This window comes from Sparus aurata, chromosome 21 (genome assembly GCF_900880675.1).
Source record: "Sparus aurata chromosome 21, fSpaAur1.1, whole genome shotgun sequence".
NCBI classification, from domain to species: domain Eukaryota; kingdom Metazoa; phylum Chordata; class Actinopteri; order Spariformes; family Sparidae; genus Sparus; species Sparus aurata.
This window is the reverse complement of record NC_044207.1, coordinates 15,483,899-15,605,794: the sequence shown is the minus strand read 5'-3', so window position 1 is coordinate 15,605,794 and position 121,896 is coordinate 15,483,899. Positions and strand designations below refer to the sequence as shown.

The window sequence follows — 121,896 nt, the reverse complement described above, 5'->3', positions numbered from 1 at the left end:
GTGGCTCATATATGACCGTGATGCAAGAGGATTTGACTTCTGGGAGAACAAAATCTTCTTATTCACGTTCTCTCTGTGTGTCTGTCCCCCCTGACCCCTTTGTAATCCTGTGGTCTGCAACTGTAATCCACACACACACACACACACACACACGGTTCATGATCAGTCTCTGTCAAGAGCACAAGCTCAGGTCTAATGAAAGAAGAGCGTGTAATCATGGTCTGTATCTAACCTTATAGAGAGAAATATAAAACACACACACAGAAAAATAGGAGGAGGTCTTGTAAATACACATTCATGTTTATTACCATTTACTATTTACATAAGACTATAGATCGTTAGACTTTTTGACATAGACTTTTCATTTAAAACATTCATATTTCCCCCCCCACAATCCCTTTTTCCTGTCAAAAGAAAAAAGTAATTCATATCCAATAGTAACAACTGTACAAAGACAGCCTGTAGGTACAATAATTTACTTAAAAATTCTTATTTTTGTCGATGCAAATCATGTGACAACAGAAAAACAACAGCTCAAGAGTTCCCATCACAACATTTTTTTTCTCCCCCACAGCGGAGCCGAGTGACCACAAAAGACTAGAGCTCATATGTACATGCACTAAAGTGCTAGGGTTCAAAAGGCATGCAGATATTGGACTGTTATTTGTACAACTGCCTTCCAAATATGCATAAGGTTATTCAGTTTGTTGTCACCCATCGTCTACATGTGTACAGAGCCGGACATTCATCCCCACGTACAAATAAACTACATCAGAAATGACATCATGTGTCTCCGCTTCGGACCCGATGAAGCAGAAGTCGTTTTTTTCTTTGTTTGTTTGTTTGTTTGCTTGTGTCGTCTCCTCTCCTTGAAGACTTAAAAGAAAAGCTTTAAAGGCCGGCAGCACAATCATGGAGGTATTGAAAAAAAGCTCGAATTGATGCAGGACGTAAAACATACAAGACGGTTTATGTAGAAAAAGAAAAGTGTAAACAGATGAGAAAAAAAAAATGGTGTAAACTTCAAATGCAACAGCTGACCGACAGGTTCAGAATTGTGTCTGAAACATACATATATGTATGAAATACATATATACACACGTGTGGGGTGATGAGAAACTCAAGTGTGTGCAGGCACCTCTTATGGAAATGTAGTTTTATGTCTTTTTTGATGATATTACAGTACATTCCAGGTTCTTCTGGTTTCTCGATGGTCAGCTGGTGCTACTGGGTGGATTGCGACTCCCCCCCCCCCCCCACCCGTCAGGCTCGGTCTCTTTGGAGTCTCTAGATTTGAGGAAGGGGGGGTGTTTCTGAGGTACTGGGTCTTTTAGGCTGAGGTGGAGGAGGGTGAGAGGAGGTAGAGGACGGCCTCACGCTGGCTCCTCGCCCTCCAGGATGGTCCTCCGGTGTCCCGGCGGAGGGAAGGTAAACCTCCTCTTTGTACCCTCACTCCACTTTGGGGAGGAGGAGGGGGAGCGCGCGGCCCAGCGCGAGGGGGGGCGCCGGTTGGCCGGACGGGCCGGTCTCAGGAAGCAGGAGTCCAGGGGTGGAGCCACTGGAGAGCGAGGCAAGTCCTGCCAATGACAAGGAGCTGTCAGAGAGGAGGGGAGAGCAACGGGTTCGGCGCCGAATGAAACAGGAAGTGATTTAAACTGAGAAACATACATGAAGAAGAAAGTGAGAGAAGAATGAGCAGGGGAGGATGGATACATGATGAAAAATAAAGTGATTCAGCTTCCGCTTCAAAAGAAAAAGGGCTGATAAATGTGAAGAAGAAAGAAAATTCTTTCTACGAGCATCATTTTATAACAGTGGAGAACCAGTGACGCCTGGGTACACCTGTACAACCTGATCCTGCAGTATATCCTGATGAGGACTGTGTCACAGGGCCGAAAGTTCTTTGTCAAACCAGTAAGTGGACCTTGGGTTGAGACCATTTTGTCAAGAAGGAACTGATCAAGTAGGTCACTGTATTTTACTGTCAACAAGTCAGAGGCTTGTAGACACAAACTACACCTGCCACCTGTGTCACCATGCAGAAGCAAGCATGCATCGACTCATGGACGGGATGTAAAGATTTAGCGTAGAGAGAGAAAAAACCCTGCACCTGCATCTTGTCTCTATGACAACAATATCTTGACAACCACCGCTGTATGATCGACACTCTCCCTTTGCGGCTCGTTTTTTTTTTCGGGACATCAGAGCAAGGAGGATGTGGGTACATGACATGATCCATAGGAGACAAACATATTATCACCTAGGCAGGAATAAAAAGGGACGAGCGCCAGTGACATCACTAGCGCCGCTCTGGCTTCACAGCCTGCCGCTCTCTCTGGGGGGCGTGCAACTCCCTTCTGAGTCTTAATAAAGTTGGCAGCTGTGGTTCGTTAAAGAAAATAGTTCCTACATGAAACTGCTCACAACAAGGTCTGTGGATTATCTTGAATAACCCGGTCATGAGTTCTAGAAAAAGATATCGCTGTTTCAAATGTTGTTTAGGCACAACAAGCTGAGCGCCATCTCGTTTCATTCTACTTAAGAAAAGACAGGCATCTCTAAGGCTGATACTTCCAAAACTCTGCAACAGCTAACTGTAACATTTGAGGCTGCATCATGCTCAGATGTGTTTCTAATGTTCTGCTCACCTCATTTATAAAATGAGCGGTCAGAGGATTAGAGAGAGATTTAAATAGATGTAGTGCTGATAGCTCATATGAAGGGATGATGAGCGAAGCAACAACCGCGGATGAAACTGAAAACAAAAACAAACCTCAACACAACCAACTCAGTAAGTGAAATAAGCCAATCAAGTCCACAGCCTCGCAGCGACAGGCATTTGAGTTTCTCAGCCTCACCTAGCTGGAACTTACCATCTGCTCAGGTAAGCATGGGGTCAGCTAAACAGGTGCAGGCGTGCAAATAATACACAAACAAAAACAGTCATTTAGGATCCACTTCTTAACTGCTGAAACATTTACCTTTGGACTCACACACGCACGCACACACACGCACACACACAAACTTGAGGGGAGTTTCATAGTTTCGGCCCCTCAGTCCAGACCTTGACAGTGCTCAGTCACTTGGTTATTCAAAGACCTAGTGATGCAAACCTTTTCACTGTCATTATTTCACTTGGGATAATCTGCTCCAAAATCACAAGCAAAAAATGAAAATCAATAAAAGAAATTTTAAAAAATCCCACGTTTAGCGATCACATCTTTGTGAAACAAATAAAACCACACAACTCAAAGAAGCTTGTGATTAACTGTAAAAACAGTGGAGACATAACGTGAGAACAATCATGAAGAACAAGACTCGTGTCGCGTTCATTCACTCTTTTAAAGTCGTTAAAACTCAGACTTTTCAGAAAGCTCTGATTTAACCGACCTGCCGCTTAATAACGCAGAATATCCTGAAAACCAAATAAACTTGGCGGCCAAAAATAAGCGAAAGTCCCTCGTTTATAGTAATTAACCTCATTATAATGTATATGATATCATGAGTTGTGCAATGATGTAAACAAAACATAAACATGGGAATGTTTCCATCTCCATCTCTACGTCTATACAATCTGTAGCTCTACTGAAAAGTGAGGGAAGCAGTCTTTCACAATAAAGTTCACGAGAATAAAACTACAGCCTCAAAAATGACCATATAGAGCTGAAATAACATTTAACGGTCAATGTGCTGTTGGGCTCATAACCAATGACCATAATTAAGATGAAGTAGACATCAAATTGTTTTTTTCTAGAAGACGGTTTCTATCATTTCAGTTCATTATCCCGATTTTCATGAGAGTCTCCCTATTTTGAACCCTTTTCTCTCGCTGTGCTCCCGATTCTCCAGATTTTATAGTGATTCAAATCAAATGGGGGTGTCTCAGTTGCTGAAAAAAAACAAAAAACTTTTCTTGGGGGATGTGTTTGGCACTGGATAATAGATACAATGAATTAAGCGAGTCCCAAGAATAAGAAAAATGCCTCCACATTTCATTCAACTTGATGTGAGACTTTCCTCCTGTCTCCTCTGTCAATTGCTTGTCCTCTTGAGTGCTGTAACCACTGAAAAGTAATTTTGCATCGGTGCAGTTTCCTGTCACCCAGAAAATCCCCCTCTTTTTTACAGCCTGAGGTTTGCAGGTATGCGTTTTTTTGTTTATTTTTAAAGTATTTTTTTTTGGCCTTTTATGGCTTTATTGATAGTGCAGCTGAAGATATGACAGGAAACAGGGTGAGAGAGAGGGGGAGTGACACGCAGCAAAGGGAACCGGGTCGGGAGTCGAACCCTGGTCCGCTGCAGAGCCTCGGCACATGGGACGCGTGCTCTACCAACTGAGCTAAACGGCGCCCCAGGTATGCGTTTTTTAATACGATGACCAGCGTTCTATCCCCTAATAAATTTGGTTTGAGTTGGTTATTTGATGCCATAAAAAGGGAGTGTTATGTCAGGATTGACAGCTAACCATAACTCCCCATTGAGTTGGGTGGAGACACGTCGATCATCTTTTTTTACCGTCACTGCTTGGAACACATACAGGCGTGTAAAGAGACACTGCTTGAGTCAGGTGAAGGACAGACTGTCCTAGTTTATGTCCAAACATGGATTTACAGTGTTTTTATCTATTCATGGGTAATGTATGTAGGCATAATGTCTCGCTGACTAAGATGTATAACACAGAATAATGCAAACATAGAGGTTTATAAATCTAGTTGGAGACCGTGTTTGCATTATTCTGATGTGATACACAAACATGAGTTGCTGTTAAAATGACTTTTGTGCATCTGTCACCTGGATGACAGAGTAAAAACTAGGAAAAGAGGGCGACACCAAGAGAGAAAGAGTGTCTGTGGGTGAGTTTCTTCCCCCCTCAGAATGATGTCAGAGTGTGATTGGGTGAACAATCGCACCGGGACATCACACCACTGGCCTGATTTATAAATAGCTCATCTCCAGGCGTTAGATTTTGGCTGAAAGGATGGTGGGACATCGAGCCCGCAAAGCTAGTTCTGCTAAAAATACATTGAGGCTGCGGTGGCGTGACAGCGGATGAACTGAAGGAAAAATAAGTCACACGGATGGAGAGAGAGTGACGCGTCACACAACCTGCTGAACAGGCGGAAACAAGTCGCAGAGACGGATGGGCAGCGTCTCCGTCGATGAAGGATTTGTTTGTGAGCACAAGTGATGGACTGTGTACACACCGGAAACACACACAAGTGGTTGTTTAATGGACGGCTCGTGAGTTATTACAAGAGATCCCATGTGATGCTAATACATCAGATCACACAATGCCACAGATCATGCAGCAGTAATGTGTACAGGAAGTCAGTGTACAGGAGCAGCTACTGAAGACAGCAACGTAAACAACTTCACATCAACCCCTGACTTCTCAGTAGCTGCAACCTTAAAGGGGATATCCACCTTCAAACACTCTGACACTGTTAAAACAGATCATTCGATTGCATCTGTGGACACATTTTGCACTGTGTTTTTTGCTCATGATCAAGGAGCATTTTCTCTTGCAAATAAACAAGTACAATAAAACAAAATAACGAAAATCATCATGATGAGGTCTGATGAGTCTTTCCTTCTAGACTGACCTCTCTGCATCAACTGTTGTCAGTAGTCAGCCCAGTTGCTACAATAATATGTTGAAAATGTTACATTTCTGCAATCCACAGACGGTTCAAATGTATACGTCTCATATGTATCATTATAAATCTACAATATGTGGCATGTTGCGTTCACATAAATAAATATATAAATAAATATGAGCTGAATTTCATGTCAGGAGGTGGAGGGGATGGTGGTGACATGACAAATGGCTTGCCAAGCCAGAGACCGCTGTTCAAGTCCGTGTTTCAACATTTGTGGGCATGGACGAGATAAGACACCGTGACATTTTGGCGACGATGACAGAAAGTTCTAACAGAAACTAGTGGAGCGTTTCCTGCTCTGATCTCATCAATCAACAATGGTACTTGTTTAGCTACGCTTACACTGTGCAGACTTCAAAATTCTCAAGAATATTTTATTCTACGCCATCTATTCGCGGGGTAATGAACACTGACATTTTCTTTTGTCTCTCCGTGTACGGACAAATCACGCAGGGAGGAGGTGTGTTAACAATGCTGCCAGCATCGAGCGTATAGACTATAAATCTTAAGACCTAATTGGTAACAGCACCCAACGTCACCTCCCGCAGCATTTTGAAAATTCACATTATTCTTGTCTTCATAACCACGTTTTTATATTGTTTGTCTTCAAATTTGGACTTTAGCTTTAACAAATTATTGTAATATACCGACACTAACATTTCAAGTTTTCCTCAGTCCAAAGAAACTCTTTGCTCTTGCCTCCCACATATAAATGTCTGCATATTCTGTCTTTCAAAGGTATTTTGTCTAATGAAGCAAATTAACTACCTGAATTTCAAGTAGGTGGAGGAGGCTGAAGAAAACTAAATTACTGCACTCATCATAAAAAAAACAACTGACAGGCAGTAATATGTTGTATAACAGTGTAAAGAGCATCTGACGGTGGACTTTCTCCTTTTGATCATGCAAAATGGACCAGAGTAACCAGTTAATATCCACCAGGCATCAAACACAACCCCAACAGGTAATATAGTGAAGAAAGTGATGAGTGTTAGCAGCTGTCTTCTTCAGTTAGTCTTTGAAGGACTTGTTAGTGTGAGAGGAAATGGTTAAGGGGAAGAGGAAAGAAAAAGAGTGAAAAAGTGAAACATCACAAGAAAAACATCTCAATCCATCCAGTCGCACACATGGTGACACAGAGAGGAGGACCTGGTAGAAACACATGTTAGAATCATCCAGATCGAGTCGGACAGGTCCCCAAAGACAACAAACAACCTGCGTTGAGGAATGTGTGAATGTCCAAAAGAGTCGTCTTCTCGTGAGTCATGTTTACTGGGTCACATTTGTGTTTACCAAAATTCAATGTGATCAGTAATCAAGACACAATCTGATGACTCTTTGAGTCACATGAACTGAGTTTGTGAGTTTGTTTCAAAGGACCATACCGGCAGTTTTGCAGGATTTATCATGTTAATATCCATTTATTGTAATTTATATTGTCGCCAAACTGGTTTCATTTAGTTTTGTTTTTTTTGCGATATGACAATCAACTTGCTGAAACTTGAATACAGATTTAGATTATTGTACTCCATTACAGAAAATATTTCAGTTCTTGTCAAAGTGCTGCCATCACACACTAGAGAGCAAGAATTATGCTTGTTAACGTTTTTGCTATTTTAAGTGCTAAACATCAGCTCAGGTATCACTAGCTGGCGTTGTCATTTAGTGAGCCACGTCTTTTAAATGTGGAGCTATGAGTTAATTTAGTTGTCTTGTGGATTAGATTACCTAATCAAAGCAAGCAGCCTAAACTACCATTTGATAAAAACTTAAGCTAATGTTATCTTACATCTGTCCAAATATTCAGGACAATATTAGATCACTCAATCCCGCTTAATGCAAACTATTTTTACAAAAAGATGATGGCTGTGTCTGAAATAGTATTCACCTGTAGATTCAGATTATTCTAGGAATGTGCGCTTATAGTTTGTCTTTAAGAACTAGCGGCCTATGTTAGCTGATCATATATCAGCTGAGATAATGCTAGCTGGCTAATGGCACTGTTAGCTATGTTGTTTTGATCAATTATCTAATCACAGTGATTTAGTTGCCCTGAGTTTTATCTTATCATCTTAACTACACTAGCATTTGTCAATAACTGAAGCTAGCGCTAATGTTATGTAATATTATGAATATTGTGTGCGACTTTTAATTCTGTAGTGTTGTTTATCTATAATTATTCATTGAATGCAGGTGAAATGTTCCAACAATGCAGCTTTATCTTACCGCGTGCACTGTCAAGACAAAAAACCCAACACATTAGTGTAGAAAATTGATGTTCATTTATGTCTTTCAGGTTTGCCTCTAAGGACTAGCCTCGGCTATTGTCAGCTGCCTAGACTAGCTTGTATTCAGCTAAGCTAACACATGCAGGCTCAGTGTTGTCAACTTGGCAACTTCCTGCAACAGTTAGTGACTTCTTTAGCGCATTAGTGAAAAGGTGAGAAATATATAAACATTGTTTGATAAACAATGTTGTTAGTTGTTATTCATTAAAGTGCATGTATGAGGAAATCCCAATGAAAATGATTGAACAACATCATCTAGTGACTTATGGGGCTAGGATCAAGATTCTAACTAGCTAACTAACTTTACTCCGAAATTCTGTGTATAGTAATGAAAGATGGATGAATTCATGTTTTAAATGTATATGTTTGAATACCTGTCGACAGCTTATTAAGATGTCCTGCTCTCAGCTGTGATGGAAGTCACGGATACAAACGCAGTTTGATATATATTAGCAGTAACTGATTAAATCTTTCTTATTCTTATCTCCTGAAGTTGATTTTCATACCAAACTAGCAGCATATTTAATTTGAGTAATCTATAAAGGTATGGTTTGGAAATCAGTAGATGTGATTTATGGTTAATGGGCTACAACATGCAAAAACACCATTATGGTCCTTTAAAAAAAACAGATGCTCTCTACAAAAGAAACTGAGCATGCGTGCATTTACACGTAGAAACAGATGGATGGCCGTCGCACAACTTTTGACACCACTCCGATGGCTTCACACACTGTCACTCTGCTGTCCTGTGAAGCATGCATTAATGAAGAGGGTGAGGAGGAGGGGAGGGGAGGGGGTCTGCAGGGCGTGAGGTGAGAGGTCCGTGTGGCTGGTGAACCAACCGCCAAAGGTCGTAGAGGAAGAGGAGGAGGAAGAGGAACTTACATCACGGAGACAAGCAGAGTTAGAGTCCCCAAGGAGTTGTTAGTATGACAGTGTGGTTCTGGATCAGAGCACAGTGGACAGGGAGGAGGAGGGAGAGATAAAGCCCAGAGGGGAGGAGAGAGGGGAGGGGAGGAGGAGGGAAGATAGAGCGGGAAATGTTAATCTGTAAAATCAGGTGAAGAGGAAAATAAGTCTGGCATATCAAAGGTAGAGAGGTTGGCCGGGAGAAATAATTCAGCTTGCAGACCACGCAGGCAGCAGTAAACACACACCCATTCACTTAGACCTGGAAAAACACAAGGGGGACGTTGACCTTGATACAAAACAGGCCAGTCGGACAGTGTTGGAGATTACCAAGCATTAAATATGAACAGCTACAATTAAACCAAACCAGGGTTGGGTGATATGATGCGAAGCGATAAAGTTAAGTCAATAATCACGCAGCTAACCTGAGCTGCTGCAAATCAGTGTGCAGGACTTCGTGTAAGGAAATCTTACTATTATTCTAAGTGCTGTATCGTAGGTATTATTTCTAATATTTCAGCCATTATTTTAGGTATTTCCGTCTCTTTATTTCTGTAATGTTAATCAATTTATTAGCCAGTCAGCTGACAGATAATTAATATACAGTTTTATTTATCGTTTGTCGTTTATGAAGCAAATGTGCAAACAAAATCTGTTTCTGAAAATGTGACATTTGCTGTCTGTTTCTGTAAGTTCTGTTCTTCTGGTCAATGTCAAGATGTCACCTCGGGTTTCAGAACATTTTTTAAGGGCAAAATTTCCACTATTTTTCAGATTTTAAATAATCCACAACAATTTGCAGCTGTATTATTATTTTGGGTGTCTCCTAGTAAAATTTTGTTTGCTACTTTGTTTGCGTACTGTCCATTGCTGCAGCACCTCTGTTCACCCTCTGTCTTAACGCCCCATTTTAGTGCGTGTCCCGCTAAGGCCCTTAAGTGTTATGAGAGAGCAGAAACGGAAATTATTTAAGAGGCACTCAACATTTACACAATTCGAACGCAAATTACGTAATCTACGTAATCTATGTAATATATGTAATCTACGTGATAGATTTGACTGATTGTCCTCATCGATGGACTACAAATAACACTAAACAACCAGGACCCAGAGTGGGAAATTGCAAATGGTTTGAATGTTTTCAAATTTTTTCTCCGCTTCTCTGTGTGCATCCAGTTGAACCCACACACACAAAAAAACAGAAATATATGATCTATTTTCGGGTTTGTATTAAAATATTGAAATGCTGTTCGCTTAAGTACTGTCACAATCCATCATTTGACTGTCATGCGCAAAAGTCCCGGCATCATTTAGTGAATTACTGCAGGGCAACATAAACTTGGCCATCATCCGCAAAAATCCTATATCAGACTCTTAATCTGACTGTCTGTCCTGCAGCACAGTGAGCAGCTGCTGGTGAATCCATAATGTGAGTGGGCATATTAATCACCATATGTGGGATAGTGCTGCTGACAGTTCATGTTACGTTTTCGGAGATATAGCATGTTGCTGGTACATTGTTCTAATGTACAGCTTTAGGACTTCATGACCTACTTTTCTGACTTGTTAATCTGTCTATAGAGTAAATGAAATGTATTTTTCCTCTCATCTAAACAAGACCAGAAAGGTGGTTTTGGGTCCGTCATTTGTTCTCCCCACAGGTCAGCTGAATGGGTGGTGAAAAGAGCCTGACCGACGTGTCAGAGCGCTGATTTCTTTCTAGAAAAATTGGCGCTCTTCTTGGTTTATTTTGGCATAAGGGAACATTAAATCACTTCAAAAAACTGGAACCATTTAAAATTCTGGTTGAACATTTAATTAGAGAGCGCTAATAATGATGAATTATGTAACTCAGTAACTACAATCTCCCTTTTGGATAGTTACTGTGAGATCATTAATTTCACTTCTGCAGTTATCTGACACATTAATCAGGTTTCAGTCGAGCCTCAGTGAGAGTTTAAGCAAGGAAATAAAAACCACACTACAAGAAAAAGTCACTACAGTGAAAGAAGAAGAGAGTACAGAAGAAAAAGAGACCTTAAAAGAGTGTCTACATACAGCAGTGAAGGAAAGCTCAGTATTGTTGAAGAAGGTCAAATATTTTGTCATTACCATTGCATCAGTCAGTGCTTTCGATCTGAGAAAAAAGCATCCACATTTTAGTGATATTATAATGACGTTGATTAGCTTTTTCTCTGATTGCTTTAAAGTTTGTCTTCAACCATTACAAGGCAACATCCAAGGCAAAGTCATAAATCACTTTGTGTCATAAAACATGGCCCCCCGATCAAATTAATGATGAAGCGATGAATCCAGTGCGTCTGTATATTTACCTCCATACATCCAGACTGTCCTCTGTCTGAGTCGGCCTGCCTGCTGCTGTCTCTGCTGTGGCTGCTCGGCCCTCCAGCCTGCAGCCTCCTCTCCTCTCTAAAGTTCTGCTCCTGCAGCTTCTTATTAAGGATGCGAGCTGCGTTCTCAGCCAGCGTGTAGCCCGGTGGGGCCGACAGGTCCTGCCGTATGCTCACCACCTCTGGGTTTTTGTCCCCCTGCGTCTCCACTATCAGCTGCACTGGGCTGGGCGAGCGCCCGCGAGCAGTCCGCAAGCACTCCTGCTCGGCGGTGGAGGGAGGAGTGGGGCGAGAGCGACTGGGGGATTTATTGAACTTGGGCATAGAGTCGTAGGCCACTGGGGTGTGGTCGATGATGTTGAAGAGGCTGGAGAGGCCATCGTTGATGGTGGTGTGGACGGGGCTGTCGCGGGTGGTGGTGGAGCGGGCCCACGCCGACTCGCTGTTACCCTTCTGCGGGGTCGTTGGGGTGGGAGCCCGGCTGTTGTTTGGTAGATCAGCCTTGTTCGAAGAGGACAGTTTGCGCTGAAGTTTGGGTGAGCCGTACTTTGGCGAGCAGCAGGGCCGCTCAAACTTGCTCTGGACGACAGGAGAGTACTGCACCTTCCTCATGCTGCGGGACGGGGAGGATATAGGCGTGCCGCCACCTTTCGGGGTGAGGCAGCGGTGGGGGCTGCTGGTCAAGTTCCTCAGCAGGTCTGTTTGTAAACCCACACTAATGGTCTGTGTGGTCTGAGTGCCCCGCGTGGTGAACCCATTGGTCTGGCAGGCAGTGTCCCGTACGACGGGCCCCGGCGGAGAGCGGATGGCGTTCCTCACAGAGATGGCGACCTCCTTCATGTCGTCGCTCAAGTTTCTGGAGAGCTGCAGATCCAGAGAGGAGGTGAAGCCCACCGTGGGGCAGATAGGAGACTGATTAGGAGAAGTCCTCAATCCCCCACCCTCCAGAAGCCCACATGCCCACCTCCCACTGGTGAACACCTCATCTGGCCCACCGCCTCCCACCGCAGCTCCATTGCCCCTCAGCGGAGACTTGTGGCAGTGCTCAGGGCTGCTCAGGGTGCTGGTGGTCAAGGTGGCGCTGGTGGTGAGGAACCAGGAGGCTGGCTGGAATGGATCGAGAACGGGCTCCCCTCCCCGGGCCTCGGGGGGTTTGTCCGTCCACATTTCCCGGGCGGGACCCAGGCCAGAGGTGCATGACGGGAAGTCCCAGCCCTTATTGTTGAACTCCTCAATGTACTTGAGGTCATCCGGGGACAGAGGCGGGGTGATGTCGTCTTGGCCCTGGTCACCGTGGGGAGTCTTGTCGGGGAGGAACGGGGAGCTGTCCATCAACCGCTGGAAGTCGCTCATGGAGCACACTGACTTTGCCCTGGACACACACACACACACACACACACACACACACACACACACACACACACACACACACACACACATCACAACCCACTCATGATCTCATCCCCTTTATATTCCCACAGCAGAAAAACATCCTAAACACACGTGCTGAAGAGCAATTTAATGTCTCTCAATGTTTTAAAACGCTCTGAATTATTAAACATCGCAGTGAACTAGATCACATCCTCACTATAACAGAAACTTTCAAAGAAAAAGTCACCGGGGGAGAAACTGACTGTCACTTCAAGTAACATCTAAAAGAATCAACAGTCGATCTCCAGAGGGACCCATGTGTATGCATGAGCAACAAAAATGCAGCAAGGAGGCCGAATAATGTGCAGCCGGTCAGACCGCTTCTCACTGATGAATTCACTGTTGACGTCCATTGGGAGCTGATGCAAAACTCTCTTTAAACTCAGTTTGACTCCAAGCGCGGTCATGAGGTTACCTGAGCAGACTCCCTCCGCCCATCTCCTCCTCGTACTCAGGATCACCCTCGCTTTCCGAAATCTTGTTCAGAGCCTGAAACACAACCAGTCCGACAATTAAATCATGTGGAAAAGTGTCCAGTTGAAGATGATTTACAGACAGGAGCTTTGTGGTAGCAGCAGTGTGTTACCTCCTTCATGCAGGGGAACCTCTTCTCACTCTCCAGTCTGCAGGGCGGTGGGACCTCCAGGCCGCTGAGGGGGTCCAAGGACAGTGCGTCCAGGAACAGGTTCTCCGCTGGGCCTTTCAGCCTAATCGCGGCCCCCTGCTCTTCCAGCATGGCTTCGGAGTCCGAGTGAGAGCGCATGGGAGGGGCCTGGATAGGGGTGGACGTGCAGGGGGAGCGCGGCGAGCGAGGCGACCGGGGGGTGTTGCGGGGACTGTCCTGAGGAGAAAATATACCCCTGGAGGCTGAGCTGCCATCGTTGACGTCCATGCTGTCGCCCCGTCGCGTGTTCAGCTCTCTCTGCAACTGCAAGAAGGATGAACGATTAATTATTACCACACTGTACTTTCTCTCACTGTACTCCTCCACTGTGAGCCACTGAGTAATCCAGCTGCAACAACTGGGGTTAAGTTCCCCGCTTCAGGCTAGGGTTAAAGGAGAGCAGTTGCATCACTCATTCACTTTCCCTCCGTCAGCTGGAGCGGTTCATCGCTTGCCGCAGCAGCGCTGAATAATGCATCTCCGCTTCCTGCTCAGTGTCTCTATTCAGCGGCGCATAAGCAGAATGTATTCTCTTTTTATTCACTTTTTTTTTCCTGTTGTTATTATTCCAGCCCCTGCTTTATATGTAAATACTCTCACACTCATGAGATATTAACGAGAGCTTGTTCCTACCTCCTGCCCTGAACATCACATAGGAGCGAGGTGAGACGCTGCAGTTCGTCTAATTAAATCTCGCAGAAGCCATCAATTATTCAGTAATCCTCTGTCTTTTTTTTTTTCATCACCTCGGGTGCTTTGTCACTGTTTCTTGTATCTACTCGAGCACAAACACACACATAGGCTGCTTAACAGGGAAAAAAGGGCTTCGGATCTTTAAGTTGTGGTGTGGTGTTTTCTAGTGAGATCTATAAAGTTTGTGAGGAAGCAGTTTAGTTTTACGTGGTTTTATTTTAGTGCAACTACTGATTGACCTTATAATCCATCATTCTGGTTATAATAATTCAGTTGGTCACCTATCCGCAAAATGTGACAATTGTCCCAAAGTCCTACAACATAAGGTGATGTCTTCTCTGATCATTAACAATCCAGAAGATTGAACAAATGCACATTTTCCAGTGGTATTCCCGTCCCTTCTCTCACCCTCTCCATCTTGCGGTGGAGCTCCCTCATGCTGCCATCCCACTCCTGCTTCTCCCGGTCGAAGCGCTCCAGCAGCTCGGCCCTCTCGCGGCCCCAGCGCTTCTCCCCGTGCTGCAGTTTCCAGCGGAGGTCCAGGGAGGCGCTGTGGCTCTCGGCTAGCAGACGCCGGTGCTCCTCGCGCTCCAGGTTCAAGGCCCACTCAGGGTCTCCAGCTGTCTCGTCTCCCTGCGCCTCACCTTGCACTTTGCCTTGCACCTCCTCCTCCAGCTGGTCAAAGAGCAAAGATAAAGGTCATTATTATTGTTTACAGTAGATACAGAAAGAAATAGCGAAGACAAGTAAAGAAGAAGCAGGATGTGTAGAAAAGGTTCCACTTAAAGGGTCCGTTTACTCAAATCAAAATGTTTTTTTTTTTTAGTTGGAACTACTTTCCACCAGAGAAATAGTCCCAGTGACAACAGTTAGCAGTAAGGTTCATTGATTAAACACAGTGATGAAAACCTTAAAATGATCCGCATAACACTGGAGGGGGAGGAAATGTTTTTGCCGCTTTAATCCGAAGGCACAAAACTCTTCAAAAGAAAGAAAACAAGACGGCAGTAAACAGATTTCAAACAACAACTTCTGCCGCTGATAAAAGGAGCCTCTGAAAACTAGTTTTTTTGTTTTGATCAGTTCTTGTTTGACTCGAGTTTTTGTAGAGATACCGTGCATAACATATGGACAAAAAAAAAAAATCGTTCACTCTTCTGATCTTTGCTTTCAATTTGTGTTTTTGGTCTTTAAATTGAGTAAAATAAAACAGTGATAGAAGTGAAGTCAAGATGTTCACACAGCTACAAAATAATGATATAATAACAGTGTCGATTGAAGCAATGACTGAAAATGTGTCTATAGGCTTCTCATTAAACCAAATCAACACTATATATCAATAAATAAAAGATAAGGATTGTCTGGGCTGCTTATTAGACAAACATCTGTATATGTGTGTTTATATATAGTTATATGTTCTTACCCCTTTCGCTACCATCATCCTTTAAAAATGTTTTAAATTACATTCCAAGATTTAATAACAGATTAAACAGCTCTGTATTCCAAAAGTAATCACTGTTATAGAGTCAGTAACTCGTGTCTCTCCTCCCCCGACTCATGCAGTAAAAGAGAAAAGACATTTTCTGGCATCCCTGCCCGCTTTATCCAATCAGGACCGAGAACTCCTGGTACCTATACCGGCAATGGCGGAACAGCAGGGAAAGCTACCACTTCCACGACCATGATACTGCCAAACAGGCCAAGCCATGAAAAAAACGCTTGAGGAAAAGAAAGAGGCGAAGAGAGCTGCAACAAAAAAAGGGACGAGGAACAGAAAGTTATCTGCAACAACATCCACTGCAGCTTTGAGTCAACGGACTTTGTTAAATTACAGCACAGACCCCTGAGCTGTTTTAACTCAGAGCTAGAATTGGTAAAAATTCCTCATAATCACAAAGAAAACACAACGGGCGTACGAGAAGGTTCCACAAAGTGTTTGTTTTGTTGCCGACAGGGACACGCAGTTCAAACTTGAGCGACGGCTGCCCTCCCCAAATTTATATTTCATCCAACTCCCTGGTGGTGGTGGGGGGGGGAACCGGGGACTCAATGTGCTGCAGAAATCTTCAAAGCTGCAGAGTGAAGCCACTCTGGAAGCTTGTCTTTCCCTGGCAGAACAGAGCTTTGTAATCTTCAGACGGGCTTTGATCCGGCAACATAATGGTAGAAAACCAGATTCTGTACTACTGGAGCGGGTGTGAAGAGCGAGTCAAGGCCGCCTTCTGACATCAGCTTACATAACGCCCATTCACAAATGTTTGTCTTGTAGACTTTTATATTGGCTTTTAAAACTATCTGGTTAGCCAGCGGAGGGGATGACATGTACAGTAATAGCAGCTGACTGAATGCTAAGAGCCAACATGTTCGACATCATAAATATAGATGGTTATTTAGGAGGCCTCACACTGTGCCAGAGACCAGAGCAGAGGATGAAACACGAGCCGGCCTGAGTACTGATGTTAATATATTTGGTAACGGGCTCAAAAAATCTTCACTACTTATACTCACTTATAAAAACACAGGTGAGGGTAATTTTCAGTTTTGCTCTGCTCTGCTGGGCTGTGTAATAACAATCATGAATTAAAAAAAAAAAACCCTGAAGTTCCGGGGCATATTTCTCAAGTCTTAATCAAAACGAAGCACAGTGGAGCGAGAACAGGATCCAACATGGCGTTATCGGAGGAAACTGAGCAGATTAGCTCTCGGCGACCTCTGCTCTGTGGATGAGGGATACAAACCATGGAGAAGTTGTGAAGATTAAGTGCATCAGACTCAATAAAGATTTTCATATAACTGAAATTGTTTAATTAGTTCCCAAAGCGGAGACACGACACTGATCTCTGGGTTTCAAACTTGATCTCGCAGCACGGTGGTGGCAACATGTTCAATATCCTCAAATTGATTGCAAGCTCTGTTTTCCCCACGTTGTTGGCGGCTACCTGCTGCTGATCGTGCTCTGCCTCTCAAGGAGAAAGGAAATCTGGAGGTTAAATCAGACACGGCAGACAACGAGGCTCCGACCGCGACGCCCATCTGGACCACAAACAAACAACCTGCATTCAATATCCTTCCATGCCACAATAACGCACCTCTCCTACAAATCCACCTCCTGCCACTGAAAACTTGTTCTCGTCTATGAAATTGCAACCAGCATGTCATGTTTCCGGTAGTATGTGTCAGGATACTGAGCGGTTAACAACACGTATCATCTAGTCATGACGTCCACTGCCTGACCACAACTACAAATAATAACTCTTTTTCTGCAAACAGATTTTTTCTTTTTTTACATAAAAAGGGTTGTTCAACTGCTTACTAGGGGATGGGAACGAGTAATCTAGTGCTCGATTTGGATCTCAGTATTTGTTCAGCTTCTGGAATTTCAGGGATGCAGGAGTCAGTCACAGTTTGGGATGCTGCCTGTGAATTTAAATAATAACTTCATTGTAGATGTAAATATTAAAATTCTGAGTTAGAATTTCTTCTCCAAAAACTACACAGAAACAATGGAAGGGCTGAAGAAGATCAGACAGTTCATCATGACCGGAGATATGCTCCCATTAAGATTTGAGCCAGAAGAAGGCTTTTCTGGGGTGTTTGTTGAGCTGGACTAAGTAACTGCGGGAGCAAACAACAACAGCTATGATAGTGGAGAAAATGTATGAGAACAGCGTGGTAAAACTGAGGGCTGATCTGCAAAGTGGCACAAAGCAGCAACTTGCTACCTGCATTTTCACTCGTATTTTCATTTCAGACCCTTTTTTTTTACACAAGATTTAATCATTAAATGCAAGTTCTCAAGCATGGAGATGAGTTAAAATGCCCATCCCTACACCATGCCAAGGAAATCAAACAATCATCACTTTCATTGTAACTTCTGTAGAGTTTTGGTATCTTAAACTACGTCTTAAACTCGTGGATCAGTTACTCCAACGCGCCTTTCTGGGCTGTTTTCTTTAATGGTTGATGCTTTTGCTACTTTGGTCTCAACAAAATGTTTGTTCATGGGTGTCAGTAGAGAAGTTTAGATAAAAGCTGTCTTATACAAACACTTTAGGAGAAACAAAGAATAACTGTAATCTCGGAGGCCTCTGCTGTAATTGCAAATTTAAATATTTTTGATACTGACACAGAAATCACCTTCAGGAACGTCTATACAGAACCACTGGTATCAGCTTCATTGTGCTCATATCAGCTGAGATGAAGATGTTCCTAATCTACAAAGTATTTACACTCCCATTAGGAATATAAGAGAGCACTTTAACAGCTGTTATGAGTTCAATAAGAAATGCTTCGAGGCATATCAAACAATTAGGCACAGAGCTGAATTAATTAGTTTGCACAAAGACAAAATTACAGAGTGCCAACGAGTGATTCATCTTTTTTTTTTTATCTTACTGGAAGCTGTCGTTCCTCTTCTAATTTAATCTAATTGTTGGGGGGTGTTAATGAATTGGATTCTGTCCATATGTTTGTCACTTGTGTTATGGATGAAGACAAAACTTTGGCCCGTTTGGCCCACTCCATTGCTTCCAAAACGACACTGGTCGACCCGTAGGAAGTGGCCGAAATGACGAGTGAAAAAACAAAAACGATCTGTTTGTCTTTGACTCGTTATCCGTTTGCCCTGAGTGGGACTTCACCTGTGGAGAAGGCAACATGTTTACTGTCGCCTCTCACCACCAGTTCCCTACACCAGATTGTGTCCTGTCCCTTTAAGGTGGGCGCTGAGACGCCATCTGTACCTGGGCAACCTGGCACTTCATCTCTGCCCACTTGACCTCCCAGGCAGCTTTGTCATTGGCGTAGGACTGCTGCAGCTGGCATCGCCGCGTCTCCTCCTCCTGCAGCTCCTCCCGAAACTCCTCCAGCAGCGTCCGCAGGGCCTGCAGCACTTGTCGGTTCTCCCCGAACTGCACGGAAGGAATTCAGACATATTTAGTTTGTACAGCACACTCAGACATACATGCACAAGTTCATCGAGTCCTTTCCTTATCTCAATGTTTTTTATCTGGGTCTGTCCTTTAAAGCACTCCAATAGGAACCTCCTTTGTAAGTGCTTTATAAATCAATTTGACTTGAACTCCTTCATCCTGTTTCCCATCTGTCTTCTTGTCCTCTGTTTTAAACACCTTGTCCTTTCCCATCTATCTTCACATGACTCCAGCCATTGAAGAACTCAAGTACGAACACACGGATGATGCAAATATAAGGTTGCTCTTACTAACTGATCAAATGAAATTACGGGAAATCTCTTAGGAACCTCTGAGCAGTGCATCAAGTGACATACATACATACATACATACTGGCTCATTTAGAAACCCAATTTTACATCTGTCTGTGTCTGAGGACAAAGATTACCCAGTATTAAAAATAAAAACAGTAGTGAAATTATTACTGCAAACAAGGCCACCAAACGGCCGACCGCAGTTCCAGGGACACCACTGGGTATTTTCAAGGAGACCTGGGGATATATACAGATGTTTTTTGTGGTGAACAAAACTGGCTGTCTTTGACAGGAAGTCGGGCCATCTCCATCAGCTAGTGTGTTGACCAAAACAGGTATTTTAAGCCAATCCATGACGTTTCCCTAACGCTAACCAAGTCTTTTTTTGTCCCTAAACCTAACCAGTACATGAGCACAGCGTTGTGACGAGAGAGAAGTTGAAAAATACTAAATACAGAAATGCACTTAGCTACAAAGTTGTGGCGGACCTCGACAGGTGGTCTGGCCTCTCAAATTCACTTCGTGGTAGGGTGGCTATAATTAAAATGAATATTCTGCCCAGAGTCAATTTTGTGAGTTCGATGCTCCCCCTTCCCCCGCCCTCTCAATATTGGAGTAAATTGCAATCAGCAATAACAAAATTTCTTTGGCGTGGTAGATGACCTCGCATTAAGCTCACCACAATGCAGCGGGAGAGGCAGGCCGGTGGCCTGTCTCTCCCGAACTTCAAATTTTATAAGTGGGCCTTTACACTGAGGCCCTTATTAACTTGGTTTCGACCTGATGCACGGGTGTCATGGCGAGCTCTGGAGGAGCAGAAATTGGCCCCATATTCTTTTGCTAATATCCTGCATTCTAACATTTCAGCTCGCCAGTCCCGCTTGAGGTTTGGCCCTATAATTTCATATTTGCTATTTATATGGAGGAGGGTGGAGAAATTAGCTGGTTGCTCTCCTGGATGGGGCCCATACTCTCCAATATTTAATAATGATAAGTTGCTGATTGGCAGTCGTCCTATTTGTTTTCCTGACTGGGAAAGAAAAAACATTTGTACACTTGGTGACATTTTCGGAGAGGGGGGACTACTTACTTTTCAGAACATATGTATTAAGTACGGTGTACCACGTACCTCCTTTTTCTTTTACTTGCAGCTGAGAACGGCCCTAAAAAGCAATGGTGTTCCTTTAAAGGGCCCTCTTAGGCCACACTCACTTCACAAATTGTTCCACTCAGCTAGAGGCACAAGTGGTTTTGTTTCGAGACTCTACTGGTTCTTGTTACAGCATTCTTACAGACCCCTGGCATTAGACGCGGTGTGGAGGAGAGATGTTCCAGATCTGAAACCCACATTTGACTGGGATAAAGTTTGGGCTAATGTGAGCTTAGCATCCAGAAATCCTGATCATCAGCAAATACATTACAATTTTGTACATAGGGTATATTTAACTCCTAGGAAGCTTCATTTGATGAAGGTTATTAATGATCCAACATGTACTTTATGTTCTTCCAAAGTGATTGGCAGTTTTTTTCATATGTACTGGGAGTGTTCCCCAGTGGCTGAATTTTGGAAGATGGTTGCCTTTAACCTTTCAAAGTTGTTTAAGATCAGGTTGCCCTGCTTGCCTGCTACACTAATTTTGAATGATTTGACAGAGCTGGGTTTGACACTGGACAAGAGAAGAGCACTGTTGGCTGGTCTAACAGCTGCGAAAAAACTAGTTGCCACACGTTGGAAACCTCCACACTCACTTTCTTTCCGAGTATGGGTTTTGACATATTTGGACATTGTTTATCTGGAGTTGTCGATTGCCAGAGTTCACGGAGCTAAGGAGTCGGCAATAAAGGCTTGGCATTCACTTCTTACTGCCCTCCGTGGGTTTCGGGTGTAACATGTGACTGAGGTTTGGAGTCCTGGATCCAGGGAATGGGTGGGTTATATTTGGGGTTATGATTTCGGCTCTGATTTCATTGTGCATTTGTTTTTTTTAAATTTTTTTTATTTTTAATTTTAGTTGTTTACATATGTATTTAAGCATGTGTGTAGGTATGAATATATTTTTATGATCTATTCTTGTAATGTGCAAGTACATACTTATGCCTTTCTTTCTTTAAAAATAAAATAAAAATTTGATCACAAAAAAAAGAAATGCACTTAGCTAACACTATTTTGTTGACTGGGTTGTCTGTGAAGACAGAACCTCAGAAAGCTTATTTTTCTTTATTTAAAAATATGTTCTTGGATGTTTTATACTTCAATATACATTTTGGTCTTCATTTGACCTTTCTTAAGCAAGTTACAGTCATTTATTATAATATCATCCAAGGTGTTTTTCAGTGGAAAAAAAGAAAAGGTGTAATCCCTCATTTAATTTACTGACCATGTAGATGTGTCCAAAGAAATGCAGAAATAAAGTTAATGGAATGGTTATTTAATCACAACAGATGACACTGAAATTGAATTCTATCAGATAAAAATATCATCCATTGAACATGAACAACAGAAGTTGCTTGACTACAACAAAAACTGACTAAGGGGAAGAAACTACGTTGGTTTCCTAGATGAAGTAATGTGTCAGACAGTGATGGCGTGAGCATGTTCACTATGGAGCCCTTGAATGCCCAAACAAGATACCAATGAAACTCCAGTTTACATGGGTTTACAAAGCATATAGAAAGATTAGTTGTTCAAAAGTTACAAAACATTTCAGAACAATAGATATGTTTAGCCTTTGCTGGCTGTCTAGCACTTATAGAGTTAAAACTGCAGGAAAATCCTTTTGGACGACTACGATTCTGATTTGGTGTAGTCAGAGTTTGATGCAGGAGGTTTAGAGAGTCGCGTTTAAGATTGTGTTTTTATGGCTTCAGGCTACATGAGCAACGACATCAACTGGGTCACGGTGAGGAGAGCAGCGTGTTGTTCCTGAAGTGTCGGCTCAGAGAGGAGTGTGGAGAGCTGTTTGCCTCCATAGAGAGTCTTCAGGTCTTGGCAGGAGGCAGTGAAGCACAAAGGAGTCTGTGAGTAAAACATCACCTCCAGGTATCACTACAGCGCCGCCGGCTCTGCCCGCCACGGCTGAGAACACGATACGAGCTCAGGCGCTAAAAGGCCAAAAAGCTTCAAATACGGTGTATAAGTATAGCCGGGAGAAAAAGTGGGACTTGTAGGAGTTCTTATTTATGAAGGAAGATACTGCACTTTTATTTTCTTCTTCTACTGCTGTGTATCCGAATACAAATCCTATAAGTCTCAGAAAAGCATTTTTCATTGAATCGATTCTCTGATGAAAATGTATTTCAAGAAATCCCAAAGGTTAAAAAAAAAAAAAAAATACTAGGATGCCTTTAAGATACTCAGATATTTCTTGGAAATCATGTCGAACGTGTTTACCTCTCAATTCATCATCTGAAAAGCAGACGTTTTGATATTTCGTAACCTCCATTGTTTCCACAAATATTTCCTAGCCGGCCATTAGCATCCGTTTGGCAGCGGACAAAAAGAGAGGTGAAGGAGGAGGAGGGGGCAACTGCAATCGTTAAGGACGTGGTATGACCGGCAGCTAGCAGTCACCTTCTGTCAGCGTGGTATTAAAGCACAACATAGTCATCAAGAAATAGCTCATGAGCGCCACTAGTGGTCAAAAGGTCCACTTGGATATTTTAATTATATATGAAAATACCCTCTGTGACAAGCACACTTTTATGATACTTAGGCATGATGAATGTAATCTTAGTATTGAAAATGCAGATTTGAAGTGTTATGTCAATGTGGCGTCTTTACTAAACCATGTGGAGTTATGCTACGCTGACATACATCCTGATGTACTGAGAGAAGTTCCCTTCGCTAAACGTGATCAAAGTTAATGACCACTGTGGGGACAATCTCCTCATCTCATCTTACAGTATTTATTAAGCAGTGTCAGACATTTGTACTGCCCGAGGGAATGAATCAGGACTTTTCCCTCTTCGAGCTGCCAAACTGCCTAAATTACGTCCGAGTCTTACAAAATTTTCAATGACCTCTTTACGGCTTAACGTACTATTATCTCACTTGGGCTGCAGGATTTATCATCCGTGCTCCGCTCTGCTGTAGTAGCCATGTGCGCAAGTGCTTACTAAAGCAAGTCTGCATTTCTGCTCTCGTGCATAAAGCTTAATACAGTCTACCGGGCGCGCTTGTTAAAACTGGAAAACTGCTCGCAGAGTGGAGCGACGTCAGATCACTGTACAAACCTTTTTTTTATGATGTTGTGGAAAAAATCAAAACACGAGACAAAGTAGAGCACTTAGGGCTGCTCAATAATGCATCCGACCCAAAATGCTTACGTACTTTCTTTACTTTTACAGCGGGGCAAAGTGGTCGACAGAAAGTAGATCTCAACACACGCCATGTCTCAGTAAAATGTCCTCCTCTAAGTCACCCGGCAGCCTGAAGAACACAGCTCCTTTTGTCTCGTCTGCATGTAACACAGAATTCATGTTTTAGTTCGAACAATGAGCCCAAAAACTGGGTGTACTCAAAATAATTGCTGCCTCTAACTAGTTATCTAGGCCAAAATTCTCATCTGCATACGGGTGCCAAACAGCTCCAAGGAGCGGCTGCCAAACATTCATCTGAACCGGTTAAAGTGAATGAGAAAAATGATCAGCGGCTACGACGGATGTCCAAACTCTCCACACAGCAGCTCCTATCAGTTTATTTTGTTGCAGTCAAATCGTTCATCATGTGTGGTTTTATAAGTAACAGTACAACATCTTGCTCTGTACGTACGGTGGTGTTCTTCTTAGTTACTATCACAAGTCACGGCAGTGTTTCTATCATAAATAACTATTTGTTTCAATTTCACTACAGATTGTGTCTTATTTGTACATCTGTTGTATGTGTAGCATGACGCATTCAATCGTGCAGTCCTGTTTTCATCGATGGAATGTAACTAAGTACATGTACTTTACATTTACTGAAGATTTTAGATTTTGTGCCACTAAGTGAATGGATGAAAAGGGAGAAATGATACCTCGTGACACAGATTTATTTAATTTCCAATCAGAATTAAAAAGTACTCTGATCACCAGAAAAATACTGAATATCCGATCAAATAATCAGCCGGGAGCGTTAGTATCGGCACTTCAGTATTTGTTTTTCTTCACAATATTGAACAATGTTATCAGAAATGATAACCATTCAGATTTTTGTCAAATTGTGCAGGCCAGAGAAGAACACGCAATCTGCTGTTTTCCTGAAATTCCCTGGAGGTGTAACTTTTCTCATTCAAACCAGGGAATCTGCTGATGGCCGAACACTATGACGTGGACTAAAGCCCAAGATGATCGGGGGTAGAGGAGTGGGATATTGAGAAAAAATAGTCAAACTTAATGATAGATTTGTATGAACATTTGAGGGAATCAGTCATGACGCAGGTCCGTGGGCATCCCTGCAGCTGAGCGATATTTTAAACTTAGAGATCAATTTATCTAAAAACTGGCAGCCAGAGATGAAGTAATGATGCATCTGCTCCATCAAATCTCTTACAAATGTAAACAGCTTTGGAGGCGGATGTTTCTTGAGCAACAGAGGCCCCCACAGGGAGCAGGCTGGACTATAACTTGACTAGTTTAAGATATGGAAAATACCAGAATTCAATTTTAAATAATGTTTATGAAAAAAAAAAAAGTATATTTGTGTCACTTGTGTTGCAGTGTTTTTGTCTAATTTAGAAGGATTTGTGAATGTAGGCCTACCTGACGCTGATGCTGCAGGTGACGTTCAGGTGACGGCAGAGGGAAGACAGGCCCGGGCTCGGGGATGTCCCCCGGGGTTTGTGGTAAACACAGTCTGTAGTCTCGAGCTGACTCCCCCTCCGCCTGCTCCATTATCACTCCCAACTCTGGGATGCCCTCCAACTTCTCAAACTGGAACAGATGATAGAGCCATGAAAAGCCTGCCTTTTAATTCATGTTCCAACACATTCTGTTTCAGGCGCACAGTCGCTGAGCCTTTTTCCCAGCATGCAACGGGTCGAGATACACACTCACAATCGCTAACAACCAATATGTCACATTCACATTTATACCTGTGGACAGTTACAGCTACACATGTAGTTATTTTCCATTTGGTGGGATAAATTAAGGCGCAAGTTGAGTTTCGATTCAAAAATCCACATTATTTATCTTTAAAGAGATGCAGGTGAGCCATATTACACATGAAGCAAAGGAAGCTACAGACTAATCAGGAACGTCTTTCAGTCCATGACAAAGGACATTCTTACATGTTTCTACCTGATTTATAAAACTGAGAGGCGCTTTGAAACTGTAACAGTGATTAAGGGCTTTAAAAATAAACCTGACTTGAGAAAATGTTCTTTTTCTGGGATTCAATGTCGAAGTCAAGGACGTGTGGTAAACATGCAGCGAGGCACATGTGAGCTTCTCACTGCTGAACTATCTGCAGGAGCAAATTAGGTTTCAGGACAAGATGCTGCATGAATAAAGCGATGAGTCAGAGCGGCCTCGAGAGAAGCGAAATTCATTTAAAACTAAGTAATACAGAATTACATAAAAAGTGCCAGAGTCAAGATCAGAGTAAAGTGTTATACAACAAGGCAAAGTGATTTGTATTTATGTTTTTGACAACCACAGCAGGTTTAGTTTAGTATAAACCGGAGGAACAGCAGTGATACAAGGAGCAGCTGAGAAAAGGGCAGTAATCACAGTAACTCTATCAGGAGAAAATTCAAGAGAAGAGGCCTCACAGTGCTGGAACAAGTGATCTCTGGGGAAATGCAGCGCAGAGATATGAATGCGATTTAAAACAAAAACAACAAAAACAAGAGTTTAATCCACCGGAAGCTCAAGAAGACGACAAGAACATTTTGAGGGATCTCATTTCTAATCAACCCACAATCCAATTACCAGAATAAAGGTTGATGATGTACGAAACGACAGTAACGTTGAAACCTTGCAAGTCCTTGTGTGTTCAATTTTCAGTTTCATGTCTTCACCAGGATGTCTACAGGCACCAGACTCTTAAATTCAGTGTTTTTTAAGAACATTTAAAAATCATTTTTAACCAAATTTAGTTTACAAACTTACAGATAAAAATATGTAATCTGATCACAGATACATTCAGTAAAAAAGGCGGCTTGCTAACAGGATTATAACTTTTAAATTGAAGAGCGATGTTCTCGTCTGTAACCGTGCACATGTGCTTCAAAAGTCTCACACAACATCACTCTGGCCTTAGCCGCACACACTCCTTCAGATTAAGTAAAAGTCAATTTACTAATATCTCTTTTCTCCAATGTTTGATAGTTAAGTTATCCAAAAGTAGCAGAAAGTAATCATCTTACATTGCTTTAAAATGTCTAATACCAAGATTACATTACTGAACATTCTTTTAAAGGGATAATTAGAATCTATATCTGAAGACATTTCAAAGTAACCCTGCCAACAGGTTAGTAAAAGTATAAACTAAAGAGACAGATATATGGATTTTTCCTGCAGAAGGGATTCACTTACTATGACAAAAAATGTTTTTAAAGATGGATACATTAAATTAGATTAAATGTCTGATAAAATTAAGACTTCAAAAAATCTAATTTAGGACAATTAAATACATTTTAAGGGCCTAATCTTTATAATGCTTGTCCGACCCTACCATCTCCTCATATAGAAGTCAGCTCATATTCATGTAATGTGAGCATTGCGTTGATATGACACACATAAAACGTACAAATTTGACCATATCTGTGTAAAATTCCAACATCCTATTCTTGGCTGCTCAAACCACAACCTGATATGCTTCAGTGGTCTGTGGATTAAGAACTGTATGCACCATGTACTTTGTCAAATCCAGTTTATCAGAACCCAGACTAACCTCCTGATGCCCCGTCTCCTCTCTGGAGTCATCCTTGCGTCCGAGCCTCCAGTGCATGAGGATCCACCTGAGCTTCATGTAGAAGATGATGGTGTTGCGTCTGAAGAGGCGGACTTCCTGCTGCAGCAGGGCTCTCTCCTGAGTCCAGGGCACCTCATGACTCTGAAGTCCCTGCAGCTCCAGGGCGCCACGCTGGGCCTCCAGACGCAAACGCTCATCTTCCTGCTGGGGGAAGGATCAGGGAAAAGATGGACTCACTTAGACTGGTGATAATAAAATGTTCAATCCAAAAAATCCTTTTTAATGTCAGGTTTAAGTTTAATGTTAAGTGGGTGACATGTGAGTAACATTCCCCATAGCTTTGGATATACAAGACTTCACAGTATTAAAGGAGTCTGATGATTTGAGAGGGACTTTACCAGGCATTTATATGCCAGTATTTAAAAAAAACAAAACTAAGATGTTGTATTAATTTGATCCATAAAATGTCAAAAAACTGCTGACAATACAGTTTCTCAAAGTCTAAGCTGAGACATTCAAATAGCTACAATACCTAAAGATATTTGGTTTAATTATGGAAGATATAATGATGAAAGTATGATATATTCAGATATACAAATATACAAATATTTGAAGAACAAAAGCACATTCATTTTTGCAATTTTTAGTTCATATCCCGCTCTTAATGATGCTGTGTGTTTTTGTGTGTGATTTAAATGAGAAAAAGTTATATTTTAAAAACATAAACCTACACAATACATTACATTTATTTCAAAACTTTGATTCGAAATATTATTTTTAAGAAAGACATTGCACGTTTAACTTATTTTGAATATCACGTTTGAGTGACTAAAGCTGGCGTGTTACAAGTACAAAAAAAAAATAAAGAGTAAAGTGCAGGACTGGGTGTTAATGCTGAAACCTGAAACTTTCCACCCTCTCCACCAGCGACACTTAATTAAAAATCATGTTCACACTTCAGCAAAGCTTGCAGAGGAAGGGAAGTGTGATACCGTGTTCTTATGCTAATTCTCATAATCTAAAGATATCCACACTGTAGCGTGACTGACTGCACTATTGTACCTCAGGCAGAGAGCCGACAGCCTCCCGCTCCTCCGTCGTCGCTCTCATCCTTCGTTCATGATCCAGACGGAACTGGATGTCAGAGGCAGACGTGTCCCGGAGCTGAACCCACAACAGCACAGCACACAGTTACTTTACCAACACTCTGGATAAATCACATCACATATTGATGTCTCGCTATCATTCTGTTTGTCTCTCTGTGAAAAGCTGGATTTGATCGTCAAACAAATTTCACAAGGATTTGTGTGTGAGATGATTTCACTTGATTATCTTTGTGCTCTTCAGCTTAAACCGCCAAACAGAAATTCACTCAGCAAATGAGTGGCCTCAAATGAGATGCGACTTCCACACAAGTCGAAACTCTTTACATCTTCTCTTCTGCGACGTCTCCGGAGATGATGATAATTTAATGCTGCACATTTTCAGCTCGACCACATATTTCTCCATCAAACCTCAAACGAAAGTACACCAACCCTTTAAGTTACAGTCTGAAATTTGGGGAAATATATTCTTTTTTTTTGGGTGTTAAACTTACTTGCTGAAAGTTAAATCAGGAGATTGACAGCTGGCTCATGTTTTTCTGCTAAATATGAAGCTGGAGCCAGCAGCTGGATAGCTTAGCTAAGTATAAAGACTGGAAACTGAGGGAAAACAGCCAGCCAGGCTCTGCCCCATGGCTTTAAGAACCGAGGTGTAACAAGGTCCTCCAGGAAGTCACTGCTTCCCGCAAAGAAACAGTCCCACACATGACCCCACTTGGGGCCACAACATATCGAACATATCAAGCAAGACATCACATGATAGTTTGGTAGACGGATTTTGTTACCTTAAGTCAGAGCTAAGCCAGACATTTCCATTTGTTTTCAGTCTTTATGCTAAGCTAAGCTAATTGGCTGAGGGCTTTAAGTTCATATTTACTGCAGAGACACCAAAGTGGTATCAATCTTTTCATCTTACTCTCAGCAAGAAAGCAACTACAGGTTTTTTCCCCAAACCTAGTTCTAACTCATGAATGTGCTCAACTAGACCTGCATGACACTGACAAAACATCTGTAGCTAAAAAAAAAAGCAGCTTCATTGAAATCCTGACTCAAATTTCCAAAGTAAAGCCATTAAAGGAACAGTTTACCTAAAAGTTTAAATTCTTACACTATCTAGTCAGCCCGGGGTCGATGGAAAGCCGGTTGAATTTTCGTGGTCCAAAAGAAAAAAAAATTTCTGGAGCTGAAGAGCAAAATAGCATTGCAGCATTCTTCTTAACAACTGAAGCAGATGGGGACTTGTTTTCAAAACGTTAAAAAAATATATATGTATATAGGGAGATAAAGAAAAATAATCATATACAGCTCATCCAGCGTGATCCAAGTCTCCTGAAGCCCCGAGATCCCAAATTAATTTGAAAAGATGTTATTGTAATATTTAACGCTTGGTCAAAGTCAAGATAATACTTCTAGCTTAGCAGCCACAATAAGGATTTGGGATTACCAAAAGGTGCAAAAAAAAACCAAACACATTTTCTAATCAAAGCGGATCCTGGGGCTTCCAAAGACTTTGATTATGCTGGATGAAGGTTTGGAGCCATTTCATGTTGTCATTTTTCACCTTTCAAAACAAGTCTGCAGCTACTTCAGTTGTTTACAAAAACGCTGCTTCGCTGTTTTGCTGTGAAGCTCCAGAAATGTTTCATGAACTATAAAACCTGCTTCGACTTTCCATCAACATGAGGGTAAGATGACGACTGATCTTCTGGGGGGAACTATTCAATATTACTCAAATGCTATTCGTTGTCTTGTTATTGACACTATTCTCCCGAAAATGCGCTTTTAAAATAAATCATGGAACCTCAAGTGCCAAAAAACAGCAGTCGCAATAAGAACTGAATGCACATAAGGTTTGATTTGTTTACCGCAGGTGAGAAAATGAGATGCTTATGTTCATGTTTTTTTTGGATGTCTGTCCAGATAAAAAACCTCACAGTGCAGAGACTCTGACAATTTGGATATTGCGACTGCTCATAATGCGATTTCCTTCTCCTATCCTGCGTGTGGGCATTTTTTTTTTCCCCGCTGCACCCTCCCGCTGACGGTAAGTTGAGCTGTTCAGTGTGTACTGACCCTGGCTCACCTCCATGTCAGCCCAATGTCAAATGCAAATCACACAGGCCGACAGCGCTGCGCTAATCCTGCCATATCCAAGCTGCTTTCCCATTCATTCATTTCACCTCACAGATTACACTGTGGCACAAAGCAGTCCACACGAATGTGCTGTAACTGTAACTGTAATAGTAGTGTGTCACATCTCTGCTGCCAGTGCTCCGTATTACATAACAGCGAGCAGTTTCTCTATGAACACAAGCATGAGGCAGCGATTATTAATCAGAGCCCTGCGATCACACAGACAGTTTATTAAACAGCCGAGTCGCTGCCGGATTTAACAGATCTGAGCCGATGTGCGCGGCAGAACACGTCGCCCCTTTGACTGCACTCCTTAATTCTATCAGTGCGTGTTTAAAAAAAAGCGCACTGTGACATTTCTGTGTAAGCTGCACTTTCACATGTGGTTTGGTTTGCTGAGTCCGAGTCGAGTCATGACAGTGCAGACGGCAGTGATGAACCGGTGCCAGAGGGCATCGCTGTGTGCAGATTCAGCCGTGATAACCTGAGAGCATACGTACTCCTAACGGATCGATATTCTTCTGCTCTCTCACACCGAGTCAGAGGGCAACACACTGAAGACATCCAGTTTATAACACAACATACACTCATGTGAGTAATGAGCTAACATCTCTGAACTCCTTTCGACTTTGGAGATCCGCTTTCTGTTTGTTTCTGTCCGGGGGGCACATGGTACGAGTTTAAAAAAAAAAAAAAAAGCGATAAGAAGATGTTAAAAAACAAAAGAGTAAATAAAACAAATTAAAAGATCAGTGGCTGTCGGATAGTGGGTATCTAGTGTGAAAGTAGAGTGAGTGAATGAAGTGAGGTCGTGTTCAGCATCAAAACGTGACTGTGGCTGGAGTGTCACTAGACATGCTGGACTGAGCGGACTGTTAAACGAACAGATATGGAAGCACAGAAGATAAACCTGTTCATCTCTTTTCATTTTGTCGTTGTCTCCAGTAAATAAACTACAAAGTCAAATCCCTTCGATTTGGCCTGTATCAGCAAATTTCATCAGTTGGTTCCCTGTAGGGCAAGTTAAAGGGACAGTTCACCCCAAAATAATAAAGAAACACATTTTTCCTCTTACCTGTAGTGCTATTTATTCATCTTGATTATTTTGGTGGGAGTTGCAGAGTTTTGAAGATATCAGCTGTAAGGATGTCTGCCTTCTCCCAATATAATATAGCTTTCTTCTTTCACTATACTTGTTTTTACTTTATTAGTAACATATCTAAGCTGCACCCTGTCTAAACATGCTGGTAGGGAGAGGTCTGGTTTGATTTGGGTTTTTTTTTTGCCATAGAAGTACCACTACTAGTAATACACAATTTCCCCCACAGGGATCAATAACGTTTTTCTGATTCTGACTGTATACCTACATTACATGCAGCTTCCTTCTGCACGGTGGCCCAGGTGGCGAGCGTGGTTGAGTAAAAAGAAAAATAGTTCCTACATGAAACTGCTCGCACATTACCTTGAGTAACTGGGTCATGGTTTATGGAAATAGACATTGCTGTTGACTTAAAAAAAAATAATAAAAAATTACCCTTTGAGCGCCACAAGCCAAGTTCCATCTAGTGATATCATACTGGAGGAAAGGCGGACATCTCTACAGCTGATGTCTTCAGAATTCTGCAGCTCACAGCAAAACAATGTGTATGGAGAAATAGCACTACAGGTGAGAGGGAAAAACATGTCTTTTTGATTTAGGGGTGAACTTTCCCCTTAAGGCTTTCTTCCCATGGGGCACTGCTTCTCAGGCCAATAGACACTCCAAAACCTCACACCCTCATTCCGTACCAACATTTACTCTATGATCTGACAACTTTATAAATGCAGCCGTGACAGCATGAATATGGATTATATATTTGCCTGGATTCATCTTACGTCTCTTATGCAAAACTAATAAATAGAATTGACATGTTTTGGAGCGTCTACAGGCCGTGCAGGGCGTTTACGAGGGCAAGTCGCTCTACAGAGAAGAAGCCAAACCAGATTTGTTTTTTTATTCAATTTAAGTGACTGGAAATAGAGTCCAGGTCTACGGAAGGCCCGTGTACGGGGCTCATGGTGGAGCCAGTGTCAACTCAGTCCCACAGGTAGAAGGGAGATGGAGGAGGGAGGAGGCACTGACCTCTGCTCTTAAAGCCAGGGGCCTGTGGTACCTAGTGAGTCCCGTGGCTCCCCTGCTCTGGGCCTGGCCCCCACCCTGGCTCTGGCTCTGGGGCTCCACGCCTCGCTCCTGTCCTAGACGCCACTCCAGCTCATCCCTCTGACCGGACTGTGAGTGACGTGGGGTGGGGAAGGGGGAGGGAAGGGAAGGGGGTGAGGACGGTGTGGGTGTAAAGGGGTTAGGGGGAGGATGGGTGACAGGTGCGGGATACAGGGGTGCAGGTAGTGATTGTGGAGGTGGGGGGAGATGTGTGAGGTGGATTGTGGATAAAAACAGACAGAAGACAAGAAACGGGGTGGGGGGGACGAGGAAAGAAAGCGGGGGTGCGGGGACAAAACAAACAAAAATAAAACAGAAAATGGGTAAAGAATATAAGCAGAGAGGGGGAAATTAACTAACAGACTACACGTTGTGGAGAAGAACAAACGGACTAGAGTACGAAGAAAAGCGCGAAGAGAAAGACCAACTTAAAGATGACGGCGTATGACAGAGATGAGAAGAGAACGAGAATGAGGATGAACAAAATCATGGGCTGAAACATCTGGCGGGAACACAAAGAGGAACAAAGAGAGGGAATCGGGGGGGAAAAGAATGCAAAACACTTGTTATGAAGCGCATGCAATGAGGGATACATGAGTCCAAAACCAACAGCTGAGAGATACCACGGCAAACTGCAGAGCGAGAGCTAGCACGCCAAAGGTTGTCAACACATGCCGGTGCACAGCCGTGTGTGTTGTAGAAGCAGTCGGCTAAGGAAAGGCTGCTGCGTCTCGAGTCCGTCTGATGCACATTGTCTTCACACATTACAGCATTTCAAATACACTGGAGGAATGTGAGGCTTCAGTTGAGCTTTAAGACAGCGCCATGCTAGCTGCCCCCGTTTGTTAGCTGGGCCCACATTTTATTTCTGTCAGTGAGGATTTTTCCGAGCTAGCAGGAACTAAACGCTATGATGCTACACAGGTGCTCAAAGACGCTTTCTACAGAAGTGCTTAACATTCACCGGAGGAAAAAAACTGAGGGCATATTCTCATCATTATGACTTTATACCTTGAAATGATTAGAAACTCTAATTCTGTATTTACAGAACTTCCACGTTATCACAAGAGCCGAGCATTTGAGTTTTACCTGATGGTGTGAGAATCAAAATGTCACTAAATGTTCTACAAGGAGTTTTTGGAGTTTTTTTGTTAAATAGTCTCACTTCAACACTGACCAATGACTTATCTTGGTCAGATAAGTCATTAAATAAAAACAAAAAATTAGTGGAGGAGTGCTGAAGAAGAAACCGTTGTTTTGCTTTGTCCACTGGGGGCACCAGAATCTCCCAAATTTAAAGTTCTTTGTAGCAGCTTTAATAAAATAATAAAAAATAAAGTGGTCAACAAGTTGATGATACGAGTTTTGCCATGAAGACGACATGCTAACTCATAATCATACAGATACAGAATACATAATTATGAGACAATATTTGTAACACTCTACAAGGTAATCAAAAGAAAAATAATGTACTGAACACAACACAGAAATTGTTATTTCAAGATTAACCCTCTCTTACTTATGAAAAACTATCATCTCGTATTAATATTTTGATGTCATAATTATCTTGTAAAGCTCTTTTGATTGATGGTCTGAGGATGTGAATGTTTATATAATAATGAAAAAACACAAATAAAGCAAATAAAAAATGTATTAAAACTTAAAAGTGTTGCGTTTTGATATAAAAACTGGACACAATTTCCATACAGATACAAAAGAGAAAAATAACATTTTGCACACTTTACAAGATAATTACAAGATTTATATCTCATAATTTAAAGATACAAAAACCGTTAGATAAGCATCTTGTACTAAAAAGTATTTTCCCATATTAAGATGTATCTTATCTTGTTTTTACATACGATATTATAACAATCTCATAATTCTAAGATCCAAATGATACTTGATGGTCTGAGGATCATAAAAGGATAATAAAACAAGACAAATATCTTGTATTCAAATATTTACATCTCATACATATACCTTTATTTCAGGAAAGTTATCTCTACTGTTATCAGATTTTAAAGAACTCAATTACAACTATACAATTACAATTATACTCGATGGTCTGACGGTCTGTGTAATGAGACAACATAAAGTGATTACGAGTAATTGTAGGAAGGAGGGATACTTATAATCATCTCAAGCAGAATGCAGTTATTAACCGATGTCACTATTAATCATGATCAGGGTTTGTAACCATAAAGGCTCAGGTTCATTCAGTGTTTCTGTTCTTACTCTCAAAAAAGGGATATCATGTCATTTTATTTATCAAAAAAGCTTTGAGTTAAGAGTTTGGTTTCAGTGCAATTTGCAGTAAACGAACGGCGAAAAGCAGGAAACGGAGCTCTGTAATCCCCTCAAGGGCAAAACACTTGAATAATGGATGTTCTTAGTTTCATTTTTACTAAAACTGCATCCCGACACGACTTTTTGTATATTTTTAGTCACTGTATCATTTCTATTTTGAAAGGCAGTAACTGTAAAATAAAGACATTTTATCGGGATGAATTACAATACAACCTAAGTTAACGATGCTCACGTGATTTTGAAACAAATTTACACATTTTAATCGTGACACTGTTTTTTGACTCAGATTTTGATCGTTCCATCATCGTTGCAGCACTAATCTCAGGCGCCGTATTTTAAAATGAAAGATATGAAATCTACTAAAAAGAAAAACATTTTCCACACCCACTTTTTTCTCTGGTGAATGCTCTTCTGTACATATATTAATTTTTCAAAATGTGTTTTATATATTGTACCTTCACTGTACACCTGACTCTTCGTCTATGACATTTGAAGCTCTGCTATTCTACCATTTAATCATCCTCAACAACTCTCAATGGACGGAGGCCTTATTGATCTGAACAGGTGTGAGGTGTTAGTGCAGTGGTTAGCTTTCACTAATCCACCCAGCTTCACCCAGACTAACCAGCGAGTCCTATAGGCGGAGGAGCAAAGCAGAAACAAGTCATTGGATAGAATGAAGTATGGAGGCAGCCTCACTCTAAATCTCTACAAAGCAGCCCGGGCGCTTGAAGTGAGAAATGTTTGAAGAGCTGTTTGTATTATTCCGTACGACAGTCTGGCTGATTAGAGAAGAAATCCAAGATGTCTGCCCGATCATGCAGCATAGAGATAATGAACCTGCTTTGGAGGAGTACACAGTGTGTTGACATGTTGACTGAGCTGCAATAAAACAAGAACAGAAAGCAGGAAGCCAGCCAGCGAGGTTCTCTCACACATCGCCATGCAACTCTGGTTTACACTCTCTTTTTATTGAACTGAGGTTATTTTAGACAGCGCACACATTTTTATGGTTCGTCTCCTTGGCAACACCATGGAGCAACCAATCCCACGTTTGTCTGTGTGTGTGTGTGTGTGCGCGCGTGATGACACGTTGTGCAAACACAACGGCTACACCATTTATGTGCCTTAATGAGTCGCACAAATGGTAGCACGGTGTAGCGAAGCTGTAAAGAGAGAAATATTTTCTGAACATCATCATGCAACACTTTGATTCGAGCCAAATGGAAGAAGCTGCTACATCTCCTTTAGTACTTACTCCATTCACACCAAGCACCCTCTCAAGCACCCTCCACAGCACCCTCCCTCGGCCCTGGCTGACTGGAAGCAGGGCAGCTGCAGACAGTGAGTGCAGGGAGGAGGAGGAGGAGGAGGAGGAGGAGGCAGGCAGGGCTGCTGGCCATGAGGATGTGCATGGAGATGCAGATGTGGATGTGGCAGCAGCAGGAAGCGATGGTGGTGGTCGGCGGGGCGGGGGGGGGGGGGGGGGGGGGCGGTGGTGGTGGTGCCAATGTGGTAGAGCTGGGTGGCTCATGTTGGAGCGGGTTGGGGGGGGCCTGCTATGTCACCCTGTGCTGGCACTGAATGTCATCTTGAGGATTTAGATGATAGGTTCGGATTTTTTCAAGTCGAGCTAACCCATGGCTGGGGCTAGTGGGCCAAAGTTGGACCAAGACGAGGTTAGCTTATTAAATTGGATTAAATATCTCAATATAAATCACTGTTCATGAAACTGTTCTCAGCCTTTGGAGCTGATAGAAACTTCAAATGAAGATGTTGGCTTTAATCTGAAATTATTGTGAAAGTGACAACATCATCCAAAACACGCTCACGTCGAATCCGACTGGAATGAGAGAAACACGCAAACACTGCATCATAATGGCCTGAGTTACCAATTATTTTTCATAATCTGAGGGTGGATGGCAGTCACACTTTGAGCAGGTTGTCATCAATAACAGGCGCGTAGGATCCTAGTACCGTTTTGCATCTTAACATTGCAGAACAATACTACATAATACATAATCAGTGTTTGCTTTTGGCCCAAGGTCAACGATTAAGTTTCAGTTTTGGTGCTCAAAGAGAAAACAGTTTGGGAACTCCTTATCTAACCTGTCGTTGGTCTGATCTGAACTCACAAAATCCGACGCCTGGTGAACTCTGCTTTACAATGAAAGAAAAAAGGATCAAAAAGAGGCCTCAACACTTGTTCATCGTGAACCAGCTGTCCCTGCGGTAACTCTTTTGACATCTCCGGTTTAAAAAGTCAAAAGGATCTCGAGACCCCAATTTCACGGTCTGTATTCATCCTGAAATTCAAGGTCCCTTTTGCCCTTCTGCACCACAGGAGGCGTCTGTCCGCCCTGAACTCGCCCTTAAGACACCTGTGTTTCCATCTGACAGGTGACATCTCCCCACCTGTTGTTGCACAACTCCACTGTAAGAAATTTCAAAATCCTCCCTCTATAAAAACACATCCTCACATTTAAACTTTGGCTGCAACTAACCATTTTCTCCATGAAAATGGTGAAGACCACTTATCCCAGTTTGTCAAAGTCCAATGTGCTGTCTTTACATGCTGCTTTGTTGATTCCATAACCCAGCAGTGTTTGTGGTGACAAAGACAGCTACTTTTTACAGTAAGCGGAGTGCACCAAAAGCAGGTGTTTTTTTAGTTGGACCTCGGGACATCGCTAACCATGTTTGTGGCGACCAACACAGGTATTTTGAGCCTAAACTTTTGAGTCTGTTCTGTGCTTAAACCAAGCCAGAGCACGAGCACAGGGCTAAAATAAAGTTTCAACTTATCGGTGGTTTGCAGGGACTTACATTGCCAACATTTATTCTCGTGATTTTGTTGCCTCTTCCTTAATAAAATCTGGTGCCCACATTACCCACAAAGCGACTCGACCTTCGAAAGTGCTCGTAATGTAGCCTCAAGTCGCTAACCTCGAGCAGAGATGAAAAGCAGGCTACAGAGGTCTGATAAACTTCTTTCCATCTCCACACTATCAGATTACTTGCATTTTTTTGCCCCAACTGAAGTGACACTTCAGGGGGAATTCCCCTATAATGGACTGAATTTTCTCCCCTACTTCTTACAGTGAAGTTTCACTGCTGCCACCATTAAGAGGAGGAATGATTATAGCGACCTATGACTCTCTGAAAGTACATATGGGAATGTGAATATTGCATTAAGATAGCCTTGAAAAAAATCCGAACCTGTCCTTAAAGCTACGTTGTCCTACAGCCTAATGAGACTCCCATCGACGGGGGAGACTGTGGTTGTATGTGTTCTGCTAGAGATGCACGGCGCTGCCTCTGTCTTTAACTAGAGCTGATTTTTTTTGCTGACTTAGGATCTCATTTAGTTTATTTTGGCCTCAGATGGGGCTAATGACTAATGACTGCACACTTCGGGCCATTTACATCAAACCTAAATGAATTCTCACATTTACAAATACACCAGTGGGTTTTCTCGTGGCTATCTGCTGTACACATCTGGATCCTGCCTGCTGCGTTACATGATTCTGTAGACTAAATGTTTTTATCTGCTGCTGATCTAAAGCTATGAAGCCATCTGGTTTTGGTTTTGACTTTTTTCGTCAGCTTGATATCAACTGGAGAACCAGGTGGGATGCTTTTGAGGTTACATGCTAATCAATGTTCTTATGCAGGAACATCTTGTTTGCAATGGTCTAAACAAAATCGGAAGTATTGATTTTTTTGGACAGGCCTTCTCCCTTAATATTGATATTTCTCTTTTTGCAAAAGAACAAAACAGCAACAGAAAGAAAACGTGTGCAGAAAGATCACCAAAAGATCACAGGAGGTCTGTTCCTTGAACTTACCTGGAAGTCAGTCACCAGGTCTCTTCCAAAGGTGCCAATGGGAGAGTCACGGGACATGGAGGTGACTGAGGACAGGAAGCTGCTGGACTCTGTGAGGTTTGGCATGGGTGACAGATCGTCTGTCCTTTCTCTCAGGCCCTCCCCGACGTGGTCCAGCTTCTCCATGAAGATGTGCAGCTCGGTGCGAAAAGCCTTCATGCGTGTGTTGATGGTGTCCAGGACTTGGGTGTCTGGTTTGTTTCCAGACGCCGCCCCACCTTCCAGGCTCTCTCCTGTCGTCACCAGCAGCCTGCCCTCAAATATCAGACTGTCAGTGTCCGTGATCAGACGGTCCACCGTCTTCCCGAGCCTCTCTGCCTCACGTTTCACGTTGCTGAACGACTCCCGTTCTTCCCTCCTGCGGTTGGCCAGTTCAGTGGCGCTGAGCTCACTCCCATCTGAGGGTTTGATGCTCCCGAACCCTGAGGTGGTGGTTGTTTTCTCAAACATGTCTTCAGAGTCGCTTTCGCCCCCAATAGGACCCTCCCTCTTCGGGTGGAGGAGAAGAAGTCGCCCTGCCTCCTCTTCCTCTGCGGCCTCTCGCCGGCCTGTGTCACTTTCTGCGTCGCTGTCTCGAGGGCTGCCGGTGCGCAGGCCCAGGTGTGCAGCCAGGTCGCAGCGCTGGACGTTGGACATGAGAACTCGGTTCTCGTACTGCAGCTTCATCACCTTCCCACTCAGCTCATTTATCTGCATCCTAGCTGATTTGAGCTCCTCCATCATTATCCCGCCACTGGAGCTGTTACTATTTCCCCCATTACCAGGTTTAAATAATCCTCCCTCACTGCCCTCCTCGCCAACAAGCCCGGAGCTGCTGCTGGGGCCGAACTTAAAGCGATTGAGTTCAGATGTCAGCTGCCTGTTGTGGTCCTCAATCTCTGAGATGGAGCGGCGCAGCAGCTCTGCTTCCTCCTCCACAAATTGAAGATGACGTCGTAGCTCACTTGCCGACTCCAGTGCATCGCCACCGTACGGTGACGAGGGCATGCTGGAGAAGGGTTCCCGCCCGAAGCAGTCTCTTTCGTACTGACAGCGGATGTCTTCATTCTCCGACCGCAGGCTGCGGTTCTCCACCTCCAGCTCCACGATCTTTCTACCCAGGATGTTGGCCTCTTCCTCCACCAGCTTGAGCCGTAATCGCAGCTCAGCCTCTCGGGTGGTGTGAGGACCACCACCAGAGCACTCAGCCAGGGGGAGTGGACTGTCCACATCCCCGTACACAGATTTGTACTTCTGCAGCTCCTGCTCCAGCTCGTCCTTCTCCCGGCCCAGCTTTGCCATCTTTTTTCTCATCAGGCCGGATTCCTCTTTGGCAAACTGGAGCTGGCACCGGAGGTCTGCACTGTCCTCCTAGAAAATTGAAAGGGTGCGAAGTTGAGCGAAAGTTGAGGACCCAAATGCAGATACAGAGACAGGTGGGTGGAAAAACAAAAGGGAAGCTTTGACAATGTGAATATGACATCCAAACATCAATGGCAGGCAAGAAAACAGACAAAAAGGAGACTGAGGCAAATTAAAAAATCTAAAGAGAAATACAACAAAGCCAAGGACACTCAAGACACATGATGAGCAATGCAGGCAGACACAAGGGACAAAACAAGACTGGGGAACGGATGTGAAAGGGCAGAAGTGACACAAGGACCCCAACAGGTGAACTGAGAACAAGCGAAGGAGCACACATGGACTGAATACACAATAATTACACTAATTAACTACTGAAAAACAAATCCCAGGAAAACTCAAAACCAACAATGTGGCCCTCAGCCCCAAACTCAAGACGTATTTAGTAAAAAAAAGTGTCACAACAATATAGTTTAATTTAAAAAAAGCTTAAATACAGAAATTGCCAACAACAGCTCGGAACCGTAGACTTAAAAATTTAAAGGAGTGAACGGTGCGTTTGTTGGGGACTATTTTCAGCAGCGAAGTAATACACATCTGGTGTTCTAGTGAGAATATACAGCAGCAGGATGATGCATTTGGGATTTATTCAAAACAAACTACGGTTGGGCTGCAACCAACAGCTATTTTCATTATGAATTAATCTACCAGTTATTTTCATGATTTCAGCGATTCATGTTTTTGTCTAAAAAATGTCAAAAATGGTGAGAGTCAAGTTTTCCTCAAAGTGACTGAAATCGTTTCTTTTGTCCAACCAACAGTCCAAGACCCAAAGACTCCTCATTGGAGCCAGCAAAGTTTGCTATTTTTGTTGGAAAAAATACTGAAACAATTAATCAATTACCGAAATAGGCACGATTAATTTGCTTTCAATCGACTAACCGTTGCAGCTTTAATCAATTTGTTGTTGGTTTTGGTCTTTTCACTGGATATGTCGACAAAAAAATATAATATCCTAAAACTTGTCCTTTAATGCCTGCAGCATACAATGCTTCATGATTCTAAATTCAGAGGAAAATAAAATAAATAAAATATCTTCATATTTGTTTTTACCTGACTTGTGGACTTCTTGTCTTTAAATGTTTCCCTGCTCCCTCGTCTCCTCAGCGCAGTCTGCGAAAGAACAAAGAGAAAAGCTGTAATCATAAGTAATCATAGACACTTAACTGATAATACATCATTCCTCCAGCATTCAGTGGTGCTGCAGGAGGAAAACAGACGTTACATAAACCAACAACCAACACACTTATGAAAGCAATAAAAGATGCGTTGTGACTTTAATAGTGCAGATCTCTGCAGTTTTAAGATGCCATTGATATTTCCATACATCACACTGACAGTGTTAACACAGACATCTGTAATAACTAACAGTTACAGTGATGGTGGTACAGTGAAGCACCGATGCAATCTGCGAACATGTGCATCAACTTCCCTGATGTGAAGCCAGAGCAGCATTAATCTATGCGGATGTCTTACATAACACTTTCATCATCGGGTCAACGCTTAAGTCAAACAAGGAAGTATTTACTCTAATGCAGATTGCAGATCACATGACATAACAACTGTCTGGTGTCTGAAAAAAGATGCTACATGTGATTTACATGATCTGGGGTGAGTATTGAGTTGAGAGAAACTTCAGAGGGCAGACGATGAGGATGTCTTTTGATGAATGATGCAGCAGGGCGCCATTCGATTCCATTCAGAGCTCGGCGCGACGGACGTCGTATCCCAGCTAAGATTCAGTGACACATGGCGCTTCCACAACGCTCCGGGGGGAAGCATCTGCCTGTCCAGTGGTGAAATCTGTCCTGTAGCTAATACTACTGTAGGCATCGCACGCAAAGCCCGGATAAAACAGGGACTACAGCACGCCAGCTTAGTCTTACCGACTAATAAAATCATTCATTTTATCAAGTCTGTGCAATTTCTTTCACCATCGGCTTGCAGGGGGGGAAAAAAAATGGACAAGCAGTGAGAGGAAATGAGGACAGGAGGGAGGGGAAGAAATCCCCCTCTATAAATGCAGCGAACCTTTTTTCCAGGAGCAGATTGATGCCAGAGTTATTTAAAGGTCCTGGTGATCACTTAAGCTGGGCTCCTTTCTAGGAAGCATAACTTGATATTAATATTTCTGACTCATAATCATATTTCAATGTTCTCCTTCTTCATAAGATGCCAAAACAGGGCTACCGCAAATCATCTGTGATCATTTTACCGAGGCTGCAGCAAATGATTAGTTTCGGATTCATTTCAAAGTCTACAGTATTAAATAAATCAAAACATTTCCAAGAGCACAGGGTGACCTCTTCAGATGTCTTAATATGTCTGATCAACAGCCTGTTAACCTGTAGATATTCAATCAGTGATATTAAACTGAGACAATCAGTAAATTGTCCCACTTCAAGAGTCAGAATCAGAGAATATTTGCGTTTTTGGTCAATAAATCATTTTAAAATTGAATATTGACAGTATTTTATCTCTAGTAGTAATCCTTGCGAAGATATTCCTTCCCAGAGTTTTTTTGTTGTTGTCATATGTTCCAACTGCTGAACACCCAAAGCTGACAAAGCCCAATTTCACGAATTTATTCTGGTTGTGTCAACCAATATTTCAGCCTAGTGGCCTCCACCAGAGCATGGAGGGGAATGGAAGTAATGAAATAAAAACAGCAAAAAATAGCGAATGTTCTAAAATTTTTAATAACTTTTGAACTGCTAATCCTATTCATATGCTTTAAAATTCATGACAAGTGGAGTTGTTTGAACTTTCCAGGGCTCCGCAGCCAAAGCCATCATGCTCTGCAGCACTGATTCATCCAGGAAACACATAGTTTCCTCCCCTAGGCCAACGGACGACGGCTGTAGCCAAGCTACTCTGTTTCTCTGAGAACACTTTTGCTTCAGTGTCCTTTGTTATGATTTAATAGTCTTTTCTGTTAACCATCTGAACTGTTTTGGACCCATCTACATAAATGAAGTTTAGAATTACATCTGTTTTTCCCTGAATAAATAATATTATACTAAATAGCTGTATCTTGCATAGGACAGGTCAGTAGACAAACATTTAAATGGAAGTCTAAAACATCAGAGTAAAACTTTTTAAATAATAAATAAACTAAACTTCCTTCGATTTCCCTGTAAAACATACAATCTAAGAAACCCCAAAACAATTTGACTGCCGTATTTGAAACCATCCTGGTAAATTCATTCATTCTCAGACAAAGCGAATGTAAAATTGGGACTTGAAATGAGCCAGACTGAAACGTAAGGCTCTCCTGAATCAAATGATGTATGTCATTTGATGCTGACTGGGAATTGCTGTCTTTGTGCTTGTAAGTCTTCAAATCACCACTTGAAAGATGAACGAAGTATTTTGAACACAGTTTGATTTTCCCCCAGTTAGGACTGAAGTCAGTGAACAGAATATTATTTATCAGTGTCTCAGCTGCTGCTGTTTAAGGACACAATGGTCCTCTTCTACTCCTCTCTCGTTTCTTCTTTATATAAAGTGAACGCTCCACTGTACGAGCTCTGTTGCCAACTAAAATAGACCAGTAGGACAGCGTGAATCATTCATGGCCAGATGGACGGAAAGTGTGAGGGTGAACCTGTTTTGCTCGGAGCAGGGACGGACCTTGACTCAGTCGCTGGCTCTGCGACAGGAAGAAACGAGCGCCCGCTTAGAAACGGCATCAAAACACGAACATAACGAAGCCGTGGGCAGCCGCGTTCACAGAACATTGTGCCCAGTTCTGTGACTGTTTTACCTCGGAGCTTCGGATAATACATTTCTTTTACAGTGAACAAAATTATTACCTCAGACAAGCTGAAGAAGCTTTCTTTTACTGGTCAGAAGACCTTCACTACATAGTTCTCTGCTGAGGTGTGTTTTCTAATTTGTATTTTCTTTCATCAGCGTGTTACTGAAGAAATCACCAGATTTCTTTCAAGTTTCTTCATCTGCCCTCTCGTTGCCTTTGCAGTCTCTTTTGAAGTTTCTGCATCTGATCCAAACTCGACCTCTGTGCCGGAGCCGTCCACGACGAGCTGAATGCGGAGAGGTTGAAAGTACGGGGAGTCTTTTTTTTTTTTTTTTTTTTTGCAGAGCATCGATTACGTGATGTGTCTGACATGCTGTTTGATCTCACCATGGCACAAATTGTCTGCTTTCAAAGGAACGTAGTAAAAATTTGTTTACGCCCGTATTTAACTTGTCAAAATAAATTTTTTAGCCACATGTCAGAGGAGTGAGGGTAATGACACACCGCCATTGTTGGCACTTGCACTCATCTTTTCCTTTAATCCCTCCTCCCAGCGCATCCAGATCGGTTCACATAACACACTTCGACCTCAGGAATCCTCTCTATATACTATAACTATGATTGTTTTTATTTGATGATGGCACGCTGTAATTCAAGGTTTACTCTGGTTTCTTATTTACCAACGTGTGAATCCTCACCCGTCCATGCTCCCTCTCTCTCGTCTCTCTTCCCCCTTCCCCCCGGTCCAGTCTCAGCTTTGTGTCTGTGTCAGTATCTCCAACACCAGTTGTGGTTTAATTCCCAGCCCGGGTGACAGAGCTAATCTCCCTGGGGAGACAGCGGATTAGACGGCATCTCGTGCAAAGCTCCTCAGAACCCCCCGACCGCCTCAACCAGGGATCCCTGTTTACTGTATACAAGAGTCAGTCTGAGGTTCAGAGAGACAACAGTGTGATCAGAGAGCGAAGGAGTCAACAGAACACTGATCCAATGACCTGCTGACTCAGTCTGACCTCTGACCTCTGACCTTTAATTGCTACTTACACCCTGTTTTTGCTTATTTTAATTTCTACTACACTCTATTTTGACATGTATGTGTCTTGTGTTGATTGCTTTTATGTAATTTCTTTAAACTTTTTTGATTTTTACTTTCTTCATCATTTCCTGTATTGGAGCCTCTCAGCAAAACAATCTCTCACGGGTGTGCCTTCACTAGCAGAGTGATAATAAACACCTTGAGTTCTTGTAAGGTTGGCGGTGTAACAAGAACAGGAAGCATTCCACTCAGAGCATTTCACAAAAATATGTAAAGACAGCCAAAAATAAAAATATTTCACAGTTAGTTTAAGTGGATACACAAACAATCCTAATCAGTGAGTGCAGCATCAATGAGATTAGCATCTCACAGAGCGAGGTCACGTAAACAGACCAACGAGGGATACAGAGCGCAGCAGAGAGGTCATAACTGCAGGTTTGATCCCTGTGACAGGTGGTGTATATCTCCATACCGAAGCGCCTTAAAGCTAAACACTAAACCTCCTCCTGAGTGACCGCTGCTCTCTCACATCGCCCTTTGACACTCCTCCTGCGTGGCGAACTGCCAACGGTGCACATGTGAGTCAATCCCATTTCTAGTCTTTCCTTTTTATTATCCTCAAGAGAATACTCCGCTGACACAGCCCCTCACTTCTAAAAAGGTCGTCAGACTCACAGTGGACAGCTAAAAATCGACACAGCACAACAAGAGGAATCTATGGAAGCCGAGAGTGGCCATGCTTGCAATGATTTTTTTTTTTTAATAATGCCGTTATCTCAAAATGGGGAGCTAATTAATTTTTTATCTCGAAGAAACAAGCTTTGCTATCTGGAGATAATTATCCCGTTGTCACAAAACAAAAGGTTATTTCCTCCTTTCCTTATTACTACTGACGTTTATCAGAGATGAGGAGCAGCCTGCAAAGCTGGCAACCGCAGAGACTGATTTAAGATGAAACTGTCAGATCAAGGAGCACCGACTATTGATTAACGCATCAGACTGCAAGGAAAAGTATGTAACTGTACTGTTCAGTCATCACAGTGATGTTGAAGGTCGGAATCTGGTGATATAAAAAAAAAACCAACACTCCTTTTTGAATTCTCCATAATTGAAGGAAACCAAAGTTATCTCCGCACGTTGAATTTCATCGTCATTTTGAAAAATCAGCCTTCTGTTTCCGCTTCAGATTACAAGATAAAGTAACCCGATATCGTGAAATGAACAAGCTTTTTTATCTCGATATAACACCTTTCAAGAAAATTCTTGCAATCAATCTGCGACAAACTTCAAGGCGCCTACATAACCCATATTTTAATTTCCTTTGTTTAGGATGATTCATTTTCGAAACAGGATATCGCCACGATTCCAGATATGCAGTGAATGTCGAGTTGCTGTCTGTACTGTTTTTCTGATTTATCCATATACAAAAAAATACATATTTTTTAAATTAGATATGCATGCATTTAATCTTTTTATGCCTGCTTTGTTTTTTGTAATTTTTCCATTTTAATTTGTTGGTATTTGTTTGCTAGTACGCTTGCAATATCTATGAAATTGTCAGACTGTCTCTTGTGTGTAAGATACAAACTATTGTACTGTCAAACTTTACTTATGTGTATGATGTAAATGTGTATGATATATTGAAATAAATAAAATATATATGTAAAACTGTTTTATCTCATATAAGGTTAAACTGATTTTTTTATTCTTGGGTTTGAAGGCTTTGGTCTCTGAAAAAATATTTATTTCTACTTAATACAAGTGAGCAACACCTTGTAATCGTATTTGTATTTCACTCAATATTGAAGAGACTTTTTTTTCAGCCAATGTCTTCATCAAAAAGGAAATTGATCAAAGTCAGTCAAACGCCACCGTATACTGTGACTGCTGCTCCACATATTGAAATTTGACTCAACCACTGAGATTATCTCTTCCTCCTGAGCAGCTCTGCCTCTGTTTGTTGCAGCGCTAAAACCCCAATCTGCAACACACACGCACGCACACACACACACACACACGCGCCCTTTGTGTGGCTGTATTTCTTCCACTTTAACACACAATTGCACTCAGTGGCCACAAAAGAGTATGGAGGCACAAACACACAGGCATCTCTCTTAATCATCATCTGAATGCACCGCTCTCACAGTCTGTTAGGCCGGGTTAGTGGCAGTCAGTCATGCAGTCATGCAGGCTGGCAGGGGGAGCTGCAGCTGGTGTGGGAGCTGGCTGTAGTACTGGTGCGGCTGGTTTTACTCCCCTGGGGCTCTGCCAGCCTGCAGGATTAGAAGATTGTAGTTACACAGTCGTTACCCTGCTGGGACTGAATGAACCAGGCGCTGTGGGCCCTGACTGACTCACTGACTGACTGACTGACTGACACAGCCTGTGTTTCTCTGGGCTTCTTCTGCACCTCCATCACGGACAGCCCGCCCTTTTCTGTTTGGCCTTACTCTCTCCTCTTTATCCTCTCGCCTCTGTTCTTTCACATCCATGTCCTGACTGCTTGTAGCCTCACACGGGTCACCCATGATGGACGTCTGAAGTGCAGGGGGCAGATAATAGTGTGTGTGTGTGTGTGTGTGTGTGAGAGACAGTTAAAGTGAGGTCATTGTAGCCACCTAAGGCCTCATTTATGGTGAAATAGGATTATAGTTAAGGGTTCAGATTAGAATGAATAATTAAGTTTAAGAAGTTGAAGTTGAGGTAGATTAGAGCTTTGGCTTTAATTCTAAAATGGGGGCTAGAGTTAGCACAGGAGTTTAATGGTCGGACTAAAAATCACATTTGCATAAAAGAAAACATGCAAAGCGGTCACCTTGGTGTCTATATCATGAAATGTGAGGTTCAAGTCCAGCCAGGGACCTTAAACACATCATCTCTATTTTCTCTTGTTTCCTCTCATTTCTGTGCTCTACTGAAAAAAATGACAGGCTGTTTCAAGTTACTCATGTGTGGATATTATCCGCAGTTAAATCTCTCATCCTCTCATCCCTGGTGTGGAGTTAGGGTTAGTTTCGGTTCAGGTAAGTTCAGGTTTGAGTTTAAGGTTAAACAGGCACACTATGTCATTCTGAAGCTAGAAAGATGGCAGGGTCCGCCAAATATGAAGCAAAACAGTATGAAATTGTGTTGTCCTTTCAGGTTAGTTTGTTTATTCAGTCAGCAAAACAATGATTATCTGTTTATTTTGGTTTGTTTATGCATAAAGGGCAGTGAATGATGATCTTTCTCTTTGTCCAACAAACTACATAGCTAACCTTTACAGCTCGAACATCATTAGCAGAAAAGCCGGTTAGAGGAATGTGTGTGTAAGCCTGTTTGTATTCATGTTAGGGTGTGTATGAAGTGTGAAGCATTCAGATAATGACATCAGGAATGTGCATAGTGTGTGTGACAGTGCATTTGTGTAACGATAACTTCCAGCATTGCTTTACAATTAGTGAAGTGTCACAAGTCGTCTGTAGTGTTTGTGGGTGTGGGACAGATTCTGTCACTTCAGTTCTCAGGGGAAATATAATCAACAGGTGAGTAAAAGCAGATTGTTCAATTGGTAACGTGTTCAGTGAAGCTGCTGCTGAAGGAGAAACATGCTGCAGTCATCTCACTACACAACCTTGGAAAAAACTGGTGTGTTCACATGGGAAAGGGAGAGTATTGTGTGCTCCGACACGCCTGTTTGCGTAAGACGCTGAGGCATTTTTGGACCAGGCGCTTGGACGACATCGCACAGTGACATCACCAGAAAAAATCCCCCAATGTGAGCGAGGGAGGGAAACATATTTTTGGGGTGGAGGATGAGTAAGAGCGGGAACACAGCAAGTGTATTTTCAGCAGCATCTGTACGCAACAGCTTGGCCTATTTATGATGTTGCTGTAAGACTGTAACACAGAGCAGGGAGCGGCGTCTGGCTCTCGTAATGGGATTTAACAGGAAGTGTGGTGTGACCAGCGAAACGGGGCGGGATGGAGGGCTGGCGGGGGGAGTGGAGCACAAAAGGAGCTGCGGCAGCCGCTGGATGCAGATAAACCCCTTCTCAGGCCTGACAGAGGAGCCTAAGACTCCACCACAACAGAATAAATATCGCTCACCCGGCGGGAGAGCTCAGAGAGATAAGTCGCTCCGAAATGTTTAGAGGCAGATTATATTAGTGAGATCTGGATGAATGAGTGCTCAATCTGGACTGTGATCCATTTCAATAAATTAATTAATACAGCACACACACTTGAATGAATGCATATAAGTGACACACGCTTTCGTTTTATCGTCTAATTCAATTTTTTGCTCCATCCAAGGACACGTTCTGATGCACAAGTGTTTCCCTTTAAAGCTCCTGCTACACCATGATTTACGGTGCTGTGCTATTTTTATAAGCACGATCAATCTTTGCCTTGCAGCACCTGCGGCAGGCCTATACGGTCTAAATATACTGCATCTGGATATGCTCCATCAGCCAAACACGAACCTACGCAACTCACTGGAATCCAATTTGCCGTTAAAAATGGTGCACAAGACCCCGTACTGTCTACAGCGAGCCTGCTGAGAATAGCTGTGATATTTCAAAAAAGCCCCCTAAACCAATGAAAGCTAACTGAGTTAAAGTAATCCAGTAGAGTGCGCTGCTCAGCTGACGCGCACACGTGTGTCTGTGCGCACACGCGTGTACATACTGCAGTCATCAGTCTCCCACATGTGTCTCAGAACGTGTGGGCGCCTGTTTTTCGTGTCGTCCTGCTGCATGTGTGCACGAGGCTGAGCGCTCCTGTGGGTTTGTATACATCTGCCAGTGTGTGCATATGTTTGACAGCGAGACAGGCCGAATGCAGCACTCTCCGAGGTCATCCCAAAGTCAGGCAATCCCAAGCGGATGTGAGCATCTTGTAAACAGACTCTGGCCTCTCCGTCGCCCCTGCTTCTTGACATCAATAGCTGTCAGGAGATTGCTCTCCACCTCTCTGGTGGATGTTAAATCCTTAATGTCAGAACCAAGAGAATTAAGAGTTTTGAATGCGGGAGCAGAGCACATTAATCTTCCCACATGTCAGGTTTAAGGACCTCACAGAGTGTTTTTATTGTGAAATTGAAAATGAGCATGTTTTGGTCTAAATTAGAGACATCGTGTATGTCCTCTATACATGACCTTAGAGCTGCACTAATCAATGTTTTTATAGTAACACAGTATCAAATGACTGTATGTAATGTGAGCTTCTGTTGCATTTTCAGCTAACTGTTTTGGTCCACTTGCATCAGCAAAAGAAACTCTGATCAAACTCAATGTACACAACCTGCCCAGCATCAAACGACAGACAGGCAAAGTTAGTGATTAGCTGGCGAAAAAACATAATTTCTTATTTTTTCTTATGAAAAGACTTGTTTTTGAATCAGACAATACCCAGCAGCTGGTTTAGAAGTCTAGGATGTCAGATCCTCCTTCCAGTCCTTGAATGCGGCATAATATTTATGGCTGGAACGTGGTAATCAAATAAGACGGGAAATCCATGATGCATATCATCGCAAAAAATCTAATTAACTGATTATTGGAATTAGAGCCATCTGTCAACCATATTTCAAACAAATTCAATTCTAACTTTTCAAGATAAGAGACAGAGAGGGAGGAAAACATAACAACCTGACCTTGCTGACGCACATAAAAACAGCACACTAATTAAACCTGTGGCAATAGAAGCTGTGAGCTAACAGGTGTGTTGTATGAGGTGTCAACAGTGCTGCTATTCTTGGTCTCCCTCTGGAGATTTTATGCCCTATAGCAGATTGAGAAAACACTAATTCTCCAAGGAATCGATGCTGGTAGCTATAGGGATCTATGCTGCCATGCACAGGTTATATATTATCCGGTGCTACAGCACGAGCACAATATGGCCTGCTGTGTGCGTTTCTGTGCGTATCATTCAATGTTTGTGTATGTGCGAGTCTGCAGGAGGTCGCGTGTGAGCAGCGGAGGGTCACTCCCATACTGTTCCTCTTCGCTAAGCCGGCCCTGACCTCAGTCTGGGACCCGACATGCATTAAAGAGCAGCACAATAGAGCTTTTATGGGGTGTGTCACTCCAGTTTCACTCACGCTTTACAAATCTCCCCGAACAACCCGACAGCCTGGCAAGCCGCTCGCAGAAAACACGATGCCGCGGTGCCAACTGGCGCCAAAGCAGAGACACAAGGTTGGTACAACTTTTAGGTGTAATAAAAGGTGAGAAATTAACTGGGAGTTTGTCTGCTAATCCCTCGATTTTTCATGCTGTTCTTGAATCAAAACATGACACAGTAATTAGCAACTAATAATAATTATCCACTTTTTTAATCAGAGACAAGGGCTAAACAATACAGCACACGCAAATAGCTGCAAAGTGCTGTCCTCCAAATCAGGTGACACAACAACGTGACACAAACTCAGCCCTGTGATTAGTCACTGTGTGTGCGCGTGTGCGAGTGTGTGTTGCACGCATGATACACTGACTTGTTGGCAGACTGGCTCTCAGATGCCTTCGAGTGTGTAGTGCTGAATCGGCAGATCCCACGGTAAGGAGGGAGCGGGAGAGAGGAGAGGCTACACTTCAGTGAGCGCTCCCATTAGCAGGTTTAGCTTCTCTGAAATGTTTAATTACAATCAGCTTCCCCTCAAGGTCCCTCCATGATACACAGACGGAGGCGGCTTCATTTATATTCTGCCCGACGTGTGTTACAGTAAAGTCATCTGCATATTCTTTTTCCGTATATAACCAAAAGTAACAAATGATGAGGAAAGGAACAGTTCTTCACAGTGCTTTAGTGCAGGAAGGGGATTTAATTTAAGCAAAGAGAGAGAGGAAGTGAAGATTCTGTGTTATCTTTGTCAAGATAACAGGATATTAGACCAGGTGGAGGCAGATAAGAGCGAGGGCAAGTGGAGTGCTCTTATATCAGCCTTTTGGAGCAAGTGTGGTTCAATTACTCCGCACCAGTAGGGGAAAAAAATGACAAGTGAGAAGCCGCTGCTTCCACCGCCAAAACTATCAAGTAACTCACTCTTAAACATGTTTGTAATCCTGTAATGCTCGAGGTTTTTTCTTCAACTTTTATCATGTAGATCAGTGGTTATAACTTCTTGTTAAGATGTTGCATATGTCAATAATCCTGAGTAGCACCACCAAAGAGTGATTTTCCTCCTCAGGGTGTTTAATTTGAATACATTTCAGAAGCTTCACCAGGTCAAAGCATTCAAAACCTTGAGACCCCTCGGTGGGCTCCCGCCGCCAGGTTGGAACTGCTGATCTACAAGAGCTGACATTTGCACTTCCAACTATTGTGATCTTGTTTTATTTATTTATACTTCTTCCGTAACTGTGTCACCCAGTGAGTAAACTACCGTACATTGTCTGAAAGAAAAACAAACAAACGTGTTAATTAACTTCAGATGCTGTCGAACTCTTTGAACTCTAATAATTCATGGTAAGGATGCTGGCTCACGGTCAAAACTACTCTGGTCAGTTGCCTTGTGAACAGTAGTGAAGCCAGGAAATCTTCTCACAGCACTTAATGACCCACCGCCTGACTGGGCTGTCTGTCACTGGCTGCCATGGTAATGGATGGTTTGAGAAAGGCGAATCGAAAAAATCTGACCTGAAAATAGAAGGACTGAGCAGAAGAGCGGAGGGCTCTTTAGCAGAGGATTGACAAACTGATTCAGTTCGACGGATACAGCTACATTTTTAGTGTTAACATCTGTTGTTATTCTAGAAATCTAGTAACAGGTAGGGGTTTTCAGAGGAAATTAAATGCTTTTGTAGCTGAAAATGACCTGTTCTCCGGCTTACAGCCTCTAAGTGTGTTTGTTTTGAACAGACAGATACCGTATGAGGCAGAGAACTCAAATCCTATGGCAAAAGTACAACAGTACTGCCCTGGTACTGCTTGACTGATGTTGTCTGTGGATGTAAAATACAACAGAACCAAACGTACAAAATAAAAGTGACTGTCATTAACTGTTCTCTGAGCCTGTCATGGAAGAATTAGTATTGTAATTTTTTATTTCAGAAGACGACAAAAGCAGGTTCCTGAAGTCTATCTAGCCTTCTAAAAAGAGTCACTTGCTAATTTTATTAGCTGTAGCTAGCTAGCTGACTAAATGGTTGATTGAAAACCCTGACAGTTTAACACTTACATTCGACTCATTTTAAAGTTAGTCCTTTAACAGTGGTTGTACTGGTTGTGCTAGTCATGGATAACTTTAAAAAAAAACACATAACCTTTGACCCCACACACTAAAGTAGGTAGTTGACGATGAGCTCCGTGGCCCTGGTAGGAATTATTGATTATAGCCAGCTACTTAGCGTGACATGCTAACCATTGCTAACAAGGACAGATAAACACTTTGATTTTTGCTTGAGTCTTTTTGGCATTTTGTTAAAGCTAAAAATAATATCAGTCAATTTAAGACTACTTCAATTGATGTGCTAGCTTACACAAAGATAGTGACTACGGACTGTTGCCAAGTTGTGACCACTGCTCAGACAATTTAATTACACACCACTCACCACACACAATCTATCCCTGCTTGTGCCGTTATTAATATTTTTTTTAACTGCACACTATACACTAGATCTTTAGAGTATGTGCTCACTTGAGATTTTCATCAGACACTGCGGCCTAAAAGAATAAACTGACGAACTCGATGCATCCAAGATAAACAGTGAGTGCTGCGGGCCTGATTTAGCCCTTTCAGTGATGGAGGTTTGACAAGCGCAGAACTGGCAACCTCTCCCCGTGGCTCTGTGAGAGAGCGGGTGGTGGAGTCTTAAAAGGAAGACAGAGACAGGACCCATGACTGCTACAGGCCAGGATACGGGAGTGGCGATTGATATTTCTGTTATACAGGGACATGAAGAGACGAGCCGGCAGGATGATCCAACATCAGTGAACAAGTACATTTTGAACAGATTCCAAGCCCTGAGACAAGAAGTGAACCCAAACAGCTCTTTGTATTTGTCTTATAAAGAGTTACTCATGTTGTGTTGTTAACATTTCATGTTTTGCCAGAGAAAAGTCACAATAAATGGACTTGGAAACACGACCAGTAGTGTATGGTATAAGCTCAAAAAGCATCTGCAACTCATACAACAAACAATTGAAGAATAATAAATATTGCAATATTTTTCCATTTAAGCTGCTGGACATTTTCTAACTTTAAATATTTGAAAAATCAACTATATTCATGGCAAAAATCAGTGCTTTAGTGCTTATAAAGGGTGTAAATAACGCCTTTTCAAAACACTTTAGAATCTTCAGGCTTCCAGAGACTTGGATTACCTGACGAGCTGTATGGAGAATTTTAACGTTTTGTTTTGGTTGTTTTTTTGTACCTAAGGTAATCGCCTCCTGACTGTAGCTTCATATTTAGCGCACACACATTCTTAACTAACTTTAAACGAGAAAGAAAATATGCATACTGTCAAATGTATTCTTCAAAAGGTGAAGAGAAGTTAATCCATTTATCAGTGAAAACATTACAAACACTCAGTCCACTTGGTTGGAAAATCCTGTATGTTTGGCATTCAAGTGAGGTAAAAAAAAGATAAATTACACATTAGACAAAAGTGTGATGTTGTCATTGATTTTACTCGAAGGCTACAAATCCAAAAAGACAATAAAAGCAAAGTGTGGGTGGCAGTAGGCCCCTAAAAGTAAGACAGGGATAAATTCACCTCTGAAAACAGGAAAAATGAACAAGCAGCCCAATTCCCCCCAGACGGTTGTCACACAGCCCTCGGTAAAGCCATGAGACTGTGGTGGGCAGCTCCCTGGTGGGAATGAGTGTAACTATGACTGACCTGCAGGACAGTGCTTTAAAAACGGCATGCACACTCAGCAAAACCCTCCCGAGGGACACGCAGGTGACAAAAAGCCGCTAATATATCTGAAAGGTGTTCACTCCACCGCTGTCTGGAGGTCACCTAAAGCACACTGACTCGAAAATGCACTCCGACTGTTAGATCACTTCCCCGTGCCTCTAAGTGGAGGCTATAAAAAAAAGAATTCAATGTGTCACCAGAGTCATCCCGTTTTCGTGGAGCAACACTAACAGCTATAAATGACACCGTGGCTCCGACGGGCCAGGAGGAGGGAAGAGCTGCCATGTCATCTGCCTGCAAACTCCTCAGCAGGTCCGCCGGGTATTCTGGGATGGCAGACTGGCAGCGTGCCAGTGGTGTGTAATGAGCAGAGACGGAGAGAGCCACGCGGAGTGAAGGGCAGGAGAGGCGAACGTCGCTCCGCTTTCATCACGATGTACAGGGGAGATGGATACGATTGGAGGGTTACGCTCAACTGGAGCCCCCGGGGGAAAAAATTATGCTGACTAAATCAAGAGTGGAAAGGGATACTGCATTTCCCATGCTGTTCCTGCCACAACCAATATCACCGCGTCAGACATGCAACAAGAAAAACAAAAACAGGGATCAACTCTGTAACCTGTCTTGAACCAGCTGAGATTAAGGTCTGCTCTTTCAAAGGAGACTTAAAGGATAAAGCCTGTGTTATTCTATCTTCAAATTGATTCATTTGGCAGACCAATTTGTCCAAAGAGACGGACAAATTTATCTCTTTATCCCTTTTGCTCTCAACAAACACCACGAAAAAAACGACCATTCGACTAGTCAACAAACAAATACTTCTAATTTTCTGAAAATTAACTCTCAGCCGTGACACAAGCTTAGCGAAGGGGAAGTTCATCCGGTAAAATAAACAGTTGAAACGAGGTCAGGCTCAGTCAGCATGATGTTTTTTGCCGGAACAAGAAACCGTATGAGATCTTAAACGATCTGCCACAAGTCGTACCTTGTACCCTAGAGGATTTTTTTCAAAAGATGTACTATCACTCTGATCTGGAAAAAAAACAAGGTGACTGGCAACATTTGGATCAGAATTTCCTGACAGCTGCAGGTTGGTTTTGTTTTTGGTCGCTTTCAATCAAAGCTAATTTAACCAAATCAACATCCTGATAAAGAAGACTAATATCATAATAGAGTGTTACACTGTTAGCATAATGCTTAAAAATGCTATTCAACTTTGACTGCATTTTATCCTGCAAAGAATATCTGTGTCCTGTCCAAAACCAGATTAAAAAAAAAAATCTAAAAACACCTTCACAGAAACACAAAGATCAGACAATTGAATTCACTGGATCAAATCTCATTCCAGTGTAACAGTGAAAAAAACATGATAAGCCTCTACACGCTGTACTATATCGGATTGCTTCTGTAAACAGCCTTCTCAAGATGGCTGCCGGGCTTTAATTAAGCCTTTATCAGCAGCTTATTATCCTTCAGCCCGTGATTATCATCTAGCGAGGGACTGCAGCCATTTCTAAGATCATCTACTGTTCATAATTTGCGTGAGCCGTGTTGTTTTTCGAGAGTCTGCGTCTTTATCCTGTGATTATTCAGCGTGTGTCCTCGGTAATAAGGCGCAGCAAAAATCTAATGTCATAACCGTATGATCGTGAACTTCTATCAGTCTATCTGGGACTCTGCAGAGGTAGCCTGGCTCTCTCTCCCTCTGGGCTGCAGCCATGTTTCTCTTACTCACTAATGGGAACCAGACAACAGAGCCTCATTCTCATCAGTGGGTGGAGAGTTGGAGGTGGGTGTAGGGGGGTGAGGGTTAAAAGGGGGGCACAAGTGGACGGCTGGGCTGTCCAGCTGGCTGATAATGAGGTCGTCTTCACCCCCGCGCCACTTTCCACCACCCAGTGCTCCACTGTCCCCCTTGTGTGTGTCCAAAGGTTCACAATAGGTTGGTAATAAGAGGGAGGGGCCGTCTCCCTCTGCACACATGCCGTCTTTGTTGCTTGAAATTAGAAGGAGGGGAGCCAATAAAGGACAAAAGTGAGATTTGAAATACTGCGTTATTACCAAAGCCCAGAGGACCCCCGAGCCGCCACACAACATTGTAAAAGATAACGAACTCGGGGGCCGCAGAGCACACAGTAATATAGTGTCGTTAGTGGGCTTGTTATCAGCCCAGATGGAGGTTCATATCATGGGGTTTGTGTCCGACAGCTACCAGCTCAAGTGGAGTTAAGTTTTTCTGGAGCTGTGGAGGTATTTTTGCCTCCTGCGGCTGCGCTGGATCCTCGGCTTTTCTCATGATTCCTGAAGACTCACAGGCCTAGAGGAGATTGCTGCCACGGTTGAACCTCTTGCAACAGAATTGATTAAAACTGTGAAAAAATAAGAAAGTATCCAACATCAAGAGTTGGAGGTTTTCTCAGTTCACTGGAATCAAAGAGAGGAAGAAACCGTTTGAATAAAAAGAGTGAAATGTTTATCCAACTTTTAAACTTGAATAGATTTATTCGGCCCATGGAATTAAATCATTTTTTGTCTATCTTTAAGCAGATGTAGATCTGTGATCTATTTTGAGCCATGCACGTCTATACAAGCTATTGTGATATATTGTGATTATAGCTTAGCTGTCATATAATCACAACATGACACGGCCTGTCCTCAACTATTGCTTTTATATTATGAATACCAAGTAGCCTGTAGCTGCAAATGTCTCACTGTTTTTCCTTGATACAAGAAAAGCAAGCTGGAGCTACTTACAGGCCGAGTGATACCGAGCTGGTTAGCAACCAATCGGACAGCAACCAGCTGGATAGCTTGATTTTAGCTGACTGTTTTCTTTCTAAACTTTATTTTTGTATTCTAGGCCACATGACACATTGACACCTTTTTATTCGAATTTTGCATCTTGTCTTCATTCCCATGTACTCTTTAAAAAAGTGTGAACGATTTTTTTAATATTTGACTCTTACCAACGACTGCAAAGAAAAAACTGTATATCATTTTTGGATCAATTACAGTACTATAGGTTCATTTAGATACAATCATCCACCAAATTCCATTCACTCAACTGTTGCTATAGAGGTTAAACCCGTTTCTTAAAGGTAGTACCTGAAATTACATAATCCCATTAAGCATTTAAATCTATTGTAACAATCTGTGGCATTCTCACCAAAAATCTGTCACGCAGTTGTTTGGACAACAGTGTACAAGAGGTTTTGTGAAAGTATGTCATGAGGCGTCGACAGCTTTATTGAGTGATTTGAAAACCAGTTCCATTTTTTATAAATGTCTCTGTTAATGCGTTCTAAAATGCAAACCCCAAGCTTGTAATTCTGTTTAATCATTTATTTATATTTTACAGCATTCTTACATTTATTATTAGTCATGGAAGGGATTACACAAATCCTGTTGGATGTAGGAATCCTATACTATTAAAAAAAATGGTGGTGATAACAAAGAAGAACCGGGACACGGCTCACGTCTGCAAAAACATAAAACAATGAAGTTTAATATTAATTTCAGGCAGTTTTACATATCTGCAAAGTGCCAAATATGTCTGCACAGCAGCTTTTTTCCAATTGAGATGATGTTCTTCTCCGTAGTCTCATCAGTTATCCTCAAAAAAACAAAGGAGAGGCAGGACTCTACACTGGAAACTCCTCTTTGAATCCATGAATGATCATTTAGCTGAGGAGTGGTGCGACAAGAGCTCGTTGAAAGTTGGATAATGGTATAGCAGAGACGAGAGAAAACAGGACGAGGACTTGATTTTTCCAAAGAAGAGCAACTGAGAGCTCGTAGAAGAGCAGGACGGAAATGATGGACTAACATGTCACAGCTTCTGATGAAGTCTTGCCTCGGAGTGTATCAAGCTGTGTAGGCAGGTCTCTGGCTTTATTGCTGAAGTCATCATTTAATCATGACCGCATGCGACATACAACCCCTGAGAGCTGGGAGTGCCAGCCTCTCGTTTGTCTGTTAGTCCTCCACTTCTTTTCATCGTCTATAACAAGCACACTTCAAATGCAGTCTATAAGCTCCACAATGCTCAAATACATGCTGCTGCATCTACAGTGCTTCTGTGGAGGAAATGCTCCGGGGATTTTACCCATGAAGCTTCCAGGACCAGTAGATTGACAAAAATAGAGCACTTTGAATATGATAGAGGACTCAAAGGGATACTATAAGCTACACCAAACAGCTATGTACTGAGTAAAAACATAGTTAAAAGCATGGTGAGTTGTTGTTGAGTGTTACCAGAGTGTTCTGCTTGGAGGAATGTTTATGTGATCAGATCTGCATCAGCCAGTTATGGAAAATATTTGTGTGCTGTTTGTGTGTAAAGCTGTGTACAGCTTTCAAATGTCAATGTTAGTGCCGTTAGCAGAGTTTCAGTATCATTACCAAAGTCATATTTCCGAAACCTGACTTCGAAGAGTTAAAACATTTCTTCTAAACATTCTTTTAATGTAAAGCTGCAGTATTCAATACTGTACGATTCAACCATTAAAAAATGATGCGTTTATGTTTTATGTGAACAGTGTCACTCGTGTTGATGTGGTGTGTTGATCACCAGCTCTGCAACCCCCTCAAGCTCCATGGAGCCTTTTAGCATCTCCCAATCGCCATTCTGTTTTGGCTAATAAAAAAAAAAAATGCTGCTTTGGTTCACTCTCGCTGTTTTCCATCAAACTCATTTCCAGCTGGGGCAAGCAGTTAAAAAAACCCTGTACACTACATGTCCAATCTAAATGACAAAGTTTGGAAACTAGCTGATGAACATGGTGAACCATTGTGCAGCTAAAGAACCAGGTAATTCCCCTCAGGAGCTGGTAGAGACCAAAAATAGAGCAAAAAAGAATGTGAAACAGCTCCAAACGAATGGTAATGTTACTTTGTGACATCTAAATACCCAAACAACTGCTCACATGTTTACCTGAGGTGACAATGTGTCAATGCAAGTTTCACAAATAACCCAACCCTTTCAGATGGTAAATGTTGGCTTGAAGCCAAGATGCTGTATAAGAACTTTGCCAAAACCAGCCAGCCTGCAATTGGACAAATATTTAAATATATGTGATGATTGGCAACTTTACATACAGTGTTTAAGGCCTGATGTCACGGCCACATTTCGTTGGGAACCAAAAGAAGTTTTGAGGGTTGATACCCACCCTGACTCTTTGCCCGCTGAACTTTTTTTTTGGAAAATGGATAATATTCTTCTGAATAAGACAGCCTGTGGGATCCTCCACTCCCTTCTACTGCATATCTCTGTTGACGCAGCTCCGCATCACCCTGCTGCTGTTGGCCAGAAAATGGTGACAACCCTCAGTGACTAAGACAGTCTGTGACCCCTGCCACATCAAATGAACTCTGTTAGTCCATCAGACTACAGCGGACCTCACGGACTCCACACACACCCTGTGGTCCCGTCTATAAACAGGGGTTCTCACAGCATCTAACACAGAGAGCTGTGGGCCTACACTGAACTTGTGACTGAACGAAAAATGGAAGTTTGTGATGCTGATGGTTCTCAGTGGCCAATGCATCTAAAAATACAACGCCCTTGAAAAGAGATTAACGTGATTGATTAACAGGGTAGCGAACCAACAGAAAGTTTACTAGGAAGTATTTTGTTACTGTTTGTAATCAAATAATCATTTTCAAGTTATCAAGCAACAAACAGAAGCTCCTCTCTCCCACAGAAAACACTGTTCCAGAATCACCTCACCAGTGGTCCTGCCTTTAATTAAGTGTCTTCATGACATCACATTATGTAACCATGTCACTCGTTTGCTGAATTCATGCCTAGTGGCTAGTTTGGAATGTGAATGACTTAGCATAGCTGCTCTGCTCTTAGCAGTGTTGGCATGTCAGGCGTGTGTGAGCTGACCAATCAGAGGAGACTGAGTATGCAGCGTTTTAGTCAGAGGGGTGATACAGTGCTGCAGAACTGGACAGAACGAGAAAACTGAGTAGTCTTTTTAGCATTAAAGCTTAGAAACCAGTTGTCATAGTTTGAACCTGAAAATGAGCATAACTGTTATATCTGTTAAAATAATAACATTGTTAACTTCTCTTTGACCTCTTTGAGAAACATAAACCTGCCTTTGTTTATTTTTTGGTCATTAGAGGCAGAAGAACTCCAGAAAAAGACACACACAGCCTGGACATACAGTATAATACTTACATTTGTTAGCAAAAAATGCCTATCTAAAGCCAGATTTCTGTCCACTTGATTCATTAAGTCCAATATTCACTCCACCAGCTCCTGAGAAAATTATCTGGCTGCAAAATGCTCCATTATGTTCATCAGTAAGTTCCTAACTTTGTCTTTATGCCATTTAAAAGAGTACAGTCACAGTTCTCTGTGTCTTCAGGTGACCCCTTTCACATAACACACACTGTCATTTGATGCATGGTTAAATTAGAAACGTCAATAATAGCACTTCCTCTTCCCCCCATTTGCAGACACAGCCTACAAGTGAATCCAAAATCCTTCCTCGTACAGTATATAACTCAACTGCACAGCTCCAATCAAAGCCGACACCTGCCCACTCTCTGCAATGTGAAAACCTGTTTTGGTGAGGACTGTATTTCACTCTAGGCTATGGCCCCCAACAGACTATCTGGAGCTCTACTTTTTCTGGTGGCCTGTCTGTTCCTAGTGTTTGGAGGAGAGGTGAGAAACACAGTGACTCAGTCTGACTTACAGCCTGCCAAGCTGCTGTCAGCCTCCCTAAATATAACTGCAAATAACATTTGTTACAGTGGAGAAGAGAAGCATCCGAGAAACCAACATTGGATGGGCTCTGTCTATGTTCTGCTGTTTCAGATCTAGGTTAAGCTGAGCAGCGCGCTGTGGGATGATTTGTAGACGTGCTAGCGGCATGGCAGTCTGTCTGTCCGTCTGTTGGTTGGTCCACAACATTAGTCCAGTTTGTTATATTAACAACTCGTGAATGGGTTGCCATGAACTCTTGTACAGTCTTGACTGATTTTGAGATGATGAGTCGTACTGACTTAGGCGATCCCCTGACATTTCTTCGATTGACACCATAGGGTTGATATTTATGATTTTGAGTGAAATGTCTCAACGATTATTGGACAGATTGCCATAACATACAATCATTCATTGACTTTGGTCAGGATTAGGGAAGCACAATATTGGATCTTCGCCAATATCCTATGTTGTCCAAGTTTTTTTTGGCTGATTCCTGACACTGACATATGCACACATTGTTTTTTCCACCTAATAGCAAAGAATATCAAGTCTCCTGTATTGAAATGAACGTATAATTATGCCTACTCTTATTGCAATGTTTCACTGATAGATGCACACATATAATCCCTATCCAAAATGTACAAATTCACTGGGCAAAATAGGAGGACAAAAACTTCTTTGTCAAACTCAAGCTTCGTCTTATTGGCAGAAATGTTCAGTTTTGGCATTTTATTTTAAAACCTTTATTGGCCAGTACCAAAAGCACACCAATTATATCTTGCATTAATTGTCAAAATAGCTATTGAAACTTATGATATTTCAATCGCCCTCAGTTGGACGATTTTTGCGTGAATTTGCAAAGCGTTTGCTAGCTGGTAGATAGGTGCAAGTGAAGCAGAAGGAAATTAGGAACATTCTCCTGAGGTCTAAACATGAATATGAGCAGAAGATGGAAAAGAAGATGAGGGAGAGCAACTCAAAAGGGCAAACTCCGTAAGCTTGTCTAGCAATATTGTGGGTCAACAACAACCCAGTATGTCAGAAGGATCACACCCTCCCTGTGGTGAATATGAGTTGTTAGTATCAGGACAGAGATAAAGAGTATCACCAGAGATCCTTTATACCCTTCAGTGTAGCTCTGTTAAACAAATCATTCTATATAAGATGTGTGTTAATTGCATTTTGGTGTATTTATATTCGATATTGTTGGTAATGATGAGAAGCGGTTAAACGTCTACTTTTGTCAGTATTTGTCAAGGGTGTTTTTGCTTAACAAACACCGAAAGCTAAATGCCAAACTTAAAAAGGGAACATGGTAAACCTTACACCTGCCATTAAATATACATAGTCATCTATTGAGTCAGGATTAATTTATCACCCAAGACCAAAGCTGGATACTGCTGATATTAAACATCACCACAAGGGGACGTTTAAATGTCCCAGCAGCTCTGAACTTGCATGGCTGGAAACAGAAACCAAGAATAGACATTTAAAAAACCTCAGGATATATTGCCAGTAATTCAATATGTTCTCAAAATTTAACGACTTTAAGATCCTTACTTGATTACTAAAAAATTCAGATGGTTGCCATCTTTGATACACGACTGGTGCTTTAAATCCAAATCAAACGTGAAATAAGAGTCGCAAGGTTTCTGAAGATTGCATCTGAGATGACTTCAGATGTGTTTCGAAATGCTTTTTAAGTGTCCCTCGATTCATCTGACGACATTCAAAGACACAATGCGATTGCTGCTACAGTGAACGCTTCGGGATGTTTTATGATTACAAAGTGGCGGCTTTGATACTCGCGTGAATCGAAACACTTGCCAGGCCATGTTCATGTGGCGGAGGAATTTCATTTTTCAAGGGTTTTAAACTTCAAAGGCCAGCGCTTCAGAATTATAACCCATCACTCCAGGGTTTCATGCAGAATTGATGATTTCCCTCTTTGCTTTGTGTCGCAGATAGTTTTGCCTTCAGGGTAACAATGCCATTGCTTCCAAAATGCTTTACAACCCACCGTAAAAGGTTCAACCTATTTCAAATATCATCAAATTTGAGATAAGCATACTTATTGCTAATATCCGGAATCGGGGACTGCCTCGTGTTTACAGCACAGGTCTGACCTTTTAAACTTTTAATTTCAGTGATTTCTTGAAGAACAATAATATTTCATAAGTAAACACCTCCTGCTGCCAAATATGTAAATGGAGAAATCGTGCTGCCGCTGTGTGATGATAAGCTTCATATGGACGTGTGTCACTGCAGCAGATTTCCATTTACAGCAGAGTCCCTGCGCTTCTCCTCTCCTCCCGCTGCTCTCCTTCCCATTGGCGGAGTCAGACACAAGATATTAACTAGGTCAATGAGATTCCCTCACACTCCTCCGACAGGGAACCACAGCAGAGGAGAGCAGAAAATGTGAAGAAGAAGCAGATATGAGAAAATCAGGAGACTCTTCAAAGCCGACATCTCTTCTGCTGAGATCTTGGGAGAAAGACGGAGCGTGAGGCGGCTGATGTGACATGAATCAAACGATGTCTGCAGTGACTCTCGCTCAGACGCTGCTGAAACGACTTATCAAGAATTCAGGCATTCCCCACTCGCTCCTTTGTAGTCATGAAGCAAAACAACAAAAGACTACGGGAGATACCCTCGATTCCTATTTTTACATGTGCGGAAAACCCCCCCTCCCCGCAAATACTGCCAATGCTCAATACTGATTTGCTAACTACAAGACAACACACACACACACACACACACACAACAGTGTTAGGTTGGTGTTTAGATGTTTAGAGGATGGCAACATCCCACTACAGGTGCTGTAAGGCAAAATGTGCTATCTTTGTAGAGAGTCAGTCTCATTATTGCCAGTCTTATTGCGCTAAAATTCATACCTGTATCCTGTGTTACCCAATTTTCGATGTGCAATTATATCTATATTTATACATATTTCTAGTACATTGCTATACAGCATGTGTATTACAATTGTGGGTGCAATTATTCTCCTTGGTCGAAGGTTTGTAGTGTATGTAGTCTTCTTTTTATCATCATCTTTACCTAACTTTGATGTTATTTTATTTTTTGACTTGTTTTTATTTGTTTTTCCATTTTCATCCTCCATACAGTCATTCAGCTTATGACTCTTAAGCTGTTACAAGACGAATGTTTCCCTGCTGAGGGATAAATTAAGTGTTATTGTATCTTATCTTAAGCTAGGCTAACCAGCTGCTAGGTCTGGCTTTATATTTTCTGTATAGATCTGATATTGGTATGGATTAAGGCTGCACTGATTAGATGATTAATGAATTAGTAGAGAGAGAATGACAGAATATTTATTGGTAACTTTTTAGATAACAGATGAGTAAAACTGGCAAACAATTCACTGGTTTCAGCTTCTCAAATGTGTGAATTTGGTGCTTTTCTATGTTTTAGGGCAGCAACAGACCATTGTGTTTAAAGGATCAATGAATCTATTGATTATTTCTTCAAATACTCGATGAATCATTTAGACAGCAAAAGTTCCAAGAGTGGTGTCCTGACACTGTTCATTTTGTCTGATGAAGTCAAAGATACTCAATTTAAAGAAAAGCAACAAATCTCATTTCAGAAGGTGGGACCAAGAAAATATTTTGCATTTTTTACTCGAAAAATGACCAAACTAGTACAGCCATTATTGTGATTATTGATATACTCTCGCTGATGATAATCTGTTGATTGATCAATAAATTCATTATTCATTTATTGAACAAAATGGGCGATTTGAAACCATCACATTGTGATCTGTGAATATGACAGTGATTTGTAAATTAATCAAAAAAAGATTAAATTCAAATTCAAAAGTAGATTGTAGTCAGGGATGGATCAAAATCAAGATGTCCATTAAAAATCATTAGTTATTTACTACTACTACTTTTTACCAAAGAAATAGTCCCTTTGAAAGCTGTCTGCGTTGCTAGATACCACAGACCCCTTTGAATTAATCCATGTTTTCAGTGTCAGCAAATAAGAATATTATATATGATAATGTAATGACACCCACAGCAAAGAGGAGCATACTGGTGGTGATATAATCAGAGTGTGGTGTTTACACCAGTTAGCACAATAAAATATAACTACGCCTCCACTGTCTCCAAAGTGTGGTATACAATATGTAGATTTCCACTTTCTTTTTTGTTGTTCTGTCCTCATGAGCTCTGATGTCAAGTCAATTCTTCTGCACGTCATCAAATCAGACACGAGACACATCTGATACTCACTGAGGAGGAAAAGAGCAGCACGACGGATTATCGTAATGAAAGATGAACTTATCGCGCGGGGGACGCAGAGCACCTAATAAATCACCTGATGCTCCTGTTATGCTCGTTGACGTTTCATTAGTTCCATTTCATTACACGTATCAGCAGGCCTTTCTTCAGATGTCATGAGGGATGAAAAATCTCTCCGCCAATCGCTGCTCGCCTGCGTACTGACCACCCAAAGGCAGCGGCAGCAATTTGCTCTTCGAGCCAATACAGTAACAATAGAGGGTCCTCTCAGCCGGCCCTGCTAAACTGTTTAATAATATCAGGTCTCTGAGCTGTGGAGCTGTGGTCGTATCGCAAGCAGACAGGGCCTACAGCCATCTGATTACAGCCATTCTCTGCCTATCTGCCTCTTTGTCTTTCTCTCTCTCTCTCTCTCTGTCCCCTCCCATCAGGGTGCCGAAGCACGCCATGCTGTTTTGTAACAGGCCTTCTTGTTGGATTAATCCATGCAGGGGTGCCAATCTCTGGGCCAGAGTCACACCGCGTAGCCTCTGAGAGGAGAGAACAGGCACAGGGACAGGAGGAGATGGGATTTAAAAGGCCACAGATGCCCAGACATCTGAGGTCAGCTGCCCTTTTCAACACTGTGGTGAGAAAGTGTGACAGGAAAAGTGACTGAAGAAACTTGTTTGTATTCTACAAAATGTGTTATCGCCTAACTTTAGTGATGAAAGGACTGCAGAAGATTGTTTAAAAAGGCAAAATGGACAAAGACATAGGTGCTCAGGACTCATGGCATCCCGCTGTCCTGAGACAAGATCTTCCCCAGGAAGCCTTCAGGACAAAAGGGATTTTAAAATTTATGAATGAGTTACTATCTCATGCTGTTACCACAATTACTGTCAGTGGCAACAAAGCAGAGACCTACAAAGAATATTAAGTGTTAAAATCAGAAAAGGGCGAAACTGAAAGGTAAACTCACTATCGAGGCAGCTATGGACCGGGGGGGCTGTGGCTCAGCGTCTTGTTATCCGAAGGTTGCTGGTTCGATTCCCCTGTTCTGCATGTTAAAGTGTCCTTGGACAAGATACTCAACCCCAAACTACTCCTGATGTCCCTTGGTCTTCACCTTGCATGGCAGCCACTGCCATCAGTGTATGAGTGTATGTATGAAATACTGTAAGTCGCTTTGGACAAAAGCGTCTGGTAAATGCCCCAAATGTAAATGAAACAGCCTATACTTTTCCTGGTAATGCTACATTGTGAACAGTAAATCAGCGGAAGGAGCGCTGGTTTGATGTTAGCTGTTAGCAGCTAATAGCTTACAGCTAACAGAGCACTTCGAGCAACTGCTGTCAATTACACTGAGGGTGCTGGGGACAAGTCCAAACCACTTTTTTTTTTAAAAAGGACCAATTCTGCCCCGATCTCTTATTAAAAGCATAATTGGTCAAAAATGTGCTGAAAAATAGTTAGCATCAAGAAATGATAATTAAGAAATGAGAAGAAGAACAGGTCTAAATTTCAGATCTTGAGGCTTTCAGAGATTATAAGACAGACGAGCTGTATTGAGCCTTTTTCGGTTTTGGGGCTTTTGTTTTAAAAACATGAATGCTGTTTTGCTGTGAAGCTCCAGAGACGTTTTGTGGACTACGAAACTTCACCCGATTATCCATTGGCATAGTGGTGAGGAGATCAGGACTGAATTGCCTTTCATGGGCGAACTGTTCCTTTAAAGAGTAAATTGCAGCTAAAAGTGACATCACTACAAGTTTATAGTAAAAAAAATATATATACTGATTTATTGGTGCCAGTACTTTTAACTAATTTACAGATGATATCAAAGTCAAAATACAACATGCATTTAAGGATGGTTAAAATTGAAAAACAGGTAGTCTGGGGCCGCGGTGCCACTGTGGGAATTAAGGAAGTAAAAACTGAAAGCAGAGCAGGAGATGTTCACTGTGTTACATTCCACCTGGGTCGAAAAGTACAAGATCTAATTCAAGCAGGAAGGGGAAGAAACAACTTCTCAGTCCAGTTGAACCACATTCTTATCAGTAAAGCGTGCTCCTCCTCTCTCCTCTGTCACTGAGATTTATCTCTGTGACTGCAAAAGCAAAGGGCAGATTCTTAGATTCATCTATTTAAATTCATCCCTGACTAAGTGTGTGTAAATACTCTTATCATCCCCCCTGCTATCAACAATAAAAAGGACAAATGGGCTACCTGCTGCGCTTTATGAATTTTACGGGATTTCAAAATGAGGACACGGTGATTAACTGGACGAAAAAAACGTGGATGAAAATGTCGGGGCGCTGCATTGTAGACGCACACTTCTCGTAAGGAATGGGGGGTGGGGGCATGTGGTCACATGATGCAGAAGTGCGGATCCGGAGACGGCTTGTATTTTTCTGGGACAAACCTCGGGGGAGCACAGAAAAATCTGCAATCATTTGGAGCAGCCGCTGTCAGAGCCTCCCTCTGCTGTTTCTCTGTGTACAACAGAGACTGTCTCATCCCGTTTTTATGCATCGCAGCACTGCTCAGAATTAAGGGCCTGGAACAAGCAAGTAACTCGTCATCTTACTGCTCCGCTATCATTTCCTTCCAACAGTTAACCAGCGTCAAGCTCTGGCAACGAAAGCTGGAGATTGCATTTGCTGCATTAGCACATTTACACTTGACATGGATTTCCTGTCTTCATACGAGCACATGCAGCTCCAACTGAGGCCGATGAGGTGCCTTTAAAAGCAAAGTTGTCGCAAACTCAGGTTAAGGTCACAAACTGTTTCAGAATATAGACTTGCAACCGGTGCAGAGGGGCAGAGGTCATTCAGAGTCGCTGCGGCTCGAGTTGGGAATCAAACCGGCAGCACACGTGATAAAAACAGACACTGTTGCCAAGAAGAAAGCCACATCTCCATACCGACTGGTCTGGTATTAGCCTACTTTCTCTTCATTGCCAGACGGCATGTTACCTGCTGTTGTCAGAATCGATTAGTCTAAGCAGCTGAACCCACTGAGAACAGCCTCAGCTCATCTTATTACCTGAGAGAGGAGCCTTCCTCCACTGCTTTGGAAGGCAAATACTCTGCCCGCTGATCAACATGAAATTAGCGTCATGCAAAGGTCCATGGAGAAAAGTCTGAATTCGGTACGTCAGCAAAACAGGGGCGCAAATACGATCAGTACCTCACGATACATTTATCTGGGATTCTCATTCCAAGTAAATCAACCAGAAATGTTTTAACTGATTTAGAAAAAAAAAATGAATTTAAAGTGTCTGTGCATTACAGTTACAGTGCAACTACTAGATGCTGGTTAATCAAAACGTCCACAAACGAGGCTGAAATTAGAGGCTCAGACGACTAAACTAACTTTATGACTGTATGCTTCTTGTTTATGTCTCCCAAAGCAGCATGCGAGCTGAAGTCCCAAAACTCTGGCTGCATCTAACGACTATTTGCTTGAAAAATGACTGAAACGATTAACAGACGATCAAAATAGTCGCCGAATAACTTTCTTTCAATCGACCAATGAAATAGGATCAGGAAAAAAATATTGGAAAAAATGTGAATGCCATGAAACTGTAAATACAGGGAATAAAATCCAAATGAAAACAGCCAACTGACTCCTGTTTACACTGCTAGAAAATATTTACAGTAAGGTTCTGATTGACTTGATTCGCAAAATATCTGCGAGCTCATTAAATCTGCTGTAAGTGTTACTTTCTTTTTTAAATCAGTGTTAAGTAGCTCTTTAATCCAACAGTAATCACTGTTCATAGAGTGTTTGGTCAGTACCCGTGTCTCTCCTCCCCCCTGTAAAAGAGAAAAGAAATATCCTGGTATCCCTGCCCACTGTATCCAATAAAGAGGCGGTCCTGTCTACTCGGGCAGAAGAGGGAAAGCTACCAATTCCAGAGCTCCTGGTGACGGCTTATGCTACCAAACAGGCCAAGTGATGAGAAACCGCTTGAAGAAAAAGAACGAGGCGAAGAGAGCTGCCTCGAAAAAAAGAGTGTGGTTATGTGGAGAGGAGGGAGAGGACAGCTAACCGCACAACGACGAAGGGAAGCTTGCTTAAACGAAGGCAACACTTATCAGGAGGAAATAGTCTTGGCTGAGGACGTTGTTGAACTTCTTCTGTTACCTTGTTACCATGTGGTGGGAGGAACCTCAGGCAGTACTGAGCACAACTGGAGCTTTATCTGATTATCAGGAGTGTTTCTTGAAGCACACCTGAGCTTCAAAGTTTGAATGCACCCAACCCACCATTTCTTCTGCAACTTTTCTACCAGAACTCAGCCGTAGATAAGGACATCTTCGTGTAGTTGTTTTAAAAATAAGTTGCATGCAGCCTGAAGTCACTGCATCACTGCACAAAGCTATTGTTTTGAAACGGCCTTCTCAGAGCGTCTAAGTGATTGATGAAATTAATTCCACTGCAGTGACCCTGATGATCAGGCCGGTGATCGCCATTGATCTGCAATAGACTCATATTAATTGAGACTTCCCCTCGTTTACATGTGAGAGAGAGGGGCCAAAGCACTTAAAGCATTTTCAATAGAGAAGTGCCAGAGGTGGTGACTGTATGACACGTATCTCGCCCTGTTTCCCCACAGAAGCCAGTTGTCTGCTTTATCACAGCTGAACCAGGCGACACAACAGCTCTTTGTGCACGAAAGCAAATGTCTTCCAACGAGCTGCAGCGGACTAAAAAGCATCATCTCCACAATTATGCCCTCACCTCTTTGGTCCTCTCCAGCTCGTTGTGCAGCGCCTGTTTGGAAATCTCCACCTCGATGATCTTCTGTCGGAGCAGCTCGTTCTCATCCTCGGCCCGGCTGCGTTTGTCCTCCACGCTCTCCAGCTCGTTGTGCAAACGCACCGACACGTCTTTGGCCACCTGAGATCACAGCGACAGAACGTACACACACAAAACAGGTGATACAAAATGGGTATGTGAATATTTTATAACATGCGCCTTGAATACACACAATACACCATAGATATATATCGAACAGTATCCACTGTTTTTAGCCGTTGATGTACAGAGCGGTAAGTGGTGTCACTGTCCAAACAAGTATGGAGCTGATCGTACGCACAAACCAGGGTTAGACTGACATATCGACGCACAATGCTGTCATCAGCAGCTGATTTGACCAATACATTAAAACAGCGTGGTGCCTCAGTTGGTCTGTTGTGAAAACGAGAAAGAATCTGACCGATAAGTAGAATCGGTCGTTGATGTCAACAACATCTTGTCATTAACTTGTTCTAAACATAATTATTTTAAATTTCCTGTTAGATTTACTGTCATTTTAAATATCAGCTCAGACTCTTTAGAGTTTTTTCCCTCCATTGCTGTGAGTCGCTACCTTATCAAACTTCTAACCCAGTTAAGAATCCATATTTCATTACTCTGGGCTCAGTGGAGAGCTTTAAGATTCTGTTTTAAGCTTTAGCAGGTCGCAATGATACATTTCTGGGGAAATACTCGTGATAACCTGGTATGAAAATTGTAAAATCTAAAAAGAGTAAGTCCCAGAGTAACAGCTGACGCTGACCTTGAGGTCCTGCTCCAGACTCCGGAGCAGCTCTCCGTCCACGTGGCCGGTCTGTGCGACCCGCAGGCTCTTCTGCTCTGCCTTTCGCAGGCGGTACTGCAGGATGCGGCAGTTCTTGTTGGAGCGGTCCAGTTCCCTCCGCAGCTCCTGCAGCTGGTACACCTCCTCTTCCAGGTAGCTGTCTCGCACCTCCTCCATCTCCGCCCGCAGCTCGTCCACTTCATCCTGAGAGAGCACACAGAGAATACAGAGACTTAAACCTGGGTTCAGGAACCACATTGTGATAATCGATCAAAAGGTTGATATCCAACATTGGTAGCATTGGTTTTGATTTTTCTTTTTTTACACCGATGAAAGTTGGCATTTACAGAAGTAAAACTGTGAGCTGCAAGTAGAGCTCAGTCCATGTTTACTCCGTTTTAATGCTTTCAATCTGCTTTGCAAACAGCAGTGAGTACTTCTATGTTTTTCGGTATTTAAAGGTCAAAGGTGACGGCTTGGGTTTGTGTTTACCTTTCAGTGCTTTTACTGCCAATGATGTACCGTCTAAATCTGCAGCAGCAACACTTCTGTTAGTTCTAGAGCCCGGACGATGCTGAATTTTTTGGCCGAGGCCGATATTAGGATGTAAAAAAGTCACGCCATGTTCAATTAAGTATAAGGTTTGGATAAAGAAGTAACAGACTGATGATGCTGCTAACCGGTCGTGGGTTGAATGGAGTTTTAGCTGAGTGTGGTATTACAGAAAAGGTCACAGGATCATCAAAATCAAAAGAAGTAAAAGGATGGAGAGTTACCTGCATCCACTTAAAGGTTAAACACAATGCCAAAAATACCCAACCACAACCCAAAAAACCTACATTTTTTGCACTTCTTTTAAAAAAAAAAAAAAAAATTATGATGATGTGATTTTTGCGGAGGTCTCTACCCAGCGAACATGGTCCCTTAAGTCTGGAGAACATGACTTTTAGCATCTCTGCTGCACCCCATCGCCTCACTTTTACCAACCAAGTCGGCAGGATATTATGTTAGCAGTTAACATTTCTGCACATCACATAAACACGTCCAAGTTGGACATTTGTACCAAACTTGGCATATCACGGTCACATCATATGCTCATTAGCTGGCTTCCACATCGGGAGGTGGAGGGGATGGATGGAGGTGCCGTTATTACAACCAGCGAGGCCGCCAAACGGTGAACACAGCTCGAGTCACAACAGTGGATTTTCGAGGACACCTTAATGATGTTTCCCCCCGTGATCGTGGCAAAAACAAAACAACTTTGTATATATATAACTCTAACCAAGTGTTTTTGCAGAGCAAACATTGGTTTGCACTGATGTTAGTTTAAGGCTGTCGTTGAGAGGAAAGTCTGAACTGACAACGATGCTGGACCAAGAAAGATTTGTAGTTCATGCCAGAAAAAAATAACTTCTTCTTTTCTTTATGTAACATTTTGGCAATTTTTAACCTTCACTGACAGACTTTAGAGCTCTTCAGAAAACCGGGGCTGGACAAAAAGGTGACAAAGGTCTCGATCCAGACTGAAACAGCGGACGCCCATTAACATTTTCCTGATTTAACTTTAATTCTTATGTTGACAAAATGTAAAAAAGGAAACAGGCTATGAAGAGGTTAATGTGGTTTACAGTTTGCTCAAATAATAATCTACCCATTTTCAATCACAACAGAGGGACTTTCAACTCAACAACATAAATTCAAAGAATTTGCAGGCGTTTCAGGCATAAAGCTTTTATAAAGAAGATGCAATATAATATATACCTTTGTAGATTACGCTAATGCTTTGATATGATTACATGAGTTCCAGTAATGCAAGTACTCTCAGTACTGGTGATGTAACATTACGAGCTGGCTCTAAGCATCTTATCTCTTGGATTGGACGCATTCATCTTCCCCATCTCTATCAACACGAGACAGCGCAGGCAGGAATAGAGGTTAAAAGACAAAGATTTATCTGTAGTACTACGGGGGTTTGTTCAGTAACCCCAGGGGGTAAAAGTTTGCCTCCTTCCTGAGGAATCGGTTTGCTCAGTAGATTTCCCCCGAGACAGATATTCCAGGGGTTTGACTGGCACCTGATGAAAAGACAATACTGAAGGAAGGAGCGTGTCAATTAAGGAAAAGTAAATCTATCCTCATTTGGAAAAGCAGAGAGCCCATTGTTATGTGAGGAGGGCCCCCGGAGGAAGGAGCTAATGACCTCGCACAGGGTCGGCCCAATCAATGGTCAGGTTAAAAGCAGAGCCAGAGGCTGAGCGGCATCCTGGGAGCCGGTACATTCAGAGGATCTCACTGATGTTTATGAGCGTGTGAGTCTGGAGTCCTCACCAGTACTCAGTCGTGTCTTTAAGGGGTGTCAACTCAGGAGATCTTCACCGAGCATCTGCGGTCAATTATTAGAAGTCCAACTCAGTTAACAGCACAACTAATGATTACTTTAATCATTGATCTGTTGGCTGATCACTCTCTCAATTAATCGATGAATCTTTTAGTGTAGGTACTGCGGCACAATTTCTGACAAGATGTCAGATGAAAAGGAAACGCTGCAAGACTTCAAAATTGAGCCGGACTCAGCCGACGTTCATGTATGTTTGCATGCAAAATGACTCAAACAATTAATGGCTTATCAAAATATATGTTGCGAAGTTCATAGTAAAGCCTGACCTTTTATCAGATGATATTTCCCTATCACAAATATGCATCAATCTCAGCGTGAAGCTTTTCCGATGTCGTTTTTTAACAAAACATTGTGTCGAAAAAGATGCTTTCAGAAGTAACAGTTATCAAATCCCCAGTGAGTTTTACTGTTTCAGTGCCAAAGCATTACCCGAGTTACCCAAGCATCTTCTTCTGCTTTATAATCTAAAAAACTAAAATACTTATCAGACAACATGTATGCTAATACTGATATATCTGTGGTAGGCCAATATCGGCCAACCGATATTTTAGTCGGACTCTGGAGTTCAGGGCTATTTTGTTTTAGAAATACAATCAATTTGAAAGCTATGGGAACTTTCAATGATCTATTTTCACAGTTTCACACTAATGATTGCATTATTTTGATGAATCTGACTATTCATTTCTTGACTGATCCAGTTGTTTCTTCAATAAAATGTCAAAGATGCCTCTTTACAAGCACCAAATTCTGAGAGTGACCTATGTGTTGTTTTGTTAAACAAAAAGTCCTGAAACCAACAGATACTCAATTTAAAGTTACATTAAACAGAGAAAAGAAGAAAATCTTAAAATTCGTGAAGCTGGCAGAAAATGTTTCAAGCTTTTTCTTGAATGATGACTTGAACTGAATCATCGATGATCAGAATATTTGGAAATAATTGTTAGTTTCTGCCCCAGAAAACAGTTTCTTGACCCTATTATGTAGAGACAGTACACAGGTTCAAATCCCCCTAACAACCTCTTTTCATCTTTTCTTCCGCTCTTCTCTTCACGAGATCAGAAGCAACAAAAACACATGAATATATAATCGCGAATATAAATCAGATGAGGCAAAAATAGAATAAGCATGGTAAACATGTTTTTTTCTCTGAGTGGCAGAGGAGGCAGTGATGGGGACTCCTATACGTTTTGGGGCCCGGAGGGTGGGGGAGGTGGAGGAGAGTCCACCTCAGAGCCCCAGCTGGCAGACTGACAGCCGTGCGGGAGGGCGTTTGAACCCAACACACATGGGACATCGGACTGTTATCAAGTCCTGTGGGATAAAGCCATTACAGCCAGAGCCAGCAAAGCTGATTAACTCTCTTGTGTTTCCAGCGAGCCAGAGAGAGAGACACAGACATGCGTGATCAAGTTTGAAATAATACTCAGAGTAACATACAAATAAATCTGTCTGCCCATCCGATAGAAAAAAAAAAAAGATTGCAAGATTATTTGCCGCATTATCTGTTTGCCTCCCCTCCCCAACTTATGGGGATAGCCTAGTTAAAGAAGGGGGGGAGGGGGATCCTGCATGGTGTCGTCAAGCAGGATCCATGAGCAAAAGGTGAGAAACGAAGAAGAAACTGATTTAAGAACTACTGTGCGTCCCTCAGGACAATATGTTCATGGAGCTGTGTTACTCTCTGTGTAGCCCAGATGTAAACAGAAGGGGGGACAAAATGTTGAGTCTATCTGTCAAAAAAGACTCGACAGCAACATACAATACACACTAAAAGTGTAAGCACACACAAGGGTGAAGCCACTATCAATAAAAATCACATAAATAAAGGTCAGATCCACGGGGGAAGCCATGGGAAGGTTAAGAGAGACGACATGATGGATGGAGAATCGACAGAGGGACTTCATGGGGTTGGCAGCTGTGCATCAGACGAAAAGCCTTCAGATTGTAATAAATTATACATTCAGATTCAGCTTTTAATTAGTGAGCAGGTGCAAGTTGCTCAAGGACACTTTAAAAAAAAAAAAAAAAACAGGTGATGCTGGGGACTGACAGTGGGACTGTCCTGCGAAGAGACAGGTCCCAGTTCTGTTTGGGGAAACAGCTGCTTCTGGGTGAGAGACTGAAAGAGCCTGCTGAAAATTTTTAAAATGCAGTGTTTTTTAAATGTAGTTTTGAACTGGTTGTCCGGCAACAAATACGCATAGTAGAAAACGACTGTGCCGTGTTTGAGATGACATGGACGTACCTTGAGGTAGTCGTTTTCGGATCTCAAATCTTCAACCTCCCGCAGCAGGTCCTCCTCGGTCACATCCTTGGTGCCTGGCAGTCTGAATTGTGCGCTTGATGAGGGTTTCTCCTGCTTGTGTTTCTCTCCGTGCGCCCCCGGAGCCGGCTGAGCCTGAGACATGCTTCCCTTGGCGCTGGGAGCCTCGGTTGTGCGCAGCGGAGCATCAGCAGCCGCTCCGGTCGCCTCTGCCCGCAGCGGATTATCTGCTCCCAGCTGATCCCGGTCACTGGAGCCGGTACCAGACTCGGCGTCGCTGCTAGCGGCCGGTGCCAGCCTCTGCTCGTCCGACAGCGGCTCGGACGGGCAGTCTGACAGGTCTGAGCTGCTGTCGGTCTGGCTGACCCGGCCGAGAGGCGCCCCGGTCGGTACCCGGATCGGGGATCCATGGCTGGGAGGGCCCGGGGACCCCGAGGCTAGCTTCCCCCTCTTGCTCTTGGCGAGGACGGGACTGCTGGTGCTGTCCGGTTTGATGCTGGCGGCTTTGGGCTCCGCTGCTGCATGCTGGGGCACCTTTAGGGGCTTTTTCGCCACAGACGACTTGGCGTGACTTTTTGCAGCGGCTAGTTTCTCCTTGGACCCGGTTGCGTTGCGCCTGGAGTTGCGGTTCGGATGGGCCAGGGAGGGCAGTATGGCAGACTGCTGCTGCTTGTTGAGTTTGGGGGATTTGGGCACGATGGCAGGTGGTTTGGCGGAGCGGGAGTGCACATCCTTGAGGAAAGGTCTGGCCGGGGAAGGCGCTCGGTTCAGCCTCTTCTTCTCCAACTGGTGGTTCTGCGGTTTGGTGTCGCTGCCAGAGCCATTGGAGCTCTCCATTATACACCGACACCGGCAGCAGGGGGGCGATGAAGGAAACGATCAATCCACAACACCGCGGAAAATCTCTGACATGCGACACCAGAAAAACAGCCAGCTCTCTTCTCTGCCTTCTTCCTCGTCGGGTTGGGGATGCGCATCCTGCGTCGGGCTAAGATGTTTTACTCCATCTCGTCTGCATTCACCAGGTTGTCATTGTAGTCCCCTCTGGAGGAAACACCGCAATAAAAAAAGGGGGGATTACTGGGACGGATGGGATGACAGACAGGTTGCATCTGCAGACAGGGCTCGTAAGGCTCAAGTTAAGAAGCAAAGAGTCAGCCCTCCTCTTCCTCCGCGGATCGGGTCTCCATCCCTCTGTTACACCGGGCTGTGAGTGTCGGGGCCCCCCGTGTCTCGCACCCCTCTTCCCACTCCCTCCTATCTGACATGTAAGATCTGCAATCGCTGCGGTGCGAGGCTCGACGCCCGTGATTTTCTGCGGGGCGCATGCGCTGCAGCCTCACAAGCGCCCAAGCACACCCCTTGTTTTCTCTGGGACCAGGTCTGACACGCTTTGGTGCGCATGTCCTAATGACACACACAAACACACTATTGGCTGCTGAACACCTTCACGTGAGGTGGAGAGACGGATGCAGGAGATACTAATACTCACCTCGATATATGGAAAACCTTGTAAATCAATCTCATGAATCAGGTCCTCAGATCAGTGGTGGTTTCATCCCCAAAACCCAAAACTGAAAAGTCATTTACTGAAATTTTCAATGAAAGAAATGCATTCAGTGACTTATCATTTTGGCAGTCAAACAGAATATGTTTGAGAGCAAAACTTTCCAAACTATGATCAAATACATAAACCTGAGAGCAAAATTATCATATATACAAAGAGCAAACTGTTTTTATTGCAAGTAAAAACATATTTGTGATTTAAAATTTCTCAATATGAATCATAAACCTTTGTTTGCAAATCCAAAGGTTTCACCTGAAAGTCCAAAACGTTTGTGTATACAAAACTTTTGTCTCTGAGTCAGAAAAATGTTGCTTGCAAACTGCAATAAGACATTTTTTGACTGCAATGTGAAAAGTTTTGCTCTCAGACTTATATTCTGTTGGGTCTTTCCGTTTGCTCTGTGAAATTATATTTATCTGCAAAATGTCCACCTTAGTCATATACGTATGTGAAAAGTGAATTTTTAGTTACAGTAATATTTTGTTCCATATTTCTTTTATTCTATTGTGTATTCTATCTATGCTTTGCTTTTGTCTTCTTTAAATGTTCTTATCTTTCACTCAATCTGTAAGCTGCTATAACACGTGAACTACCCCATTGAGGGCTCAATAACGTCTCTTCTCATACCCCTCAGGTCATCACTCGGTAAGGACACACACCGCGACACTATGAAACCAAGACCATCATCTGGTAATAAATATAGATATCTTTAATTGCATTTCATTAGTTCAAGAATGCCACAAGTTATAAATACCACAAATTTGCTTTAAACATGCCAAAACTTTTCAAAGACTTATAGTAACAGGTTTAATACAAAGTACAGTCTTCCATCTTAAAGGATACACATTTCAAATAAAAGCATTTATCGTTTTAAAATGTATATTTAAAACAGAGTAGTATAAGGCTTGGCTATTAAAACAAAGACCTCAGGGTTAGTGCCAAATGCTAAAAAAGGCAGCGAGGGACAAATGAAAAGTTTGATTCCAAAGAAAACAATATCAACGCACGTCTGCTGGTTGATAATCTTATTGCGCGATGTGCTTGTATGTCTGTGATGTTTCGGTCGCAAAGATCTCTTATTTTCAACTGTAATAAGTTGGTATGAAACTAATCATTTGTTAGAATACATATTGTGCTATTTTAAGTCCACAAAGCTTGACGGTAACATAAAACCTCAACAAAAAAACGAAACAACCAATAGCGGGTCAGTTTAAGTCATTTAAAATCAGGTCCATGAACGGGCTCGTCCTTCCTCACCTTCAGACTTTTACTTTAACATGAAAAAACAAAACAGAGACACTCACAGTGCTACATTTGCTTATATTGCATTAATTTAACAAAAACGACGGAAGAATCAAATGACTGTTAATGTCTATAAACACAGGAGGGCTTAACATGCACAGCCTAATTTGTTTTTAATGTGCAAGCGATGGGATATCACTAAACGGATAAATTATAAATTCAGAACGGCTGCCCTCCTCTAAAAAAACAACTAGTATCTTTATGAAAAAGTTTTTCTAGTTTTGAAACTCTAAAAGAAATCAAGTCTGCAATAAAAGCCTGTCAAAATGAGCCGATCAAGGTTTCCTGAGTCATTCAAATACAAAACAAACCTTCCTGCACTTGTCCCCCCAAAAAGAGAAAGTCAAACATTCTTCTTGAAGTTGTATCTGAATTCAAAGGAAAAACATCAAAAACAAAACACTTTGCAATATTAGTAACAAAACCAAAACAAAGGCTGAAACCATGTGTGTGTGGGTGTGTGAACTAGCTATTTAGTGTCTGTATTTCCTCTAAAAAGCCAGAAACACACATGGAGAATGCCCCTGTGAAATCCCTCAAAGACTGCATTACCCATCTCTCCTTGCATTTCTTCATCAGGGTGTGAAAGATTTCAGAGCGGCCACTACCGAGGAGGCAACATCGATCTTCACTAGCGCTAAAAAACTACAAGTTTCTTTTTTCCGCTTAACTAGATACGATGGATTGTAGTGCAAAACGTTACAATTTATACACGAGTGAAATGAGCCGTTCCAGCCACTTTTACACCTTAAGGCGAAGGAATACAAACTGATATGATCACTACCACGCAACCACCTCCTGCTGGCTACAGAAATCTGCACCTTGTCCAGTCGTTACAGCAACACACTGTATTTACATCATGTGCTTTTGTTTTACCTCAAGTCAACTAGTCACTTGATAATAATACTTATTTAGAAGAATATAAAACAACTGTACCAACACCAGGAGTTTTAAACCGAACTGTAGAGATGTGAGATATCGTAATCCCTTTTCTGGAAGCTAGATGATGCAGAGACCGTCGGGGAAACTCAACACAGTATCAAACTTAGTGTACAGTATGTGTGAGGACTAAAATGAAGAGAACAAGCCCCTCGATAATCCCCCTCCAATATAAATGTGCAACTGCTATCAGAGGGCTCTCAACCTCGAAGGCACCTGTGGGGCACAGCTAGCCATACGGTCCGAGGAATGAGGTAGTCTGGGGTCGAGTGTAGACAGAAGGGTGGTAGGAAGTGGGCGATTCACCAGGCCAAAGTGTTGCTGGGGTACATATTCTAGTGTATGGTTTGCGAATTGGGGGGAAGATAATACTGGTTGTTAGGAGAGTCCATGCATCTTAAATCAGCAGTCAATAGCTTCAAACTGCTGCTGTTTGCTGCCACCTGGTGATAAAGTTGGTACTCTGCATGTAAGAGCTGAGTGTGTGAGTGGCGTGAGAGTGTGTGTGTGTGTGTGTGTGTGTTTTTGTGATGGGGGACCACTCCGACTCTCAGCAACAGCGCATGCGAGGAGGCGGCAACTCCGGAGGCACTTCCGGTTCAGGCTGAAGAGACAAGACGCTGTTGGAAAGCTCCTTGTTGGGAACCTCCAGAGGCATCTGTTGGATCAGGACCGAAGGACAAGTCAGAGAACGGCACCTAATTTTTAGGCAGTCTGTTTGACACAGTGACTTACTGAGTGCAACGGCTAAATAACCCTCAATTATAGAAAATGGAAGATAACTGTGCAAGGTTCATATAAAAGACAATGGCTTTGAAAAGAAACGTAAAAACAAATTTCTTAAAGGGAAGAAGAGCAGAAGAAGACAGATTTAAAATGGGGTTTCAAACAAAGTAAATAATTCAGGCAGATGTACACAAGACAGTTAAATCAGTATTGTACCAACTTGTCATTCAGATATTATTATATTACTGCACTATAGACAGGGGAGGTTTTTACTCCCAATTCATTTCAATAAAGACAAGGGGAACAGGCACTATGCAAAGAAATTGTACTAGCTGAATTTCGTCTGATTGCACCTCTGCAGACAAAATTCTCGTCCTCCATTAGCCAGACCTATCTCTACAGCACTGTGCCAGCACTGAAGAAAAGGTCTGGCAGCACACATTCTTATTCTAGTACAGGTGGAAAATCTCTCAGGGTTGTTGCTTCTCTACACCACAATCTTCGTGGATCACACTACACTTAGGCTGTAGCAGTGGTGCCCCTGCAATGTCGTGTCAGGTGGAACTTGTTTTGCAAATGACAAGGCAAGCCCTGATGTTAAAATGACCGAATCCCAATAAAAAGAAAGGTAACAGCACTGGTCACAAGCGAGAAATCACTAAACCAGTCAGCCAAAATTCTCAGCTGATATCAATTCATCAAGTTTAAATCAGCATAGCCACAAATACTGACAGATGAGTGACAAGAAAGATATGTTTGCAGCAATTTAGAAACAGTGCCTCCTTTGCATAATTAGTTTATGCTTTACTTTAATTATGTTGTTTATCAGTCTTCAACCATGCAACTGTGCTTCTGCCCATCTTTGCCTGGACTCTCTTAAAAAAATGTAAAATCAATTCTGTCAATTTGAAATGTCTGCAAAGTATCCTGCTCAGTACATACCTTGCTCACGATTCTTTTAACAATCAGATCTAAGAAATCCTTACAGAAATGTCAGTCTGTGTTATGTTTTATGTCAAAACCAAAATCAACTCATAAATCCTGATCAGATTTTTTATAACTTTCAAATATATATGTCACTATCAACCTAAAAACAAAAAGTTGTGGTAAAGCTCTACTGGTAACGCACCAACCTTGCTAAGGATGTCATCCACAAGCTTCAGGAAGATCTCGTCAACATTGAAATTATCCTTGGCACTAGCTTCGCAGAAGCGCATTCCACTTATTCGAGAGGCAAACTGCAACACAAACAGAGCAAAATTAGCTCAGTGTGCAAAGAACAACTGAATCACTCCATGGGACCAGAAATTCAGCTGCACAACAGAGGACAAAGTCATTAACAACTGGAAACTTTAGGGAAAAAAATCTCTCCTCTAGATTTAATGCAGTGACAAACACTGACAAACATGACAAACAAACATGCTGTTAGGTTACACACACGTGTCTGGAGGAAGTCACCAGTGTGTCTCTAAAGTACACAAAGTCCATGTTTGAAGATAATCCACTGACACACTGAAAGTGTCTATCAATTCTAAATTCTGCATTTTACAGATTTTACAGTTTTGTTTTTTCTGTCAATATGTTCTTCTCACACATCAATACATCTTATGTGTATCCATTTTCTTGTAGACATTTTGATCTGCTCTGATTCATAGGAACTTAACATGTGGTTTAGTGATGTTAGAGTTAAATGGGAGCATTTGTGTGTTGAACGTACTCGCTCTCCCTGCTGTCTGGAGATGATACGATCAGTCTCACAGTCCAGCTTGTTCCCAACCAGGAGGAGCTCTGCTTCCTCTGAGGCGTACTGACACAAAACAGAAAGCAGGAAAAGGGTCAGGACATCATCAGCCTCCCTTTTAATAAAAGTCAAAGCAGATTATTGTAATGAAATCTGTTCAGCACACTGCCACGATGACAACTTGTTCATCAGTACAGCAATTAAAGGGACACTTCACAAAAATTGGATAGTGAGGGTGTTACTCTTGAAAAGGAAAAAAAGCAAAACATTCTGGTTTGTGGACTATTTTTCACATTATGATTTAGAAATGTTACAAAAAATTCTTACTTTATTCTGTAAAGCTACAGTGAGAGTGCTATGACTATGACAGGACTGTGAGTTTCGAATTTGTTTCACTGTTTGATTGACTTCTGCTTAGATGGGGTACATATAATATTATAATGTTACATTTTAATTAAAACTTTTTTTTTTTTTAAATGGCTGTGCAGTGAGAGGAGTCATCACATATAAAATATCCTACAAAATGAATAATGTCAAGCCACTTGAGAATATTAGTTCTGCAAGATTCATTGCAGAAACCAAGGAACTGTTTCATCACCCAACAAGAAAAACGGTGGATTCATAACACACTTTTTGTGCCTGGCACGTAATAATAGCAGAGCAACACAAGGACAACACAAAAAATTCATGTCATCCGTGAGACAAAAACTAATTTATAGTTCCAGCAGTGTGAGAGTTCTTTTACCTTGTCTATCATTTTCATCCACTTGGGCAGGTCTTCAAATGTCTCCTGCTTTGTGATGTCGTACACTAGCACTATTCCCTTGGCACTTCTGTAGTAGGCTGATGTGATGCTGTTGAACCTCTCCTGGCCAGCAGTGTCCCTGGATGAAATTAATGAAACCCAAAGTAATTAAAACTCTGCACAGTCAGCGCAGGGTCACAGAGACCCTTCGGAATACCAAACAGCTGATTGGTCGATTTGATCCAAGGCACAGTTCATTCATTAACAGGGTTAGGGTTAGATTAATAGAACAATATCTAAAGGAAACACTAAGATCAATCAACAAAAGAGGGAGGAAAAATAGGTTTTCATTAATTCAGTGTAATTTTTCAATAACATACACTCAAGAATGTCAAATTTCTTTAGTTAGTATGTACATCTTTCATTTTAAAGACTGTGTGGGCTAAATCTAATATCTGCATTATACTCGATCTACAGTAGCTAAAACAAATAAAGATTTTTGTTCCAAAATGAGAAATCTAAAATTTAAGATTATGAACAGATATATAAGGATTGGTAACTAAACTTTACCCCCATATATATAGCATTTATAAGCGTTATAACATTTTTAAAAAAGCTTTATAAGACAATATAATGCAGATTTAAGCTGATACAGGCATTTAATAATATATCTGTGGTCACATTATAACTGTTGTATAAACAGATAATGAAAGACAACATGGGAAAACTGTTGTAATTAAGAATGGGACAATACAAGATTTTATCATGGATAGGGATAAAAAACACTCGTATTTGTCGCATAAGCATTCAGGAACTTAACGCTTCACTATAAATGTGTAAAGGTGAACATTTCGAAATGGATGAGTGGATTCATTTTGGACTATGTTATGATTCGGCAAATAAATTTGAGTGTGGGTATACAGTAGTTTTATCTCCACTCACAGTGACATGTATTACTGTACCTTCAGCCAGCTAGTTTCTCTCTGTTCCCCATGTGAGTCACAGTCAGGCTTATGAGCAGAAGAGCGGACAGAGACACAGCAGCACAGTGGCAGGGTTAGGTAAGGCCGGGCGTGGCAATGATGGAGCTTGATGTGAGTGGTTCAAAATGAGAGATGAGACACAGAGAGGACGGTCACCCCGAAAGAGCAGGTCGAGGACAGGTAGGATACGGGGATAAAATGAGACGGGTTGAAGGGCAGATGTGGTGTGGAGGTGGGAGGGTGGAGGGGTTGTTAGTGAAATGGACAGGTAATGAAATAAGCAATGGAGTCCCACATTTAAGCCAAGCAACGTCGCACACAATAAATGCAGTCATACTCAAAAGAACGTTTCCGCAATGTAATTAGTGGTGCGTTACTCATTTCTTTAATCATCTGACAAAAATACCAGATGTTCTCATAATGTAATTAAGGCCTAGTGACAGTCACAAGACACAAGTAGAGGCATAATAGAATCAAACTACTGAAATACGTCCTCTCTGTAACTGGTGGACTGTTTGAGAAATAACACTGGTGCTTCAAGAGCTCTGAATCAGGGCTGACACTTCTGATATTTGTAATTCAAACAATATATCAGAATAATGAAGTGAAATAAAAAGTCTGATAATCAAGCTACAATAACACCATATGCCTCCAGTTGCTACACAATTGACAGTTGACCAACATTTGCAAGAATCTCAAGTATTGTTACAAAAGGTGGATTTAATCCTGTTAGTTTACGTCGTTATTAGTATTAAAGCAAGACAAATACTACTACTTTTAGGTACTTTAAGACAAACCCAAATTCTGCAGTTGTATCTGATTAATTCAGACAGGAAACAGCAAAAAGAAATAACTTCAAAACATGGGCTTGTTTGTAGTGTGTAGTGTAGTTTCCAGTAAATATTCTAATTTAGGTGTAAACATACATACATGGCGAGGCTGACTCGCCATTTATCTTATAACAGCCAGCAAGGAGCTTCTTCAGGTGGGCACACGGTCAGTATGATCATGTGCTGCTCTATATGAAGTTAAGAATTATATTCCCACTGAGCCACAGGTATTTCATAAAACTCCTAATGTTAATGGTTGACAAAAACATACAATGGCGGCATATGGCGGAATTTCCCTGAAATTGTATTTGCACATGCATTAACCATCACCCAGCGAGCTGGCAGTAGCTATCGTTAGAGCAGCCTGCAGGGTGATAGGGCACACACAGGAAATGCACCATGCAGGGGAATAAAGGAACTGGAGACTACTGCCCACTTACTCACCATATCTGAAGTCTGATCTTCTTCCCTCTCAGCTCCACTGTCTTGATTTTGAAGTCAACTCCTGTGACAGAATCACAAACACAAATGTCAACATGTACAAGTACCAGTATCTCGTTAAAAAGCTGCATTAAAAACACTTCCTTTCTTTGTATGAAAGGGGTTATGTTGTTTAATTTAATTGGAGGTTTCTTTGCATGATAGATGCAAAACAAGGCTTTTGAAAGCTGAGCACAATCACAGTGGTCTGCTGTGAAAAACAAACTGTGAGATTAGAAAACATTTTCAGCCAGACTTGAGTGACAAACTGTCTTCTCCGTGATCTCTGTAATGAAAGGAACAAAATATTAGTGACACGTTGTGTCACAGGAATGACAGGGCACAAAATGGAGCTCTGCCATATCAGCTGCTTGTGTGTGACTATTTTGGGATTGGACATGATGGCTGACTGTTGTATTGGTCACAGGACTGTTTATCCAATTCCATCATATTTTGCCTGTCCTGTATTTAAAGATGCAGACATTTGTAGTCATGGCACAGCAATTTCTCACAAGGTGCCAACTTAAATTAAACACCAGTTGTCAATTAGTTTAAATAATTATGTGCTGTACATGTTATGTGTCTTTATAAAGATCTAGAAACATCCATGTGTCAAGTTTATTGTTGCAGACCCATGCTATTAAAATAATAGGTTACCAAGTCTCTTACTTACTGTGTTGACCTCTAAAATCCCTGCTAGGATTTATCAAACAGCCTAAACAAATGCAACAACCACCCAAAACACTGCTCCAAGGCTCAGACTTGTGTTTGTCTCATAGCTAGGACAAGTTTCGTTAGCTAGTGTTGTTGTTACCGTTAGCTTAAGTAAGCTAGCTACAGCTCGTAGTTCAACCTCTGTTCAGTCCCACTACACAGTCAAGACAGGAGACAATGTGTATAAAGCGTCCAGCTTGTGTAGTTAGAGTCACTATCTTCCAGTAAGTAGACGGAGCCCTGCTAAATGCTGTCAACATAAAGCTGACAAAAAACAAGTCTTCTGTCCTCACCTACGGTCGACTTGCACGCTTCGCAGAAAGTGTCGTCGGTGAATCTCTCCATGAGGCTGGTTTTACCAACCCCGCGGGAGCCAATAATGATAATCTGTAGTTTAAAATCAGCGGGTCTGGGAGGCATCTTCCTGCGGCGAGACTGAGCCCCCAGAGCGGGGGACGAGTTCGCGGAGCCACCGCCGCCACCGGCGGCCCTCCGCGGTATGTCATATCTCGGATCCATCAGTAATTCCACATTTGTAATTACGATTAAAAAATAAAATAAACAAACACTCGTAAACTGTTACGCAATTGAAATGATGCGCTATTTCCAACTTTGTTAGGACTCAGTAGAAGTTTGAGAAAGTTTGTCACTCGCCGACAGTTGTTGTTGTTCAGCCATTAGAGACCGGAGCCGTCATGACGTCATTAACCAGACTACAGCTCACTTCCGCTTCCGGCGCGTCTCTGTAATTTTCTATGTTTTTTTTTTCTAAATAAAGATTTGTGGTTTGTAGTAATTTAAGAATCAATTAGCTGTAAGCAGCTGTCACGAAGAACAATCTGTATTAAAATGACTGTTCATCAGTTTAGAGTTATTCACAGTGATGGAATGCAACTAAGTATTAAGTACTCCACTACATTTATTTAATAACTATAGCTACTAGTTACTTTAAATATTCCATCATCATTCTAAATCAAATCATTCATTTGTTGCCAGAAAATTACTCAATTACTAGTATTCATATGAATGACTTTCACTTTTACCAAAGTAATACTGTAACACAAAATCTTTTACCCTGCCTTTATGAAACTCTGGTTACTCACAATATTTTCACTCTGTAGCCTACAGTTTAACCTGTTTTTAATCAGTCTACAGATTCTTAACTTTAAATGTCTTTATATCAGATCCACCCACCCACCAATATCTGATCTTAAGTGCAGCCAGCAAGAGTCCGTCCATCCCCAATAGAAAGTACATCTGAAATTCAAAAAGTGCTCATTAACAAAACAACATGTGATGAAGGGTCACGTCTGCTGTGTCCCAATTGTGTACCACACAAAAGGCCAATTAAACTTTAGTAAGCAGTTATTTAACTGTTGACATTACAAAAATGCCCTATAAAGCATTTATCAAGCAATTGTTTACTTTAAGGTGTGGAATTATGTTTATCAGACTGTACTTTGTAGAGCCCAACAAATTTACCAGCCGATTTTAGCCTGTTACAAAAATATCAGTTATATTGTATACGTTGTCCGATATGTGCTGACATGTAACTTTTTTTTACAGCTCATAATGCAGAAAAATATGCTTTGTTGTCATTTGTAATTATCATGATGTCAGTAAACTCTACTGTTTTACTGCATTGACGTCATTTTAAATATTTTGTTAAACTGTATAATACCCTGCCTCCATTCCACACTAGTGTTTGCTCACTACATTTGTGGGAAAATTGCATGTATATTCTGCTCATATACAAAGAATGTTGATGTTGGAACTTTTTACTCCCTAATTTTAATTAATTGATTAATAAATATTGTGAAGTTAAAGCTGCAAGTGATGTTTATACACCTTTATAATTGCTTAATAAGTGGTATATGAATTATTTCAATGATTCCTAAAAGTTTAATAACTATTTACTATACTAAGTGTACTAAGTATAATTAACTATAAATGTAGCATTAATTAATGTCGGTTGTGATAGTGTTGCGTACAATATGTAAATAAGTTGGGTAAAGTAAGAGTCACAAAAGCCAAAATCTCAAATCACTGCAAAGGCTCAGCTTCCATCTCACTGGAAGCCAGTTTATCGCATTGCAGGGGTTTTTGGTCCACGGCGGCATCCGTAACCTGCGACATTGGATGACGTAGCGCCCGAGGAGGAGTTCCTGCTAATCCAAACATCGACGAAGCAACGTTCACAGTTATTTATCTGACAAATTCGTTGTACCTCATCGGCTTAATTAACAGTATGGCTGCTCAGAAGATAAACGAAGCTCACGAGCACATAGCTAAAGCTGAAAAATGGTGAGTTACGTCAAAAAAATGGTGTTTGATTCCTGCTCGGGAAACAGTTTATTTTACTATTGACGTTAGCTTGTTAGCTGTAAAGGCCACTGTTGATTTTTTTTCATCAGAGGTTATGCGACATAAATGGACAGTGTGTTCTTATACTCAGCTAACTATAGGTTGATTCAATAGACAATAATCGAGCTATCGTGTTGTCTTGCTCTGTAATTGTCAATACACTGATGTAGCTGATTCTGTTAGCTTAAGCATTGTATAATTTGCTCGTCATCATGTTTTTGTAGCTTAAAGACAAGTCTGACAAAGTGGAAGCCCGATTTTGACAGTGCTGCGTCAGAATACGCCAAAGCAGGTAACCTAAAAATCAGTATAGCCCCTTAGAAGAATGATGCTTTTACAGATATCCCTAACTGTCAATGTGTTTTTAGCTGTGTGCTTCAAGAACGCCAAGCAGTATGACCAAGCAAAGGATGCTTACCTGAAGGAAGCTGAATATCACACAGAAAACAAGACGTATCCTCTCTGCTCTGTCCAGAGGTGTATGACATGACACTGCTGTGATTTGACTCTGCTTTGTAATTTCCTTAACGTTTCCTCCAGGCTTTTTCATGCTGCAAAGTAAGTATTTTATCTTATAACCCCTGTAATAAACCAGCAGCACACATAAAAACCACTTGTTTTGCTCAACCTCTCCTCCTCTTCCTCAGGGCCATTGAACAGGCTGGTATGATGATGAAGGTGAGTGTGCTTGCTGTTTAAACATCAAGTTTATTAATGGGCAGATGCAGGTAAAATGTCTGCAGAGGAGTCCTGACATTTCTTTGTGTTTGCTCTGTAACAGGAACAAAAGAAGATGCCAGAGGCCATTCAGTACATAGAGAAAGCCTGCATGATGTACATGGAGAATGGGACACCAGACACTGCTGCCATGGCTCTGGACCGCGCTGGAAAGTAAAAATACCACCTTACTCGTTGACCCCAGATAAGACTGACGTTTCTCAGCTCTAATCTGTTAATCATGGCACATATTGATACAGAGATATGAAGAAAATGCATTGCAAAGTTAGCTCAGGACCACAAAAGGCAGACTTTTCTTCCTGAATCCACAAAAAATGTTTTTTATTCCCAGACTGATAGAGCCTATAAACCTTGAGAAAGCTGTGGACCTGTATCAGAAGGCAGCTGGCGTGTTTGAGGTGAAATTTCGCTTCCATCAAAAGCTGAATGAATCATTCAACTAACTGTATCTCTGTTCAATTACTGTATGTATATTCTTTTTTTTTTCTCTGTGTAGAATGAGGATCGTCTGCGTCAGGCAGTTGAACTGCTGGGAAAAGCCTCCAGACTTCTGGTCAGGTTAAAAAGGTAAAGGGAAGCTGTTTATTTGTTTCTACTGACAAATGTTAAAGTTCCGTACATGCTCCTCATCTTTCTTCACTTCACTCTGTTCTCGCCTTTCCAACTAGGTTGGATGAAGCAGCAGTCGCTCTGCAGAAAGAGAAGAACATGTACAAGGAAATTGAGAACTTCCCCATGTGCTTCAAGGTGGGTTACTTTGTTGTTTTTCTGTTTTTGAACCGTCTCAAGTCGAGGGGTTTCTTGTTTCTACACTCTCTCTCTTCACATTCTTTATTTATAGTTTCCACAGTTATTCCAGGGAAAACAATGACTTCCTGTTTTGGTGTCACAATGGAAGATGTGCTTCCTTTGTGCCTTATTTGTACTACATTTTTCTGGGAACATTCCATCCCCCTGGCAAGCTAAAAAGCATACTAAAAGCAAACCAATTTATGCGCCAGTGGTGCATCCAGTGTTTACTTCAGAATGATAAGTCGAGGCTGAAATGTTGTTGTTTATCAGCAGTTTAACTTTACGTATTGGTCCGTGCTTTTCCCTCTTTAGAAAACTACTGCTCAAGTGCTGATTCATCTCCACAGAGGGGACTACGTAGCAGCTGATAAATGTGTCAGAGAAAGTTACAGGTATGTTACATTTCTGTAGTTTGTGTCCTGCTGGAGCTACGAGAAACTGATCTCGACATTATTACCTCTTGGTTCATCACTTAATCTGAGGATCATCACATGAAGTGCTGCTTGTTCTCCACCAGTCTGCCCGGCTACAGTGGAAGCGAAGATTGCGTTGCCATGGAGACGCTACTGCAGGGCTACGACGAGCAGGACGAAGACCAGGTGTACCGCGTGTGCAACTCACCTTTGCTTAAGTACATGGACAATGATGTAAGTACTGCTGACATGTTATTACAAAGAAATGTGTTGTATGCATTTTAATATTTCTTATTTAGCCAACGGTATCTCAGTGTTTTGGCCTCGGTTTGATTTGTTAGTTTACCTCCAGCCACAATAAAGACATTTATTATCTTATTTAAAGCCATATTTGTTTGCTATGACAGTGCTGACTGTTATTTATGAATGGCCTGCTGAATTGGACATCTTTGAGCAAGCTGTGTTGGCATATTTATTTTTGGCACATTTTTTAAAATGTATTATTTTATGCATCTTTAGAAAGCTCATTAAAGTCCATGAAGACTTAGTTTCTTTTTCTTTTTAGCATGAAATAGTTAATTAAAGTTTGGTGGAGAAAAACCTTGCCAAATTCAATTTAAACCTCATAGGAAGAAGTGGGAAACATTCACTGTGCTCTGTAATTTACCTTGTCGTTTCAGACAAGACCATCTGATGAGCTTTGACAGGTTTTGCTTTCCTGATGACTTTAATTTTCTCTATTGTTGTATTTGGTTTCTAAATAGGCTTCTATGTTGATGTTAACATAATTTGAAATATCAGATTAGGAAGGTAAGCTTTGACCTTTTCCATTTCCACACAGTCAAATTTCACGCTGAGTTTAGAAAAAATATGTATAAAGACCAGCTGCTCTTTCTCTGTAAAACTTCACTTTCAAGGTTGTTGCTCGGAACAGGGTTAAAATAACAGGAGGAGCGGCAAGCTCCCTGAAAATCATTAGGGAAAGCAGCTGTTAAAATGATAACTGGGGTGAGAGAAAGAGAAATGGATCCAGTTCAACTATTATTAGAGATGTTATGATTTGCTGAATCTGTGAGCACATTTTATGGTGATGACTTGTTTATCGATATAACCATATTTTTCTTCTTTGGCAACTAGGTCATGGTCAAACTAGTGTATCTGAATTTATAAGGATCGATGGTTCATTGGTTAATGCCCTGACAAATGAAATTTACATTTTTTAAACTCTTCTTCAAAAAGCTGGAAGACTAATACTAATATATGTACTTTATCCTTGTGGGTTTTTGTAGGTTAGGGTTAGGCCTTCGTGTTGATTTTGACATCAAACCTTCATTCCAGCTGATTTCAAACTCATGTTCAAAAACAGAGATACACATATCTCTCTAATATAACAAAAACCTCTAACTTCTGATGAAAGTCTCCTCAGCAAGACCCCATCGATCACTGTAAACAGATTAAGAACATTCTCTTTCTCTGCCTCACAGTATGCCAAGCTGGCTATTTCCCTGAGGGTACCTGGAGGGGGAGGAAAGAAGAAGAAGGCTGCAGCAGCTCCACAAGGCGGCGCTAGCGGGGCACCAGCTCCAGCCGAGGAGGAGGATGATTATGAGGGAGGGCTGTGTTAGCCTTCAGCCTCCGACTCGACCCATCTGCTACTGCACCACTGCACCCCTCTGTGTACGAGTTAAAAACCTTGACAGACCCCGTCAGCTCTGAAACCCAGATGTGTGGCTGTTCGATCTTTATTGTGCAAAAAAGAAAAGTAAGAAAAAAGCTAATTTAAAACAGTTACAGGTGGTGTTGCAGAAGAGTCAGTTCGTTTAAGAAGCCTTTTAATTTGTGTTTGTTCGAGGTGGATCCTCAGTGTAATGAAAAATCTTTAATGTTCAATAATGTATGAAAGCCTGTTGTATGTGAGTGTGCTATTATTTCTTGTCTGTGAAGCTGTAAATTCTGCTGTTATCGTTTGTGGGTAGAGTCTTCAGATTGCCATAGTTATATTAAAATCAGAAACACTCTAAATATCCTGGAATGGGTTGATCTACGTATAGGTGTTTATTTGTACAAAGTTAATTTATTCAGTATTCATGGCTGCGGCCTGTTGAAAATGTTACTGGAACAATATATGCAATCAGTTTGTTAATGCATGTCTGGAACAACGGCAAATCAAAGCTATGAACTTGTGATTATTAATGCTTAAAAATGATCGGCACTATGTCTTCAGCACTTGCCCTAATTGGAGTTATTAAAAACATTTTTAAAGAACAGCACAGTTCCTGATGGCGCAGCTTGTAGCCAATCATAGACTGTTTTGTTTCTCTACCTCGAGGTGTGTGTGTCATCTTCAACCTTTAAACTTAAAAATAATCATGGCTGTGTCTTCCAACCTAAAACATGAAAAAGGGATCATGCAGTGGTGTGTTGAGTGTGCCCATTGATTTCCTTCTCAATGCTGAATTTGTGTATTTGGATTTAGCTTACTGCTCGTACACTGTAAAAGGGAGACTATTGAGGATAAAATTACATGCCAATTACAATTGATTCTGATACCACATGACTAAAGCTGATAAAGGGATTGTTTACATTTTTTATTTTATTTGTGTTGTTGCACACTTCTTGGATATTCCTCGAAAGCATATCTCCAAATGTTGCACATGCATCAATAAACATTTCCAGTGTGTGGCATTTTGGTCTCTGTACATAATCTTAAACAAGTTAGCAGACTGACACAGGTTGCGGATGTCTGCGGCAAAATGTAATGACTGTGTAGCTTCCTAAGACCTCTTTATCTTTGATGAGGCCAATGCTCTCTCCCTGCTGCTGAAACTATTAACACTGGTGGTGCAGAGCTGAGCAATGTGGACCGTCTGCTATCTTGAAAAACCTTGAAACTACATTTTTAAAAATGTTAGAAAAACAGAGAGGAACCAGATGGTAAAATGGATTATGATTGCACTACATTGTAGGAAAATAGAAATAAAATGTAAGTTGATAGAGTCAGGTGAATGCAGCAGGTTTGGTCTGTGGTGAAGTTCATCTTCAAACCAGAGCGTCCCAGGTTCAGTCAGCTGCAGCTGGTTTCCACCAAAATCCCGTCGAACAACACCCAGACTCTCCACCTGCTCAATCGCCGTCCTTTTCCACAAGCAAACAGCAGCTGAATACAAGACATCTTCACCTTTCCAGATGTTTTATTTGGAGATCTCTGGACCTCTATCATACCACACTGCCTTAACATACTGGTACAGTTTCACATTTCATTCCACCCTGACCTCTCCCCTTAAACTTGTATGTACATGTACTGTAATGAAAATTAGTCATGACAATAATGAAGTTTTTTCTATCATGCTACAATGTCGTTTAATGCATAGTTTGGACCAAAGGGCTTCGTGTTTCAGCCCTTCATGTGAGGAATCTTTCCTTGTGCCTGCTCGTTGCTTCCTTAAATGCACAGCTGTGGGCGCCACAGTGATTGTGAGCATGAAATGTTAAAAACAGCGAGAGCTTCACAATAGATGTGCAAGAGTCAACCACCTAATGCACGTTACCCTGATTCAGAAACAGCCCTCTGCCGGTCTCGACTGTAGCCAACCTGTAGATGATTCCAAAACATGGATGATTGGCAATTAAACAGTCCACAACTTCACACTAACCTTCTTAATACAGCCTCAAACAGTTTCCCTGTGCAGTAAACATACTCAGTATCAGTCCACCTGAACAATATCCACATTAATGTTCATGCCATTTAAATAGTTTTCATCTCTTCTACAATCTCATATTCTTTTAGATCCATCAAAGCCTACATATTGTAACATACAACTCATATGATGACTAGCTGTGAAAACAGCTCTTCCTGAGAAAGATATGTAGTTGATAAGAGTTTCAGTTCTTCTCATAAAAACAAAATAAGGCAAGTGTCTGATCATGTTTTCTGCGCTGTGAGGCTCCCATGTGGCCTCTGACATCTAAAAGAAAAGATGGTCTGTGTGTTCATGTTTCTTTGTCAGGAGAGGCCTTCTCTCTCAGTCAGCATCCTTCGAGAACCTGGAGGAATGAGAGCTCAATATTGCACAGTCCCACGATCCAAGCGTTCCAGTTGGAGAAAATATGAGATTGTGCTCATGTGGTCATTATTGTGCACTTATTTGTTGGTTGGAAGCCCTTAAAGATTATCGTTGCATTCAGGTGGAGCTTCTCTTCGCCTACCTCGCGACTGTGAAAATGCTAGAGGCAGGCATGAAAAGCAATGAGGCTTCTGGGAATCTGAGTTTAAAAACCTACCTATATATTAAAGATAGCACTTTTCTTTTTAAGGAGTCCTCCATCTCCAACTGAACGCCAGCTGCTTCTTTTGTCCACTGGATGCCAAACTGAGCAAGATAAATACAGCACCAGCAAAGTTGTCCTCAGTTGTTAATAACATGACTGCAATTGTTGTTTTTCATCAGTAAATAGTATAAAATACCGGTTTCTAAGTCAGAAAAGGGTTTGAGTGTGGAGCTAACTCTTTATCACTGCCATCAGAGCTCGGTTGAAAAGGACAGAGTCGGTCCTCAAATGCTCAGCAGGTGAATGTGCTCACACCGACAGAGCGACCACCCATTTTCTCTGTGTGAGCGGTTCCTCCCAGAAAAAGCTTTGGTTAACGTCCCCTCACTGAGTTTTCACTGAGTTTTCTCTCTGGTCCACTTGATCATAGTCTCTGGCGAGCGGTAGAGGAAGATGAGTTTGGAATACATGTCCTCCTCCAGGTCCAGCTCCCCCGTCTCTCGGACCAGGAAGATGTCGGTGCACAGCTTGAGTATGCGGTCCACGTTGGGCAGCTCCTCGAACATGATGGTGTGGGAAATGCCGCTGAAAAACTCACGCACGAACTTACCGATGACCAGAACCACGGAGGCGTACAGGCCCATGATCCTACACAGGAAAGAGAGAAAGGATATCAGTGTATACAATGTTCATTTATTAGCGCTCCTCCTAGTAGATGGCACACAAAGGCTCTTCTCTTGTGAGGCAACTGGGTGCTTCAACTGAATTTGAGCTGTTTTGCAAAGCAAAAAAAAATTAACTACAAAGAAAACAATACATTCCATGACTGACTCACAGACCGACGATCGCTACCTACCCATATCCAGCCAGAAAGCCCAGACTGGGGGGGCTGACTTGGTCGCTGAATACGTAGAGCTCCAGTCCTGTATCATTCTTTTTTTCGCCGCTCCTCTCAGGAATTTTGCCCAACTCTGTCTGATCGACGTCCCACCATTCCTGAATGTGACCATTATTCCCTTCTTGCCTCAAGGACAAATTGATGTTCAAATTCTTTCCATCTACAAAAATGAGAATAAATTGTGTCATTCCCTCAGAATAAGGCTAATTAAAATGCATATGTCAAAGTTTTGTTCATTTTGAAAAAAAAAAAAAAAAAAAAAAAGTCAGAAAATGTACAGAAGACGAAATATTATGAATCCACTTTGAAAACTTTCGGATTACAACCTGGTGGTTGTATGCCTTTGCCAACTACTCAAGTTTCAGTTGACATCCATGTCTCCACACTCATTAAAAGGTAATGACAGTAAGATGGATAGCAAGATGGAAGCATTACCCTGATAGCAAATTTGTTGTGGCTGAGATGTGGCCAGAACCAGTCATGTTGCCTTGGCCTAAATACTGCTTGGAATGATGGCGCTTGGGCAGTCCATTACTGACTGCCAGATCTGAGCTACAAGCTGGACACTTGTGTATAAATATAATTTCTACTCTGGTTGGCGGGGTCTGGACCAGATTTGGACCAGTTCTGGTTTAATCTGTTGCTAAGCCTTTCTTTTACAGTCCCCTAATTGCCAGGTATTTACCTGGTAAATTCATGGTAGCACAAAAGTGTTACTAGGTAATTACCAATGGTAATAAGAAAGTAATACAAAATCCAAAATACTGGCCATTTACCTGGTAACTATATGGTAAATTATAGTGTGTTCTTGGGTAATTACTAAGAGGGCAAGTACAATGAAGCTATGGCCAAAATGCTGGGTATTTACCTGGTAACTATATGGTAAATTGTAGTAATTTCTGATGGCAATAATCAGGTAGCTACAGTCCTAGATATTTACCCAGTAAATATATGGTAACAAAAATGTGTTACTGGGTATTGAATTTACTTTCTTATTACCATTGGTAATTACCTAGTAACACTTTTGTGTTACCATAAATTTACCAGGTAAATACCTGGTAATTAGGGGACTGTAAAAGAAAGGGTTATAATCTGTTCTCTTGTCTTGGCTGACATTTGGCCATGGTGTGGCCTGCTTATGGCTAAGATCTGGCAATCAGGAGTAGACTGCCCAAGTGTCATTACTGCATTGCTGCATGTGGGCCAGAGGAGAGTCTCTGGTACAATTTTGCTGTCTGGGTGTGGACATGTTTGATGCCGCCGTATAATTTGCTGTTTTCACTTAGGGACAATTTTTTACAGAGTGGTATGGAGGACTGATAGAGAGCTTCACTGCATGGTGCAACAACAATCACCGAAAGCTCAAATCAGCAAAACCAAGGAGCTTGTTGTTGCCTACAAAGAAGTGAAAAAGCTACAACTGCACAGAAGATCTGCTCAGTCATGACAGTTTTAAGGTGGAAATCCAAGATTAGTGAATGCATAATTAAGCTGACCTTTGAACCTTTTGGAAGTAAGTTTTATAAGGTCACAAGGACTTTGACCTCTGACCTCTGATCAAGTTCTATTCAATTCCACCTTGAGTCCAAGGGGATGTTTGTGCCAAATTTGAAGAAATTCTCTCAAGACGTTCCTGAGATGCCACGTTTTGCATGAATGATACGGACAGAAAGACAAACTGAAAACATGATAAAAACACAATATTATAAAACCAACAAATTTTCTCTTTAAAGAGAGTTTCCTTTCCTTTGCCCAAATCAGGTGGCAGCTACACATTATGTCAGTCAGTCTTATCTATACAGGGATAAAGATGTTAACCTTCACTAAGGAGATCAACAATCTTGGACTCTGAATCACTGGGGGCTCGGATGTAACGGGGGAAGACCTCCAGTAGGGTCCTGCAGAGGGAGAGAGGTTGTCACTACAGCGATATACAGTTGTTGTTTTTTCAGTTTCTCAATATGTTGCACCATGACAGTCAAAAAGATTAAATAGTATAATTTAGTTAGAAGACATACTCTAGGTTCTTATATTGTTATACTGTAGTTCTCATATTAACCGTCCCATGCTTGGAGGTGTAATGTTATTAAATAAAAACAGATTACGCTCAATTTAGAAAAAAGAGATATTTAGACATATTGTAGAGCAATAGAGTATCTTATCTGTGACTGATGCATCTCATCCATGGTGCACAGAAGTGAATAAGCAGCTGATATACTCACACTGAATTGTTGTTAATTCCAGTTAGGAGCCCAATGAGTTTGATCCTTGTGCCGTTCTCTAGGTCCTTCGACAGTTTTCCAGTTGCTATTTCAGCCTTGGCACCAAGAGATAAGTTTCTGAAATCAAAACATGAAAAAGTTATCAATTTTCGAGGTCAGGTATCATCTATAGTCATTTAACAACAATGTATATTGAACTGTAAAAACCACAGTGAGTTATAAATAAATGATTCCCTTTTCTGTTATACTTTGTGATTATCACTGACAGTAGATCATTATCTCCCCCCTCTCTAAAATAAGCACCAGTACTGAATGTTACATAGTTACATAAGCACACATGGTGAATGAACAAGAAGGAAGGACATTCTTCAACGTTTTCTCATTGCGTACCTTTGCACAGACCAGGACACAGTGATGGGAAATGTAACATTCGTGTTATTTAACATTTCTATCAGTGTGTTTCTGCTGGGAGGACTGATGGTCCACAGAGAGTTGGAGCTGCGTTTCAGCTGTGCGATGTACAGGTCCTCATGCGTGTAGCCCTCCAGCCACTGAAGGGCTTCCTAACCAGGGGACAAAACCACATAATAGGAACAGAACATGACAGAATTTCAATTTTTAAATGAGTAATTTAAAGAAGTCTAAACTATTATAAAAACCTCCTCCAATAGAAATAGTTTTTAGCTTTGTTAATGTGTCCAAATGTTATTCCTTTATATCATACAAGACATGTCATGAGCAAAATAACCAGTCAACGCCATGACTGAGCATTTCTGCTTTAGAACTGCAATGTGCCAAACAATCACGTCAACTTGTGCAGTGGAGCATTCCATCTCATTAACATAACGTGCTGGCTGGGGGACGAGCTGTATTCAGAAGAAGTCAGGTCTGTTTCCCTACTTTCAAAAACCCAGTGTAAGGTACATTCCAGCTGCTGTAGAACGGGGGCAGGGCTAAAACTCGGGTTGGTTTACAAATCAATAGAATCTTGCACACTTCTATGTAGACAAATCATTTAAGAAAAATAAATTAACATTTTCAGAGCTTGTGGAAAGGCGCATAATAAAATTATTTCTTTTCCTTCAAAACATAATTGTGATTCTTAATGAATAACTTTATAATGTTTGCCAGTTTCAATATGATTTTACTATTGTACTGTTTAGGTCTGTGTAAGAATTCTGATAGTCTTGTGGTTGCCAGTTTGTGGAAAAACAGTGGCAATGTTGTGATGTGAACGCAATGGTCGGGCTAAGATGAAATGCAACAGTTATTGGCTGAGTGTTATCATCACCTTAAATGAGGCAAAGTTACAGAGTTACATTCAAGAAATGTTTAAGTCACACCCAGAACACAGACAGATGACATGAGCTTCCCGCCCTGAGCGCAATGTCAGAGGAACATGAAGGACATCGTCTGAATATGGTGCAATATACAACATTTCAAAAACAACAACTGATATAATATCTTTGTATTTCTTGTACTTACATCTTTTCTGAGATAACCCTCCATAAATTTGCGAAATTCCTCCGCTGTCACATTCTGCATTTGATTCTTCTGGACGCTCATGGTGAAGATGGGCTGTGAGAATAAGAGATTTTTTGGGAAAACAGTGAAAGTCTTGTCAAGGTAGAGCTCACTTTCAGGTTTAGAAATGTATTTTTGGTTACTACTAGAATAGATTTACATTGTCTAATGCTCAAAAACACATCAGTTATCTCAGACTGTCTGGTGCTCCAGCACTGTTTTTCCCATCTCTGTTTTAGCTCCTGTCTCTTTAAGGCCCCCCTCCCAAATACCCAGTCTCCTCTGATTGATCAGCTCACACACGCCAGCATTGGTTACAACAACAGAGAAGCTGTGCTAAATCAAATTATGCAAATAGGTGACAATGTGATGTTGTGTGATGTCACAAAGTCACTACTGGGACTGGGACTACTGACGAGGCATTTCAGGAGCAGTGTTTTCTGTGGGAGAGGGGAGCTTCTGTTGGTGCAGACATTGACCATTTTAACTCTCGAGATGAAGCATAAAGGTCTCCTTTAAAATAATATTGCAATATTATAATGCAACATTGCAATACAACAGAAGCCCTTAGGGGCAAGATAGAGTTTTGTTTTCTGGTGATCCATTTTCTGGTGCAGATCTTAATTTTGTGTTTATGATGTGAAACTGGCGAGTTAAAGCTTTGATTAGATAATATTGAAGTTCCTTGATATTATTTTTCAAACTGTGAAAAAAGGAAATTCTTCTTTTCTTCACCTGTTTCGCCAAATTAAAAAATAAAAACCGAGGAACTTTTTTTTCCTCACCATCTGTAAGGCTTAGGTTGAACTTTGGCCAAGTATTAGAACAAGTAGAAGAATCTGATAAGGTCATAAAATTACATTATTTTTACTATATTTCAGCCTTTAAAACCAGAAAAAGACAAGATAATATAACAATATCCAAAATCTGAGATTATATACTTAGTGTCAGATCACAATGACGGTATAACACCGAGATGTTGGCCAGCCCTGTGTTAAGGCTGTACACACTAAGAATGTTATAAACTATAATATTTTAAACTATCTATTTTTTGTTTTTTTGCACTGAATCTCCGCCAACATTAAACCCTGCAGCCATAAAACTCACAGAACCTCACTCTCCCTGCAGACGTTACCATCAATAATCACACAAACTGATCAAAAAGAGCCTGTCACACCGCGGTGAGGGGTGTCCTGTCTTGGTTTTTTTTGTCTTGTGAAATTCATGTTTAATTTTGAAAAGTAATTCTCCTCTCGTTTCAGGTCACTTGCCCTTCCTCCTGTGTCACCGGTCTGGCGTCTCCCCTGATCCCTGATTGTTTCCACCTGTGTCATCCCTCCTCATGTGTATATAGTCTTTGTCTTCCCCTGTCTTCGTTGCCAGAGTATTTCGTTCGTCTTGTCATATACCTCCAGCCTTGATTTCCACAGCCTTGCCAAGTCATTGATAAGCACTGCCACGCTTGATTTCTGTTTCATTTGCATACCTCTGAAGAAGAGTGATTTTCATTTGTAAAGTTTTTGGTCAGCTTGCTGTTTTATTGCTTGCTAGTTTCTGTTTCATACTTATTTTGTTCCTCCCTTTTGGAGCGCTTTGTTTTGTAATTTTCATAGCTCTGTGCAGCGTAGTTTAAGTTTATAGCCGTTTGCCTTTTCCTCCCTGAGAGTGATTTTCCTTTGAGTAACAATTTATAGATATTAGAGATTTTCAGGGCAGTGTAGATTTTGCCTTTTGTTTTTTCCTCCTTCGGGAGCGCCTTCTGTTTGTGTTTGTTCATGTTGATTTTTGAGGTCAGTTTTCGTAGCTTGTTCTGTTGTCACTTTTTCTGAAGAGGATACAACTGAATTCAGAATAAAAGCTTGTCTAAGCCGTTTCAAATCTGCACCTGAGTCCTCTCCTTTGTCCATGTCTGACAGAGCCAAATCAACACATTTATATAGAGACTTTAGAATGAATCAATGAATTACTTAATCGAGAGGAGGCAGGATTTCATTACATTGGAAAGGACCTGGCTTTGGGCAGAGTGTCTCTTTGGTCTCTTGTTATTTCTGTCAGGTCTTTTTTTCTTGGCAAGTTTGTTTTGGCTCAAATGATTCAACAACAGAAACTACGTCCACACCTGGAAGCCAGCCAGAGTGATTTCAAACGAAACATCCAGTGGTGCGTTGACAACTCCGGCAACAGACTTAACGAGGGACATGAAGAGCAGCGGGAACCAGACGATACAGATCAGAAGGGCTACAATCATCCCTCCCATCCCGTACTTCACCACCTTCTTCTTCTTCTGGCCTCGCGGCTGGGGATACCTCTACAGAGGATTGAGATAAAAAAGACAGTGTGATGTATTATTTGACCGGCATGCAGGGCAAAATAACAGTTGTCTGTTCTGTTGTTTGGACAGGAGGAACTTGTAGTCTGACCTGGGAAAGACTGCAAGAGTGAGACACAGAATAACAAGATTTTGGTGCACCTTTGGGAATAGAGGGCTCTCCAGACCCAATACATCTCAGTTAGATTGAGAGCCCAGCCATCACCAAGTCAGTCCAAACCTGAGATTAATCTTCACATTACTTCAACAAATAACAGAACTAAATTTCAGCATGAATTCCAGCATGACAGGTTCTGAAAACTAAACTGACAGGACGATGATAAACACCTTCTCAGACTCCCTCCAGCATTTGAGGATAAAGATGTGAGCGTAGATGTCCTCCACACAGATCCAGCTGGACAGAGACAGCGAGGTGTCAGTCCAAACCCAGTCCATCACGGCCCGCAGCTCTGTGAGGAACGGCACCAGGCGGAAACTAGAAACAATGGACAATTCTTAGTTATTCTGGCAAAGTATGTAAGAAGCTGACAAAAAAATCTGATTCATTAATTTATTCAGTCTTTAGTCATTCTATGGCTTTAGCTCACATTTTTGGTCATTGCTGTGTTTCGATAATGATACAAAACAGAGAAAAGTAGTAGTTTTTCACAATTGAGAAGCTGGAAAAGTTGCGTTACAAGTATGTCCTTCTTTGTCTGTTTCTGTCTTATAAGGTTTTTTTTTTTCCTCTGGTGTTTCCTCTGCTGAATATGGCGTGCGTGATGCGCACTGATAGGTTGTAATCAGTCTTGTGATATTGTGAAGGTGGCGTGCAATGATGTAAAATAAACAACAATTCCCCTCAAATGTATTAAAACTAATGTAACGATCCTATTTTGAAAATGTAAGGAGAAGAAAGTACAGATGTTGGTGTTAAAATGTACGGAATTAAGTACAAATACCAGCTACAGAGTATTTGTCCTCTACAGTTATCACATTTTTTGAAACAAATAACTCCAGGTGTGATCTAGTCTCCTTCCATTCTTGCCGCAGCAGCTGGTTGTCCCCCCCGACGTGACCTGAGCTTTGGACCTGTTTGCCCAGCTGTAACAAATGATACTCTCCCAGCGTAACTCACCCTTGGAACAGGAAGAGGTTGACATAATTGTAGCTCTTGGTGAGGAAGTTTCCCAATACACGGGTGGGGTAACCACAGCGGATCTGATAGGCTGACAGGCCGAAGTAGATGCACTTGACAAAATACCACATCTGAGCGACTATGTTCTCGCTGAAACGCCTACGGGGGGAAGAGAGGGGTTTGTAGAACGTATGGAGACAGCACAAATCACAATCACAAGCTCAAGTATTCAGATTCTTTAAAGATTCACAACCAAAATAACTTGACCACAAAGACTAAACTAATTCATTTCAGCCTCAAAACAATAATCTAAAACTTATGCAGAACATTATTTTTAAACATCTTTGTTGGAATAGCAACAGAAAGAAGAGGAAGATGATTTAAATCTTTAATCAGATTAATCAGGAGATTTATCCACTTTAGAATAAATGTTGGACATATTCAAAGTGAGCTTGGGTTCTTACTTTTCCGTGACTCCCGGCAGGATAAAGAACATCCAAAAGTGGATGCCAAAGAGCAGGATGACCTGGAAAATGACTTTTCCCATGACGGACTTCCTGAGGTAGAGGGCCCTGTCCACCACCATGCTCCCAAACTGGATCAGAACCATGACCAGGAAAGGTCCGGGCACCTGATCCTCGGACAGAGACGACGTGATGTCTGCTGCTGAGTGTTTCTAGAAGGGGCATGCATAAATGTTGTCAGATGTCAGATTTTGTTGATAGTTTCAGGAGAAAGGAATCACTTTAGGAATCTAAAATTAAATGTTAAAACCTACACCAAACGCCCAGAATCCAAACACAATGATGATGAAGTCGACCGTGTCGGCGAGGAACATCATCACGTAGACGTCTGTGACTGCGCTGTACTCTGGATGGATCAAGTTATGGAAGAACTGCCTCATAGGAAGGTAGATCTCCATGAACCTGCAGAGAAATAAAAAGAACAATGTTCGTATTAGGAAAGAGCAAGGAGAAGATGGTCTAATGAATTTTTTGACTTTAAGAGGGGTGCAAATAATATCTTTTTCAAATAAATGTGGGATGTATTTAGTCCCCATCTACTTTAGATGTTTAACAGAATGTCCAGAAATGTTTGGTGGATGACAAAACTTAACCCGGCTTTTAATCTGCTTGAGGTGAAAACTTAAATAATGTATTACACTGCAGACAACTCAAAATCTGTCTCAAAATGTCTATCAAAGTATCAAAATATTTCATTATACTTAATATGAGACACAGCAAAAAAGAAGCATTTTATAACTACTTATTATGGCATTTATTGCAGTGTAGAAATGTTTTTTTTATGTTAATTAGTTTCATACATTTTTTAATTAATAGCATATATTTGTCTTTTCTGCCATATGTTGTTTGTCCGGAACTTTTTGTTCTTGCTCCCTAATTTGGCCACAACCTTAATGAACAGTATTCACTCAGAGGTGGGAAGTAAAGAAGCAAAAAAGGCTGTTAGTGTATTTCAGTAGATTTTTCAGGTATCTGTACTTTACTTGATTATTTATTTTTCTGACAACCTTTTACTTGTCCTCCCTACATCAGCTCTCTTCATGGTGTGTTTAGGAACAGCTGGGACAAATCCTACTGATTCTACCTTTAAGATTTAGATTTTTTTTCCGTTTTTTGGCCTTTGTATGGCTTTATTGATAGGACAGCTATCTAATCCCAATGATGATTTGATGGTTATATAAACATATGTGAGTTGTCAGACGCCGTCTTAATTTGAGAAATAAATAATTAAAATATCCTCTCTGTGGGTTTCAGTCACAGCTCTAAATGTAATATCTCAGAAACCACTTGTTCCACTCTGATTAAATTTAGAACAATAACAATAAAAGCACTTACAAAGAATTACACTGTCTGGCTGAACGGGAACGCTGTAATTAGAGGTCTAAACTTAGACCTTTGAAAGGTTTTAGCTGTATCATTGATATGATTTTCCGCTGTGCATCATCCATTATTGGTCTACAATAATTGCCAAGCACAGTTCTCATCAGTGCCCTCATAAAGTTACACACTTTGTTGTATAATTACAGTCGGTAAGCAGCCGTGGGTGGAGATTAACAGACATAAAAACCCGGCTACCTCAACTTTTATGACTCAGTTATGCTTCATTGTACCGCTTAATGATGAAAGCTTTTCCTTTGTAGAGTTGCTCCCTCAGCTTCTCCACGATCATCTGTTTGCGGGTCTTCTGTTGGACGCTGGCCTCGCTGCCCTCCTTGCAGCTGCTGTTTTTGGAAGCGGTACTTCCTGCGGAAACAATTTACATTTCGAGTCGTAAATGAACCATGAAGAGTCATTGAGATCCTCAAACAAATAGATCAAATCCAAGAGTCGAGAGCTCGTCACCACAGGAAATTGAGTTTTTTGTGACACACAGGGTTGGCTAGTCACTGATTAAATGTCATCAAGATTATGCAATCATATTCCAAAAATAAGTAACTATAATAAGCCCATTTTACAGTTGAAAGAATGTGTAATGACATTGTAGTTAAATAGTCAAGAATTAGTGCATCTGACATAAAAGGTTTCCTTGACAAGTGCTCATCTTTGTGGCGAACATACTTATGAATATATTTACCGGTCTTCATCAGCAACACCACCTTTGACACTGGAGTTTCCGAGTCCATAACTATTTTGTCTTTCTTTGATGATTTATGGATAATGAAGCTTCATTTACAAGAGCTAAGTCCTCCATGTGGGCTTTTATTAACATTCAAACAGCAACATGTTGTAGAACACACATAGTACACATGTAGTTTATGCCTGTAATGTTTTCATTAAGGTTAACTTGATCCAACAAACTGTAAATATTGAATTTTTTTTGCAACATATCAAATGTTTGAGTTTGAGGTACTTCAAAAGTATTTGGGATAGGGTTAGGGTTACTTAATTAGGTCACATTTGTTGAAATCCAGTAGGTCATGTTACTAATTACAAAACATGCCATGTAATTTGTATTGAGAATCTGAATCAATTTCAAAGTTATCTAAGCCAACCCTAGTGATGATTTGTGCTCCACTCATATCGCACACGCCACACTCCAAAGAGAAAAAATTCGGCTTCGTATTTTGATTTAGCATCAATGGAGTGAGTGGAGTGGGAGATAAGGAGGCGCTATAGCTTTTTTTCTTTTTAAAACCACTCGTGCTCCATCCAAAATCTTCCTGATATTAAATAATAACAATAAATTCTCAGTTGCGTGCCCTTCCTTCAGGGCTTTGTTTTAAGGGAATAGTGTCAATTTTTAACTTTCCCTACTCAGCCTTGTACTTAGAACCAGTTCTCTTGTCAGTAGTAGGAAAAAGGATAAAAAGGATCTTCACCTCTCTTGGACCTTGCAGAGGAGTGGAGCGATGGGCGAGAAATGAGCGAGCCTCCGCTGGAGCTCTTGCGACGCTGGTAGGTCTGCTGCTGCGGGTAGTGCATCTGGACGTGTGCTGATTCAATGGAGGTCCCGAAGTTTATAGATCTTAAGGTCTGATTGGAGCCTCTCCTCTCGCTGATCATCGAGGAGGCGGGCTCAGACTCCTTATCGCTCTCCTCCTTGCCTTTCGACTCATCCTCTGACTCACTCTGACGAGACTGCGCTCTCTTTTCTTTGGGGTCGTCTTCGTCCCATAGACCGTGGCACTGAGGATGGGGAAAAAAAAGGCAGTGATTTACTAAAGAACGTGTCATATTTCACAGCTAAAAGTACTGCATACAAACATTCCACAATACATCACACACAATCACAGTCACATCATTTGTCACATAAAGGATGAGCAGTGCACTTTGTCATTTGTTGATTAACAAAGCAGGATATCAGCCAAGAAGTGTTCAGCTCCTTCCTCTGCACCACAGACTCAAAATCAATCTGTGAAGTGTTTATTTTCTTTGCATTTTGCATGTTTCCTTTTTTGGTTTCCTGTTTGCTGTAAACGAAGGCACACAAAACAACTACAAGAGACACAATCTGAACACAGACAGATTCGAAACAAGCTGAAACAGAATCAAAAGGAGCACAGAGAGGCACACAAAAAAGGCAGAGACACTCAACAGCTGCAAACAGAAACAAAAGGCAAAAGGTTAACATTGTCTAAATGTTCTGTTTGCAGGTACCTTCAGAATGGATCTGTGGAAGAAGAGAGCCAGTAGCTGGACCAGGTCGTAGTGGACGTAACCTTCCTTCTTCTCCACACCAATGATATTAGGCGGGTGATATGGTTTATTCTTATCTATCTTCGGGTTCTGGTTGAAAGGGAAGAAGCCAAACTGGAAGAAGTACTTGACGACGATTGTGACCTGGAGGGAAAAAAAAATTGTTGTCAGCGAAGCCATCAGCTGTGTTTCATTACGTCAAGGTTTTGTAGTGAATCAGAAGAGACTTTTCTATAAGAATCAACTCTCTTCAATCTCTCATCTGTGCATTAAAATTTGTAATCAATAAAAGATTAATCAACAGATTCAACGTTATGCTCGTACCTGATGGATGTTTTTATCTAAAAGTGAGTCAAATACAACACAAAAGAAACCTTGATGTGACTTTACGGTAGATGTTTTGGAAGTCACGCCTTCGTGTCTGACTGTACCTCAGTATAGATAATGGCAGTCATCCAGTAGCGCTTGCTGGGCCGGGGCACTGACAGCATGGCCCAGAGGAAGATGGTGATGGGAAGGACCAGGGTGGCGCAGGAGGCCGACACCATGTGGTTGATGATGATGACCAGGTAGCACACCGTCTCTGAGTGGGCCACCAGCATGTTGTAGAGGGCGTAGCAGAGCTGCAGGATCAGTGGCTGCCCTCGGTAGAATTTATCGGACTGCTCAAGCTCTTCATCGTAAAACATCCTGGGCGGACACAGAGAGATTAATGTGTTTGTTGTTATTTTTCGGACTCTAAAACATTAAAGGGAACATAAATAAAAGGGTGTATGGTATCATTAACTCGTGTTTTTTTCATGGCATGCTAAAAAATTTGTGATGATCCCAGATCCATACTTGCTTAAGTACATTATTCAATACATCAGACTGAAAAAACATTCATTAGCAACTTTGAAAGTCCATTAACATTCAACTTTAAGGATGAAGTAGGTGCTTTTTTAAATCACCATGATGAATCTTACAGGGCCTCATGCTGAACATCCTTTATTATTTTTGAACTTACTTGTTGAGCAGCAGGTCGCTGGCGGTCAGCTCAGTGGTGAAAGAGGGCAACATGATGTCTGACCTGCTGTCCGAGCGGCTGTCAGAGGTCATAATCATACGCCTCTTCCTGTTGTCCATGTCACTCTCGTCATCGCTTACTTCCAGACGGTCAAAGCTGACTGCCTTGCTGTAGCTGGGAGGCACGTCAGCGTCAGATGTTTTAGAGGCATCTGTATCAGGAGTGTAGAGGAACCCTACTCGCCCCTCTGTCTGCATGAAGTCCTGCTGTCCTCCCCCGTCCACACTTTCAGTGATGAAATCCTTCTCCTGGGCAGAGGGAGGAGACTCTGTGTCCTCCACCCTGAGAGAGGGGCCCTCATCTGGGCCGAAGGACTCCCAAGGAGCCTCTTCTCTCTCTTTGCTGTCCTGGACCATTGGTTCATCTTCTGCATCCTCATCCTCTAGTCCTTCTAGTCCTTCAAGTCCCTCATGTCCCTCCTCTTCCTCCACCTCCTCCTCCTCCTCCTCCACCTGCTCCTCCTCCACCTTCTCCTCCTCCACCTGCTCCTCCTCCTCGTCATCCTCCTTTTCCTCTTCCTCCTCTCTCTCCCTGGGTTTTACATCAATCCATGGACCGCCCTCGGCCTCTTGACTCTCCTCCAGCTGTTGAGATTCCCAGGGAGCCTGCTGCTTGTCCTCGCCTTGATCCTGCTCATCGTCCACTTCCTCTATGGTGTCCGTGGTGCCCTGTCTGGAGTAGAGTGTGACGCACTGGGTCGCTTCACTGCAGGGGCAAAAAGAAACAAAACAAGCGTTGTCTGAATTTGTGTTTGCAACTTTTTTTTAAAATCAAACTGGATGTCTGTCTCCCGATTCAAACAGAATAAAATCTGCACACAATGTCGTGTAGTGTTAAATAGCTCTTTATTCCAACAGTAACTGCTGTCATAGAGTGTTTGGTCTGTAGCCCATGTACTCCTCCCCCTGCTCATGCCGTAACAGAGGAAAACCAGATATCTGGTATCCCTGCCCACTTTATCCAATCAGGACAGAGGACTCTATCAAGAGCCGGTCCTATCTGATCCGGATCCTCCTGTTTGCTGCCATGTCTAGTAATTATTATGTGGGGACGTAGAGAGGAAGTAGGAGGATGCTAACTTAAAAAAAAGTCAGCTAAAATGACTAGAACTGAAGCAATTCAAGTCTTTGAACTGCATTATTACTCTGAGTTTTTTTTTTTTTTTTTTTTTTTTTTATAATGCAATTTTTAATGTCTTTTAAATGAAATGTTTGTCTTTTAAAGTAATTTGTGTGTGCCTGTAAAGCACTTTGAGTTGCCTTGTGTCTGAATTGTGCTATACAAATAAACTTGCCTTGCCTTGCCTTGCCTTACGAAGCTTACAGCAGAATTAAAATGTTCTTGTACTTGTTCTTTACTTGTGTACTTGTCTTGGTCTTTGTTGTTGGAAAAATAATATATCATAAATTTACTTCTTTGAGAATGAGAACTGAAACACTTGGTGTAGCTCAACCTTACAAAACCATGACATTTTAAACGACATTTAATGGTGAAATAAATTAATTGCTGTATCCCCAAACCCAACCAAAATTTAGATTTTTATTCACATTTTAAATTGTTTATTAATTTGTCACCAAGTCAAACTTCTCCTTTGTGTTATACAATTACTGTGTTACTGTGTTACACTCATTTACAAATACATTAATTAATATTTAGATCTGCTTGAAACTTTATTGCAAGGTGTTTGCCATTAATCAAATGTTCATATAGTAAAGTGTTACCCAATAAATTCAAGTATTTAGGATCCAGTATGACTCAATGAACACTGAAACAAGAAAGCTGGCATATATTCTAACTCTAAATAACTGAAAGGTAACTGCTGAGGAGGAGCTCATCATTCATTATAACATTTACCTTAAAACTTTATATTTCAAAATAAATTTAAAAAAGGACATGCATTCTTCTGGAAATCTTTGTGTCTTTGACAGGATGTGATAAAGAAAATGGTTACAGAAGAGACATGCAATGGTTCTGCTGAAAATCAACAAATCAACAAACACAAAATTAATCTTCAGACATATTTTGGCAATAAGAAAATAAAAGCATGAGTCAGGAGATGGGATGGGTGTATATGATGATGCAGAGGCCAGGCACCTGGACATGAAGCTGCTGCCACTGTCCACGGATGAATTGGACTGGTCCAGGCCGTACATCTTACGCAGCTTGGGCCTGTCGCGCTCACTGGTTTTGGGAATGTTGGAAATGCACTCTGGCATGCCATCGAGATCTTCCAGGGTGGACTGGCGAGAAAACAGTGTGGTTGCCTCGGTGAAGGCACTGAGAGGTGGTGAGAGTGACAGACGCAATGATCAGTGATGAGAAGGATGACATGGGATCTATGTTAGGATACACAGACAGGAGATTCCCCCTATGCTGTGTAATAAAATTAATTATACCCAAATGTAATGTATGAAACAGGAAGGAAAATGATGTTGTCATTTATCTCATAAAAAATGAGACACAGAAAAGAATGAGGATGAAATGTTTCAAAGTGATGATTACGAGATGCTAACTCATGATTTCCTCGCTGCTATCACCGGCTACCACCTTAAAGGGTCAGTTCACACAAATGATAACATTTATTTCAATATTCTAACTTAACTCTATGGGTGTCATGATGTCGTGCAACTAGACTTTATTGTTGTCACTCTCTCCAAAACATTTCATGATGTGGATGTACCTGGATATGCTGTCTCTTGAGGCTGTGGAGTCCTGGCTCTCCATGTGGTATTTTCCTCGTGCTCTGCGGACCCTGTTGGAGCCTGAGGCCAACTCATCCTCGCTTAGCTGATCCATACTGGCCTGCCTGGACATGTTGAGCCTCATGGCCTTCTGGTAGTAGACGTGGATGCTCTCTCTGGTTGGCACATTACCCTGGAAGGCAGAGAGGAGTTAATCATCAGTTTGCTTGTATGTATGTCAGTTATCAGAAATGATCAAGATATTGTGAAGAAATAACAGTTTTGTTGCTAGGGCATCTATGATTTGTGTTGCAAAGGTTTCTACTGAAGCCTCAGCCGATCGTGGTCCACATTAAGCTCCTGTGCTAGTGGTGTAAACACCAACACTCCCCATGTGTTCGAGTTCCAGACTGATAGCTGCACAGCTATCTGAGCAAATGGCAGCTACAGCAGTGAGCGTTAACTCTAGTGATAAGCTGACCACTATTTGTTTTAAGTTTGAATTCAGCTGGGTGCCAATTCTTCTATACTTCTTAATTAACTCTTAACTCTCACACCTTTAAAAACTCTTCTTCTACATGTCAATGTCAATACAGAGGCTCTGGGTACCTTTTTGACCTCTCTGGTCAGCATGCAGCGCTCTATTTTCAGCACAGTGGAGATGTCAATGTACTCCCTGCACATATCGTTCATCCACTTGGTGAAACTCTCCACCGTCGTCTGGAAGAGCACCCAGGTGAACTTTATGATGTTGAACACGCGCTTGATGATATTGTCTGTGGGAGGGCAAAGGACACAAAAGTTATTATGGTGTATTCAAATTTAAAAAGCACAGTCACATAAATCACTACTTGCAAAGTGGTGGCTCCTCTGGGCAGTGAGATATAGGACAATATTGGTATTAAAGAGGAAACTATGAAAACTAAACTTCAGAGGGCACACTGATGATCTGTCTGCAGATGTAAAGACCCCCAAAGCTTTTCACGAGAGCAAAGAGACATTAGATCTGATGTTAGTGAGTCCTAATTTCTCTTGATGGACAAACTGTGGCATCTAAAGCTGCCATTCTACCCAAAGTAACTGGAACTTTTAGTGATTAGCTCAGCTGTCGCATGCTCTTTTCTGTAGTTCCATGTGAGTGTGCTGAAGCACAATGAACAAAAATGTAGCTGCAGACTTGTAAAAATGGTGTTTTGAATAAAGCTGCAAATTCATGCACTTCTAGAAATAACACCACACAAGCAGGGGCTTTTAGCAAGTAGAATCCTGTTCTAAGGACTTAATTTAAACCTGGACCATGCGACGGAAACACACAACTTGTCACCGGGGAAAAGTTCCTGCAGTGGAAACGCTTAAATAAGTAAAAAATAAATACAAAAAATCTGAATAAATCCTAATAACCACAAAAATAACCATAGAAACCGACCTGTACCACCAGACTTCTTGTTCTCTCCTTTTTCTTGCCCATCTGAGAGCTCACCAACCTCGATGGCCACATGACCTGCTGGAGTACAGGAGATTTTAAGTTCTCGGTTGAAAGAATGAGAAAAGAACATCCACTTTTTGCATCCAAGTTTGTTTCCAAAGAGTATTTTTATCCACAAAACCTGCTAACCATCTTTTTTTGTTTTTCTGCGTCTGACTCCTCTTGTGTATTTTTTCCAAAATTTGCGTTTCTCTTTGCTTCGTGCCCTCAGGGCAGCTTTGGGGTCTGTGATCCAGGCGTGATAAAAAAACTGGAGAACAGAGAGAGGGAGTTTAGTATCAATGAAAAGATGTTGAATAAAGGAGGTAAATAATATAAATAAAAGGAAAAATCAAACACCACTTTAAGATGGTTTTGCATGTTTTAATGCAGAGTTTCTCAGCAGCAGATTCCCACATAGCTTCTCTGAACACACCAACAAAAACACTTCTTAAAAAACAGCTCATTCCAGTAAAAACTTAAATAACACATCACAGACAGACTATCTCAAGCAAGTTTTTATTCTCTGCTGTTGAAAATTGTACGGTATGCTGAAGAAAATAGTCGGATGTGTTGTCAAGAATTGACACTTTAAAATCTTTTTCACTGAGACATGCAAAACCACCAGTGTGACACGAAACACAAACATGTCTTTCAGCACAAAATGCTAATAAGTTTGCTGCCTCACTGATAACTGTCAAATGTTTTAAGCTCCAAGCAGCAGATCAAAACCAACAGGAAACACATTCAGTACCGTGTCATATAAAGCTCCTCTTCATGCAACCCTTGTCAAGACAATCAGCATGACAACAACATGCAAAAGAGCAGCGCTAAAAAAGCATTTCCATTCCAGTTCGGGCTTGTGATATGGAAGAAATCTGTTTCATTTATTTCTGCCCTAGCAGAGCAACAAACATGTGCTGAGAAGGCAGTTTGCTGTGGCAGATGTTACTCAAAGGTGGCTGATGTTCACACAGAAAGCAAGCAAGGTGTTAGTTGTGGTGGCGAGTACCTTTCCTGTCTTGACTACATACTGCAGTATAGTTTTAGGCAGCTTAATGATAGACTTGGGCAAAGCCACAAGAGCAGAGACAAACTTCCCAATAGCTCGCTACAGAGAGACAACAGAGTGGGAGGATTAGTAAAAAAAGATTTCATATTATCAGAAACAACAGAGGTTAACTGTGTTAGCAGACCAGGATGCTATGAGGTGAATATTCATATTTCATTATTCATCATACTTTCCTGAATGATGACATTGAAAACAACAAGTAAAATCAATCCATTAAAAGGTCGAGCCAAGACTTCAAGTCACCTGGAACGCCGACTTCTTTGGCGGCTCCTCGTCTTTTTTCTCCTCCTCCTCCTCTTCCTCCTCACTGTCAGTTTCAAACAAGTAATAATCTCCACTTCTAACCACTGAGGGGGCAGAGGGTACAGTGATGTTACATTCAGTCAAACAGAAGCTGAAGTCATTCAACATTGTCACAACATAAAAAGTGAAATTCAGAGAGTGGGTTCCCTTGCTGACCAGAAGGAAAATCAAACCACTTACCTTTAAAATCTACGTAATTCATCACCAATTTAACATTTACCCGATTCTACACAGAGATGCAAATTTGTTACCTGGTCACTAAAATTGACGTTTTGCATGCAGTAGTTTAACTTTAACAAGTTTATTTGACAAAATTTCAAGCATGGAATAGTTAAACAGCCCGATGAGGTGGAGTTGTTTTAATTAGGCAAATGGTAGCCATCACAATTCAGATGTAATGTTAGGTGTTAACGTTATTTTTTATTGAATCTAATGATAGCTAGCGTACTTGTTATTCCATATTCCGCTTGTAACATTTTGCGCTTAAGTTACTGATGTTGGAACAACTTGTTTAACCTGAATAACTTTGAGATTAATTACCACACACTCCAAGGTGAGCTCCTCAGCCAACAGCATCATTTTAACAATAGACCATAGTGGCTCCGTTTTCATTATGCTAAAATATTATCAGCAAGACTTATGGGAATTCTACTTGTTTTAGATTCATGAATTAATATTTGGATAAGAACATGTCAAGAATTCAGATGACGGGGATTCTCTTTGCCTGAGGTGTTGCCAGGAAGTCGGACTGGCTGCCAGTCATTGTCTTGTAAAATATCCAAGGGTCATTGCTCTGGGGAAGGCATGAGCAACACCTGATATGACGTCTGCATCAATTGTCCTGTTATTACTTGAGAGTATTTAAGTCGAAACAATCTGAAGGCCGCAGTAGTTAAACAATGTTAGCAGTAACAGATAACAAGTAGCTGAATGGGCCTGATGCTTCTCACAGTGGCCTAATTATGTTTCCTGAGAAGCAGGCAAATGCCGAGCTCACTGACAAACGACTGAAGCCGGAATCAAACATTACCTTGATGCAGTTTTTCATTTAGTTACAGTGGTTGAAACACCAACTCATAAACATAAAATCTAAGCACCTAATTTACCAAACCACAGTTACAACAGCTGTAGAGAGCAATTAAGTACAGTCTTTCTCTCTCTCCCTCTCTCCCTATCTCTTTCAATGGTACTACAATACTTTTGCAGTAGTATGATTAGAATTAAATCTAGGTTAAGGTTTATTCCTATCTTCATGCAAAAATTGACTGTAAAGCCCCATTTCAAAGTTGATATTTAAAAACATACAACCTGATATTAAAAAATATATATCAGGGGGTTTGCATCCCTGTCTACAGTTAGTCACAACATCGACACATATTTAAAAACATATAGAAATGACAGGATGAAACAGAAAACACAGAAAACACACGACACACCTAAAATACTAGCATGACTAACTATGAGCACAAAGCAGGAGAATGTCTGTTAAAGACTCTTATTCCTTAAGCACGGTCGCCTTTAAGCTGTTTGACAGAGAAAGTGACTCCTGTCTGCAGTAGTTAAGTGTTAGAAGCAATGGGGATAGACAAGGCTGACTTATGTCCTTGAACAGAACCACAGTGGGCGGGAGGTGAGGGAGGATGCTGGGATATGGAGATGAAACATCAAATGACAGAGAGATAAAATGGAGAAATCATTTGAAAATGTCATGTGGGGGTGGAGTACGATATGAGACATGGGTGTGAACCAAACAGGCAACCATTGATGGATTCAGAGAGATGCTACAATCTTTTTAATTTGGACAGTCGTCATCATTTTATATATTCAATCGCTGGTCCAATCGTTTGTTTATTTTCTCCTGGCTAACACCTGTTTGGTGATCATGTCTACAGGCAAAGAATGAACAAACTCTTCATCCTTTATTCCAGTACTGAGAATAAAGGCGAGTCCACTTTCATATCTTTGCGTGAAATTGTTTTACAAGAGAGAGATTCTATACTGTGGGCTCTTTAGGTGGTGAGGATGGCGTTTAGTTTTTAAACAATGTCAAGTAAAAAACCTCCAGCCGTTAGTCATTTTCTCCTTCTTCATCGTCTCGTTGTGTCTATTTAAGGCAACCCTGCTCTGCACCGGCACACTTCTATAGATCATCTCGAAGTGCCTCTTCACACACTGTGTACAGTTAGATGAGAGCTACAGGTTACAGTAAAGGGCCCTTAAATAGAGACAGAAAAGGACTAAAGTCTGGATGGAGTGAGGCTACTGTGTGTTGGTGCCTACAGAGCCCAGGGGCAGTACGGGAATCCTCAGCGTTCTGGTCAAGGACACAAGGGCCAATCAGAGTGGAGGAAGAGAAAAAAGGGGGGTTTGGGGGGGTCAACCTACTGGAAGCATGGTCAACCCACGGCCTCCACCACTGCTTTTTTTTGGTCTTGGCTTTCGTTGGCTGTGCTCCTAAAATTTCACAAATACAGCAATGCAACATTTCATAAGAAAACTGAATTCTCTGCAAACTTCAAGGCATATTTTCACTACATTAAGCTGCTCTCTTAGAACAAACACTACTGAATACACATCATTACACAACATTTCATGAATTATTACACTCTCACCCATCTCCCGTGAACATTACTTAGTAGTCACAGAACCTCATAACATTTGCTACACAGAGAGAGGCCCCTGGCAGCCTTCGTCATACCATCATCATCATCCTCCTCGGGCTGGACTTGGGTCTGTCCTTCTCCAGACTCCTGCGCTATGCTCAGCATCTTCTCCTTGCCCCTCTTAAATTTTTGCTGCCTCACCTTAATGCGCTCCATCCTGATTAGATCAGAGAGAAAGTGAAGAGACACGAAGTATCGACACAGATGAACATCACCAACAGACCGACCATAAACATCTCCAGGCTTCATATGGAAATTAGTGCATGTTATGCAATGGTGGAGTGCTCATTAGAGCGGGTGAGTGGATAGTATCAGCGCTCATGAGTAACTCCTGAGGTAAGTGTAAGTGGTGGAAATACATTGACTTTATGTAGTATGGTATAATGACAGACTGCTTCCTGGAAACAGTAAAGACGGAGCCAGGAGGTGTTTTTAATCCAGAACACATTTTAATGCTTTCTGAATCATGTTTACTTACTTGTGGATTAAATCAGGCCCAATATATATTAATCTTCTGGTGACAAATACCCTATTTAAAATTTGTGTCTTGATTTTTCAGATTTACATCACCAGTCGGAATCAATAGGCTCAGGATGGAGTGCCAAGATAGACAGTGGAAGAAACTAACACAATGTCGGTTTTGGTCTTTTGAAAGGCAACATGACAACTGTAGAATAATGCCGACCTTATTCTTTCAATTGCAAGTTATGTGTATGTAAATATGTAGTCTCATCATATTTATATTACATAACATCCCTTTGGTTGCATATTGTCCACAAAACCACAACCACAGCCATACACAACACGGAGTGAGTTAAGTATTTGGAGTCTCACTGTCTCTTCAGCTGCTCCACAGATTTGCGCTCCTCCTCCAGTCTGGCCCTCACCGCCTTCACTATGGTGGCCTGGAATAGCTCCGCCCCTCTGAAACACACAAACTAATCAAATGTTGTGTCCGTGTAGGATGCTTTGAACAAAATTAATTAAAATCTGTCTTTTTTTGGAGGGAAATTTCACACAAGCCCGTTGACGCGTATATTGACTCCATCTTTAACTATACTGGGCAAGACAAGGTTTCTCAGTTAATGTTGCACAAATAAAGACAATCAGGAAAAGTCCAATGTGCAGGATTTAGAGGAATGTATTGTTTTTATTCCCTTTGAATGTTTCTACCGCATCCCAGAATGATAAAAAAATGGCTCCACATAGCTTACATTCACATTTGTATGTTAGCTCGATACGATAGGACCCCACTGAGCGTGGAATGGAAGGGTGAGCAGGGTGATTTCAATGACCTTTTCCACAGCAGACTTGTTATTAAAGCAGGAAAAACCCTGCTGTAACTGGTAGAGTAAGCCTTAATTTATACTTGAGGACTGGAGCAGCACCACTGGGCCTCAACCTCAGCTTTGTACCTGGATGCGAGGATCTGTGATGCTCTGATATCAGCCACCACGTGGAGGAAGTAATAGCTCATGAAGACTCGTCTCTGCAGCAGCAAGAAGGCGAAGCAGATGCTGTCCCAGATGATCCCGGCCTCTGCGCTGGGCTGCTCACATTTCGCTGGTGCTAAATACATACAACACACTCATTAACAATCTAATTTAATCACTTTAATTTTACAAAATGTAGCTATTGACTTGTTTAAACCACAGAAATCAATTTGTGGAATGAAAATCATTAAACTGCAATGAATTCCTCTCTTTGAATACAAGCAGCAAATACTAATTACAACCAATAACAGGTGAGAGTGAGAACATTTATGTTTAATAAGGCCAAATTGCACAGACTCTGTAGCATGTTACTGTTGCCCTTTAGTGTATTTTCTGAGACAATAATCTTACTGTTTCTGTGAGTATTGTGGCAGTGTTTTGTGTTCCCTGTAAATCACTTGCTCGGTGGGTTGATAATACAGACTGCGCTGAACTAAATTTGCCTGAAAGACGAACATAAATACTTAAAAGCAAAAATGGGGATTTATTCTCTACCGAATATTGAAGGGGATATCTCACTTTCTTGTGAAAGTTTTTCCACAATACGACGACCACAAGATGCACAAAGAAGTAAGGTGTTAAATTTACTCACTGTTCTCCAGCTTCTCGATGTTGTAGCCTTTGATGGTGCAGGCGAGACTGAGCAACTGGATCAACCAGCAATGTTTCTTTACCAGAGTGTTGATGTAGCCACAAGCCAGGATCTAAAAATTTTTACATTAAATTTACATTTTACATATTATATTAAACCTTAAATGGGAGACACTACAGCTAAAAAGGCTGTTATGTTGTCTGAAAATTAGTGCAAAAAGCAAATACTCACTAAAATAATATGTGATTTTCTTATCTAAACATTTAGCATTGTTTTGTGAACAGGAAGCAGACTGTGTGCTCTGGTTGGTTGCTTACTTACAGAAAATACTATAAAGGCAGGGAAACCTGACTACTCTCCACAGAATCTTCCCAGATAACATGAACATTGTAGGCAGCCATTTTTGTCTCTTTTTTCCCATCACTGTGTTCTCAATGTCTTTCTCGTTCTTAATGTAACGTCAAATAATTCAACATTCATTCGGTCGTCATACAAACTTAAATACTTCAATATCATAACACATACTCTGAGTTCACATTTGCCAATGATGCTACAAACACTGCGTGTTTCTGCCCGTCCAGACATAAACACTGACAAGGAGATCTGAATTTCTGACTCTGACTGAAATTATCTTTTCAGGTTCAAGAAAGGCCAAAACTCATAGAAAAAGCTTTGTTTTAGGAAATACCTGTGTGCGTGTGAACAGGGCCCTGAGCCAGAACTCTCCACCTCAGTAGCACTCTCATAAACCAAACCTTTCTGTTTTATTTCCATCAACATTTTTCTTTAATAGCTTTTAACAACATTTTCTGATTTATGGATTGATAAAAGTAGATATCCAAAATGCCCTTTGTCACTAAAAATGGTTGTAACCAAGGTACAAGGCAAAGTTTCATGGTGATACCCATTAGTCAGAATTTTTACCCTGTTCACCTTCAGTCTCTCCCCTTAAATATCTGTCATCCATGCAGACAGATATATAAACGACTCACTTGTAAGCTATGTAAGATTGGTCTATCATATTAATTAATCGGACATGATATACAGGTTGAGATAGACGACTCACAGACAGAATATTCTTCATGGTGATCACAAAGATGTTGTAGGCGATCAGGAAGTCCCAGTAGTGCAGGATCTTTTTGATTGGTTTGAGCAGCAGCTCGCCGCCGAAGAGCAGGAAGTAGAAGCAAGCCACCAGGTAGCCCATGCAGAAGACACTGATGCGTGTGGTCCCCGTGATGAAGATGATGGTGAGGACAAACCAGAACAGGTAGCTAAACATGATGACCTTCAGCATGTCCAGGTAGGACCTGGAGGACAGTGGTGAAACCGATATGTCAGTTTTCCAGAAGGATTTCAGAGTCGACAGATACATTAGGTGTGTTTTTGGGAAGCCTGGACAGGTGTAAATGTCAGCGGAAGGTTAGTGTTAAAAAAATCTGTACTTTAAACCCAGAGGTGATGTAATCCGACACTGGATGTACACTGGAGTGACAGGAAGGAACTGACATTGTTCATCTCATGAAATGAGAAGTAAACAGCGTGGCCCTCGACCAGCTGATCTGCGCTGCTGATAGGGATGCATGTTTAGCAAATAACAAAAGTCAACACAACATTTCGGTTCTTTCTGCAGCTGTGTGCATAATCTGCCACCCATCAATCACACTTAGTGTATCACTTAGCGTCGGGAGGCCGGTAAGCATCTGATCAATGAATGTGAACCAGAGCTGAAACCCGACTCCTGTCAATCAGCACAGGTACAGTACTGCCTGTCCTGCGTGTGTCTAACATGCTAAAAGCATGCGTATGGATCCTGTGTTGCCATGTGAGAGACCATTAATATGATGTGTGGAGTGAAAACATAGGAAGCAACGTGCATTAATTAGATGGAAAACAAGGGACCACAACAACAGCTGCACGGTTTAGGCAGCAGCTCTGATGAAGTGGGTTTGGATTGGACGATGCGCTGATGGGCCGGAATAGCTGAGTGAGTGTCCTTCTTCATCACAGGGAGAAAATACCTTTTCCATACTTAAAAGCTATTTATTGAGTTAGAGTACAGGGCAAAAGCGTCTGAGTCGCGGAGTGACGGACAGAGTGTTTTTGTGGATTATGGATTTCTCCCCCACCCCGTATCCGTAATTTGATCCTGGAGGGAAACGATGGAATAAGTGCAGAGCTGCTGTGGCGTGGACAGACAGGCTGTACAGCTCTCTTTCTTTCTACTAGGGCTTGTTGATGGACACAGAGTGCGTTAATAAAAGACTTGTCCACTTTGTGCATCAAAACAGTGGAATGTGAAGAGCACATAATCAATGACTGTGGACAGGTCAGGATGCTCTCGCTGTCTTTTCAGCTCACTCTCTATTTCCCTGCCCCTGAAAACCTTCTCTTCATTCTTTTTCATGTGCCACGTCGGTATCTAGCTGCAGATTCAAATATCGGTCGACAGCCAAAATTCTGAATTATGTATACAGTCGGTTTTCAGAACCGGCTCCTGCTGAACTACTGTCATCCGTCAGTTTTTCTTACCTTTATTTATCCAGGATAAGAGATTTGCTGAGTGTGTATTTTCTTATTCAACACCACCCCACTTAAGATTGCTACAGTTACACAGTTAGCAGCCAAGAACAACAACAGATTCATACTGAGTTCTCTCTGAGCAGCTCCGCTGCAGAGGTTGGGATACAGTGTCTTACTCAACTGTACCTCAGAGGTTGGGGCTGGAATTCTTTTACTTTTCTAATCCAATTCATTTACCAAACCGCAACCATCTGTGTTAGACTTGCTTCTCTATATTCTAGTCTATCAGTGAGTTTAAAGTTAATAAATGTAATTAATACATGGAAATACATATATAGTTTAATATACAAATTATATATTGATGTTATATCATATTTTATTTTCTCATATCTTGTATACTTCATTTTACTTTCTCTAATTTCTGGTGTCTACTAATTTCTTATGAAGTCTCCCTGTAGTGTGATATTTATGTTCAACATTATCACAATTTCTGTTGATATCACAAGGCTGGCAGTTGCTACATTCTGCACATTCAGCGGTTATGGAGCAACATTATCATTTCTATCTGACCACCTGGTGAACGCAGGTCCAATACATAGTCACAATATTTTAAAATATGAATTATTTTTGTTGAAATACATGCAGACAGTTTAAATGACTGATTGATGTAAAGAATATTATGTATTCATTTATTAATGCCATTTATCAAAAAAAAAAAGAAAGAAAGAAAATGTTTTAATTTAAAAGTCTGATTAGATTTTGGCCACTGGCTGGTCTTCTATCAAATCATTTCTGATGAACATTTGTCATATTTAGCTCAGTTTAAAGATGCTACATGTTAAGAATTGGCCAGCTACCAAATTAAAACTCCAAACAACATAGTCGCTAACTGCTGCAAACTGTAGCTGCAGTTAGCTAGTACACTCAGTTAACCATGCATTCGACTGGCGAGGCTACTAATCTCTACCGCTACGGGCTTGGCACACCAGGAGAGTGTTGCTGTTGTTTACTATCAGGCTAACATTAACGCATTCACTATAACGCTCCATAAAGCCAAAGGGGGCTGCAGATGTAGAGAACAACTCTCTGTAAGTTTGTCATTATGCCTCATTGTCTTATTGTTTTCATTTTACCAATTCTGATAAAAATATTGATAACATTGCTTTGAACATTTCAT

General features: G+C 41.6%; 4 protein-coding genes across 12 annotated transcripts in view; 1 reads left to right on the top strand and 3 right to left on the bottom strand.

Moving 5' to 3' along the window:
• Positions 1-279: 279 nt before the first annotated feature.
• mtcl1 (microtubule crosslinking factor 1) lies at positions 280-77,387 on the bottom strand. Of its 9 annotated transcripts, XR_003982162.1 has the most exons (18): positions 75,991-77,386; positions 71,327-71,551; positions 70,507-70,665; positions 41,202-41,261; positions 38,709-40,097; positions 32,473-32,619; positions 28,177-28,278; positions 27,094-27,318; positions 24,960-25,130; positions 18,739-18,906; positions 14,405-14,671; positions 13,226-13,567; positions 13,055-13,128; positions 11,191-12,580; positions 10,970-10,994; positions 8,834-8,891; positions 2,874-2,900; positions 1,453-1,577 (listed from the first exon to the last, which is right to left on the bottom strand). XR_003982162.1 is itself a non-coding variant. In XM_030403226.1 (17 exons), exons 1-15 carry the CDS (start codon positions 76,843-76,845, stop codon positions 8,853-8,855), a joined length of 5,613 nt encoding a protein of 1,870 aa, XP_030259086.1. In that variant the 5' UTR covers positions 76,846-77,386; the 3' UTR covers positions 1,453-1,577; positions 2,874-2,900; positions 8,834-8,852. The 9 variants fall into 9 exon arrangements, 6 of the variants coding, with proteins under 6 accessions (XP_030259082.1, XP_030259084.1, XP_030259083.1 ...); XR_003982160.1 differs by having other exon boundaries at positions 1,437-2,900; XM_030403226.1 differs by lacking the exon at positions 10,970-10,994.
• Positions 77,388-78,261: 874 nt separating this feature from the next.
• rab12 (RAB12, member RAS oncogene family) lies at positions 78,262-86,753 on the bottom strand. The gene is made up of 6 exons (XM_030403229.1): positions 86,329-86,753; positions 85,286-85,346; positions 83,029-83,167; positions 82,260-82,349; positions 81,676-81,780; positions 78,262-80,474 (listed from the first exon to the last, which is right to left on the bottom strand). The coding sequence occupies exons 1-6, from the start codon at positions 86,552-86,554 to the stop codon at positions 80,367-80,369; spliced, it is 729 nt and encodes a 242-aa protein (XP_030259089.1). The 5' UTR covers positions 86,555-86,753; the 3' UTR covers positions 78,262-80,366.
• A 1,400-nt stretch (positions 86,754-88,153) lies between these two features.
• On the top strand, positions 88,154-93,027 carry napgb (N-ethylmaleimide-sensitive factor attachment protein, gamma b). The gene is made up of 12 exons (XM_030402703.1): positions 88,154-88,339; positions 88,624-88,691; positions 88,768-88,852; positions 88,940-88,957; positions 89,047-89,077; positions 89,181-89,290; positions 89,469-89,535; positions 89,634-89,704; positions 89,806-89,884; positions 90,242-90,321; positions 90,447-90,576; positions 91,827-93,027. Exons 1-12 carry the CDS (start codon positions 88,284-88,286, stop codon positions 91,965-91,967), a joined length of 936 nt encoding a protein of 311 aa, XP_030258563.1. The 5' UTR covers positions 88,154-88,283; the 3' UTR covers positions 91,968-93,027.
• A 488-nt stretch (positions 93,028-93,515) lies between these two features.
• piezo2b (piezo-type mechanosensitive ion channel component 2b) overlaps positions 93,516-121,896 on the bottom strand; it is an 88,937-nt gene continuing 60,556 nt past the window's right edge. The window contains exons 26-54 of the mRNA XM_030402702.1: positions 119,263-119,506; positions 118,197-118,308; positions 117,527-117,680; positions 116,946-117,035; positions 116,147-116,268; positions 115,834-115,902; positions 113,389-113,492; positions 113,086-113,184; positions 112,224-112,344; positions 112,035-112,112; positions 111,218-111,384; positions 110,608-110,801; positions 110,022-110,204; positions 107,868-108,632; positions 107,293-107,551; positions 106,823-107,005; positions 106,045-106,351; positions 104,836-104,968; positions 103,480-103,627; positions 103,166-103,377; positions 102,702-102,860; positions 101,912-102,059; positions 101,375-101,563; positions 99,217-99,309; positions 98,122-98,294; positions 97,732-97,848; positions 97,328-97,407; positions 95,468-95,669; positions 93,516-95,259 (exon numbers count right to left, since the gene is read on the bottom strand). Coding sequence (XP_030258562.1) covers positions 95,007-95,259; positions 95,468-95,669; positions 97,328-97,407; positions 97,732-97,848; positions 98,122-98,294; positions 99,217-99,309; positions 101,375-101,563; positions 101,912-102,059; positions 102,702-102,860; positions 103,166-103,377; positions 103,480-103,627; positions 104,836-104,968; positions 106,045-106,351; positions 106,823-107,005; positions 107,293-107,551; positions 107,868-108,632; positions 110,022-110,204; positions 110,608-110,801; positions 111,218-111,384; positions 112,035-112,112; positions 112,224-112,344; positions 113,086-113,184; positions 113,389-113,492; positions 115,834-115,902; positions 116,147-116,268; positions 116,946-117,035; positions 117,527-117,680; positions 118,197-118,308; positions 119,263-119,506 — 5,158 coding nt within the window. The 3' untranslated portion in view covers positions 93,516-95,006. The remainder of the gene's footprint in view (positions 95,260-95,467; positions 95,670-97,327; positions 97,408-97,731; positions 97,849-98,121; positions 98,295-99,216; positions 99,310-101,374; positions 101,564-101,911; positions 102,060-102,701; positions 102,861-103,165; positions 103,378-103,479; positions 103,628-104,835; positions 104,969-106,044; positions 106,352-106,822; positions 107,006-107,292; positions 107,552-107,867; positions 108,633-110,021; positions 110,205-110,607; positions 110,802-111,217; positions 111,385-112,034; positions 112,113-112,223; positions 112,345-113,085; positions 113,185-113,388; positions 113,493-115,833; positions 115,903-116,146; positions 116,269-116,945; positions 117,036-117,526; positions 117,681-118,196; positions 118,309-119,262; positions 119,507-121,896) is intronic.

Excerpts from the sequence above, each read along its gene's own strand:
- mtcl1 (XM_030403222.1), bottom strand. The coding sequence starts at position 76,845 with ATGGAGAGCTCCAATGGCTCTGGCAGCGACACCAAACCGCAGAACCAC. Across the intron at positions 70,666-71,326 it reads GTCTGGAGCAGGACCTCAAG|GTGGCCAAAGACGTGTCGGT; the intron begins GTCAGCGTCAGC and ends CTGTGATCTCAG. Across the intron at positions 12,581-13,054 it reads GGCGGAGGGAGTCTGCTCAG|GGCAAAGTCAGTGTGCTCCA; the intron begins GTAACCTCATGA and ends GTGTGTGTCCAG.
- rab12 (XM_030403229.1), bottom strand. The coding sequence starts at position 86,554 with ATGGATCCGAGATATGACATACCGCGGAGGGCCGCCGGTGGCGGCGGT. Across the intron at positions 85,347-86,328 it reads AGCGTGCAAGTCGACCGTAG|GAGTTGACTTCAAAATCAAG; the intron begins GTGAGGACAGAA and ends ATTCTGTCACAG. Across the intron at positions 80,475-81,675 it reads TGGATGACATCCTTAGCAAG|ATGCCTCTGGAGGTTCCCAA; the intron begins GTTGGTGCGTTA and ends CTGATCCAACAG.
- napgb (XM_030402703.1), top strand. The coding sequence starts at position 88,284 with ATGGCTGCTCAGAAGATAAACGAAGCTCACGAGCACATAGCTAAAGCT. Across the intron at positions 89,885-90,241 it reads ACTTCCCCATGTGCTTCAAG|AAAACTACTGCTCAAGTGCT; the intron begins GTGGGTTACTTT and ends TTCCCTCTTTAG. Across the intron at positions 90,577-91,826 it reads TTAAGTACATGGACAATGAT|TATGCCAAGCTGGCTATTTC; the intron begins GTAAGTACTGCT and ends TCTGCCTCACAG.